General features: G+C 40.6%; 4 protein-coding genes across 11 annotated transcripts; 1 reads left to right on the plus strand and 3 right to left on the minus strand.

The window, feature by feature from the left end:
- Positions 1-7,687: 7,687 nt before the first annotated feature.
- On the plus strand, positions 7,688-17,038 carry LOC310966451 (nuclear receptor subfamily 2 group F member 6-like). 2 transcript variants are annotated; one of them, XM_083940182.1, is made up of 5 exons: positions 7,688-8,370; positions 9,451-9,545; positions 12,583-12,917; positions 13,604-13,850; positions 14,640-17,038. In XM_083940182.1, the coding sequence occupies exons 1-5, from the start codon at positions 8,102-8,104 to the stop codon at positions 14,912-14,914; spliced, it is 1,221 nt and encodes a 406-aa protein (XP_083796308.1). In that variant the 5' UTR covers positions 7,688-8,101; the 3' UTR covers positions 14,915-17,038. The 2 variants fall into 2 exon arrangements, with proteins under 2 accessions (XP_083796308.1, XP_083796309.1); XM_083940183.1 differs by having other exon boundaries at positions 12,586-12,917.
- A 1,059-nt stretch (positions 17,039-18,097) lies between these two features.
- LOC310966731 (occludin) lies at positions 18,098-38,471 on the minus strand. Its single transcript, XM_083940594.1, has 9 exons — positions 38,420-38,471; positions 32,425-33,033; positions 29,852-30,043; positions 28,553-28,720; positions 23,901-24,064; positions 21,482-21,709; positions 20,463-20,634; positions 19,693-19,734; positions 18,098-19,362 (listed from the first exon to the last, which is right to left on the minus strand). Exons 2-9 carry the CDS (start codon positions 33,010-33,012, stop codon positions 19,264-19,266), a joined length of 1,653 nt encoding a protein of 550 aa, XP_083796720.1. The 5' UTR covers positions 33,013-33,033; positions 38,420-38,471; the 3' UTR covers positions 18,098-19,263.
- Positions 38,472-42,223: 3,752 nt separating this feature from the next.
- mfsd12b (major facilitator superfamily domain containing 12b) lies at positions 42,224-53,678 on the minus strand (the record flags this gene model as incomplete). The annotated part of the gene is made up of 9 exons (XM_083911458.1): positions 51,555-53,678; positions 48,850-49,060; positions 46,687-46,819; positions 46,420-46,605; positions 45,752-45,844; positions 45,552-45,644; positions 45,261-45,434; positions 43,330-43,424; positions 42,224-42,359 (listed from the first exon to the last, which is right to left on the minus strand). The coding sequence occupies exons 1-9, from the start codon at positions 51,823-51,825 to the stop codon at positions 42,224-42,226; spliced, it is 1,392 nt and encodes a 463-aa protein (XP_083767584.1). The 5' UTR covers positions 51,826-53,678.
- A 407-nt stretch (positions 53,679-54,085) lies between these two features.
- On the minus strand, positions 54,086-94,391 carry csnk1g2b (casein kinase 1, gamma 2b). 7 transcript variants are annotated; one of them, XM_083940447.1, is made up of 12 exons: positions 94,265-94,391; positions 90,123-90,927; positions 73,606-73,675; positions 63,985-64,133; positions 63,394-63,628; positions 62,181-62,266; positions 59,856-59,940; positions 59,614-59,759; positions 59,399-59,482; positions 57,887-57,988; positions 56,755-56,861; positions 54,086-55,317 (listed from the first exon to the last, which is right to left on the minus strand). In XM_083940447.1, exons 2-12 carry the CDS (start codon positions 90,348-90,350, stop codon positions 55,263-55,265), a joined length of 1,347 nt encoding a protein of 448 aa, XP_083796573.1. In that variant the 5' UTR covers positions 90,351-90,927; positions 94,265-94,391; the 3' UTR covers positions 54,086-55,262. The 7 variants fall into 7 exon arrangements, 6 of the variants coding, with proteins under 6 accessions (XP_083796573.1, XP_083796570.1, XP_083796572.1 ...); XM_083940444.1 differs by having other exon boundaries at positions 59,614-59,762; XM_083940446.1 differs by lacking the exon at positions 94,265-94,391 and adding an exon at positions 94,079-94,138 and having other exon boundaries at positions 59,614-59,762.
- Positions 94,392-113,079: the final 18,688 nt, after the last annotated feature.

Raw genomic sequence — 113,079 nt, forward strand, 5'->3', positions numbered from 1 at the left:
TTGCACTGCAATTGATTAGATATCAGGAGATCATGCTAGAATCCACCTTGTCAGGCGGTGCAGACCAATCAGCATCCTGTGAGGAGCTACTGTCAGCTACGAGCGAGGTTCAGGTGTTAAAAACGCAATGTATTCTCATGAACAGGTTCGTAGGAAATCGTACAAAAAGGTATGCACAGAAATTCGTAATAAAGCCGTACAGAAAAAGACACTGATGGACTAGAAGTGGGCCGCTGAAGGCCGCTGCCTGGAAGTGCTTTGCGACAACAACAAAAGGTGATGGTTAGGGTTAGACATGAAAACCACTTGGTTGGGATTAGAAAAACGCATGACTGGCACTAGGAACCAAACTTCCCCCCCAGGAACCGATCTCCGCTTCCCCAGGTGAAAGTCCTGTGTTTTAGGACCTACCTCCATATGCGGCGACTTGCTGTTTTGTACTAAGTCTCATTCTATAAAAACATTGTAAACACACGCAATAAATATGTAACACACACAAATGACTGCGGCTCGAGGTTGGCATATATGTTGCTCTAAAGTGAATAACCATATTTACCAAAATGTAAATCGTTTCCTAAAGTGAAATATATCTGGAACAAACAGGTAGAGAACTTATACAACGTAATAGGTGGCATTTGCAGAAAGTGCAGATGCTTCATGTAACTTTTAAACTATTGAAATTTAAAACAGGTATGACGTTAACATCCAAGTTCAAGTGGGTGAGCCAGAGCAAGGCCATAGATTACTTTCAGTTTAACATCAGCTACATTCAATACTGTCGCTTGTGTTTGCACACGGAGGAAAAAAGCCCCACTGCCGTTACAGTTAACACTTCTATTGACTCTTCTACAAACAATGGGTTTATACCTTGTTCACAGCGGACACATGATAGCTGATTTGAATAACAACAACACACACCAAATGGGAAGTTGCCCACCATCTCCAGCAGGTCCTGGGCGGTGAAGAGGGCAAATATTGATTTGATGCCGTGTGTTGCTCTGGCCTCACTCCAGCAGATGTTTTTCTGTGGCAGGTTCCACTTCCCTGTGTATTTTAGATTGCTCCGTCATTTGCTTGAGGTCAAAGACCTGAGGATGGATAGTGCTGTGAGAAGGGAGAAAGAACGGAAGGGAGAGAGAGAGGGAGAGAGAGAGAGAGAGAATGAGGAAGAAGATGATTTTTTTTTCTCTGGCCTCTGGGCCAAAGGGCAGCCGGGGCTAATTAGGAAGGAGCAGGGAGTCATGAGCTCTTGCTTGATCACCCAAAGTTACACCTTAGAGTTAAAGTTTAACCCAGGTTTTTTAAATTCCTCTGCACCTTAACTAATGCAGTTAACACACTTCCAGACCAATAATCGGGCCAGCATTTGCAGAAAAACAGCTCAATTGTTTCGAACCAAGGTCAAACTTGGTAAATGTACAAAACATATATTAAATGTAAGTGGCTGTGGGGTTATTTGGTTGTATGTTTCTATAATTTATTAACACATTTTATAAATACATGTTCAGTATTACGTGACGTGTAGTTTGAGTATCATCTTCTGATACACTGACACCAGTTAAAGTGTGAATCTCTGCTTATAAGGTCGTCACAGTTCAGCAGCCTACAGGGCTTCAGCTGGTTAAACCTGTATGTTATTATCATGAAAGTATGACAGTGTGTGTGTGTGTTTGACTTTAACTTTATTGTCCCAAATGGGAAATTTGTCTTGCAGCCAAGTGAAACACGCACGTCCACAGAAGTTCACTTAAACCATAAAAAAATACATAAAAACAGATAATAAAAATGTGTAAAACATAAAGCCGCCCACACACGAGCTCACGAAAAACAATGTCTGTCTATGCTATCAGTGCATCCAGTCAGATGATGAGAGATTAAATAAAATGAATGAATGTAAACACACCTGTTCAGCACTTTAAACACTCTTATTTGAAATATTATAATACCACATAATAATTACTTGCCTTACCAACAATAGGGAAATATTCCAGTGACATCAGTGACTACTGTAGATCATTTTTATGTGTAAGTAAATATGCGTTTGTGTGTGTGTGTGTGTGTGTGTGTGTGTGTGTGTGTGTGTGTGTGTGTGTGTGTGTGTGTGTGCGTGTGTGTGCGTCTGTGTCAGTGCTCAGGTGAGTGTACTGAAGGTTCGTCCCCTTCACTCTGGTGGCTCCTGACTCCTGACTGTGTTGAGAATGCACAGACTCCGCCACAGTCGACTTCACGCTGAGAGCAGCTGCATTCCTGACCTGCAGTTCAAAGAGCAAAGAACACACACACTCACACACACAAACAGATTTATTTATGCACAAGGGCATATGCACGCTCCGCCTCAGACATAAAAAACACCCATTTTAAAGCAGAGTGACACTTCTATAACTGTTACATGTGCACACTTAGACCTTCCGTGTTTTTGCATGCACGCACACACACACGCATGCACACACGCACGCACGCACGCACGCACACGCACACACACACACACACACACACACACACACACACACACACACACACACACACACACACACACACACACACACACACACACACACACACACACACACACACACACACACACACACACACACACACACACACACACACACACACCAATGCTGCAGAGAATCCAGGCGATAAAAGCGTGTGCAGTCTGAAAGGTCAATGATCCAACCTCCTTCATCCACACTGCACTTATCGCTGCAGTCTGTTTTATTAGGACAATCTGATAATTCCATATTATTTTGCTAATAGACATGACCACAATTGTTATTTGCAATCATCTGTCTTGCTTTCTTTTATTGTACTTTTCTATGACTCAAACCTATAATATTTCGTTTATTCCGCACATTTCAGAGCTTGTTTTCATTTTACCCTGTGTGAGATTTTGTTTACAAGAATCAAATGAAGACTCAACTTTGGAGCACAAGAGCAACAACAAGGCAAAATGTTCCCATTTCTGAGGTTTGCATTCCCCCAAAAGCAGCATTAACAAAAAAAAACATACTAACTAACTTGACATTTCAGTGAATATTTCTTGTCCAGTTTAGGTTAGTTTGGAATAGAGAGGCGAAGTCGCTTCCCTGGACCACCATGGGACGTTATTTCAGAAAAATAGTGAACAGTGATAAACAAATCATTTATTATTTTTAAATCCCCTTTGAAGTGTGCCATGAATTACACACAGATAATATTTGTGAATATAAAAAGATAATTTCAAAAAAGTCACAGTTTGTAAAGGTCTATTACGAACTACAAGGCTGCGTAGTAAAGGTAAGATAACATAACATGTGTGTGTGGAACACGGCTAAGTTAACTAGCTAGCTAGCAAGCAATGTGGCGTATATAGTGCAAGACCAGAGATGTAGTTCAATGAGCGGCTTCACACAGAAATAAGTAGTTCAACGACAAACTGCGACGTTTTTGACTTGCAAAATTAATCTTTTAAATTGACAAACATCATATGTGTAATTCATGGCAAAATTCAAACAGGATCGAAAAATCGTTATAGAATATGACTCTTGGCATCGACTCCCGCACATCTTTTTTCAGAAATAAAGTCCAAAGGGAGACACTGGAAGGGGAGGGACTTCGCTTCTCTATATGTTTCACTCACAATTGATTTGGTACTGTTTTCATGTTGTGACTGGTCATATAAAAGACACGCACTTTGACACAAATGTCACTAAGTCACGTTTTATTTTACATTAAAATACATTTGACAATAAAGGAGCAGCACATATATATTTAATTTTAGTAACTCACAGTGACACCGGCATCTAAGAAACTTGCATGTTTATGTGGTTGGATGTCACTGTAAAAGCAACATGGACATTTTATTCTCCTCTAAGGCTCATATTCCTTTCCAGAAAGGTGTTTGTCATTCACTAAAATTTGAGCGCTTTTAAGCAACAACAACAACAACAAAAGATGACAGTTAGACATAAGATATTTTGTTCCACAACCAAATCTTTACGGTTCATTAGTAAATATCAAACACACATGGTCTGACCTCTGCTAATACACATATATAGAGGCTTAAAGGAAAGCACTAATTCAACTTACAGCAGCTTAGCTTGGCCCTGATAACCTCTTAACCAAACAAAAGGCCTATCCATGCACAATGAGTCTCGCTGTGACGGATGTGGGTTAAAGTTACCTTATGCTCACATTTAAAAAGGCTGAATTAACGTCACTGATGCAAAATTGCGTAAGAGAAATCCTTCCCCTTCCTGCCTTGCCCCAACCTTTAACTCTTTGCTCCTTTGCTACTTCTCTGAGAGACAAAACAGTCCTTTGAAGCAAACAAGGACAAAATGTTTTGTTATTCTGGGGGAATTCCTGTAAAACCATGTGATGAGCAAACATTTTTTGATACATAGAGTTTCTTTTAACCAGGCATACTTGGAAGTGAATACCTCCTGTTATTGGAAACCTTGGTCGCAGGGTCTGATTGTTTATTTTGTCCTCCCGTTCGCATGACAATGCTGTTGGTATGAAGATAAAGAATGCCAGAAATTCCACAGGAGCGTTGCCAACTGCCAAGACGATAGATGAGTAACACCGCAAATTATAACTAGATGAGTAAAGAACAGGATTGGTATGTGACTGTTAACAGTACCTTACCCTAATAAAAGATCAGTTTACTCTTCATGAGATACACTGTAAAAAAAAAGAAGTAACCCTGTCTCTTAAAAATACATTTATAAACTACTAATCTGGAACAGCAAACACATTTAGTAGAAAATGTAGTGATGCAAGGATCAAGTGTTATTAATGTAACTTTCAAACGTTCACTAACAATGTATCTGAATGGTTTTCATATAATATCCACCCTAGCAAGATAATGAACCATGGACACCACTGTCAAAGTCCCACACACGTCCATCATCTATCACTAACGCCTCCTTTCAACTTGCGTGCACTTTACGTACGTAGCACCTCCTTTTTCACAGGAAAGGTTTCTATTTCAATGTTTTCAAGGTTTAGATTTCCCATCAAAATGTAAATAGAGAAATAAATCTGTGGTATATGCCCTAACTATGGGCAGGATTATGCTAGAAAATAACTATTTTGTATGTGTTCAGATGTTCTTACTTTGTCGGGACCCCTTGAAGTCACTTTTCTACGCACTGGGTAGCCCAAACTGACGCTCCACAGAGGTCGCAGTTTTAAATACGGGGAACACCAGGCTAACATTGTGAATATAAACAAAACTACCTGACTTTTTTTCATTCTTTACTTCTGGAGCACTTTCTCTGAGGGTCCAGATGGGTTTACAGTTGAAAGCCCGGTGCATTTTATACAGACGCTCAAGGGGGTTTTGTGCATTGATATTGAGGATAAAACCGTATTATCTGAAAGGGGAAACATTTCTTTACTACAATAATAGCCCTTAAAGGCAAACCCAAGGTTTAGCTTCCTTCCATGTAAACAAACACACACACATGCATTTGCTCACCTGCTCCTGGACCTTTCTTTCTTCTTTTAGTTATATAGATGTTTATTGTACTTGACCGTCCTTGTTTCATGTTTATACTCCAATAAAAATGTTAAACGCAAAAAAGGCAAAGGCAAAGGAGGGCAACCGCAGTTAAAACAGCTGGTTAAGATTAGGGAAACATTGTGGTTACAGTTAATAAAAACACAATTGTTAATTGCAGTTCTGTGAAATCTGGTCTCTTGCATGAAGGCTGGGCTTGCCACATGCCCACTCATTTCCTGACCTCCACAACCTTAACTTTCCACCTCACTAAATACATTATAGGGCACACTACTTCCTGAGTTGGCTCTTGGACATTGGACATTAATTATTATTATCCAGTATGGACGTTGGCTCTTGGACATTGGACATTAATTATTATTATCAAGTATGGACGTAGTTCAGTACAGGGGGCACTGGGCTGGTTTTAAAAGTCAGAACATCTTCTTTGATTTTGACATTTCTTGGTTTCATCAGTCTCGCCGGTCCAACAACTTTATGGACATAAAGACACAAGCAAAAACACAAGCAGCACCATCCGGGGTCTCTGGCATCCTTTATACAGACCTGTGAGTGTGTGCAGCAGGTGTGAAAGGGAGCCGCTGGCGTATCATATTACCTTTTGACGTGTTACTCAACAACAACAACAACAACAACAACAGCCCCCCGGTTATTCTCGGGTCGACAAAGTCTGAGGAATTCTTTGGGATTAGAGTGAAGTGGAGAACATGAGTGTGAGTGCCATGCGCTCGCTGTGTGCCGACCTGAGGCTCCACTCTTTGTATAACGGCAGTGTTGGGGTTAACTCCCCCTTTGCTCCCAGGCTGGCCCGGGGTCAGGGGGGAAACAGGCAGCCAGGCATTCTTTCCGTGTGTGTGTGTGTGTGTGTGTGTGTGTGTGTGTGTGGCTGCAGCCCATTCTGTGCTCTTTGACTCCGCTGGCCTTATAAGGCATCCAGTGCCATGGCAACGGCAGGGCTTGAATAGCAGTGTCAAATCCCTCAGCACACAGACACACGCTCACTCTCCCTAAAGGAGGGAGCGAGGCAGACACACAGAGAGGGGATTGAGAGGAGCAGGAGAGGAGGCTATCTCTGGGCTGCTCTCCACTGCAGCGTCTGGCTTTCACTAAAAGGTCCATGACCGTGTTTTTCCTGCGCTTGTTTGCCTAATTTATTCCTGCCGGGGCCAGCAGAAAGAAAGGCAGAAAAGAGGAAAAAAAAGGGGGAAAGGACGGGCAGAATAGCAAAGAGTGCAACAGTACACCATGACTTGCTGACAGGGAATGCAGAGAGCTTCTGGCCTCTGGTTGTTACTGCTGGATGGACAAGCACTGACAAAACAAGAGGCGACACTTTGTAGAGCTTTGAGTGAGGAGATTTCTCCACTCTGCTTTTTGTTTTCTGTGACATTTGAACCCCTGACACCACAGAGTGTGACGAGTTGGAGGAGCCACAAGAAAACATCATTTCACCACAGGCATAGAGGAGGAGGACTTATTTGCTGCAGAGACCGCAAAGACGTTATTCCAGGAGTGACGCGAGGGTGGTCTTTTTCACCACTTTGTGATTTAATATCAAGCGTGGAATCTGTTTTTCAGCTGGATAGCTTTGGCTATTTACTGGGCACAGGGGTGTTTATGAGTATCTGATACTTTAATACTTAAAAGCTGAAGTGGCTCTGTGGTTGTGTCATCTCAGAATACCTAAGAAAGAAACAAAATACAATTTCCAAAACTCCCCACAAGTCTTGTTTTTTTCTTTTGGGATATATGAGTATTTCCAGAGCAAAATAGTATTGTATTTTTCCTCTTCATCACTATCACCTCTGCTTCTATAACAGCCCCGACAAGTCAAGAGTGAGTCTGGACTAGAACTGCCTCAGATCAGCAGATAACACCTCTGCACGGCAGGAACTGGTTGGACTAGTTTATAAGTTGGAGGAGAGGGCAGGGCAGTTTAACCCTGCCTGAAGGAGAGCTGTGTTTTATTTTCCTCCCACTTGCTTGTTCTTTTGGGAGAAAGTCGAGTGCCGAGAGAGGCTGAGAGCGACTCTGTTTTGTCCCCTGTCACTATGTTCAGGGATAGGTGAGGTGTTTTTCTTTTTACTTCTTCCAGGGGGGGGGAGACGAAGAGAGAAAGTGGGAGGGAGGGAGAAAGAGAGAAGGAGTCAAAGTGTAATTTATTGTTTCCAGTGAAAAGAGCAAGGCTGCACCCTTTTCTCCAGCCTGAACTCTGAACCACTCAATGTGTGTCTGAAGTTTTCTCAGACCTCGGGAGCCATTGAACGGAGGTCAGGGCAGCGAACACAAGGGTGAAAGACAAGAACAGAGCGAGCAGAGGAATTAAAGAAGAGGGGGAGAGAAAACAGCACTGGGAAGGACCTCCAGGTCATTGCAACCAGACGGAAAGGGGAGAAAGGTCAACGCGGGAGAGTCCCGGACGACTTTTTATCCGACTTCTCGATCTTTCTGGACAAAAACCTGCCTTTATTACAAATTAGGAGCTACTGTTTTCTTTTCTGGAATCCGTTTTTTGGACTTTGAGGGTAGTGGGAAGCTGGGGGACAGGGCGGGTCTGTGTATGATCCACTCACAGGGCTGCGTGACTCAGAGAACATGGCCATGGTGAGCGGGGGATGGGGCAACCCCAACGGGGACACTAATGGACTGGGGGAGAAGGCTTACCTGAGGAGGGAGGAAGAGGAGAGCTCGCCTCAGGCCGGGAGCAGCGATGTGGACGTCGGGGACGAGGACAAGTCCTGCGTGGTGGACTGTGTGGTGTGCGGGGACAAGTCCAGCGGGAAGCACTACGGCGTGTTCACCTGCGAGGGCTGTAAGAGCTTCTTTAAGAGGAGCATCAGGCGAAACCTCAACTACTCCTGCAGGTAACGGCTGCTGGGAGATTCACACTGACGTCTTATTTTGTTTATAGTTTGAAGAGACGAGTTAAAAGGACACATTTATTAATTTCATCACTCGCTCTTCTATTTAAATTTCCCTTTACATTTAATGAATGGTTAAGGTATAACACACTCAGAGGTAATTGTAAGCTGATATGTATTTGTCAGCAAATTATAACTTCACCCTTGGACACCCATAAGTGGAGGTTGGTCTATCAACAAATAATTAATTTAGCAAACACAGTTGTAATAATATAAGGCATGTCTTTATAGGAGAAGTTATAATTGTTGACAAGTACTGTACATTAATAAACGCATATATTGTATTTTATTTGCATACAACTACAAAACAGTGTATTAAAAACCATTTATTAAATGTTTATATAGTGCTTATGAATGCTAAATGTAGCCGGCGTAGAGAAGAGTGTCGCCGTCTTTCTTAAGCCAAGTACATGCATGAAAGATACAGAAGCTTATTCCATTTCTCACTCCAGAGTGATACGCTCCAACCTTGAATATGTCTCACAAACAGCCTAAGGGGGGAAAAAAGAAAAGAAATGAAAGCCCTGAAGGTCAGTCATGTGAGGATGGATTGCCTCAGAAGGTCAACGTTCCCATTATTCTTCACCGCAGGAACATAATGTTGCAACTCAATTCTCTGCTCTTTGTAAGACTACTCTCAGCCTCTGGATGTAGTGATTTCTTCCACATAATAATGTACTAACTGTGAAGAGAAGGTGTCCTTTCAGTCAGTTTTCCACCTCTTCACCGGGATTAAAAAGGTCTCTCCGTGAAATGTTGGCAGACCTCGTTCTGCTTTAAAAGGCAACACAAGGGCGTGTAAGAGCGATGATTTACAAAGGTCACAGCCTTGATGGCTTTTCAACAACGCCAGCTCAAACAGTTCACTCACTAGTGAGGGGGGTGGGGGGGGGGGGGCAAGATGTAAATGCAAACTTCTTTTCCTTAACCCCTTGAAGTTTTTTTTTAAAAACTATTTTTCATTTACTAATAGGAAATAGATGTGCTATTATTTATGTTATATCATTTTTTTCCTTTGTTCAGATCAAATCGAGAATGCCAAATCGACCAGCATCACCGCAACCAGTGCCAATACTGTCGTCTGAAGAAATGTTTCCGTGTTGGGATGCGCAAAGAAGGTATCAAAGCTCCGCCATCCATGTTCACAACAGGCTAAAGGTGTTTGTCAAGCATTAGTACTCACATTAATTAGTTTTCCACTGTTGTACTTTTAAGTTTCACATTAGTGGAAGGTCCTTAAAGCTGTACTAATTGATTTTTATAATCTTAACAATAGAGTAAATGACTATATGAGACATAATGACAAACCCACAAAAATGTATCACCCACCTCTGTAGTCCCCCTCAGCTCCATGGACCTTTTTAGCATCTTTCAGCATCTTTTTACGGCCCACAACTTTACTGTTTTGGTTCACTATCATTCGTTTCGAATAAAAGGTAGTGAATATATATGAAGATGACTATATATGAGCACAGCAATAATCTACTTTATAATTCATTATACATGAAGACGTGACTCGTTATTGAGATAAGACTCTATACCTAAACTTAACCTGAACCCCCTTCATAGACATCTGTGTTCATAGGTAGCTAGCTATGGCTAGCTGCTTAAGTGTTTGCCAGTTTGGTTTGGTGATTACCATGGTGATGACAACATTCTAGAATCTACCAACACAATTTTTTTCCTAGAATGGCGAAGACATGACCTGAATCCATGTCCCCGTACCCTGTCTCCGATTGGCTTACCCTGATGTCCTGGCCCTAAACCTAACCAATCACACTGCTCATGCCTGAACGGCCTGAACGCGAAGTAGGGTGGGTCATGACTTCGCCATCCTAGGGGGAAAAATTCGCTTCCCGCAAACGTGTCAAGTCAGTCAGTCAGCACAGATGGCAGAGAGTGATTAGAGGATTTCAAAGGTAGGGAGAAACAAGTCAGAAACGGACAGGTTGAATGCCAGAATGTAAATTACTCTGCAGGTCTCCTCCAATCTTTGGTTACGTTAGCTAACTGTTACTTTAAGCTAGCATTAGCAGGCTAGCTGTAGTTCGAGTTAGCTAAACTAACCGACAGGATATCAGAGCAACTCGAATGACACCATGGCAAGGTAACTTAATGCAGACTGGTTGGACCATTCGCTAGCTATAATTAGCTAATGGATGAAAATGAACTTGGTCAGAGGTTAAGTGTTAAAGTGAAAGAAGCAAAGATGTGAAAACGTACAGCCTTCTTTAAATGGTCTGCCAGACATCACCACTTATCTGACTTAGATCGTGAAGGAGCCAGATTGTTCATTTTTTTTGTTTATGTGTTGTGCACATTTATGCCAATAGGTGGCAGTTTGTAACGGCCTCAGGTTAAGGGTTAATCAGCGCACACCAGGGACCCTTACGGGGTTTGACTGGGCCATAGCGCGTAACATGCGAGTGACTGGTGAATGAAGTAAATAAGTGCGTTACCGGTATTAAATAAAGCAACACAAAAGGTAAGGTAAATGTAAACACCTCGTTACCAGCACACGTACAGGCCAGCGGAAGCAGTGTGTGAGGATGGTGACATAGGGACACTATACTATGGATAGACAGTACCATTGTTATCTTCTGTGATATGTTCGCCCGGTAATCCAATCATATTTTCCTCTCTTGATGTAAAAGCACTCATCTGAATGGCAAAGCTCGCTCAAGTGCATTTTTAATCTGTTGTTAGATTGTTCATCATAATCAGGGCAGGTGATGAGAGAGGAGCAGAGTACTGTGTAATCTATAGATCATGGTCACCTCAAAGTCATGGAAAGGTTTGTGATTTCATTGCAGTCTAACTATGAAAAAGACTGTTCAATTTATATTACTTTGTATGATTGTTCTCTACTTTGTGGCGATAACTCTATTCCCATATTTGATACCGATACACAGGAGTTCACTTACACAAAAAATGATTTTCATCAGCTGTTTTGCACACTGCCATCTAGAAAGAGTTTGACTAGTGTTTTAGTGTTAAGAGCAGAGGGTTGTTTCACCTCCTTTTTTGTTATTTACAGTTTGTAAATAACAAATCCCAATTCAACCCTTGAACGTACGCAGTCACTTTTCCAGCACCGAGGTTTAAACCAATCATATCCTTTCCTTTACATACCGACAAACCAGCCTGATTCACGTACAAACATCGTGAAGCACAAATACCCAGTAAAAAACCCACATGAATACATAAATATCAGAATGAAATGGGCTGGTCGCAGAGAAAATGCTTACTTTGACAGAAACAGCCACTGACATTTACCAGCGATCCAAGCAAAATATTTATACTGTCAACCAAAGCATGTTTTCACCCTGGAGCTCAACTCCCTGCAGCTGTTGAGCTTCAGGGACGAGGGGGCAACTGTGTTTGATGTACATAACAGAAAAAACAACAAGTTGACAACACTGTCAGAACCCACTGAGACATCTGTGTCTCTATGTACGTGTGTGTGTATATATATATATATATACATCGTTTTAATTACAGTTATGATTTGCTTAATTCCTGCAAGGTTTATTAGTCGTAATATAAGAGGATTCTCATTCCACCCGGTGTAATTATTTTCATTCCAGCAATTCTAACCTCATTATCACATCATAAACTATTTCAAAAGCATTTGTAATTGTATTTAAGTCGCCTACAACCGTACTTGTATTTCAGTCTGTGTCAGCGGACACCACAAGCTGCCGTCCCATACATAATGTGCACTGAGGTGACAGTGTGCCAGGGGTTATATTGAGCCGGGTTATTAATGCACCAGACAGGCCCGTGACGCAGGTCGCACTGTTTCCACATTACCTGGAAATGTCTGCTTCTCCTTTAACCCAGTCAGCGAAACACACGCTATAGCTGCTTTAAGTACTGGCATTTCCAAAATTGTTGCTCTCCAAAGAAAGCCATATATAGAGAGATATTATATTTGTTTCTGAAATTAGAAGGAGAAAGTTTTTTCATGAGATTTAGAACATTGTTAAGCTATATACATAGTTTAAAATCTTGTTAGAAAGTTAGAAAGACGAGAAGAGAACCACAACACACTCTAGAGACAATTGTCGGTCAGATAGCGCACATACAGTACCTCCATCAGGATCTCCAGTCCCTGGATCTGATTCTCATTCTCTCCTCCCTCTCCATCTGCAGCAGTCCAGAGAGGCCGAATCCCTCCATCTCACTCAGGTATCAGTCCCAACTCCTTGGCAGGCGGGGTTGGAGGTGCAGGGCCAGGTCACATCGGGGCGGACTACTTCAACGGGCAGCCGGTGTCAGAGCTCATCTCCCAGCTCCTCCGGGCTGAGCCATACCCCAGCAGCCGATATGGGACCCCGTACAATCAGGCACAGATGCAGGCATCTGCGAGTGGAGCCTCCGTCATGGGCATCGACAGTATCTGTGAGCTGGCCGCCCGGCTCCTCTTTAGCACCATCGAGTGGGCCAGAAATATCCCCTACTTCCCAGAACTGCCTGTCTCAGAGCAGGTCAGTCAGGACAAGTTTCTTAAAATTTAGGTGCAAATAGTACATCTTAAACAACAGAAGCTGACATTTTAATATACACTTATACCTGTCTTTTCAGTCTAAACCATGAATTATAGTTTCATACTCATAAACAAATCTTGAACCCCCCCCCCCCCCCCCCCCCATAGACTTGTCTATTTGCCCTGAGCCTTCAAATCAAACAGTTGACTCCAAAATTCAATGTTGCCTTGGGAACAGAGGCTTCAAATGAAGTTTTAAATTAAATAACGATGTGCTAATTGACTCTCAAGTCAATCATCTCACTGAAGAGATGAAAGTATCCAAAGTTTCCAATTTTTTTTTTCTTATCCCTTTACTTGTCTTGGTTGGGCCCCTTCGATTTATCTTGGGACTCCTCTGCTGGTCCTGGCCTCCAGATCTTTCCCATCAGACATGTTGGCATGTCACAATAGGAAAAGCACAGGTGTAAATAGCACAATGAACGATGGCTGAATTCTATTTAGCTGCTTCAGTTTCAGGTTTCTGCCACATGCTGACTGTCATGGCTCACTTGAGCCATCATTTATGTCATTATAGTAACGCCTGTGCTTCTACTCCCTACTATGCCGGGTCATAATGTTCTACTTTGGAAAAAGCCCCATCAGGACTCAGGACTCTAAGCAACCCTTTCTTAATCAACCCTACAGGTGGCGCTTCTGAGGCTGAGCTGGAGCGAGCTCTTCATCCTGAATGCAGCTCAGTCTGCTCTGCCTCTACACATGGCTCCTCTGCTGGCAGCTGCCGGGTTTCACTCAGCTCCCATGTCTGCTGAGCGCGTGGTGTCCTTCATGGACCAGGTCCGGGTTTTCCAGGACCAGGTGGACAAGCTGAACAGGCTGCAGGTGGATACGGCCGAGTACAGCTGCCTCAAAGCCATCGCACTCTTTTCCCCTGGTAGGTCTGGTTTTGTAGCAAGGTTATCTGAGGGATGAGAGCTACTGTAACTGGTCGCATTACTGTAAACTGATCCCAAGTGTCTTTATAAAGACCAAAACAAAACTGTCTGGTGTTAGGCCAGTAAGACATTAAGCCCCACCAGCTCCAGGGTTCCTTTGATTTGACTGAATGTGTCCTCTGACCTCACTGAAGAAGGATAAATAAAGAGAATTTGGTGTGCACTTTTTAGAGTCAGAGCTATATGAAAAGGTTGATATCACTTCCATATCCATTGAATATGAAGCTACAGACTAGAAACAGGGAACCAGCTATGATTTCTGGGTCCAAGCCTCGTCTTTCTACAACACAGCAGTGCCGTGTCCCCCGTTGTTTGAAGAGATCTGAGTTTTTAAAAAAGCAACGTAATTGTCATTTTGCCTCTTTCTTATGGATGAATAAAGTGTCTAACTGACGTTAGAGGTGATCGTAATTGTTCACATGTTCGGCCGTTGTGTCCGTTTAGTTTCAACGGAGCGTGGAAATTGTATTTTGAAAGTGTGTTACGTCAGACTTAATAGCCATATAGTTTCATATTTATCATGCAGATATAAAAATAGGATTGATATTCTAATCTAATTCCCAAGTTCAAACTATTCCTTAAAGGGACCAAACATTTATGGAAAGCATGAGTTTCCTATTCAAATTCACATAGGAGTAAAAAAGCCACACGCGTAAAATACAAAATGTGCAAATGCAGACCAATAGAAAACCCAAATTGTGATTATCTTTTGTTTGTCTGCCTCACAGATGCATGCGGTCTAACAGACCCAGCCCATGTGGAGTCCCTGCAGGAGAAAGCCCAGGTCGCCCTAACAGAGTACGAGAGGTTGCAGTACCCCAACCAGCCTCAGCGCTTTGGCCGCTTACTGCTGCGCCTCCCGGCTCTGCGCGCCGTGCCGGCCAACCTCATCTCCCAGCTCTTCTTCATGCGGCTGGTGGGAAAGACACCCATCGAGACGCTGATCCGAGACATGCAGCTATCAGGGAGTTCCATCAGCTGGCCCTACGTACCGGGACAGTGACATCCCACTGACTCCAGAGCGAGACAGACTGAGATCAGATTGTGAGGAATCAGAGCTCACAGAGATTACATTCAAAGTGCAAACTCAATGTTATGAATACAAACTGGGATCTCCGACATTAAAGGTCCTTGTATTTGAATGTAGAGGTCAACTTTTCCCACATTAGCTCTGTAAAGTTTGGTGGAAATCAAACTGCGTTCAGGGAAACAAAAATGTGTAATTTACTTTATAAATATACAAACACACACACATACATATATATGTGTGTTTGCAGCACTTGTCAGTTTGCTCTGACCTCTGTCTGATCTCTATTTGTCTCATTCTTAATTCAAGTGCAGACTCTAACATGAGGCCATGTGCCCATACTACCTCTTCCCATAGCACCCCTAATGTGACCCAGTTTGAAGCCAGGCTCTGCGTGTTTCCCCTCTGCTTTGTTTTTCAGTCAAAATGAAGCCATAGCAGTGCCACTTTTACAGGCAGAGTTTTATATCTGCAACATGCCGTGCAGATCATACCTAAGTTGTCTTGTGTGATAAGTTGGATAAAATATCAGTCTTTATTACCAAATGTGTTTGTGAAGATGTATGAAAGTATCACCTTATACAGCATGAAAAGAAAGAAAAGGCACAAGCATTGTATATTATGCTGTTTTATATTGTGCTATATGAAGTACTGTATATACAAGGCATACCTGAGATGCTACAAGGTATTTTGTATGTTATGTACTTTAAGGAGAAGTTAAGGGAAATATGTGAATGCGTTTTCTTACAGTTAGATGAGAAGATCTATTCTACGTACTAGCCTGCACAGTAAATATGAAGCTGGTTAATTTAGCTTAGAGACTGGTTAACAGCTAACCTGGCTCTGTTCAAAGATAACAAAGGTGCTGCATGTTTTACGGGGATTATGTGCTAGACTTTTTCTTGGCCAGAGACCAGTAACGTTCTGGAGTCTCCACTGGTTGCAACAGCCAGCCAAATATCCCCAAGAGAAATGCAAATTGTCATTTTTACACATTGTTTTTTGTGCAGATTTACCAAAGGAAATGTAATTTATGAGCTGATGAGTTTTGGAAGTGCTGGTAGGGAGATTTTGTTACCTTTGGACAGAGCCAGGCTGGCCAGTCTTTATTTTAAGCTAAGCTAACCAGCTGTGGGTCTAGCTCCATATTGTCTGTACTCCCAAAATGCTCCTGTAATATAGTATATCATACGACAATGTTCTCGCAACAGGAAGTGGAGGTGAATGCACTCAAACACAGCTTGGCTCCTCAGACAGTCACATCCATGTCAAACATTATTACCTCATGTTTTCAGAGACAAAGATTGTACATCCATGTGCTAAAGATAAATATAAAGGGATCAAGGCATCGTTATCATAGAAACCATAAACAATAATATTCCCATGTGAACGTGTCTGTCCAGGCCAAAAAAGTTTTGAAATGTTCAATGTCCATGTGCTCAATGTAAGAGGACACCCAAAGTTTGACTCACAGGTATCATTTACAGAAGTAATCCTAGTGATTAATCTCTGAAAGCTAGAGACGTTCCCTTTACTTTTATAAAGGTGAGGTAGTTCATTTTCATTTTCTTTCATTTGTGGTTCCATTTTAAAAGCAGTGTGTTAAAGCACGGCCTTAAGTTGACAGAGGTAACTTTAACATAATCGTTATGCTTGTGCAAGGTACTCAAAAGGTTGTAAGTGTTGTAAAGGGTATGGTGTTTGTTGGTACTAAGATAAAGGGTACTAAATAGTCACATTCATGAGTGTTATTGCCATTAAGTGCAGCTCAATGTGACAAATGTCACTTGCCAAAAAAATGACTGAAATGAAAGACAATGTGGAGACAAATGTGTTTTTGGTTTGACTTTTTGTGTTGCCTATTTAAAAAAAAAAAGGCAACAATGATCCCTGATGCTGTCAAACAAATTTACCAACAGCTCTTCAAGCTGTCTGTGAATCACCTTGTGTTATTTGTTGGAATATAAACAATAGTGTTTAAACTGTGTAGCTTTACTTTTAAAAGAAGCATGTTTTTACGACCATGCTAACCTAAAAAAATGCAAAAGAAGTTCATATGACTGGTTATTTTTGCATTAAGAGAAATAAAAATTACGCACATTCCTTGTGTGGATGACATTCGACACTGCACACATCTGTGATAGTCAGAAACACTTTGCCAGTAATCTTATTGTTTAAGCTGAAATAATGAAGCACTTGTCTCAAGTTCAAATACTGCCAAATATTTGCTCCAGCTCGGCAATGTGAAGCTTTTCTGTTTCATATAATTCTATATTGATATGATTGATAATATGTTTTACACTGTTGATCGGACAAAACAAGACATTTGAAGATGGCACCTTTGCCTCTCAGAACTATAGATTGTGAAATGCAGTAGTTACAGCACTACAATAGAAACAACACAAATACATACAGGTAAGAGTTACATGAACTAAAATAGAATACATATACATATACAAATATGAGAGTATGTGGACACAGATGACACGGTAAAGTGAGAGGTGCTGATAAAGGGACAGTGTTGTGATAAGTAGCAGCTGAGTCAACAGGTCTATGTAAACTACACCGAATGAGATGCTTTATTGTTAAGTTACAGAACTCAGTGTTTGTCTGTATTAATGTAATCGAATATAGTGCAAGGGTTAATGTTATCTATTAATATATTACTATATAATATGGTAAATTATGTTATATCGAGGGAATGAGGCAGTATAAGACGTGGTAGTGTAGTAATAAAGTATAGAATAACATTATATAACAGTATATAGTATAACTAGAGCTGTACTGTACTTATTTTTGTATACTGACTGCAGAAATAGTATACAATAATTGAAACACATACACGTTTCTGACACAGCCAATAACCGTTGCTGAACAGCTCTAATAAAAGCCTTTTAAAGTCGTTTACCAAAAGAGGGCAGCAGCAGCTTACCTTAAGCTGATTGGATCATGCAGTGTTCCCCGAAGGCCTCCTGCTCTCCCTGCTGGACGCTCACTGCAGATGCACAAAGCTGCACATATCTGCAAATCAGCAGGGTCAGTGAAAAGACAAGAGCCAGGCTTATCTAATTTTAAGAGAATTAGAGATGTTTATTATTACTGAACTCAATACTTTTTAGACATCATACCTTTTGGAAGTATACAGTTACAAAAATGGTCTTATAATAGTATCAGAGAAAATAAATTCATACAAAAATAAATGGCTCGCAAACAGTTTGTAAAATAACAATGTTTTTCATAAAAATACAAATGCATGAGAAATCAAAAGGGTGTCTGAACAATTTCATGAAGTACACTAGATCGCAACACTTCGCGCATGAAGTGGACTAAAGGAATCAACAGGTGATCATTTTTCATTGGCAAAGAATCAAATGAAAAGAAATGACAGTGACAGACTGTGTTTTCCAGTTTGTTTAGGAGCATACATCATATAAAAAATAGTCTAGATGTTTTACTCATTTGCATAGCTTAAGCAGATTTGGATGATTAAAAAACAAGCCACTATGGGTCTTTAGTATGTACAAATAACATATAACTAAGATACCTGCTGAATCTAAAAGACAGATATTGTAAATGTGTTCTAGGTACGTCGTATAAACAGGATTCATTAAAAGTATATACAAAATAACAATGCCACACACATCTCACTAGCCAGTCCCCTTTTTGGTCTCACTGCATCTGATAATCAGTATAAAAATCTTAGTTTAGACAAAAAGCCAGTGGCTGGGGGAAAAAAACACACACACGGTCCCAGCAGAGAGCAGTTACTGAGGTTGAAGTAAGTTACGAACACTGACGCAGAAGACGATTAAAAGTACAACTGAAGTTCATTTGTGACAAAGATAACATGCCACGGGTTAAAAAAAACTGCAAACCCGTCTCACCCCTTACTACGTTCTCTACAATACTGTTCCACCTCTTATCTGTGGAGATAAAACAAAGGAAAGTTGGTAGAGCAAACAGAGCCAGAGGAACTGAGCACAGTGTTATCACAGGTGACTTTCAAATGACTTTTCTCCGACCGCACCCCCGGATCCTCACGGGCGACTGAACGCTGGGAACAATGAGCTGAATCTTCAGAGAAAAGGCGGTGTTTGCTGTGGAAGTGGCTACGGCCAAGTGAGCTGCTTTCATTTTAGTTATTTATACACAACTAATCAATATCATTATTATTACTATATGTGTGTGTGTGAGAGAGTGTGTGTATCCAATGTGTGTCGGTTCTGTACAGGTAACTTTGGTTCTCGGCATGTCAGAGTCTTTGTAGTGCTTTTGGAGTGTATCTGGGCCTGTGTGTCTGTGAGTGTCAGGACTCAGTGGGTTCTTCAGTGGTTCTTGTCGTAGTCCTTCACCAGGCGTTTGATGTGGAACAGTTTGTGTCTCAGCCTGCGACACTCTTTCTTCTTAGACCGGTAGTCTGATGTCTACGGAGCACAGAGAGCGCGAGAGGAGTCATTTAATACTACGGAGCAGCGCATACGTGCGTGAGTTATTTAATAATACTAGACAGCAAAAAATATTCGCTCTGCTGCTCTAAAGAAAATGTAATAAAAGCGTCATGAAAGACTCTAAAGGGAAAAAGTTAAAAGTTGCATGAAAAAAAGAATATTATGAAAACTAAATGAGGTGTCATTTTGTCGCTTGATGTTGAAAAACCAATCTTTAACGCTTCCACAAATAACCTCAATATATTTTTAGTAAAGACTTTATGGAGTTTAGATTATTAAAATACATCATTAGAGACGTGTCCTCACCTGCTTCAGATCCTTCAGCTGATTATACTCCTCTGCTACAGCCTGGGGGAAATGAAGAAAACAACATTTGTTTACAGGTTTACATTTCTATTACTTACCAATTAATATCCTTTTTGTCTTTATCATTAATGCATAGTTCTTGCTTGAGAGCCCCAGAACACTGAAGTGGTGGCTCAGGAAAACATTACAAATGAAGTGTGTCAAGAAGGAGGCAGCATAGAGCCACGTGTGACTCTGGGAGTGGAAAACAACAAACAACTTCATCTTACTACAGATGAAAACCATAGAATGTCATTATGTCAATCTTAATCTCAGCTCGGGAAACATTTGGGCAGAATCTTTTTGCAGATAGATCAGAGTTTTTTAAGATTACTTTTTTTAGATAGGACAGACAGGAGATGGGGTGAGAGAGAGAGAGAGAGAGAGAGAGAGAGAGAGAGAGAGAGAGAGAGAGAGAGAGAGAGAGAGAGAGAGCGAGAGAGAGAGAGAGAGAGAGAGAGAGAGAGAGGGAGACATGCAGCAAAGGGCCAAAGGTCGGCGTCGAACCTGAGGCCGCTGCCTCGAGGACCTTCAGCCTCTTTACATGGGGCGACTGCTCTAACCTTGACTGCTCTTATATTTCAGTGATGTCATTTTGATGCTTAGAGTGTGTAAACTACTTTAAGTCACAGTGGACAGGGATGATCTTCCCTATTGCATTCCTGATTTTGTAATTTAGGGTCATACTTGGTTTTCACATGGGTTTAGGAGGGGAGTACTGTGTATCTGACCTGGTATTTGGCTGAAGTGTCATCCAGTGTGTCCAGCTGCCGACTGAGTTTGTTCATCTGGTCGTTAATGTCGTCCATCTCAGCACACAGGCGCTTGTATTCCCTAAGGTCGGCATCAAACTCTCTCTTATAGTCTTGACGCTGAGCATCAGATGTAATATCTGGGTACGTGCTGGAGGAGAAGAAGGAGGGGAGAGGAGAGGGTTCAGCATCAGAGATAAACCTGCATCAGTCACAAGACTTAACAACACGTTCAGCCCAATATCAGAATCAGAATTAGAAATACGTTAATAATGCCAGGGGGAAATGATTTAAGTTACAAATTATTATTTAAGTAATTATTAAATCATCCTGTCAAACGTCATAGAGGTCATCAGGTTTACTGCTGAACCCCACGAACGCAGTGCACAGGTCAATACTGTAAGTGCGGGTGTGTTATCTGAGTGGATCAAACAACAGCCATAAATAACTGCTTCCTCATAAACTTCATTGACTCCCATGTTTTCTACCTTTGGCCCAATTCTGTCATTATTCCTGACTACAGCGCATGTGAACTGGAATGCCTCAGAGGATTAACTTCTCTCTGGACAGTGAAGCATATACAGACTGAAGCCTTTTCCACGCAATGCTATTTAAGCATCTGTTTATTTACTATTCTGTGCTTCTATCCAAAAGATATTCTAGCTGCATTTGATGGGGGAATTGTTGGGTCTATGTTTATCATAAATAAGTCATAGAGTGTGATCTATACCTAGTTTGTAAAGTGTCCTGAGATAACTTTTGTTATGATTTGGCACTGTAAATAAAATTGAATTGAATTGAATTGAATTTTGCATGTAAATTATGTCACTGTCATGTAGGCTTGATTTTCTGAGCTTACAGTTGTTCAAATCAAAGAATTTAGGTCTGGTCCTGAGGGAGCGACTGCAATCTACATTCTGTGTTCTTCGATAATGACATTTCCATCTTTAATCCAGACAAAGCATGAGCTGCAAAGAGATACAATACTACATTCTCACTTCTCCAACTCTTCTCCGTCAAGTTCATTGCCCGTTTCTCCTCCTGTGGTGTACTCGGTCTCATACTGAGACTCATCCAGTTCTGGGTTACGTCTGCGTCTCTTGCCCCTGTTGGCAGAGGGTTTGCGGCCGCCGCCACCACCGCCGGTCTCCTCTGACGGGCTAGAGCTGGTTCTTCCACCGTGGGAGAGTGCTTCTGACGGTCTGCTGGTGGTCCTCTCTGAGTACCTGCAGGACAGAAACAATAACATGAAAAAAAGTCTGTAACAACTAGGACCGGGATATTTTGTGATATATTTTTCAAAATAAAACCTTAAAGTGGTGACTGAAAGCAGAATGTCTGTTTGTGTCTTCCTCTGCTGAGTAGTGAGTTTATACACAATAATGTCAAGTACAGTCCTGTTCTAACAGACTGGATAAGAATGAATTATCTCAACTGCAAGTGTGAAGGTTTTGTTTCAGAAGTGGAGGAAATAGGCACACATTTATATTTATCCTTATTCATATGAATTGATATAATATCAGTAAATGAAATGATGAAACTGGTTATTGCACTTTTCATATTAATGGTAAATTGCTGCATTATTAATTCACTGACTCTACTTAAAATCACATTTAGGTATCTCAATGTAGACCTGATACTTTGTGATAAATAATGCTGAGAGGAAGAAACCCTGGGCCACTTCTTGCAAAATGTACACAAAGAACACCATGACCCAAATAACACCAAGAACTTAAGTAACGGTCTTATCTAATCTATGGCCCAGACAGATATCATAGGGTGGAAGGTAAACACTTTGACCCACTAATGATTACTGTTGCTCACACCCTACAATCTGACTCTGTGCCATGTGGAGGGCCCTCAGTGACCAGGGAGCAAGTACAGCTGTTCAATAACAGGAAGGAGGAAACATGCTCAATTTTGTTGGTTTGGAGGGATTTGATGAGGAATCCAAATCCAGCGGTGCGGATATTACAAGTTATTACAGAAAAGGCAGCATAACGTCAACAACAGAGCACTCTGACATTCTCCTGCTTATGAAAACACCGGCGATGTTTACTTTGTGAGCGAGGAAATCATCAAAAAAATAATATTCTGTACTTTGAACCAAATCTTAATCCTGTGATGGAAAATGTTATTATTTCTGTCTTAGTATCCGTTAACGTTAACAGTGCAGTCCACTTTAATCAGGTTGTTGACAGCATATTTCTCCCACAAGCTGTACTTCTTTTTTCAAAGGTACTGAGATGTTAAGAAACTGTGTAGAGCAACGTACTGTCCGTCACACACACTGCAGTCTTGAGGACATGAATGCAAAGAAAAACAAGGTGCTTGAGGAATAACTTCTAGCTTTGAAGAAAAGCAAACGTCTTTTCACTTCCTCAGAGGTTTCACTGAACATGAGGGCGAAAAAAACAAGGGAAAGTTAATCTACCAGGAACTCAAAGGTCACACACACAGTGCTCATTTTGTGGGCAGGGCAATATGTTCTTATGGGCTTTAAAACAGAGCGGTGATTAGACATTGGTTGTGTGAGTCACATATTTGGAGGTTCATTGTTTGTGTGGAATATCTTCTTTACAGTGTACAGGATCAAATGTTGCAGCTACTTTCTTTTCTGCTTTGGGCTTCTGACACATCTGTCCGATTGGAAAATGGACATTCACGGCTCAAGTAATTCATAAAGACACAGTAAAATGAGAAATACATTTGACAAGCTCTAAAGCTGCACCTTTGTGTCACTTGGGCAAATATCTCTTTTATACCAAATATATAACACTTCTCCTTTCTCTTCCTGTAAAACGTTTAATATTTTTGATGAACAATTTTGAACTCAAGGGTATTTAAGTACATTTACCAGCAACTGGCTTACTTCACTCATCACATACAACCATTTGTGTAACCATGCTCGTTGGTCCTCGTTGGACTAGTAGCTAGCGGAGTGATGTCATGGTTTTTTTTATTTGTCATTTGTCTCTTCTCCTTTTTCTCCTAATCTAACAACAATGGTCACCAGTCCTCTACAGTTCCGCTGAGACTCTCTATAGCTGTATATTGGGTGTGCTTGCTGAACAACGCCCACTTTTGGGCAATCCAATCAAGAGACCCACATGTTTTGTTTCACTCAAAGATCTGTCACATTACAGAAGATAAAGACACTAATGCTGTGCCCACATTACAAGCTACGGAATCTGAAAATTGCCAAGCGTGGCTAGCTACATCGTTATGTGTCATGCCTGTCATGCAGTCGGGCATCAGTTCATGTCACAAAAATGAGTTGTGGCCTGTTGCTCTATCGCAGGTAGTGTGAACACAGCATGACTTCCGTTTCACTGTGAATGATGTGTTTAGAAACATTTAAATTGGCCGTAGCATGCTTCATTCTGAAAAGGAGGCTGAGAATACAGGTTCACCCACTCGTTGTTGTCGTAGTTGTCCTCATTATAGAAGCTGCTGTCCACTTTGGGAGAGGGGTAGGAGATGACACTGTTCGCAGAAGCGTTGAGCATCCCGGCCCCCTTTTCTGACACCAGCAGGGTAGGGGCGTCTTGAACGCTGCGGCTTTCCTCCACATTGTTCACCTACAGCAGACAGGAAAAAAACGAAGGAAGAGACTCAGCAAACACAAACAAACAACAATAGCCCTCACAAAGACCGCGCCGCGCTACAGGCTCATTCTCTGACGGACATCCTGTTAAAGAAACTATTACTTTTCTCCTATTTTCCTTAGGTCTTAACTTGAGGAGAAAAGGAAAGCTTTCTCGACACCAGTGACATAAGTATGGTAATTAGTGATTAAGGTTTGAAAGAGCAGTCAGGCATGTAATTGGACTGCCCAGTCCCAGTCCCAGTCCTCAGCGAGGAAATGAGGCTTATCTGTTTGGGTCATTGTGCTTGAAAAGGTCAAGAGAACAAAAACAAAGAATGGCTTACGGCTAATTGTAAAATAAACCCAACACTAACCATTAATTAATGCATAGATGGCCCTTCCCACAATTTATATTTTAGGTCTGTATCTGATATAACCTAACCTAAAAAGATAAGTCATATATCAAGACAATAATTCCGGCTTTACTCTCACTTCTTTCCATTGTCTTATGTCTTGGTAAGCACGTGCTACTCGTTTTTTTCTTTTAAACAAAAGAGCCGTCTTTGACACATAAATAAATTCACCTTAATCTGTATTTCCAAGTCCTTCCTGTGAGCTCAGACAGCCTTCATGAGGGAATTCCTCACAACGAAGGCCTCAGGGGCGGCCACTGTCTCTTCCACGGGTTCCAGTAAACACATCAATCCCACTACACAATGCAGTGAAGTCCTAACTTTGAACTTTACATTTCTCTGCTACCTGGAGGGCTAACTGGCTTAAAGTTTGCAGAAACCCTGTGGTTGTTTTGCAAATGTAGCAACACAAAGAGGATGTAAGGCCCCTAAAAACAAAACATAAAGGAGAATAAAACTAAAATAATAATTGTATAATATATAATAATAATTAAATGAAGCAGGCACATGGTATCTGCCTTTGCACATGGAATAGCACTGAAAATGTCTGGGGTGATGTTACTAGTGAAAATGCAGATTTTTGGATAAACATCAAACCTATGTGGAGCAGGAGACATCTCACATCTACTAAGGTATTAACAATGTTTGCATTATTTGTCTATAATGTGCAAAATTTGTCTTTCAGCTCCAGCTCTGCTTAGAGGTGAGAATTCCCCAACTATATAGGTAACCCTAAAAACATCCTCCCTTCTGCTTACTTGGGTGGTAGATTACTGAGCAATTTCCTAAATTCCTCACAGTGCAGGAGCATCAGCCTAACCCCAAAAAACAATAATCATGGTGGGTGGAGGGCCTGGATAGGGGAGAGTTGCCCTTCTGGCAGCTGCAGGAGAATCCCATTTGAAGCACTGCACTTCATGTATGAATCCCAACAATGCCCTGTCAGTGTGCAGCACAGCGGCTGCTGGCCTGTGAGCAGAGTGTGTAAGTTCAGTAAGAATACCTCAGAGTCCAGGACCTGGTGAAGAAAAGCATGAAGTCTCCCTTTGATCCATGAAGATGGAGCAAAGGGAGATAAACAGGCGTGCAAAGTGATGGAGAAGTGCATGTGTGATAAAAGAAGAAGAAGAAACAGCAGTGGCAATGAGAGTCATGGTGGAAAAGTGTAGAAATGTCTACTTGAACACCAAAACAACTGTTAATGAATTCATTACTAGCAATATTATTCCAACTTGTTTGAAACCAGCCCAGGATGCTTTTCATTCTACATCTGTGCTGCACTTCTGTGTTTCCAGCTCACAGACAGCCCTGCAGAAACCGACTCTGATGACCTCATGCAGCAGACACAATGCAGCCTCCACCCGAGCGAGCTGACTGAGGCCAGTGTGTGAGGTCATCAGAGCATGCCAGGCCTCCCCGAGCTCAGCAACAGAGATGGGTCCTATCTCAAGCCAACCACAGCCCTAGACTGTCACTGGCCCTGTGTTTAAAGGGGCCAAACAATGATGACTGATGACTCATTTTGTGGCACAGATACAACATGCAGGTAGCGCAGCAACGAAGGGAAATAATAACTGCAGGATGGAGCATTGGAAATATGGGGAATATGAGGACAGGGGGTCAATTCTGCCATGCTAACAGCCTGTTGGTTGAGGGAAGATAAAATATCTAAATGTACAATAAAGCAGGCTTTGTCTGACTACTTTTGTGGAGAATAAAATCTTCAGGGAGCAAAAGTCAGATATTTTCCATAACCTACATTCATTTGTTAATCTCTGAGACTGACAAGCCTGAAAAATAATGATCTGATTAAAATGACAGTCATCAAATCCAAGAGCTCTCCCTACCTTGATAATCCAAAACCTCATCCCCAAATCTTTTATTTTTTAAAGCATTACTTACATAACATGTACGAACTGTTAAAACTTCTAAACGCAGTAGTAGTGTACACGGTGTTACTGTACCTACAATAAGTCTGATGACATCAGTGAGCAGGGCTCTGTTATCAGACACTAGTGCTAGTCACCAGGTTCACTCTAGTCCCGTCTACTGTGCTCTGCCTGTACACCCCTGTGTACATGATGCCATCTTCTAGGTAATGACAACCACTCGCAAAAACAAATAGTTCTATATAATCCAATGTAACACCATGTCTGTTTAGTGTTTCTTTTAGTATTTTCATGTCAGCTCAAGAGCTACTATGACTCTCAAAGTACTTGCTGCAACATAATACAATAATAATATAGCTGAGCTAGCACTTCTGGGGGGTTTTGTTTAACAATTGTTTTTTGCATACAGGAATTTGGCTTTTTGTTTTTTCAGTCTATTTGTATGGTCATGCATGCACTGTATGACATGTGTCTCCATGTACTTATTTGTGTTCTTGACACTTTCCTGTACAATGTTTAAACAAACACTTGATGTGGACATTGTGTTGGGGTGGATGTTTACTACAGTGGGTAAAATATTCTACAGACAGACCCAGTTTTAAGATGAAAAACAATTGCTTACAAAAAAAGTGTACAGATGTGCTGGTGTTGCAAACCTAGTTTACAGAATGTCAAACTAATATATGGACCTTTTCAAAGATGTAAACATAAACATTCTAATTGTGTCCTTATTTATTTCATGTTGCAGTGTATGTGAATGGCATCAGCAGACAGGAAGTTCACAAGGACCAAGGCTGTTGCCTAGCAATGGAATTCCGCTGAAAAGGTCTATAGGTGCTGTTCATAACCTGAGCTTTTGATGTTAACTCATTGTCATTCACTGTATGGTACAGGCATTATTTGAAAAGTGTCAGTTGGAGTCAATAATCAACCCATACCTCAGGTAACAGTCTCATGTGACTAGCGGGATGTTGACATTTTAAAACCCAAAGGCAGGCTCTCTAGAAACCACCTGCCTGCTTACTATCTTCTCAGGTGGTTAATGATTACTCAGAGTGAAACCAGGTAGTAGACCATGAGCAAACAATCAGTGACTGCTATCAGCCCTGACCCTGAACAAAGTGACTCAGTCAGAGGAAATACTGTTACAGTAGTGTGACCGCTTTTCTGCTGGATCCTATAAACTCATAAAGATCTGTTTATGATGCTCCTTTGGACTTTCAAGTCATAAAGACATACAGTTAAAACATATAAGTGATTTGAACTGGTGACCAACATCTGTATAACAAATAGCATAACAAGTGGCAAACCAACCTTGGGTATGTGCAAGTCTCAGCTGGGCTATTTACTGCATCTGAATCACCACGATCACATAACCGAACTTTAGAACTGATGACTACCTAAGCTGATTGACTCCATTCCTTACCTACCTGCATTGTTCAAATTCAGTGTAAACTAACTTGCCACACAGCAAATTTGGTGACATATGGGGAAAAGCATATGTCATAATGAAGCTTTGCGTTCATGCAGGACACAGAAGTCATACGCCCCAGCCATAATCGGCTGACAGCATGCTGACTGGATTATTTCCATAAGTCACACACCAATCACAGCCCATCCTTACACAAGGCGGTTCATTTAATATGACTCCCTCCGCACTGATCTCTGCACACCAATGCTGTTACACACCGCTGCTGGTTGTGAAGATTTGCCTCCTTCTCCCCAGCCACCACCTTTTCAATTTAGAGTCCTAATTTGTCTCAAAGATTAAAATGGTATTCAGTGTCTTGCTTTGGGCCCACTCTTGTATACACATGGAGGGATTTCTGCATTGCAATCCCTGTCTTGCAACCCCTGTCAGCGTAAATCATAACTGTATTTCCATTTGTTGCAATAAATGGTTAAATCTATGACAAGAGTGTTCCTGACTGAATCGATTTTGGTGGCTGAAACTTCAATGCAGAAAAATCACCGTAGTTGATCATTTCATCATCTAATCAATCTGTGAACATTGTATTCCATCCACTTTCCTTAGGCTGGATTTAAACTCTCTGTGACCCAGTTTATTTGACTGAAAGCTGTGCATGCACAAACTCAGGGTCAGTTAAGGTCGAAAAAATAATTTTGATTTGTAAATCCCATGTAAACCTAGTTTAAACCGTGCCTGTTGTCTCTTACCCATTCCTCTACGTCCCTGCCCTCTGAGGCCTTCCCGCCAACAAGAGGCTCTTCCCAGTAGATGTTTGGTTTCCCGTAGCGCCAGATCTTTCCTCTTGTTTTATGCGCAAAAAAAGCAGCAACTCCAAAGGCGATGACAACCAGGAAGCCACACACCATGGCAACTCCCTAAAAAGCAAGAACATGACAATAAAATCTGTAAAGTTCTCAAGGAGATAAGCTGTAAGATAAGGCTGCTTTATCCTTGTTCAAAAATTACATAATTGCACATATGTGGCGTCATTCTGAGAAATACGTATCTCAATTTGTGACTGTGTAAAAATGCTGCAAGATAACAACTAGCATTACACAACAGTACAGGACTGATATGGGAGGACAAATCTGCTTTGTGAGTCCAGATTCATATCACTTTTCACATTCAAATTTCACATAAACAGATCGTGTATGTTACACATAAAGCCTATGCATTTCAATGACATAGTATTAAGTGCTGATATCATTTGTACATTTTTTGATTAGTCTATGAACAATTCTGATAATGAATATATTTAATTATAAAAATGCCAAACATTCACTGGATACACCTTCAAAAATATGAGGATCTGCTGCTTGTTTTTTTTACATTTTGTGTATTGAAAATATTTGGGTTTTGGCTGTTCAGACAAAACAAACAAAAGACTAAGCAGTTAATAGATTATTTTTTAAACAGATAAAATGATCAGCTCTAATTAACTTCAGGGTTCCTACACCTATTCCAAAGTCAAATTCAAGCACTTTTCACGCAGCATTTTGATGCTTTTACAGCACCTTACAGCTGTGGTAAACAACATATTTGTATACAGTACAATACTCTACTAGTAATCAGTATGCTTATTATTGCACCCGTTCAACACATTAAAACAGATGTTATCGTCCTTTAAACAACCAACATGATGTTTTGAGACAGCTTTCTAACGAAGGAAAACAAATGAAAGGCAAACTAACTCAACTAGATCAACAGAAATATAATCACCATCTATTTTGATAATCTGTTAATTGTTATTTTTCGTGTAAAAATGTCAGAAAATGTTGTTTTTAGTCTCTCATATATGGATATCTTCTTTTCTCTGTGTTTTATCATATATGGGATTGCGATCCCATATAAGGTAATATTACATTTCAAGCAGTTTCAAGCACTTTATTAAAAATCCAAGCACTTTTCAAACTTAAAACTTCACTTAAAATGCCATGCTAAATTTCAAATGTTTTCAGAGGGTCACATCAAACACTGACTCAACCCTTGATATCTACAGTACAAACCTCCTGTGGGTCCACAAAGCAGTAATGGTAGAGATACTGGTTGTACATGGGGAAGCCTCCCACTCCTCCCATTTGTGAGTAGCTGGTCTGGTAGAGGTTCTGGCACATCATCAGCATCGGATTGTACATCATACTGGAGGAGCCCTGGGCCATGGGGTTCACCCCGACGATGTAGACAATACTTATGATGCCCTGGAAAAACATTGACAGACATTAATATCTAAATATATAAAATATGTCAGTCTCACTGAAAAGGACTTATAGCTGTGCTCCTCACTAATCAATTCAAATATGACATCCCTGCGAAGACTGATATTCAGCAGCACTTTTACTGTATCATCCTGGTAGTTTACTGAACATCATGTACAAACAAAGGGTACAGAACACCAGGGAGTTTTATTTAGATCATTTTCTAGTGCTTCTCATATGACTTTAATACCACTTTGTTTGGACTTCATCAGCATTTTTATGAACGTTTGGTATAATGAATTTTCTGCCTGCTGTATCCATGCTGAATTTGATGTGTCGAGGCCAAATAAACTGTTATCTGAAACAGAACTTGAGAGCAGCAGAGAAGAATGCACTAGATGTAAAAAAATAAATACAAAGAGTTACACACTTTAGGGATAAAATCAATTCATTAGATGCCAAGTGTCTTTTCATTTTTGGATCTACAATGTTATATCAGCTGCATACTTTGCAGAATACACATCTTAGCGATACTAGATGAAATATTTGTTTGAACATGTGTTATAATCATCTCAGCAAGTAGAAGACTGGCATCTGAACAGAGTTAAACTGTGCACACAGAGTCCTGTTACAGATTATACTTCTGGTACTCAGGGTTTTCGAAACCATGCACATTTGAAATACTGTTCATAGCAGAGATGGGCGCTTACAACAGTTTTCACTGTTGGAATGCAGGGTTGGGCACTAGGGTTGGGCAATATTGAAATTCCCCTACTGATGATATTTCCTTACGATAAACACGATATACAAAGTTATGGTCCAAACAAAAGCTGATTAGGGAGATGCACATTGATATAAATAAATATCTACGGTCTGGAGACACATATTTTGCAATGCACCACAATGTATAGGCAGGAAGCGTGACGTTACACAAGCACATGCTGAAATCAATAAATCAGACCTAGTAGTGATTAACGGATTGCTTTTATATCCGTGGTCCCGCAGTTAATCCATTGATAGGATGGGCCGGGTCATAAAACTTAACATTCTGATTAATGACAGAGGGGATGCGGGCAGGTGAAATAATACATCATTCATGAGGAAAATATTAATTGCGTTCCCTTAAATGTGAAGCTAGTATAAAGCAGAGCTGCAGACCGCTATCAGCACACCGTTTCATTATTGTCAGGCAAGGGCCTCCATTAAGAGAGACGCTGTTGACGCATTAGGAACCGCAGTGTAACTTAATTGATTTTTTCAAAAGCAAAAAGTTTAGTTCCCTTTCCTCTGTCAAGTGAGGTTTTGGTGGCAGACTTGTGTATTGTGTTGGATGGTGAGTTTTAAGATGGGAGCGGAGATTTGTAGTGTTGTCATCTTTAGCCCCGATTTGTTTATCGCACAGCTTACAAGCCCCTTTGTTCACATTCCCTGGCTCTCCTTTTTTAATTTGGTTTAAAACCAAAGAAGTGCCAACGGGCGCGGGGATCTTTTCTGCTGCAGTGGCGTCAGACGTATGCAAGCATATTCTTCATTTTCTTAATATGCTACAATGCTTTTAAGCACAGAGAAAGCAAGATAACAAGAGAAACTGAATATAGCAGACACTGAATAATTGAATATCTTCCGGTTATCTTGCACATGAACATGAACATTATTGACTTGAACATTATATTGGCCAACCAATATCGTGTTTATTGATAATATCAAACAAGCCTAATGGGACCCTTCAAATATTGGACAGGAAAGTGAGATGCGTCAACAGAAAAATGCTAAATGTATGCAGCTAATGTCATTTACCTATCATTTTAAAACACCTACAAAGTAGAACCACATGTATAAGGCTGCAGAAGCTAAACAGAAGTCCAAAATCTCTGTGTGTGGTATGTGTGATTCAGGTGCATTGATTCAAATATATTGTCCAGTTTCTTTAAGCTGGCTGATAATAAAATATGACCTGATTTAGGTTGGGAGTGGGGTTTATGATATTTGTCATATATCTTATGGGAGGAGATGGATACAGTATGCAATATTTGGTGTGTTGTAAGCCTCTGTGGACTGGGCACTCAAACAAAAGTTACATATTTCCATTGAAAAATATACAAGGGGCTGCAAAGTCTATCTAAGAACTAATGTCCTTACTCTAGATAATAAAAAATAAGTGCTTAGCTCTGGATAGTATTGGATTAGGGAAAATCAGTAAAGCCTTCAGTTAACTGTGTTTTACTTACAGACCCATTGTGATTGCTCTGATATTTTTCTCTCTTGGACCCCCTACAGATAAAACGTACGCCTCTAATAAATGAATCTCCCATCATCAGTGTCATGATTTATGTTTCCTTCACAAAAAATTGATAAACCTAGCATAAAAAGTGAGTGAGTCTTACCTGCAGGACAGCCATGATGATGCTGCCTATCATGAGGGCCAGAAAGAACTTCCTACTGCGGACAGTGTTGGATTTAGAGAAGCTGGTGATGAAGAAGGCCAGTGCCCCTATGAAGTTAATGGCTGCCATGGCGATCATGGTGGTTTTGGCTGAGTAAGGTGAGATGTAGGAGCCATAGCTGTTGCCGTAGCCTCCTCCATAACTTCCGTAACCCCCGTAACCCCCATAACCACCGTATCCTGAGCCGTAACTGCCACCGCCATATCCACTGCCGTAGCCCATTCCCATTCCCATTCCCATTCCATACTGCATGTCCCACATGAGAGTGGAGGCCACGCAGGCAAATATCGCCACACACAACACGATCACCGTAGCCATCATGGCCTTGATGATTCCTGGAGGTGACAGCCATTTGTAGAAGTGCTGCGGTTTGTCCTCAACGTAGTAAGATCCGGGAGGAGGTGGGTATGCGTTGTAATCACTCTGGGGGGCATTGAAGCTGCCTGGAGGGCCAAAGCCATTGTTGGATGGTGCAAGGAAAGGTGGACTGTAGACAGGTGGACTCTCGTAGTGCTGCTTGTCAAACATCACTCAAAGATGTCCCGAACTCTAAACAAAAAGCAACAAAACAAAAAGAGTTTGTGGATAGTTAAGAGAGCAAAGTGTACCACACGAAGCCAGAAAGCGTTGTCCACTGATATGAGTAATGCTACGTGGAGATATGGGAAAGTTAGGCGTGACTGTCTCTGGTAATCAGAGTTAGTGACAGAACAGTGTAAATGTTTTACCATTCCTAAGGGATTGTGGTTTATGAGGGCACAAGTTAGACTTGTTCGTGCATTTTTTTCTTTTTGTCAGGTTGAGTAAATGAGGTTTTTAGTTTATGACTTATCATATCATAAACTAGATCAGACCTGCTTTCCTACAGTAACAGAAAACTGAAATATTAGAGGAATGACCTTAAGCTTTGAGGTTCCTCAGCCAGTAAAGTCTGAATCAGTGTGGAGATGTCGGTACCAGGACGGGGAGTGCAGCCAAACAACAATACTTTCCTTTTTGCCTCTTCCCAGGCTGTAGGAGTCTCTCTCCAGCCCCCACAATGTCCAGCCAGACTTTGAACATTTCACATCCCGCTCTCCAGCTCAATTTTTGTTTTCTTTCTGGTTACAAATCTTACAGGGAGATATCCAAGGCCACACTGTATAGAACAAAACAATGTCCATTCTTCTACAGGGAGAGACGGCTGGATGTTAGAGTGAAAGCAGAGCAAAGTTACTGCACAAGGCAAAAAATGAGAACATTAATGCCTCTTTAACTTTTTTCCAACTCTAATCTCCACCTGATATAATGAACACAACGCTGAGTGCTTGTATCAGACTGTAACATGTCATCTGTATTCTAGACAAAACAATAATTAATTGAAAAAATCTATATATTTTTATCTATAAATCAAATATTTGCAAATGGCTCTGTCTTTCTGAACGCAGTCTTCCAGTGGCACCAAAGCACTAATTTTAACGACAAAAAATAAATCTCTGTTCCTGCTCAGGAACCTTGGTGGGATTGTAAGGGAGGTGACAGCCATTCAGAAACGTAGACGTACAGACAGGCGGGCAGAGAGACAGACCCTGGCACTGCCCACAGTCTCCAGTCCCCGGTAATAACTCTCCTCTCTTTATTGGACTCTGGCACGCACAGCATAGGAGGTCTCGCCTCAGAGCCTCCATCCCAGACACCTTCCCATTATTCCCTCTCTCATTCCTCCATATCCTTCATCCCCCTCACAATTCCCCCTGTCCCCCAACTCTCCTCCCCCTTTCTCTCCCTCCCTCCATAACTTCTTGCCTTTGTTTTGGGAGAAGGAGGGGCATAAGTCAGGCCTGCTCGTCACGGGAACAGTGTTGCCATGGAGTTGGGGTAAAAAAAAGAAAAAAAAGAGAAAATTGGGGCACTGTCCAGGGAGGATCAAACAAGAGCTCCTCTGTGCTGCTCCTGAGTGGATTGGGAAAGACACAGAAGAGGGGAGGACAGGTGGATGTTGTGCACAGCGGTGCCAGGTGTCCGTTATTGTTGATGATTCAGGCTGTTTCTCAAGCCAGTGCGTCTTAGTTTAATTTATACTGCCAGTGTTTGATTACATCCGTAACTGGCAGGGGAAAATCTGAGGCTCTAGCCCTTTCCGAGCAATGACGTTAAATTGAGGACCAAAAACCTGAAAGTCCGAGCTCCAAGATCCCTTTTCTACTTATCTACGTTACACACGGTTTGAGCTACATTTTGAGCCTAAACTGGCTCTTTGTCTGGTACAGAGGCATCAAATGCTTTAAGATCTTTGAATCCAAATCTTAAACTCCTCTAAACCTGCTAAAGAACCAAATGCCTTTCTCTATGTAATAAAGTAGAGCATTTGACAGTAGGGCAAATTTATGGGAGGCAGAAATCAAAAACAGGGTTTTGGAGCTAGAGCTACAGTGATTAATGATTTATCTTGTCAAGCAAAAATGCCAACATTTGATGGTTTTAGCTTCTCAAATGTACAGATGTACTGCTTGTTCTTTGTTTAAATGTTTTGGTAAATAGAAAATATTTTTGTTTTGGACTGTTAGTCGGATAACATAAAACATTAGAGTGACAGGTGGATATGAAATTAAATTAATTAAAGCAAATAAAATGATGATGAGGATAAGGATATTGGCCTTAACTGGTATATAAACTATATATATATATAATAATGGGGTACATTTTTGTTCACTTTTTTATGGCATTCAGAGAAGGAAGAAATCCCTTAATTTGTGACACTGACCTGGACAAGAAAGATGTGATTGTGTCTTGCACACTGATTGTTAAACCTGGGGTAGGCATTATATTTCTGGCAAATAATGGGCTACAAATCCATATAATAAATACATATAACCTTTCATCATATTGTAATTCAAACCTATTCAGAGAAAACTACAATTCTGCACCTCCTCTTGGCTGTTCTCAGAAAAAGTTCAGAAAATCTAGCCGGGAGACTTTGGCCAATCACAGGTCATTTCAGAGAGAGAGACCTTAAATTAAAATTCCATTTATATTCTGCATTAGGATTAGGATTATTAGCCATAACGTCATCACCATCAAATGTAGACTTACCAGGAGCTACAAGATTATGAAATGATGGTTTATGCTCCTGTAGAAGCAACAAGTCCGAATGATATCAACCTTGTTTTGAGAAAAACATGTTTATTCACCATCTAACTACAAGTATACTACCCACAATCCTAAGCATAATAGCAACGTCTCTGATTAGTGGAGCTCGCTGTGGCAATGTTGACCGCCTCCAGAAACCCACGAACGACTGGTGAGCTGCTACTGAACACTGCGCCGAATCAAATGTTTTATTGTCACAATAATCTTGTAGCTGGTTAGTTGGTTCCAGGTTAAAACTCGTTATATTTAGATTTTTCTGAAATGTCAGTGTATGTAAATGAATGAGGAAAATCACTTCTGGAACCTGAGTCGTTGAAAAGTGGGCGGTCACTGTTGGCTCAGGACAGAGAGGGGGACGGGAGAGCTGCAGGAAGAGGTCTCAATATACTCCACATTCTGGCTTTTTGCATTCAGAGGAAGCCTTTTATTTATTTAACAGCAGATTCTCTAAATACAGTGCAGTGTATTACTTTTACTCAAAGCACTCCCTGTAGCAGCATTGTGTCAACAATGATAGGAGTAACTGTTGTAGCAGAAGTAGTAGTTGCTGTTGTAGTTGTTGTTGCTGTAGTAGTAGTTGTAGTTTTGTAGTAGTAGTAGTTGTTGTTGTTGTAGAAGTAGTAGTAGTAGTTGTTCTTGCTGTACTAGTAGTAGTTGTTGTTGTTGTTGTAATAACAGTAGTAGTAGTTATTGTTGTGGTAGTTGTTCTTGCTGTACTAGTAGTAGTTGTAGATGTAGTAGAAGTGGTTATTGTTGTAGTTGTTCTTGTGTATTAGTAGTAGTTGTAGATGTAGTAGGGGTAGTAGTAGTAGTAGTAGTAGTAGTAGTAGCAGCAGCAGTAGTTGTAGATGTAGTAGTAGTAGTAGTAGTTTTTCTTGTTGTACTAGTAGTAGTAGTAGTAGATGTAGTAGTAGTAGCAGCAGTAGTTGTAGATGTTGTAGTAGTAGTAGTAGTATTAGTAGTAGTTGTAGTAGTTATTCTTGTTGTACTAGTAGTAGTAGTAGTAGTAGTAGATGTAGTAGTAGTTGTTGAAGTAGTAGTAGTAGTAGTAGTTGTAGTAGTAGTAGTAGTAGTAGTAGTAGTAGTAGTAGTAGTAGTAGTAGTAGTAGTAGATGTAGTAGTAGTAGTAGTAGTAGTAGTAGAAGTACACTGGCTCACAAATCTCATTCTGGGCAGAAAGCACAGCATTTGGACCACAGTCACAGGTCAGGTCAGAAACACCCACCAGCCGCTGCCTGAGCTCCTCTACAACACAGAGACTCTATCATCTGCTGCTGATAATGGAATTCCAGTCATACAGTCACATGTCTCACATCTGTCAAAAACAATTAGGCCCCTGCCTAGTGTAGGGACCCACTGGCATACACACAGGAGTCTGCCAGGGCTTCCTGCCCAAAAACAGCCCACTGAAAATAATCTCCCATGCCATTAAAAAAGAACTCTGCAAAACGTGGAAAAAACATTCAGTTACAGATGTCTTACACCTGTCTTACATTAATATAAATCAAAAACAGTTTTTTTAGATGTGTTGATTCTACTTTAGGAGAATGGTGTTGTTGAATTGGACTATGTTATACTGAAGCAGGTGTCCAATATTTTGTCCACCTGTTATTCAGTGTTCTCCGACCCTATTCCTGGAGCGCTACAGATGCATGTTTGGATAATGAGCAGATCATTAGAATCAGGTGTGTCAGAGTCGGGATACACCTAAAAAAAAAACATGCAGGACCAATAGCTCTCCAGGAGCATGGTTGGAAAACACAGTGTTACATGTCAAGAAAGGTAGAGTAGATATTGTTGAACCAACATAAACCTGAACAGGAGTTTGCTCGTCAGGGTTTTATTTCATATTTTAAATCAATGTTTATGTTTCACTTGTAAACTGTGTTTTGTACTTGGTGGTATTTGTTAAAGAGCTATTTATTAGATGATGATGATAAAGTTATATGCTATTCTATCCTCCATGAAAGTAGTATTTATTGCAGGGCTGCTTTATTGGAATTCAGGTCAATACAAGTCATTAACTAAGGTAGTACTCTTCAACACAAAACAAACCATAGCAGTAAATAGTAACGTATCTTATCAGATAAATTAGATTTATTACAGTAAATCTTTGAGTTATACTTATGGATGAAACATGAAGCATTTTTGTGTCTCAACGCCTTGTGTTTACAGTCAATTAATGCTATAAATATACCTGTAACATCATCAGACAACATCCAAATTAAACGGATTACAGGTTGTGAACCTGCTGTGATTTTCTGTGGTTTCTTTTTTGTTTGATGTTGATCACTGTTGGGCTAATGTCAGTGGTGCAATGTAACTAAGAACAGAAAGTACAGTGTTGAGGTGATTTACTTGAGTATTTCCACTGTCTGCTACTTAATACTTCTACTGCACTATATTCTGTAAGCCACTATTGTAGTTATTGCTCCACTACATCATGTATGTGACAGGGTTAGTAACTTCAGATATTATCAGTACAAAATATAAATCCACTTGTAAATGATGTATGATTATAGATTAAGCTGCCCAGCAGTATACACGGTAGTTGACGTCGTTGCCATCTGTAACATTAATTATGCATTCACATTTTTCTATCACTAATTATTATAATCCAGTTATATAATGTGCTTTATCTGAAATGGGCCACTCTGCATAATGTTTCCTTTTACTTTAGGTACTTAATGCTGTGTTCACTCACATACATGAACGGCAGCGTCTTTGAACAACTCGAAAACAACACATTAACACAGGTTTAGTCTGAAATCCCGTGTAACCTTTAAACTCCATGTTGTCTTCTTACCTGAGGATCGCTGAAGGGGAATAAAGTCCCTGTTTCCTGACAAAACTCTCCTTCGGAAAGTTTGGAACAAGTTGAGAAAAATAAATATATATATGTCCGTCAGAAAATGTAACCTGTCTTCGAGTTATATTAATATGAAAGTGAACCTCTATATTTGAGGCTAACTTTAAAAGTCGTGACTCCGCGTTAAAGCTGCTGTTGGAGAGACAACGGTTTCCTTCAAACAGCCTCCGAGCCGAGCAAGTGCTTTGTCCCGCCCGTCCGCGGTGATGAGGCCCACCGCACAACACCGCACAGGTTCAACCGCCAGAGGTCGGGCTTTCTGCGGCCTACAGCAACCATACGGGTGCAGATACAGTGGTAGAGACTAACCATGTGATTCAAATCAATCGATAGCAAAATAATATAGAAGAAATTATGATAAAGATGAGTAATAACCATGATCGTTATCATCTTCCGCCAGGCAATGTAGTTCCTGGAATGGTGGATCGTAACTAAGCAACCAAGTACTCCAGAAAAAATCTGAGGAACTTGTACTTTTAGTATTTTCTTTCCTTTTTTTACGGTAAATAAACAAATACACAATATACTTAACAAAACAAATATACAACAAAATCTGAAAAAAGTAAAATAACATTAAATGACAATGAATACACATTGAAATATGATAATAATAATAGTTTGCAGATCATATATCACAGTTCAAAGTTTGATATGTAAAATAATAAGTAAAGTAAATCAGGAGAACATAATGGTACATGTTTAGCCAAATTGAAACCACAATAGAGATATTTAATCCATTTCTCCCATCTTTCTCCAAATAAATGCATTTGGTGTCTAATCCTCATATTCTACTCCACTACAGGTCAAAGACAATATTCTACTTTTTACTACATTTTTTGACAGCTTAGTTACTTTACAGATTGAGTTTGAGCATACAAAATATAACAAGAGCTTATCAAATATGATGTTTTATCACAAATGAAATCACCCAACAGTTTATAGGAGTATAGCTGCAACGGCCAGTTGGTTGACAGAAAATCCATAGGAAACTAATAAATAATAAGTTTGAATTGTGTAAACAATCCTTGTGAAGGTGTAACTATGGCTAGATATGCTGAGCATTTGTCACTCTTTTCAGATGTTTTTATTTTTACAAACCAAACAATCAGTTGAGAAAATAATCAACAGATTAATTCAATAATGAAAATAATTGTTAGTTCCTTACCAATAGTTAAAAACAATACACAACCTCAACCAACCTAAGTCAAATCCTGCTTTCACATTCATTAATGGGCAATAATAATCTTATATATAATTGTATAACAGTCACAAATTTTCCCCTTACATTTTCCCAATTATATTATTTTAGTTAAGTAACTTTTCCAATGCAGGACTTTTATTTGCAATGAAAGTTTTTACAGTGTGATATCAGCATTTCTAAACGCTTACCACCACAGCCCTGATTACAGTGAATATAACACTATAAGTGTTTCATAGTTGAGTCAGAACTGCATCATTTTCACACTGGTGAAGATATTTTGATTCAAAACAATGTTTTCACTCTCGAGGTTGAGATAAAAGTTGACCAACATTTGCTTCTCAGCGCTGATCTTGGTTTTTTTTTTTGTCTTCACTAGTCCCAAGTGCTACTCTTCGTTTCTCACACCCCGCTGTGGCATTTTGTATTCATCTTGTTATCTTGGTTTCACAAATATGTTTCAGTATATAAATCGTTGCACATTCTTCAGCCGTCTTTATGAGATGCTGATTTGCTCACTTGCTGTACTGTTTTCCTGGTCTAACTAAAGAAGAACGAGGCTGCAGTGCACAGGAAAGAGAGACCCAAGAACACAAGATGAGACACAATTGATCAAATTATTATGCAATTTACTGATTAACACAGAGAAGGTGCAAATCAAATCTGAAATACAAATGTAGTGCTCCTTGAGGGACAGGTCACGTAAGGCTCTTACGCTCTTTGTGGACAAAGACTTTAATACAAAAGGTTAATTTACAAAAACAGATATATCCATTTTCATTTTTTTTCCTAAATCCAGGGAATATCTTCCAAACTGGTATTGGTGTTTGGATTTTAAAAATGGCTTGCTTGTGCAAAATGGTTTTTGCAAGTGAACATTTAAAACATACAATGGGAATATACTGTACAAAATAAAATAAAGTGCGTGCATGTGCGTATGTGTGTGTGTGTGTGTGTGTGTGTGTGTGTGTGTGTGTGTGTGTGTGTGTGTGTGTGTGTGTGTGTGTGTGTGTGTGTGTGTGTGTGTGTGTGTGTGTGTGTGTGTGTGTGTGTGTGTGTTTTCATTTTCAGATTCTTTTTGCCAACCAACCACTTTTTAATTATTTTTCTCCTGCAGAACATACTAAATGAACAAAGTAAGTGGTACAAATACAGAAGTATCGTCCAGGAGGGACGTCCATGACGAACAGACGGACAGGTAGACTTACAGACAGACAGACAGACAGACAGACAGATGGACAGACAGACGGACGGACAGACAGACTTACAGACAGACAGACGGACAGAAAGACGGACGGACAGACAGGCAGAAAGACAGACGGACAGACAGACAGACTTACAGAAGGACAGACTTACAGAAGGACAGACAGACAGACAGACAGACAGACTTACAGAAGGACAGACAGACAGACAGACAGACAGACTTACAGAAGGACAGACAGACAGACAGACAGACAGACTTACAGAAGGACAGACAGACAGACAGACAGACAGACTTACAGAAGGACAGACAGACAGACGGACAGACAGACAGACAGACGGACAGAGGGACAGACAGACTTACAGAAGGACAGACAGACAGACGGACAGAGGGACAGACAGACAGACTTACAGAAGGACAGACAGACAGACAGACAGACAGACAGAAGGACAGACAGACGGACAGACAGACAGACAGACAGACAGACGGACAGAGGGACAGACAGACTTACAGACAGACAGACAGACAGACAGACAGACAGACAGACGGACAGAGGGACAGACAGACTTACAGAAGGACAGACAGACAGACGGACAGAGGGACAGAGGGACAGACAGACAGACTTACAGAAGGACAGACAGACAGAAGGACAGACAGACGGACAGACAGACAGACAGAAGGACAGACGGACAGACAGACAGACAGACAGACAGACAGACTAACAGAAGGACAGACAGACAGACAGACGGAAAGACAGACGGACGGAGTCAAGTTCACTTAGTTCAGTTCCTTGGATCAGCGCCACAGTAACTGCCAGGTCAACAGAATTCTGTGGCTCCGTGTGCTTCTTGATTAAATGGTTGTTTGGTCCATAAAATGTCAGAAAATGATGGAAAATCTTGCTTAGTGCTTCTAAAAACCCAAGGTGACGTCCTCAGATGTCTTATATTGTCCACACTCAAAGATATCCAGTTTACTGTCACAGAGGAGGAAAGACACCAGAACATATTCACATTTAAAAAGATGAAATAATCAATGAACGATCATCATCATTATGAATTATCAAAATAGTGAAGAGATTAGTTTAATAGTTGAATACTCATTTATATTAATCGACTAATCTTTGCAGCTCTAATGCACAGGTATGAAACAATGGCTGCGTTATGCATTGAACTTTGACACCGTGAAAGGATTGTGGGTCAGAATAGCCATAAAAACATGCTGCATACTAAAAACATGACAAACTAAACCTTTTTCTGGTATAATAATGATATTAGTACAGTAGTGTGGATATTGGAACGCGGGGAATCACGACCAATGAGTGTAGTGGAGATATTGAACCCTAACTTTTCCGTATCCTGATTGGCCAGATAAGAAGAGTCAACAAGCAAAATGCTGCAGCCACGGCAACACCCCCGGTTACTGTCACCATGACATCACGATAAAACCAAACACAGTCTGGGCAGCAGGCGTCCGTGCTGTTAAAAGAGAAAATAAAATAAATAAGAATAGCTTTAAACTGAGAAAAAAAGCAGCAGAGTTGTTGTCTTTAAGAAGTGAAAGGTCAAAGACAAATTAATCTTTTCACATCTTAACAGAAGAATATGAGTGTCGGGAGATGATTTAACTGGAAGAAAAGGAGAAAAAATGAAAGTCTGCTACACAAAAACATTTTGTCTCTTTTCTGTGTAATACTGCAAAATGTGAAGAATACTCGACCCATAAACAGCCAACTTTACGCTTTATAGTAGGTAGCACGATTGTCAAGTTTCACCCTGCCGGCTGTCCCTAACGGTGCGTTCCCTTTACCTCTGAAGTCAGAAGTTGGAACTCAGAAGTGGGAACAACGTCACACCCGAGTCGACCACGTTCCAGTTACAAGTTGGAAAACTGTTTTTATATTTTAACAGATTAGCCGGTTATCCTTTGTTAGCAACACCATCTGATAATGCATTATGCTGTATCTTGTGCTTACTGTACAAATGCTGTGGCAACATGTCCACAAAGGAAAATTTGGACTGTGTGTACGATCATTTTTTGAGTTACAAAATGGAAAGAAGTGAGAATGAACACGGCTACAGCTTTAATCGGGTGCAGCCAAGTTGGATTTTGAGGTGGGGGTAAGAGATCTCGGGCTGGGAACTGTGACTTCAGGGAGCATGCCAGTTGAAATTTACGACTTCAAACCGAAAGACTTCCGTGTTCAACCTCATACCTTTTATACAGACAGCAGGGTGACATAAACACAAACCTGGGCCCCTTGAACAGGCTGTGTGAAAGGCACTATTGCTTCAGATTAAGGGGTCACAAGCAAAAAAGGTGGGTAACTACTGTTTTAAGGAACTGGGAGAACAATATACATATAAAACAGCAGCTGTCATCAGACAGACAGTGTTTTGTGGGGGATTCTTCTCACGGCTTCCTCCACGCTTCAGGACTCAGACTCACCTGCATGGCCGTGTGCTCTGGATGAGGATGACCCCCACACCGTTGGCCACCTTGTCCGTGAGGCTCATTGCTCCGTAAACAAAGGCTCCACTTTGCTGCCAGAGAAGACAGAGATCAAATACTATTATAGCTGCTGCAGCAAAGCACAAAAGAGCAAAATCTATCTGAAAAGCCTGCACAATTCTTCACAGCAATCTTTTCTGTGAATAAGACACACAATAGGCTCTCTGTGAGCCGACATTTTCATTCATCTCTTTTCACAGCGGGAGTGAAGAAAGAGACATTAGAAGAGATGTGACAGCAGTGAAATGTGCTGTGGCACAAACACACCGCTGCAAACCCTCCAATATAATGTCACAGCTGACGGCTTTGTCTTGAACGTTTACCACAAAGTGCAACTTATCTGCTTTTGAAGCGGCATGTGATTTTTAGGATTTGTTCCCCTGTACTTTAGCTTTTTCAAAGATAATTTTTGGCACACTGTTAATCTGCTGGGTTGTAACTCTCAACACAGTCGACTGTTTCCCAAATTGTACTACTAGAAAGGATAAGGCTGGCATTATTATATACTATCGTCAACAAATCTCAAACACAGCTGCCACAATAAGATGTTGGCATTGTATGTTTCTGCAAACCACAAAAACGTTGAATCTCAGTGTTTCTTTCCCGCTTATATTTATAAAACTATCATGGTTTCAGCAATAACACTACATGATAGGCTAAGGAAAAGATATTGGATTAGGTTGAATTAAAATTGAATGTTGAATTTTACTTTCACACTGGATGGGACGCAGACCCCCATCCAGTCTCCTGGATGAAAGTCTGGTGTGCGTACGACCCAATTATACTTCATCACCTGACTAGGTCGTATCAATCATATCAACCAATCTGTGGTTTGCAGAAAGACATAATACCAAAAACATTTCTGGCAACTAGACTTCAAATTCCATGAAAACACCAACAATGTCTGCCTCTCAGTACCACTTCCATACCCTGCCTGTGTCACAAGTCCATTCATTCATGTTCATACTGAAGAGGTCAATCTTTAAAAACAGGTAACAAATACATAGTTTTGTGGTGCCCGGTGGAACAGTGGTTAGAGCAGTCGCCCCATGTAAGAAGGCTGAAGGTCCTTGAGGCAGTGGCCGTGGGTTCGACTCTGACCTGTGGCCTTTTGCTGCATGTCTCCCCCTCTCTCACCCCATTTCCTGTCTGTCCTATCTCATAAAAGGCTTGGGAACTGCCAAATAAATAAACTTTAAAAAACAAATACGTAGTTTTAATTCTGAAAATAAAAAGCTCAGTAGCATATGTTACTCCAGAAAGGTGCATTTAATATAATATATTAATATATAATATAAAGTAAAGATATATAAAGTAAATAAACAGATTTAATGATTATATTTAACCACGTGGTTAACGTTGTAAAGTAATACTTCTTGGTTAGGGTTAGGAAAAGATCATGGATTGGCTTAAAATGATTCACGGACGTAACTGCGACCAACGACTGAAACAAGTCGGTTGACTTTGGCTTCACACGGGACACAAACATCGGCCCTCTCCACACAGACTCTGGTGCTCTTATATTTGACGTCACCTGACTTCCTCCTTTGCTCCCGTCATAATTCTACTATGGCCACTTGACGTCGCCTCTTAACAACAAACGTAAATATAGGCCTTAATAAGCTGTTTGCACCATCGGCCATATGCAGCCGTCATCTTATAGGATTAGAAAACATCGGAGCTCTATGACACTGAGGAATACATCAGGTTTTGAATTCAGACAAAACTTGATAGGATCAAGTCATTATTGGCTTTTTCACGGGCTTGTTGAGTAAAATATAGAATCTGGCCAGCTTTATCCTTTATATTCCTCCATATGACAACTCTCAAAGCTATAATATGTTGTAGTGTAGTTCCTGTCCACCTACGGTCTGATCCCCGATGAGTGTGGCCGTCATTGACAGAGACATGACCAGGATTGTGGCTGAACCGGCTCCCAGCAGCACGGCTGCTCCATAGATGCTGTCAGCTCCCATGCTCTTGTCTACAAACACCCAAATGGCAAAGCCAAGCACCAACAACAGGCCGGCCAAGTAGATAATCTGAAAGAGAACAAATACATTTAATTTCAATATACCTTATCTTTCAGGTTACTGATGAATTAATCATGCAAAAGCCATGAATTCAAAAACAAATTCATACATCTTGTAGAAACTCACGCTGATTCCTATGAGCTTGCTGATTGGTTTCATGGCCAGAGAGCAAACAAAGCCGCTGACATACATCACCAGAGGTATGATGGCAATGAAGTTCTGAGGACAGAGGAAATTAGTATGAAACTGTGACACAGACGTTTCACAAACAGAGGCTACAGTGAGTTAGACAAGTGAGTGCATGAACACACTGTGTGGCCTTATACCTTTGGTAACATCAGTGAGTTGGTGAGGTAAATGGAGATGTAGGTCTGAGATAAGTTGACTATTAGTCTGGTGCACATGTATAAGAACGCCACCTGGTACAAAATCAAACAAAGAAAATATGATTGAAAAGACTAATTCAGGGTTTTCTGCAAATGATTTGTATTTAAATCAATTAGCACACTCTTGAAACTTGAGTTGGGTAATGTATCACAGTTAGGGGTGTGTATTCTTTCAGTACATATACCAAAATGATAACGTAATGCTTAATACCATGGAATATAAACTTGTTGTATTTTAAACCCCCCGTTTTTCTATATTAATTATAATTAAATTTAAAAAAAAAACAACAGGGTGGTTTGCAAAATGGTATCTATGATTTAAGTACATGTGATTTATTGTATTTCTACCTGATTCATGTCATTTTAATTTATTATTGTCATCTTATTGTTTTATTGACTTTCTATATTATGAATTATATTTGATCCTTTTATATTTGCTGCTGAGCTGACCCGTTCTCTTGTCAAAAACATTTCATTGTACAGCTGATCCTGCGTTAAACTACATACGAAACAACTTTATTTGACGTCAACAACAGTCTATATCCAGAGTTATGATGCCATTCGCTTTGAGAAAAGGGAGGGGAAACTTTCTGGATCAACAGATTCACCTGGTAGAAGGACGGCTCCTTCAGCCAGTGTTTCCACTGAAATACAGGGCGAGGCAAAGCTTCCTGTGAGGGGGAACGAGTGATCAGCTGATTCTCGCTGCTTGAGGCCGACACGTCCTCTTTTGTGCCGACGTGGAATATCAGGGAGAATAAAGCTCCGGTACCCAGCATAACAAGGGCCAGCGTCTACGAACAGAGACAGGCGGATAAGGGTAAAAATAGTTATTTTGCACAAATGCATCATCTCTCTGGCATCTCTCTTCTTACCCTGAACAGAGGGACATCCACTGGGCCCAGGCTGTCTGTGATGGAGGGGTCCACACTGTGCTGAGACTGGAAGTGAAAGAGCAGCCAGGCCACAGCGTACACTGTGATATTGGCCACCACAGTGAAGGCATACCTACACGAGGAAGAGTAAAAGGGAAACAATCAGACAGGTCACAGGGTAGTTTACTTTAGTGCATTGGAAACAACATTCAAGTTTTTACAAATATACTTTTGAATATATTTGACATCAAAATGTGTGTCATTAAATTCAACTTCAGTGTACTACAAATAAAATGATTCATTTTGCACTAAAGTGGTATTTCAGTGGACTCATGAAAGGTGAACTTTAATGTAAGTGCGTTGGAAATTGTACGCAAGTGTACTTTAAAGTGTACTTTAATCTGACTTCATTAAAAGCAGATTGAAATACTTACAAAAAGTTCCCTTTAATGTAAGTTTATTCTAAACTGCATTTCAGTGTATTAAAGAGGGGCCTAAGTGGCATTTCTTAAAGTGATAATTTCAGTTGTGAAAGAAGTACTCAGGACTTTTACTGCAGGAAAAGTAGTAATGCCGTAGAGTAAGTACAAAAGTATAAGCTTCAAAATGTACTTAAAGTACAAAAGGTAAAAGTACTCATTATGCAGAATGGCCGTTTCAGAATATTATATTATTAGATCATAATAATTGAGATATTAATGTAAATATCACTTTAATGTTGCAGCTGATAAAGGTGGGACTAATTTTAATTACTTTATACACTGCTGTGTAGATTAATCTATAATAATATATTCTATTTGTTATTAATATATATTTGTATTAATAATGAGAATCTGTAAAGTAACTAGTAACTAAGGTTACCAAATAAATATAGTGGAGTAGAAGTAAAAAGTAGATTAAAATGGAATAAGTAAGTAAAGTAAATACTAACGACGTTTGGTCTGGAAATATTACGACTTTTAGTTCGGAAATACCAGTGGAGTATAAATATACTAATACCTTAAAGTTGAACTTAAGTACAGTACTGTACAAATGTACTTTGTAACTTTGGGTAATTTAGTGTACTTGTGAAAAGTGTTTTGTATATTTCCACCACGCTGGTGATATAATATAACTGTATGTTTGAATGCTCACAAAGCGTGACTTACACTGGTGTTCTTCAGTACAAGTTTTAACATCTTTTTGGTTGTTTGAATGAATGATAACAGAAGACACGGACGCTTCTTGTTCTTGCGTCAGTATTTTAGATTTGAGCTGCTCTGGACAACATGATGAAATTACAGTTACTTCTGTTTTCTTTTTTTATTTCTGCCTCGTGGTTGCACTTCCTCTGGCATAACAATGTGTGACATGAATCTGATGCTTCCTCAGCTCTGCTTGTATAGTTTGGACCAAAGACTGTGCGGTTTGGACAGAGCATTAGAGGAAGTGGTGACAACCTTTTAAAGATGGGAATGAGGCGAGGGCTAGGAAAGGAAATAGGAAAGACTGGGAAGGAAGCTGGATGGATGAAGAGAAGAAAAACAATGGAAGAACTGACCACAATGTTTATGTTCTCAGATGCAGACAAAGTCAGATATTCCAGTCTGAAAGCTGTGATCGCACGTGACAATTAACCACACCCGGTTATTACTGACTATTTACTCCTGATACTGTCGCTCCTCACGGCCTGATTCATGATGATAGCAAGTGTAACTATGTTCCACTTTAAGGAAACCGATCAGGGCGGAGCTTCAGAGATGTTTTTGGAAAACAGTGCAGTCACACAAGCTTTACTTCCTCAATGGAAATATGTGACTGTATGTCCAACAGCAGTGAAACTCAGCAGCAGAGATTCCTCAGAAAGAGAAGCTATACATTAAAAAAATAAATAAATAAATAAACGGGACATTCAATAGTTAAGTAAATAAATAGGGGGATTCATACAAAGTAAGTAAATAAAGAAGCTAATTAAAACAGAATTATCTATTTATATCACATATAATCAATTAACTAACGGCTATATTAATATTTAAGTACATGTAAAGGCATATTAATTGATTTATTTATTGTGTCATTTATTTTTGATTCTGGCAGCAAAGACGTCATGTCATGTATGAGTTTACCCCTCCTGAGTCGACGGTTTGGGTGCCTAAACCACGGTATGTGATGACGTCTCCTCACCTGTACGCGGTGAGCTCCACCTTGTCGCTCTCACTGGACACGAGCTCTGGGATGAGGGAGAGGTGAGAGATCTGAGTGGCGGCCCAGCCGAGCTGGAAGATGATGATGAAGGGGGAGAAATAAACGATCTGCGCCCACTGAGGAGTGTCGTCGTTACAGGCCAGGCAGGGGTTGAATATGAAGGGGAAAGACACACAAACACAAACAGTTCCTGGGAAGTAGAGAGGGAATTATTTTAATCTTTATATATTATAAACTATATATCATATATACGGTGTTTTGAACATTTTATACTCTGTTTGGAAAAGGACTATGTAAACAAAATAAGTATTATTATGGTGGTGTGGTTTGGACTCAGCATCCCATAACCAAAAAAGTTCATGTCAGGACATTTACAGTCACTTCTGTAATGTTCCCTAAGGCGACAAATTGTGCGTAGTTAGGGAACTAATGAGGAACTAACCGTTAACTAACGAGTCACTCCCAATCAATTTTAATCAGGAAAGACTTAAAGTGAAATTCTGGCGTAAAATCATGCAAGGGTCTTTTTCGACAAATACACTCATCAAATAAGCCATTGAGAAAACTTTTTTCATGTTACAAACATTAACAGAGAAAGGCAGCAAAGTCGCTAACAGCTGAATGCGGTTAGCACTGATTACAGGATGGTGAAGGCATTAAAACGGCCTTTTAAACCAGTAATATTGATCAAAATAACACCAAACCTCTGCAGTAGCACGATAGGAGTCCCTACACAGAAAACAAAGCACCGATGAGCTCCTTCCTTTTGGATTGACTTTGGTAATCGACTTGAATGGACTTTACTATGAGAGGATCTGCGACCTGGGGCCAGTTGGTAAGTCTTTAAGAACACTCTTTAAATAAACTCTGGGTTCACAAACTACGTTGTTGGTGCTTCGTTTTATGTGTAGGGATACGTATCATGCTGCTGCAGAGGTTTGGTGTTATTTTGAGCAGTATTAGTGGTTAAAGAAGACGTTTTAATGCCTTTGTTAGCTGTATTCGGCTGTAAGCGACTGACTGAGATTTCTTGATGAGTGTATTTGCCGAAAAAGACCATGGGATGATTTTACGCCGGAATTTCATTTTAATAATTGATGAATCGTTAATTAGTACTTCCCTAATAAATTAATCATTGATGGGAAGGCAGATCTTATGGCTCTGTTTCTTTTTGAGAGCCGTTCAAAAGAGTCACTCATCATTTCTTTTTTTAAGGTTCTCCAGTACGAGTCTGTTCCCTTCGTTCCTACCAAAGAGCCTTTAATAGAACCGGGTCGTTCACAAACGTCATATCCGTAAAACTCATATGGAGGACTGCAGAGGAGATAATGATGAGTGAGTAGAGAACACACTGGAACAAAACAGTAAGTCACCATTAGATAATGGGGAGTTTGCACAAAACGCTAAGTAATCATTAGATAATGATGATGTGGGCTAATAAGGGACTAAGCTACTGAGTCAACTGACGAAGAAAGTGCATGATCGATTGACAGATATTCATGAAGTAATCATTATTTAATGATTCATTCATAAAGGATCTCCCAGACTCTCTACCAACTCTCATTATCTAAAGTCCTCCATTACAAGTTCTTCCTGATTGGTTCCTCACCCGTCAATTAACCAATCAGGAACAACTTTATTAGGTTGATGAGAGCACCTGGCTTTGGACGAACCTGCCCGTGGAGATTAGGCTGATCCCCCTTTTAGACCACTTATAAAAACTCTTTTTTTACAGACTTGCCTTCCTGTGATGCCGTCTTTTTGTCATTTCATCTCAGTGTTCGTTTTTCTTTGCAAGCACCTTGAATTAATTAACAAGCTAAAAATAATTCCCTTTGTCCTCCGTACACTTTTGTGCAATGATGTGTAATTTATGGTTATGTTCTACCTCATTGGATTTTACTATTATTATTTTTGTTTATACTGTATTTGTGTGTATTTTGATGTTTGCTGTGTCAAAGCACTTTGTAAACTGCTGTTTTAAAGGTGCTATACTGCTTTATCTCGTGCTTATGTCTAAGTGCCCATGTTCCCTTCTGTGTTTCTACTTATTTCTTATACCCAGATATTTTTATTTGTATTACTATTTTATTATTTATTTTATTGTATTGTATTGTATTCAGTTGTACTAGATTGCTGCAACAAAATAATTTCCCTTCAGAGCTGAATAAAGTAATAATCTATCCATCTATACAAATAAAACAAGATAATAATAATAATTATTATTATTAGTTACTCATTAACGAACGGTTCACTGACTGCCCTCGTTGTAAAGTGAAAACCAATTCAGATATAGCCTAATATTGTGGGTTAAGAGACCCAAAGGTAAATCCAAATGAGCTCCCCTTTACCAGCTGCAAAAGTAAAGTGGTGTACACACCGATGCATCAAAAAATATATTTATATAATAATATAATATAATAATATATAATATATATTGGCTACATATAAAGTCTAAATATTGCTGTTTCTGCATGAGAAGGCTACTTTTATTGTTTTTAATGCTTTTGTACTTTTACTGAAGTGAAGTTTTGAAAGCAGGACTTTTACTTGTAATAGAGTATTTTAACACTGCGCTATGAAGTAAAACATCTGCATTCATCTTCCGTATTCTAAGTATTTTGAGTTTGCTGTAAACACTTGTGTGGTCAAGTCAAACTCGTTTCTCAGGTGGCTCTACTTACCCAGCAGGTGCCAGGGCTTCCTCCTGCCGTAGATGCACGGTGTTCTGTCGGACTCGTATCCAACCAGAGGCGTGCACACTCCGTCCGCTATCTGACCAATCAGCAGCATCAAGCCCGCGGAGGTGCTCTGGAAGCCGAGCACGGAGTGGAGGTAGACCAGCAGGTAGGTGAACCACATGGAGGCGCACAGGTCGTTTAGAAAATGCCCCGCTGCGTAACACACCCGCCCGCAGACTGATAAAGAGCGAGCGGCAGGCACAAACGGCTCCATGATTGATTTGACTCCTGTGATAAAACTTCCTTTATTCACAATTAGAGATCTGTCGTTGTCATATTTACAAATACATAATGCAAAGAGTTACACTAACAGACGTTGATCAAAAACACAGTTCAACCTTGGTCTGAGCATCTCCATAAAAATCTCCTCAATTATAAATCATATGCTAAACGCAGTGTAATGGATTATGCCAAGCTGGGTCCCCACACTGGTCAGCTGCACCGGTTTAGCGTTTAGCTCATGCTGAAACAAAGCGGGACTTCACAGTGACCCCTTCACGCGTAAAAGCGCGCTGGTGAGCCCCCACGAGCGTCTGGAGATTTGGTTTTGTCTCTAAAGTTATATCCCAGCTCTACACGCCTCCGGTGTAGTGGAAATCTGATGATTGATCGAGCCGTGCCCGTGGGTGGCTTTGAAACTCGTGAGTTACGATACAGTTACCAAACAGTTCCTCTTTCTGTTCTTCACATGGCGAAGTTATTCAAGCACAGGACCCGCACTGGTCTAAAATCATGCGCACACAGACATTCACCTCTTTCATAACTTCAAATCAATTCGGTTTGCAGACACGATAGAAGATGAGCAGATTAAACGCAAGTTAAATGGTGTTCAGTGTTGTGAGGGGACCATCGTGAGCCCCTCCACTGGCCTCTGATGTTCAGTGTTTGTTTTCAATACATCAGCAAAGATCCTTATGTTTGCAGCGTTGATCCTTTGTAAGCTTCAAGCAGAGAACAACCTAAAGTGTTTAAAAGGACACTCAGCTGATTTTACACATTAAGCTAACCTAAACTTCCCTTTCGCACATCATTACACACGTGGTGGTCACGTTCATCATCATCATCATCATCATCATCATCATCATCATCATCACACAGCCGTGACTTTACACTGGTCACTCAGTGTTGTGTAAGCCAAAGTTAAACTTGAATGAATCATGACAATGAGGCTCAAGTGGAGTTTTTAAAAGGGCACTCAGCTGATTTTACACATTAAGCTGCGGGGAGCTTTCTAAAGTCAGAAAAGGACCCTGTCTGGGTTTGACACTTCTTAACAGAAAGCCTGCATAAAAAACTGAGGAAGGAACTAGGGAAATACACTTTCCAGTTGCATTATGGGAAATGTAGAATCCAGTGTTTTTTGTCATCTGAACCATGCTAGTCAGGATATCTTTTCTCCGTCTGCTTCGATTTAGACCACTTTTTATTTTATTTTTTCAAATCTGCCTCTTGTGAGTCCCCCAACTTCATACAAGTGCAATATTAAAACCGCTGGATACTCCTTTAAATAACTGAAGGCCATGAAAGCTGTAATCTCTGACGAGCTAGAGACAGACAGCCTCTTTCCAGATCTCATTGAGGCCGGACAAACAAAAAAAAACCCACGTTACACAAATGATCCAAGAGACATTTGAAACTAGAGCTGCAACGATTTTTAGTCGGTCAAAAGAAAACGAATCAGCAACTATTCTGTTAATCACTTAAGCCACTATTAAAGCAAAAATGCCAAAATTTGATGGTTCCAGGTTATGAGAGAGAATTCATTACTTTTCTTGGTTTTACATTATAGCAAACTTCATATTTTAATGTTTTGGACTGTTAGGCAGTAGAAGATGTTTTATGATCTGAGGCCTAGGATAATATAATGGTCATTATTCTGATGTTTTATGGTCCAGGTGATTAATCGATTGATTTGTAAAACAGCCACTAGATTAATGGATAATGAAAATAATCATTAGTTGCAGCCCTAAATGAAACTACAGTTGTAAGCAGCAGCACCAAAGCGGGCAATTGTTGTTTCCGTACATTTTGGAGGGTTCCTTTTTTTTTTCTGACCGAGAAACAGAAGCCCACTGACCTCAAAGACGCGCTTTGCCTCATGATCGAGTAAACCTCATTGAGCTGCCGTCTATCTATAACCTCCGGACAACACACACACACACACACACACACACACACACACACACACACACACACACACACACACACACACACACACACACACACACACACACACACACACACACACACACACACACACACACACACACACACACACACACACACACACACACACACACACACACACACACACACACACACACACACACACACACACACACACACACACACACACACACGTCGATTGTCACAGCAGAGGATGAACCGCATGAGAGCAAGTAATGTGAACAGAGTCATTAAACACATTCACTTACAAAAACCCAAAAAACCTCCACATTTGCAAGCACGCACACACGCACACACACACACTAATCCCATGAGCATTTGGGACAGATTAGATAAAATGTCATTGCGGGACACTGACTTGAGCTTTAAACATTTTACTTAGAAAGGCACAAACTATGATTTCCTGGTAAATTATTTTGATGTAAGAAATAAAAATTGAAAGACATATCTTTTTTTCATGTAAATCGACAACATTTTTCGGCCATAACTCAGATATAAGCGTTGTGAAGGACTCTTCCTAGATCAGTCTTTATTTAGTTGTTTTCTTAATTGTTAATTTCAAACCTTAAGTTTCCACTGTAATTGTTTTTTTTCAAAAGTGCAATAATAATAATAATAATAATAATAAGAGAGCTTAATATCTGTTTCTCTCAATCTTCCACAGTACCTGAGGCCAGTGACTGTGCTACAAAGTCCACGTTGACAGACAAGAAAGAAAGCCAGAGTGAGGAAAAGAACTGAACCCCAGAAACACTACAACATAAAAATAAGTTTTCAATGCAGGGATTTGATTTTGAAAACTGAGGATTCAATTACAAAAAAAAGTAAGGAAAACAAAAACAAAAACATAAAATTCCTCCAAATTGTTTTATAGATGAAATGCTTCCTGTGTCCCTCAGTTTTAACATCCGCATAGTTCACCTTTTTCTCTTTACCTTGATCCCAAAACACACACCAAAGGAAGAAAACAAAAAACAAAAAACAATTTCCTAAGGAGCAGATTTCTTTCACTTGAACCACTCGAATGGTTCCCCTGATTAACAGCGGACTGTCGGAACAACAAGCGTTCTTATGGAATCTAGAATACACAACTGTTTCAAACAGTATCTTTTTTCATGTTCTCGCCACCGTATTCGAGTTTCATTGTTACAGCTTCTTTAAACTTTTTCTCAAGCCCCCCGTTTTAATGCAGGTACGTTTATTTTTTCGTCGATAAAGGAATCAAGAGTCTGTTGGGGAGTCAGTAGGACTGCAACATTCCTTCAACTCGCCAGTAGCCGGGGAGCACTGAGAACGAGAAAGAGAGAGCACAAGGAGGGAGGTACAGAGTGAAGGTGGGAATAAGGTGAGAGGGATAAAGAGGTGAGGGGTAACTGGAAAGAGAAAAGGAACAGGGGTCTGTGTAGTTGCTTCCATTTAAAACTTGACAGTGACCACAATGTTTCAAGTTCTCTCCGTTCTCTTTCACTTGTGCCTCTGGAGGGCTTTCCTCTTTCTCCTTTTGAAGAAACAACAGCACCTGCAGAGAAACAAAGGAAGAAATAAATGTTGAGACACGCACAAACAAATGAGATATTGGTTTATCAATGCAGCGCTCAGCACGCTGCTTGTTAGGGTTGATTTTCAATAGCTGGTTCAATTTTGGATCTAGTTTCTGGATTCACTAAACTCTGGTCCAACAGATCTTTATAAACAATGAGTGATGTAGAAAGCATTCAGTGTATTTTCACGCGCTTACATGGACACGGTGAGTTTTCTCCGGTGAGCTGGTTACTCACTCATGTGATATGAACAAGAAACCTCATTTCCCCAGTGAAGTTTCTCCTGGAGACATTCCCAGGTAATAATCAGGTTTCTAATGTGCTTTTTTAAATTTAAGTATGCCTATGCCTGACAAAGACTCCGAATAAAAGATAACAGAGATGCTTTCTCGTATTTTGAACAATTCCATCCAAAGTCTAAAACCAACATAAGTAGCCCCTTGCAGTACAGAATAGGTTGGTTTTCGATGCTGAACCGTTACATAGCAACGTCTTCCATCACTACTAGAGCTAAACTTAGTGTGTATGCATATTGACGGTAACCAATGCATGTAAAGTCCAGTTTAGACCAAAGATTCACGAGTCCAGTTAAAACTTGCAACTACTTGCAACGTGCAGCTCTGCAACTTTCTGAAACCTGCCCGTTCAGACCAAGGAGACTAAGTGAGGCGGTGTATCATCTCCATAGCAACACCTCTCTGTACTTCTCTTCTAACCTCTGACTTGTCTTCATAGCTGGATATAACTTGTAGCATTATAAAATATAAATGAGGACAGAGATAGTGAGATACTTTCTACAGCTGCATTTCTAGTTGTGATAAAACAGCAAAAATGCCGTTTTATTTCACTGATTCACTGCTTTGTTCTGGATTATAGTGCTCTCTCCTTATTCACTGTATTGCTCGCTTGACCCTCTCTCTGTCTCTCTCGCTCCATCTCTTTTTCCTCTCTCCGATTGATTGATTGGCTGTTGAAACAGGTGACGTGTGTTACCTTCTAAAACCAGCTGCTGGCGATTTGACAAGGTGCATCGCTGGCGACAACATCAGCCTGCTAGAATATCCACGAGGAGGGTCAGTTCTCACAGCTGCAACTGTTACCTGCAACGTTCTAAAACACTTGCGTTGCGAACTTTGGTCTGAACTGCACTTAAAGGTGGTCTTAAATTACCTGGTTTCTCTGGGGAACGTGGTTTCTTGAATGTATGTAAATGCATTGATTAAGGTTACAGGTTTAACTTTCACTGGTTGAAACATCTTATTTGTATGTGTTAATAACAGCAGTCCTAAAGAGATTAAGTGAGAAATGCATAGGAATCCAATCTAATTCCAGTTAACAATTGGACTAAAATGCTATTAACCCAACCCTACTGCTAGCAGCACTGTCTTCTAAGCATCTGGACAGAGGTTTCGTACTTGGTTTCGTCAGCCACTTCAACCTCGGTGGGAGCGGTGATGGGAGCGTTAGAGTGTCCGGCTGTGGGATCATCAGTGTTCAGCTCGCCATTCGTTGAGCTCATCACCTGCCGGGTACAAAAGGACACCAGACTGCTCACACATACGTAGAGTGGCTGACTGCAGGTGGAGACGAACATTCACATAAAAATATGTAACCTTGATTCTCTCTATTTTTCTGCCCTCTCCGGTAAGTGGAGCAGTTCAGCATGTAACCTGGAATATCCCGACTAAAGCAGCTTCACAGACATTTAAAGGATAGGTTCACATTTGTTTTTTATGTTCGTCTTAAGAAACATTGAAACAGGTTTGCTCGTTGTCATACTGGCCATTAAGAGTTCCTTGACTTGGGGGAAAAAATCCAGAGTCCTGGATCTTTAAAATGTATGTTCCAAAGTTCAACTAAAGATAAAATCTTTCAAAGTTACAGTATTATTAGAACAAAATTCCCTGTTTGTGTTGCAACCCTTCCACTGCAGCTCAGCATGGGAGACCGATGAAGTGTCACATTAGTTTCAGATTAACCTTGTGCATTAGGACAGGAGCACAAATGTGAAGCTATCCTTTAAAAGTCTGCAATTCTATTACCCAACACTGGGTGGCATATGTGTGCCATATTTGCTACAGAGGACCCTGATATCTAATGATATAATGATGACTTTATTTCTATTATATAAATAGGTCTTTGACATAAGGAATATACGGAAAATAGCAAAAAGAGTTACATTTATAATTGCTCTACCATAGTTTTACTAATGAGTAAAAAAATCTACTGCACTGCTTTTCTATTAGCTTATGTGTTTTTCTATTGATTTAATAATCATTATTTCATGAGGTTTGCATGAAAGTTGCTGTAGAGATATGATCTTTGCATGGCCCTTCCCTGTGAAATGTGGATGAGGCCAATGAAGCAGTGAGAGCAAACAGAACAGGCAAAGCACTGGGACACTGGGACACAAACAGTCTGATGCAGACACACAGAGATAGAGTCCAGGCAGAGCTCCCGACAGGCAGGCAGTGTGGAGTCAGTGTGAGAGGGAGTCAGACACATACAGAACTATGTGGCTTCATGCAGCAGCAGCAGCAGCAGTACCTGAACAGAGCCCCCCAGCCGCTCAGCTGTGAGGTGCGACCCCAGAGTCTCCTTATTGGTCACTGGAGTGGGCTGAGACTCACTTCCTTTGGGCTCAGGCGACTTGACGCAAAAAGCAAAAAGGGTATAGGCAGGTGTTCGTGAAGGGGTGGGGGGGTGGGGTTGTTGGGTGAGCGGTTGGATGTGAGGCAATGTGGTGGGAGGGGGGCGGGGGTGAGGTAAGAGGTGTGGTGGGAGGAGGGACAAGGGGGAGGGGGAGTGAATGAAAACAAAAACAAAAACAAAAATTACAGAAGACATCTCTCAAGCAGAAGCAGGCTTATTAAGACAAACTATGTTAATAGAGGAGTAGAGGGAAGCAAAAATTTATGCGAAGCACAGATCAACACACTAATAAAGTCATGCAGGAGTAAAAGAAGTCAGCCTTGATCACCTCAACTAGCACTGAGTATATTCAATACAACACAGAGAATTATCTGTTATAGGATATTTGGGTAACAGCATTACTTGAAATTAAACTAAAGGCTCAATTTAGAGTACTTTAATTTTTTTACATTGTGCTTTCATTTGCAGCTTCCCACCAACAAATATAACCAGTAACTACAGAGACAGACTGCACATTTTCTTTTGAGCAGCGGACTGTTTTAACCAGGACGTTACAGGTTTTTACAGTCTTGAGCAAAGTGCATGGAACTGGAGGTGGTGCCTTGCAAACTTCAAAAAGGTGGCAAGTTATTGCCAAGCCAATCACGTTAAACGGAGAGCAGTAACAAGAGGTTAGAGTCCACTGTAATAAGTCAATTATAAAGTCTAATGCACTCCCTGTCTGGCTTTACAGGGAACAATGAGTCAGACTCATAAAGTAAGACAACATGATTGGTGCCTGGATTTGAATCTATGAGAAGGATTTCATAATCATCTTCTATTCATACTCTTTTATTAATTATACTACTACACTATAATAATTACCCCTCTACTAAAAAACAAAACAAAAACAAGGCTTGGATAGCATGCCAATAAAAGGAATAAAATAAAAAAGTCCACACTTTGTCACACACTAAGCATATAGCTTGTCATTACTGGTATGAACAATGCAATATGCATTTTCAACTCATGCATGCAATGACCGGAGCTTAGAGTGGCAAGGTGCGAGGAATAAATTGAAGCCGAAAACGGTGGTTTTTGTTTAACAGCTGGAGCAGGAGAGCCTGCCTCATGATCGTGCATGACGCTTCAATAACTGGTAAAGCATCAAATTACAAGTACAAGTCTTATTGTCTGAGGAAAGATGACGTCACTGCCGAGCAGTCAAGACTGTAGACAGGAACCGGAATGAAGGAGAAGTAGAACTGAACGGCAACCATTTTCTCCAGGAAGTTGGACACAACGAGAGCAGCCTGGCAGAGGAACTTGACGGACAGGGTTGTCTGGTTGGCTCGTCGGTCGGTCACTTGGTTGGTAGATTGGTGGGTGGGTGTGGTGTTTGTTGTGTTTTACTGTTGATGACCTCACCTGGTTTTTGGTCTGCTGTTGTGCTTTGTCTCTGCTGCTGGGCTGCAGGGGCGTGTCACTGGGGATGGGGCCTATCGGTGTGGGCTGCAAGAAACACAGGATAAATAGCGTCAAAATAAAGAGAAAAGTACTTTTTTGTGAGTTTTTTAACATAACATCCAATCAAAGGATTACAGATGGAATGGGGAGGGGGGGATTTAGTAAGAGGCACTCACAAGTGATTTGCCGACCCAGTCATATTCATAGTCGAAGACATAGCCGTTCCTGTCGAACAGATCAGTGAAGAGTTTCCTCAAGTAGTCATAATCAGGCTTCTCAAAGAAGTCCAGCCTCCTCACATATCGCAGATAGGTGGCCATCTCTTCTGTAGCAAAAGATAACAGTTAAATTTGAATTCTGGTTGAATGAAGAAGTTAAATAACACGGTAAGCAAAAGAAAACGGTTGGTTCTACTGACCAGGGAAGCTTTCACAAAGCACTTCAATGGGTGTCGCTCGTTTGGTGTCCCCAATTTTCTGATACCTCTCCTTCAAAGTGTCCGCCTGGAACGGAAACAGGAAAAAAAAAATTACACTCAAAATTTGAGCAAATACATAGTTGCGGCCAGTTTACACAAATAAGTGTAATATTCAAATGTGTTTTAGATTGGCCACTTGAGTTGCAGATAGATGCAAATCCTCTAGTTACTCATTCTGAATATTGAGTCATAACACATATGTTCAGCACTGAGGGCTAGTGTTGGTGAAAATCAGCCTCGTCTGGCCTGGCCCTGCACTTTCCCCCCAGTCAGCAGAACAAACCATCACGGCTGCTGGCTTTTGAGCTGTGTGCTGATAACAAGGCGGTCCCTCTCCTCTTTAGCCAGGTGGACGCAGCGTCCATGATTTCCAAAAATCATTTAAAATTTTGAATTCAGACCACAGGACAGTTTTCCACTTGGCCTCAGTCATTCTTAAATGAACCAGAAAAGGCGGTGGAGTTCCTGAATATGGTTTATATACGTATATATTCCTCTTTGTGTGGTAGAGTTTCTGCTGTCATTTGTGGACGCAGCAACAAATTGTGTTATAAAGTCTGTGTTCACAGACAATGATTGTTGAAAGAGTTCCTTTTGCCAGTGCAGAGTGAACCCGTCCCCATCTTTACTTCAGAAACACTCAGCCTCTCTGGATGCTCTTTTTATATCCACTCATGTTACTAATCTGTTGCCAGTTGACTTTATTAATTGTGAGATGTTCCACCAGGTGTTTTCTTAAAGCATTTCACAACTTTTCCTGTCTTTTGTTGCCTCTGTCACAACTTTTTTGAAACGTGTTGCTGCATTAAAATCAAAATGGGCGTATCATTTTCAAAAAACAATGACATTTCTCAGTTTCAACATTTGATAGGTTTTCTTTGTGCTGTTTTCTATTAAATGTGGGGTTTCAATGATTTGCAGATCACCACATTGCGTTTCTGTTTACATTTTAAACGGTGTCTTAACTCTTTTGGAAACAGGGTTGAACCACTTGAGCACATTCAAAATGGTGGCACTTCACCCACTGGCCTGTATATTTTCAACTATGCATGATAGCTACTCACACTCAATCTACCATAGTTAACAACCAACTGGGATTAATCAGACCATAAAAATGCACTCATCAGCAGTCTCATGATGATAATTCTTGACCCTGTAGGATTGTATACCGTTTATTCTGGCCTCTGTATGTACACTTTGCAAGGACACTATCATGGCAGTCGGAGCACTGTGGAGATTGGCCTGGCTATGAAAGGCTACATACCACTATACGCCACCTGGTCATTTAAGTCCTTCATTGTATTTGAAGCTAACTGTCAGGTTGTGTGTTGGTGAGATCTTGTTTTGGCCCGAGCCACCCAACATCCCCCACATTCATACATCCCTCACATTCATCTACCACCAGCTTCCTCCCACACAGCAAATGTTCAGATGAGGTGTCGTGTCTTCTAGTCTTTTCTATGTACACCTTTGATTTTGACGCCTGCAAAAAGCCCAGAAACTCTGCAGCTTTAACCTGCTCTCAAGGCACCTGTCATCGCACATGTGTTTCTTTGCTTTATGCTCTTTCTTAGAAAAGTTTTTAAATGCAAAGCGTGGAGGTAGATTTTAGTTGCATGTGACTGTTTATGTAGCATCACATATGCAAATAAAAAGGAAGAGTCCACAGTCCCAGTCTACAGGGGCAGAGTCTTGAGTTTTCAATGGGCTGTAGAATTGCACCTGTGCTGAAACATGAACACAAGTGATGTGTGGCCCCCATGCACACATACATTGATGACAAATTATTTATTAAAAGGAAGACAATATCAGCTATTGTTTAAGATGTCCGAGCAGATTATAAGGGAACTGTCTCTTTCATGTAGATTTGTAATAAAACACAGTTTTAAAATATTTACAGGAGTTTAACACTCTGGTCTGTGTGTGTGAGGTGACCAGCTCTACTAACAAGTAGTATGAGCTCTAAGATGGGAAAATTATATTTCATGATCTTTCATGAATAAACAAGTGAGATAAAACGTTAAAATTACTCAAAATGCATGGATTTGATAGAAAATTGTTGGCAAGAGGTAGGCAATTAGGATAACACCAACAATCCACCTTAAAAAACAAAATCACTACATAAGCACAATTTTAAGTGACCACACTGTCCCTAAGGTCATGTGGATGACAAGTATGAAAGAGATACTGTACTGACAACAGCAGCAGGAAAAGGTACATCTCTTTTCTAAGCATAAGGAGGAACATTTGGATGATGAACAGTACCTTTAGGCCCTGCCAGGGGAGGCTTCCTCGGAGGAAATACATGAACATGTGACCCAGCGCTTCTAAATCATCCCTTCTGCTTTGCTCTAGAAAAGACAGAATAAGACAAAAATTAGGCTACTTGAGAGAAAGAAGTTAATTTTATAACCAGCTTGCAAGTTTAATGGGCACCTGTACAGCAGGAAATACAGTATATAATAATTATACAGGAGTAACCATGCACAGTATAAAAGGCCATGATTAAGCCAGGGAGGGGGGCAATACTATGTCATGGAGAGCAGGGTTTCTATCACTGATTAGCACTCTGGTCAGAAGAGGGGAAGAACTAAACAGTGAAATCACCCCCTGAGGTGATTAGTTGGACTTGAATCACAGACTCTTGACTTTCCATGGCACATGGTTGGCCAACACTAGAATCACTGCCTTGCTGTTGTATACTTCCGCCAAACAGTCAAGTTGCAGTTTACATCCAAACTGTCCAGACTCATAAGACACTATATGTAGTGAAGACTTTGATGGAATTTAATAAAAGGTATTAAGTGTATTTTTGGGCAGAACATGGATATTCGAAGCACAGAAGATCAATACATCACCACATTTTCAAGATTAGTGTCACTGATTAGGTATCTGACCAAACGTCTCCCCTTCTGTTCCTGAGTTGTGTTTGAATAATGACCAGAAACATTAAGATGTCACAGTGAAATTGACCTTTGACCTTTTGGATATAAAATGTCATCATCCTTTCAGACATATGTGTAAAGGGTTCATAATTAGTTTAGGAATTCTTGAGTTATGAACAAAATCGGTTTGTGAGGTCACAGCAACCTTTGACCTCCCAAATCTAATCAGTTCATCATTGAGTCAGAGTGGACATTTGTATCAAAATTTAGATATGGGGTTCACAAGAATGGGATGGAACGAAGGACAACCCGAAAACAAAATGTCTTTGGCCACAGCTGTGGCAAAGGCATAAAAAGCAAAATGAATAATGGATAGATACTGATGAAATTAAGAAACATCTCTCATTAAACAAATAACTGTAAAATCAGCCTACAAAAAGAATTTGTTCATAATATGTACATGTTGGTGATGTATTTGCATACAATACAGTAAAGACATCTCTATTAAACTCAAAGTAAATGCAAGCAAAGTTTATCTAAGGAAATTTAAAGGGTTTATTAAACCAAAACTCTGCTCCAGAGACTTTTCTTACCCTTTCCCAAGTGTGTGTTAATGCTCATGTAGCGTGCCGTCCCAGTCAGACTCTTGTGCTCCCGGTAGGGGATGTGTTTTTTGGTCTCGGGGTCTATGTACTCTTTGGCCAGACCAAAGTCAATGATGTGGATTGTGTGTTGCCTCTTGCTTCCTGGCCGCCCAACCAGGAAGTTTTCTGGCTTTACGTCTCTGTATATCAGACTCTTGGTGTGGACATACTCCATCCGTGTTATCTAGACGAGCAATAAACAGATCAAGATTAGTCATTAGGAATTGAAAATTACTCATTTATCCAGACAGTTTTCAAACATGAAGAGAAATTATTATGTGAAATCAACTACACTGAAGACAGACACTTTTAGTATACATCAATACTTTCAGCAAAAGTTAAAAATATTTTTGATGACTACGAAATTAAAATATTTATTTCATGCTACGATGCTTTGCATATAGCACCTTAGCATTCCCTCCACTATACTATGTGTACAGTAATGTCATGTAGTCAAAGCTGGACTTTACTTTCTGTAAAGCTTGAAATCACAAAAGCCAGCTCATCTAAATATACGCCTGCAGTGGTCCTCCGCCTTACCAGCTGTATGGCTATCATGAGGACGGTCTTGAGGGAGAAGGTGCGGTCACAGAGGTCAAACAGGTCCTCTAGACTGGGCCCGAGCAGCTCCAGCACCATGGCGTTGTATTTCCCGCAAGGACCAAAATAGTACACCTGAGGGATTCCCTCTGTGGAGACACAAAAACACAATTAAAGTCAGAGGACTTTTGTAAAATACTTGCCTATTAATTGAATTATCACAATGCAATTGTTGCTATGTCTTACAGAATAGCATATTTTTAATGGGCACTTTTATTCTACTTGCCTGACGATGAGTTTTGTTTTTGGTGTGGACAACACGTGGGAAAGTGCTCACCAAAACACTAAACCACGGGGTCGCTGCAGAGGTTTATACAATGCAAATGCACTTACAGGTATATTTGTAATATATTTTCATAAATAAGTTCAGTACTGCAATGTTTCACTAGAGTATTGATGTAGCAACATGAAGAAGCTGCTGAGTTCATCTGAGGGTTATGACATAAAAATGTGGTCAGAGCACTGTTTAGCCTTTTTTTTTTTCACAAGCGCCTGCTTTTCTGTCTCATCTCTGCGTCAAATGAACCAAAACCAACAAAAAAAGAGGATTTAAAACTCCGCTTTTCAGAATTTTGGTACAGAGTACAATTATTGCGTAATACATAGTGAGGAGACATTGTAAGTTGACATGAAAGGTGCTTGTGTACTGAACTGAATAATCACCCTGGTTTGTTGATAAGAAAGTGTGGGAGGAGACTCTTCACAGACACTACAGCAGCAATGACAAACTACACTTCAACTGGCTTCCCTCCACAGGATTGTCAGAAACAGGCATGGCTTACAGTTATTTTTTCTCTAAAGTAGGATTAAGAGGAAAGGTGTCTAAAAGAAACACCAGTGACGGTGAGCTGTCAACAGCTGTAAATAGCCTTTGCTACTAGAAACCACCACACCCATTTCGTGGTAATGTATGACTTCAGAGGAATGTGGAAGGACCAACACAACAGTATCTTTATGAATATCAGTGTTTCGACACTGGAAAAACGGGGGTGTGGCAAAATACTATTATATACTACTAATACTATATGTCCTTCTGATGGAAGGATAAGAATGGAGTAACAGTATTTTGTATCTTTGAAAAATATATTTATATCTGATAAATAAATTAAAATTTCTTGATAATTTGGTGCCACATTTGGTTCTAATACCACCAAAAACAAGCAGTCTCACAGTGGCCTAAAGCTGCAGTTTCTTCATGTCTGCGGTCTACAGACTTTGTCACAACAAAATGAAGTGCTGAGGCCTGTGAGGAACCGGCATCGTATTTCACAAACACTTCAATAACACGCAGCTAACGGGGGGAAAAAAGTAGTGCTAAGTAGACACAAAGAACAGGCTAATTTATCTGGCATATTTAATAAGCTCTCTAGCATTGACATTTTATAACTCCCATGGACATTTTGCCAAAGAATCCATTGACTTCTTATCCACTGTCAGAAAAGTTGTAGGCTAACACTCCCACAATCAAAACCACCATTTTCCAGGTTCACAGTCATCTCTACCAAGTCAGTCCTTGAGTTGGAATGGGAAGTATTCAGTTTGGACTGTGTGTCAGCTGCTAGCAAGTTTACAGTTGGATTTACCTGTTTTAACGCTCCAAAATCAGTCCAACGGGGCTACAATACACACACACACGTAGCACGCACGCACCCACGCACGCACGCACACGCACACGCACACACACCTGTCTGCCCTTTGGTCTCTAGGATTTTCCTGGTAATGAAGCCCATGACAGATGAGGCCGTAACAAGAGATCACTGGGAAGGCTGACTCATCAAAGCTTGGCCCAAATCTAGAGGGCATTCAAAGCACAGTCATTGCAAGAGGAAAAGCACACTGTGTATTATTATCTTCTGCTGGTGGATGTGAGCAAACATTGGTGTTTTACAGCAGCTGTAAGCACCGATCTAGAAAAGACAGGTGGAAAAAGCCTAGAGCACATTTTAAATAAAATAAGATATGAGCAGTGACATTGACACAGATTCAACCCTAACAACAAAACACAATAGCAAAATTACTCTCAAACAAATCCAATATAAAACAAAAACAGCAAGCACTTCAAAGGCAACCGAATGATGACGCATGACTGCTAACAAACCTCTCTATCAGACAATTTTGTTCTCTTTAAGTGCTAAAGACCAAACCAAACATTTCAGCAGTTGGCTTCTCTCAATGATGCACATTAAACAAACAGAATCACTTCTGTAATGGTAAACATGTAATTCTATTATATAAAGTCACATCAAAAAATAACTCTCCGACTGTGTTCAGCAATATGGGATATGTTCTGGCTTTCATTCCATGCCAATGTCAGCAGCACTCTGACCCCTGCTGTCTTGACAATTTGAGACAATCCAACCTATTGTATCTGCAGGCAGGCCTTCATAGGCGACACAGTAAGAGGGGAGGCTGCATCGTAGCAGCTGAAGACAATGTTGCTCTACAACAAAATGTCAGAGTTAAGGGCCAAAGAGGAAAGGGCTGGAGAAGAGTGGATGGGAATGCGTATTGAAGATTCAGTTTATGGAGTCGAGTGCACTGAGAGAAGAGGAGAAAAAGGAGTGACTTCCATTAGGCCCAGTGCTCTGGAGATGTTCTCACAAGGCTGAAATGTGATCAGCACTTGGGCTTCCACAGACTGAGCCTAGAGCTACAAATGCAACACAGCCACCGAGCACAACAATCCCATAAAAATGCCACTGGGCTGAATAACTAGTGGGGAAAAAATAAAACAGCAATACTTGAACAATTCTACCAGATATTTTCAGCTTTGACCTAAGTAGCTCCACAAGATATCAGTCAATCAATGATTTAGACTTTAAATTCAGGCATGTTTCTCTCACTCAACACAGCACTCTCTTCATCCACTGCGAGCAAAACCAGGAAGAAGTGGGCGAAATTAAGTTATTCATCAGATAGACTCGGCGGTTTGTCTTGAAGATTATTCTTGAGCAAGTTGTCACTCTTTATGAAGCAATGCGATGGTTTATATAATGTTCCACAGTTGGCCTAATTTGCTTTCTTACATCGCATCCTTTGCATTATGACAACTGGACATACATACATTGGGATGTAGATGCTAAAATTATTCATCGTTCAGCCTTAACAGTCATTTAGTCAAGCAACCATTATAAAATGTGTTACTTTGGAACAATAATAACACAATAAAATGAATCAATTTCAAAAACAATTATCTTGCCAGTTTGAAATGTGATGATTGACAGTGTGCTGCTTTTATAAATTATGGCAAAAAATGTAATTGATAGAATGACTTTATGTAATTTATTTGATCCTTTTGTTACTATAGTGCTTGATTACTGCTTGATTACATTGTTTTGTATTGGAATGTCGTAAGTGGTCCAAGCAACACAGTGCGATTTTGAGCTAAACGTTTGTCAGATGCCCCATTTCTATTTATTCTGTCATGCGTGTTGAAAGGGCTGCAATGGACGGAGAACAGATGATTCATGAAGTTGAAATGAGGAGTTATCTGTACCTCCTCATTTCACTGCAAAACCTGCATGTGTGTGTGATTACGTGTACATATGTGCATTCGGCCTTGGTTAAGCCTCTGTCAAGTGAAGCTGCTGGCTCCTTGTTAAACCCGTTGGGAGTTCGCTGTTGCACGGGAATGAACCTGTTTTACAGGGGCATATTTTACAGCTTGTTTTACACATTCTGTGAATAACCGTGGATGGAGAGCATCATGGGTTTCATCCCTCATTTGTTTAAAAAAAATCATAGTGACCTGATCTAGCATAATCCTACAACAGCACACACACTGATTTTTTCTTTAAAATTATCCACATGGCATGCATAAGAATCCATGATTTGCATGAAATAATAACATCAACATAAAGCCTGTGTCTCTGACATGGCATAACGTGCCCTCAGAAGCCTTGATCGGGTTCATGAATATTCACAGGCCAGCTCAGGGCCGGAGAGGGGCCACTTTTTAGCCAAGGAGATTCAGGCCCAAGACCGGCCAACTTTTTTCATGGATAAACTGTAGTGTAGTTATTATTCATGTATAGAAGTTAAATATTATTTCACCAAGTTAACAAAAAACAATAGCCAATTTCAAAACGATATGCTAGCAAAAAATGTAAATAAAACATTTAAAATAAAAAGTTTCAAAGTGCAAATAGCACCAACAGTAGCAACGCTCTGGTTTCTGCAACTTTGTCCATCACTGTGTCATTGTCTATAGACATAAGGATTTCATTATCCATGCACATTAGCATGAAGGCCTCCATTGCCCAGTGTCATTGAGCTTCACAGCCTATTTTTTGACAAACTTTAAGGTTGAGAAGCGTCTCTCACAGACAGCGTGAGTGATGGACTCGTGCATAATAATTTGGCTGCAATTGATTAGGACTGGTGCTTTTCCTGGGTGATGCCCACCAAAGTGTAAGTAGAATTTATTTACACACTTCTAAGCATCTTCAAATGAAATTTCATATTTGTACATGAACATTTACACCACGTCTAATCAGTAAAATAAAGTGACCATGATGAGAGAAAGCGGAGAGAACGTTTGGGGCGACGCTCAGCCTGAGCTGCTCAGGTGGTGCTTTACATTAAAAATGGAAATTAAGAAGACTTTTCGTTATATTTATGAGCTGTTAAAGCATGTCATTTCATTGTGAAGGACAGGAAGTACAGTCCTGAATGTGTTGACAGCATTACTGAGCATTTGACGACCAGCAGCTCCAGTTGTTTCTCAAACTGCTTGGTTGGAATGAAAACCTGCAGCCACAACGGCCCTTTACGGGATCAGTTTGAGACACCTTTACAGCTTGGAGACCGGGGTGTCAGACTAGGTAAAAGAGTAACACGCAGCTAATTCACCTGTGTTAGCGTCCTTTTGACGACTCTTGTCAACACAAAGATACATAAGGCCGTTAAAACCATATATATATATATATATATATATATATATATATATATGCGCAACCCATCTATTGCAATACTGGCAGGCTGCAAAGGCAGAGTCCGAGTACCCACACTGGCCCTGCGGCACACTGTGATATAAATGTGTATCACTGATTAATGTTGTGGAAACCTCCTTATATGTGACACTGATTACAGTATCATCCATGTATCCTTTAAACATATACACTGCAACCCTAAATTTAGTTGTCAAATTTTAAATTATAAATCCTAAATTAAAGGAAGAGCACGAGACTTGGGTGTTTCAAATTACAAACCAGCTACTTGAGCTGTCATGTCCTGCCTCCTGCAGGCTTTACCCATGCACCACCTCTCACCTTAACCATACAGAGTATTTCCAGTAAGTGATCTCCTGTTGTGTGCTACACGTGAGAAAGGGAAACTAAGAGCAACTGAAATGGCAGGTCTATTGTCAATTATAACAAAACTATGTGAACTGAGAAGCAGGACTCCCAACTGCTGGGATTTGTTCGGGACAGTAGCGAATTAACAATGTGCAGATAAGCTCCTCCTGGGCGTTAAGCGCTGAGTCGTCCACGCTGTGACATATTTGAGGCTCTTGGCGTGTGCAGACTAACAGGGTCACATGTTCCCATTTAGAAAAGTTGATAACATGAGGAGATTTAATCTATAGACCTTTTCAACAGGATTCCATTGCTAGGCAACAGCCTTGGCCATGGTGAACTTCCTGTCAATTTATGTCATTCACATGAACTGCAACAGGAAATAAACTAGGACACATTTAGAATGTTTATGTTTACAAGTTTGAAATGGTCTATTTCCTTGATTCCTCCCATGCTAGACTGTCAAATGAGCCTTTCGGTCATATCATCATTGGGTAGCCAGTCATCAGCTTGAGACAGGACCTCTGCTCAATTGGGTGGTAATATTGTAGCTCCATTTTTAGATGATAGTTAAACTACTTACTATGTCTCCGGCTGGCTCAGCCATGGACAACTTTGAACCTTAACACATGTACAATTTAAAGTACTTTATTTTGAATATTCTGTTCAAAGTATCGTGTGCGTTCTGAAAGGCTGAAACCTGGTGGGATGGAATGTAACATTCATCATTAAATGCGTACTTGATTTATGCACTGATTGTTTGCTTGTCACGTTTTGGCAAAAGTATACGACATGTCACACCACCCTGTTCAATCTGAATTTTTTTTGATGATGTCAAAAAGCAGCAAGATCTCACCAGCTGTTTCAGCCAAAATAAATGAGCCTTAAAATGGGAAATGCAATATATCTATACATGTCACTTCTGAAAGATAAAAAAAAATACCATATGATAGTTGTCGTAGATCAATGTGAAACCCCTAGTATTGTATACAGATTATTATACAGGGTGTGCAAAACCTTTTCCTCTATGATAGGAGTGTTGTTGGGATGTCTTATTTTATGTAAATGCATCATGCTCCTAATCTAGGCTTATTATTTATATTGTTATTTTACCATAGGCAATGTGCCCTCTGATGTCAGTACTTAATATTGACTTTCAGGTCTACAAAAAAGTGTGCAGCAGCAATCACAACTGAAATCATGAAGTGATAGTTTAATGTCCGACATGTTCCTGTCTCTAGTTGTGTGTAAGGGCCAGGGATATTTTTACATGTAGCACGACCCCAGACAATAAGAGTTAGGCAGAAGGCCAGCAGTGGTCTCACTGGAAGAAGGGATGGTCAGGAAGGATGTGTTTAATGCACCAGAGGAAATATCCAAAGGCAGAGAGACAAGCATGGACCATGGCATGGCTCTGCTAAAATCAGGCAAAATGGCACAGGAGATGACGATTGCAGTCACTGTTGGTTTTATGCATGTGTGGCTGTGCATTGTGTAAGATTTGCTCACAGATCAGAATGAGAGATTAAAAGAAGAACAGTCCGTAATGCAACTTAGAAAGTTTCCCTGCAATCTTATGGCAGTACATAGTCGATCAGGGAGGCGGAGAATACTGTGGCAAGGGAAGCTATCCAAGAAGACACACCATAATGGCCTGTCTGCTTGTAGAGCCACCTATAAATAGTCAAGGACTGCCCTAATGCCCCACCTCCTTATCAACAGTGGAGGGCTTTTGCTCTGGCAAAAGGAGCCAGGAAGCTGGCACGTGTCACTAAAACACACACACACACACGCACGCACGCACGCACGCACGCACGCACGCACGCACGCACGCACGCACGCACGCACGCACGCACGCACGCACGCACGCACGCAAGCACGCTGCAACCAGAGGACCGGGCCACTTGCAATAGTCTTAGAATAAGACTGGGCTAATAATTATGCATACAGGCATACCCACATAGATAAATAACGTATCAGTAGTCAAATCTTTATAGTTATACAGTGATCGCCATGTGGATCGCCACTGTCACTGATGATCCAAACATAAAACTTGTCACATATACAGACCTTAAAGAGGAACTACACACCAAATTATATTTTTTGACAATGTTGAGATAATCCCACAGATTTATGTTGGCATATCTCTCACACCACCTGATCATAAGAGAATAGGAAAGACTATGAGGTCTACTACACGTTGACCACCTCCTTCCAACTGTGTCAGCAGTTGCTGCACCAAGTATAGAGGAACACTGGCTAATCACAGCCCCAGTGCTTGTGGTGTGCTAGAATTAGCAGGTCTGAACTGAAATACAACATTGTAGATGAACAAGATTTATTTGTATGCATAATGCAGGGGTGACATATTTTTGTAGACTGACACCGAAGTTAGCATCACCCTGGGTACCCTGGACAAAAAGCCAGTAGAATTTCTTTTCAGTGAGTTTTTGATTATTGATTATTACAATGAACACCCCCTTCTATGATTTTTGAAGTGTGAATGCAATCTCCAGAAATAAAGGCTGTACATGTACTACACCACCCACAAGCTTCCAACTGATTTTGCTTGCATGGCATGATGGCATTTGTAGTCTCATTTAGCCACTTGTTAGCATTCGCCTTTTTCAAGAAATGTACAAGCTTCAAAATTTATGAGTGGGGTATTGTCTGGTGTATTTTATCTTGTAGAACAAAACAAGTCTGTGTCAACATCAGACCTTATTAAAGGCGTCTAACCAAAATCATTTAAAAACATGCTGGCTTCGAGACAAGGGAACTGGTGGCACAAAAATGCTGACTTGCTTCCTTGATTTAGGACTCATTCCTGCAGTACTCAGTTGAGAGCTTTACAAGATATTTAGTGCCTACAAACATTGACATTAACCATGATGAATTGTAAGGCTAAAGCCATGCACTGACACTCTCATTCGTAGTAGGGCCGCAAGCCGGGCTACAACACAGATATACTTGAGGAAGCTCTAGGGCCATAAATGTGCTTCTATCAAGGCTACATCAGACCCGTCTTTCCAATGGAGAAACCAAGAGTCCGACAGAAGCTTCTCAGGAATGGTCATGAATAGTTAGTTTTGAGATGTTACAGCAGTGGTCATTCTCTCCTGTGTGCCCTGGTCCCATTGTGTCACACACTATATAGCCAAAAGGCCACATCTACCTCACTTCTCCATCGCATATTTTAAATTGAGCTGGGTGGGAGGGCTGTGGTAGTCTATTAAAGGTTTGAAGGGGAACTACACCCTCAAATTCTAAGTACTACTTTAGGCTAAATTATGCAATAAAATGCCAATGGGACTTTGAATGTGGTTTGACTAAGTAGTGGGGACGAATTTGTATATGGTGTCTGGATCAAAGATGGTGTAGGTTTGTATAGATGCTCATGCTCACACAGGTGAGCCTTTCCTAAAAACCGCCAGCAAGGCAGTGCTGTGAAAAAGAAATCAACTTGTTCACTCCCAACCATCTGCCTTCTCGCTTACCCTCTGTAACTAACTGACCAGCCAGACCAGATCAAAGAGCTGCTGCCCTGGAGCCCGGCTATGCACCATAGGCTATAGCACATTAACATGTTCTGCGCAGTAGTGTAGGAGAGGATAGACTCTGGGTATTGCAGAGGTGGCATCAGAAAAGAGGAAGCAGGATCAACTGGCTCCCACAGATGTGGAAAGACACCTGCTGTGGAGTTTAGCCTCAGGTGGAATGGAAGCAGTCGGAGTTGTTTACATGTGTCTGTTACCCTGCTGTTACATGTCCACATTTGAAAGCATTCTTTTCCTCAATACCTGCTGAAAATTTTGAAGGTCTGCATAGGTGCCATGGCATAATAACAGATGTACCAACGAAAAACACTCAGCCAAGTAAAGTCAACATATCAGCATCAACATTTTTAGGGACAAAATCTTTGTATTCCTCTATCTCTATCCAATTTTTCAACTTGTTCACAGAAAAGGCTTCCATTTCCATGCTGCCATTATTCATGATTAAAAATTCAACTGAAACCAGGCGAGACTACCGCAACCAGCCAGATAATTGAACTGAATAAAAAACACATTAAAGTCATTGTGATAATAATTGCACTGCCTTCTTTCATATCTCAACCACAAAAGTGACATGAAAACATGTGAGTGGAAGTCACTTTTGAGTTTTCTCTTTCTGCCAAATGCAGTATGAAAAGGCAGATTCCCATTTAACTCATCATCATGGTGTTTATCAGAGACTAAAAATCTACAGACCATATCTTTCTTACCTGAATTTCCCAACTGTTTGTAAAATCTATACTCCAAATGGAGCTGTGGCGCCCTGGACTTTATAGGTTCCTGAAAGAGAAGAGAAAGAAAGGTGAGTGTTACACTGGAGATAAAAAAAAAAAACAGTGAGCAAAATTAGAATCGAGTACAGTAACGATTGTTTCAGAAGAGAAGATTTATTCAATGTTTTCTTGTTTTCTTAGGGTTATCGAACATCACTAGTTTCTCACACTGCTCTGGGGTTTGATCTTGGTCCATTCTTCTTCAGTCTCTTCCACAGTTCGGTAGCTGTAGTGGTTTTCTTAGCCATTACTTTTTTGCTAAGGATTTTCCAGAGATTCTCTACGAGGTTCAGATCTGGACTCTGACACTTCCTCCTATAAATTTAACTGACTTCTTTAGACACTTTGGGTTCAGTCATTCCCAGTCCCTAATGTTTTCCATCAGACCCAAATAAACTGAACTTTAGCAATTTCATGTCATGGTCTGAGAGATGTTTTCTGCAGCATGAGTTGGGTCTCTTGTACAGCTACATGGCTGGGTGAATGCAAATGTTTTATGTGAATCTCTTTTGGCAACATGCAATACCTTCACTGCAATTGTCTCCCAATCAGCTGCAATGTCACACTGCAAAACGGGTTCCGCAGTTCCTTGAAGCTAAGAATATCAAAGCAATGAAATGGTCATCCCAGAGTCCAGATCAAAACCCCCATAGAGAATCTCTGGAAAATCCTTGGCAACAAAGTAATGTCTTAGAAACCCACTACAGTTACTATGAAAGAAACTGCAAGAAGAATGGACCAACATCAAACCAGAGCAGTGTGAGAAACTAGTGATGTCCTGTGGGCGCAGATGTGCTGAAGTCATTCAAAGCGAGGGCCTCTATACTTCCTGTTCATATATGAATCCTATAGTCCTGAGAAAACATTGTTGTCTTCTCTTCTGACAAAATGGTTACTGGTCTCTAATTTTGCTCACTGTTTATTTTTCCACAGAATTAAAGTTTTTGCTGAAGTGCCTTGGTTATTAAAAAAAAAAAAAGCAGTGGTATAGCCACAGCGGATATTCTATCAAATTATGAACACTAAAAAAAACAATTTCAGAATAAGTCAAGTACTAATAATTTGTTCTCTAATTTCCAGCATATTGCAGAGCTCAAAATCAGTTAACGCACAATGTCAATGTTTTTACCTAAGACTACATGTTTGCTCAATTAACACTGCAGGGGAATATTATTCACAATGGGGAAAACAGAGCATTTTGTATTTGTAAAAAAAAAAAAAACAATGGTCTCACTATCACCACAAAAGCACAAGCACCAAGTAGTTTGTGAGTGACAACCTTGCAAATACAACATGATTACCTCGGCCTGCAATTAACTTAAAGACCTTCAGTACAATGTTGTCCCTATTGTGACGCCTGATATAACTTAAATTAAGTCAGACTTCTGGGATGTGAGAGGATAAAGACCATTTCCAGCTGGTGAACAGCAGGCTTTTGTGATGCTATGGCCGATAATCAACCCACTGGAACATATTGTTAATTATATCGCTAGCTCCAGCTTTACAACCTAAAATGTAATCTGATTAACCCCACTCTTATGATGACAAGGGAATTATAGATAAACTTGAAGAGGATAGAACAAACACACACCCAACTTAATTCCTTTCCTTAATCTTCAATAGCTTTGCCACAGCCTGTGCTAAAGCCCTCCACAATAGCAGTATGCAGTCCAATTTTCACACACTGCAAACCAATACTGGCTTAAAATAGTAAGTCAGTTTGTAATGTTTGTATAAGTAAACATGTGGGACAATTAGGGTAGACTCACACTTGGCATTTGTACCATGCCCAAGCACTATTCACTCGTTTGACCAGTATGTGCAACCGTATCGTGCCTATGCACAGGGCGCTTCCCCGCCGTGGCCCAGTTGAGAGGTCGGCTTTTGCACTGCACCATTGCACATGTACGAGCATGAGCATAGAAGGCAGTCCTGACAACTACTGTTCCCCCTGAGAGACCTTTTTTTAAAAAGCAGACAAAGAGCCTGATGCGAAGATGGAATGTTTACTGCAGATTTGGTCATTTGAAAATATTCAAAAGGTAGTGGGACAAAACGCACAAAAACTCAGGTCTACGGAACCCCTTTTCAAAAATGAAGCGCTGCATTGAGATGACGTCAGTGTGTCATATTACAACATGATGACGTATAAGCAAGAAGCAATCGTGTGGCCCGGATCTTCTGAAGCAGTGTGAGTGCAAGCCGGCTTGCACTAATCTCCACCTGGACTAATCTCCACCTGGATGGAGTTAGATTCTCTGTGGACCTGTCCAATGCAACAGTCTCTTAAACGCAGAATCTCAGTTCAGGTGTATCGTTTCAGTTTAAGGTAAGCTGCTAGCTTTTGTACTGCTAACAGTGGAGGTGCTTCTGCTTCTTCATCCTCTCGTGCTGCGCGACGCTACAGTGACTCATTACAGTATCTTGAGGTGCAAGCAGCCTTACAAGAAGATGGGCAGGGGCTTGCTGGTTAGCATTTAGTACATATCTCTGCAACACAATACATAGCCATCTTTGACATACAATCATAACTGTTGCTTCTTTACAATAATAAAGTTTTAAACTAAAAATCAGGCCATATTTTACACATTGCGCCTTTTAATTCCTGGAAAGTTGTTTCCAATGTGCATCTAATTCCAAAGCACTTCTAGTTTAAGAGCGTGCTCACACTGTCCTTTTGGCCGCGGCCAAAACCGGTTTTTCAGCTAAAGCCTAGTACCTTTAAGCCATGTGAGTGCACCCGCTCCGCGCTCAACTGCGGCCAGCGGACCGTGCACGGCCCGCTTGAAAGAGGTGGGCTTTAGCGGAGCCGTTTGCACATGTACGAGCACGAGCGTGCGCACGTGTACGAGCACGAGCACGAGCACGAGCCCTACGGCAGTAGCGTTATGTCCGCCTGTTCGGACATGTAAATAGAAGGACGGACCATGCGCGGACATTTAACAACAACAACAATGGTGGTGAAAGGTTCACGTTGGTGTGGTGCGGAGGTGGAGTGTTAACTGCAGATTTGGTCGGATGAAAATATTCAAAAACAGTCGACAAGACGCACAAAAACTCAGAGGTCTGTGGAAAGATTTGTAAACAAAGCCACACACACGCGATCAATGCGTGTGACGTGTTACGGCGTGATGGCGTATGGACAGCAAGAAGTATTGGCCGGCCCTGGCAGTGTGAGTACAAACGGGGCTGGGGCGCGGAGGGGAGAGGGAGGGGGGACAAGTACCCTAAAGTCCGGGTCGCGGTCCGGGAGGACAGTGTGAGCACGCTCTAAAGTCAGTCCTATGGGATGTGTTATGCGTGTCATTTCAAGGTTCAATCAAAAGAATATTTATATTCTATATACAGTATATTTATATTTATTTATTTATTAACCAATGCTTTACTTTGTGCCAAAATATCTCCCATATAGATTGATTATTTAATTATTTGTCCTACTTGAGATATTCCTCAATTTTGTCTCTCCCCGCCTTCTACAAAACAACATCTGATCAATTTATTAAAACAGTTGAATCTGCTCTGGATTCTGGCCAGAGATGTTTTGATGATTTGGTGAGGGCAAAGACAGTACAGCATGTTTTGTTTTTTTATTTATCATATTTGTTAAATTTTGCAGAAATGAAGCCCTAAATAAAAACATGTAAACTAAGATTTTACAAAACTTCATCCAAAATGTATCCGTGTAGCCAATGGTAGAGCAGCATATTGAGTTTCTGTGGTCATCCCATCACACTTGTTCTGATATTCTCAGTTTATTTGCTGCGATGTGTTTATCCAATATTTCATCACTTCACAATACATATGTTTTAATGTGAATCTAGACATTTAATAAGAAGGTTTTAACAGTATCAGAAAGGTTCAGTGACATTACCAAAAGGTTGACTAAATAAGGTTCATCCAAAAATAAACTTTACACATTTTAAGGAACTTTTGTTTTTGAAACACATGGATGAAAGTGAAACAATGAATCCTAAAAGACATAAAAGATAAAAACAACGGGGTTTAAAGTTAGATCTTATGCAGGAAAACAAACATCTGGCAAACACTGCAGGATCAATGTAGTTTAACTAGTCTAGTTTTGGTAAAAAGAAGAAAAAGCAGCTATACACAGGTGACAGTTAAATAAGGAGATACAGCCTTATTCTAATGTGACTAAAAACCTCAAACATGCAATAATGATGATTGATACAGGTTTCTTTATGATCAATAGGAGAAAAGATGCATTCTGCTATTCCCATATGATGCCAATATGGAAAGTACGGAGAACTACAAAAGCATCCTTACAAAAACCTATCGATAATCTCACAGAGATTAATTGCATGTTTTTCTATTATCTGTGGGGAAGAAAAGGTTTCAGCATCCTGCTCCAGCATGATCATGATGCCAACAAGAGTACCAGAGAAGTAAGTAGCCATGGTGCATGCCGGGGGCTAGAAATTGAGAGTGGAAGACAGAAGGCAATACAGAGGAGTTGAGGCCTGTGGGAGGAAGACACGTGACTAGTCTAGGAACTGCTGTAGCGCCATCCACCTCCCACATAAACACGGACAACGAGCACATCTTGCACAAGTCAGGTCATAACAGTGAGGAGTGGGAATGAAAATATAAAATATATAAATAATGAGTCAAAACAGATGGCACAAAACCACAGGACCCCTTTAAAACAGCTTACAATAGGAAACAGAGGCTTATGGCAGCTTTACGTACTTAAGTCATCTCTCTTCCTACCAGATGGGCTAAGCTATGGCTGTGTAAATGGCCAGAGCCAAGCTGCAAATGTCTGATGTAACATCTTTGCATATGACGAGGATTTTTCACGGCTCCTGCCCATTTCAAATCATCTTTGATCTGCTCCCTGTGCCGACATGCTTACCGGATATGGCAGGGATGCCCCCCACATAAGCACTTCAATAAAAGTGCAGGCATATACCAAAAGTCCGCTATACCCTGCCAAAAGCAAAATTGTTTTCCGGGTGACCTAACAATTCACCTTCAACTTCATCTTGTTTAACTGGAAGTTTTGGTTACCCTGTGCGGTGTCATGCTGCTTTTTCCAGTGTGCTGGCCTGTGTCCAGGGCAGCTGACCCGCAAGCCAGAAGGGCCCTTCCCTGTCTGACCTGCTGCTACAGTAACCTCTCCACCTCAGCTGTTCCACACTGCAGTCATGTGCATTTCTGTGTATCTGGGTTCAGTGTATCTAAAACTAAATTAGTTCTGCGTGAGACCAGCAACAACAGGTTTTGGATCTAAGAACATTTAAAATTCCAGCTTCGTGAGAACCTATTTTCAAGAGCACAGTGATACGCTCCAACAAAAATCACAGCTGCTGTATTCTGCTGAAATGAAACCATTTCTCTTGCTTTTTTAGTTTAAGGGCTTAAATAAAACTTAATCAGGTAGTGCCATGGAACTTAGGTCTAGAACGGACAATCGATGCAGTAATATATCCTCCTGATATACTCTCTTGTGACTGCCACGGATATTGTGATATATTCTGTTACACTCCTGTAGTCTAGGTGTATTCCTTCATTTAACTGGAACTGTTCTGATTTGTGGCTGTACAGGCCTTTGCCAGTTTATGTCATTTAAATGTCATTTATGTTCTACAAACAGTCCAAACCCAAATATATTCATTTTAGAAAAATTGTATTTATTGTTATTTCTTTTTTATTTATAAATGATAAATTACTTAAACAATTAATTGATAATTGGTATTGTTGCAGATTGATTTTCTGAACCAACTGTTTCATATCTAGACAACATATTTTGGTAGAATGATGAGCATCAAATGACATATATCCAAATTTTGGGCATCTGATAAATGTTCTCTCATGTTTACTGAGTCATGTGATTGTGTAACTGCAGTCATTTTGGTTGCACTGTTTGTCAATTTTGTGTTTTGTCATGAAGTCTAAACACTTTGTATTTCCCAAAAGCAATTTCAGTCAAAATCAACTGGACTTGGTTATTTGTCTAGGAAGATGTTTCATCTCTCACGCAAGAGGCTTCATCAGTTCATATACGCAACTGAACACGCTGGGAATGGACACTGGGACACTTTGTATTAGTTACTTTTCATTACTACCCAAATCAACCGTAAGTTTAGAAAACTTAACTACAGGCTAGCAGTAATAGTTTCTGGCATTTTTAAATCATACTCTCGTTCAAGTGTATGCCTGTAAAGGTATGACCTCACATGCAAAAATGTGGGACTACGTTTCCTGAAACCACAACAGCCAATCAGATACCACCATTTCTACAGCCACCCTCATTGGTTGGCTTTTCAGTCAAATTACAATGATGACAGCAGCAGGGACGATAGTAATAAATAGTAGTTATGGCTTACACTAGCTGCTGTTCACAGTTAGAAAGCTTACAGATTAATCAATATCCGCACTGCCAGCAAATACTGCCCCAGTAGAATCAAATCCTGTAATTACAACAGCCCAGGGACGGGTGCGAGATCAAATGTGACATGCCACTTCAAGGATCCCTCTTAGAGTAAAACATTTGCTTGCACAAATACATGATTATGTCATGACGGATTAGGTGGTGGTTTCTGTTTTAACCTGTGGTAGATGGAGCAAGCCATCAGCGCCACACAAAGTCCTCTTCCTGGGATTAACCAACTCTGCATATGATGTCATCTGAGCTAAATCTGATCTCTGCTCCAACACAGCTGAGAAAGATCAGAATTGACCTCAGTGACTGGGCACAGTAATGACCACCAAATGAAGAGGGGGGGGAAAGAAAACTATCAATGATAGACGCAATCATAATGCAATGATGAAGAAGAAATGATGAAAATAACAGTACACTACAGCATAAACATATTCAACTACAGTCAAAAAGATAAAAAAACATTTAGTCCATCACCAGAAAATACATAAATCACTTTTGATAATAGATTCATTTAATTTTCAATGGTTAAAAAAAACACTGGTCCTAGCTTCACAAATGAGAATATTTTCCTTTCTTCTTCTTTAGTAAACTGAATACCTTTGTGTTTAGGAAGCAAATTAAATGTCTACTTAGACATTTTTCACTATGTTTTATATTTTATAGACCAATCGATTGAGAAAAAAAAAACGATAACAAAAATTATTGTAAGTAGCAGCCCTACACTCAAAAGTAGGGCTTTGACTCCGAATTTCCATATTTGAATAGAATTCGAATATTAAAAAAATAATAATGATATTCAAAAGAATATTAGGCAGCCCTTAATATTCAAATCTGTTATGGACATAATTTTTCGTAAATGTGTTTGCCTGTAAACACTGTTTTCAATTCAGAGTGTGAGGGTGTTTCACTCAGCATTGAAAAACTGATGCTAATTATCTGGGCAACATTCTCAACAACAGTCAAGTTGTGAATTTGTTGTAATGTCACATTAATAATCAGGAGATGACTCACTCTGTGCTCAAAGTGATGCTCGGAGCTCCTAGATCACGTGAATAATACCAGGCTAACTATGCTGTTTTTCCTCCGATACAATAGTGCGATTTTCTGATTGGCTGTTGTGTAACCCCGTTCTTTTTTTTATTGGCTGGCCACTGGTCAGTGGCAGCTCTTGATTCCTGCCGGTTCCACAGTGAGAGAAAAGAGAGCGCCGCTGCTGTGCTGCCTGTAGCATGTTATACATTTTTTTTCCGTGTGAGAAATACAATGTGTGGTGGGAGTGGGTGACTGAAGACCGAAAAGAGTGAAAAGAGGCCTGGCCTTTTAATTAAAAAAAGTTGTGTCTTAAGGTCTTACTAAAGATATTTAATGGTCAAAATATTATTAATAAATATTTGAATGTTATTAAAATTAACTTCGAATATGATTTTTGGGCCAAAGTCATGGCCCTAGTCAAAAGCCTAATAATTTTTTATTTTTAATATCACTATGGGTAATTCACCAATATACCAATATTCAGTTGTGGGGTCTCACTAGACACATGATGCCATGTTGGGGTGAAATGGAAAAAGAGAGTCCCCCATGACCCCACAGACAATATCCTGCATTATAAACAGCATGGTGCAGACAGCTGCAGTGATGTAATATCACACATAAACAAACATCTCTGTTGTTTATCATCTGTAAAGTCAGTGTGACATTCAACGTGTGCATATGTATGCCTATGTGTGCCATGTTCTGAGGAACAGACCCGGTATTATGCATAAGGCCCAGAATAGTACCTGACCTTTGCCTGACACCCAGTAAACCATTTCACGATATGCAACTGGCAATGTGACTCCCCTCATCTTAGACAGATGACAGAGCAACTCAAATGTCAACATAGTGCATCTCTTCTCCGCAGCATTCACAAAGGTAATAATGATGCTAACTGCCAACTGTATGGCTCAAACAAATGGAGAGGGTTGAAGTTTGTGTGATGTGTGTGTTTCTCTATTGATGTGGTCTTTATGATCAGAGGTGTCTATGGTTGGGAGGTGGTGTTAAGGAGCGAGTGGTGTCAGAGAGCAACAACTGGCCGGTGTCCAGTACTTCTCTCAGATTTAACACGCCCAGATGGTCATGTGTGTGTCAGCTGCCTCCCAAAACCCAGAGTGATAATCGGGCAATGCTTGAAATTAGAATAAGACATCAATTGTATTCTGGAGAGTCTGGCTGAAGTGGGATAACTGTGGCCTGTGATTTAGGTTCTCTTCATAGGTCGGTTCAGAAATATCACCATGATTTAGACAAGATGATTAATATGAATTGTGTTGTTGAAATGGTTTTACTTCAAAAAAGGGGCTGTCGGAGAGTGTGGTGTGGTACAGCTAAATAAATGGCTACATCGGGAAAATTAATGGTGTATAATATTATCTTATTGCCAACACTAAAGATGGCTTCCCCAGCAGTTCAAATACAATGTCTGGTATCATTATCATGCCTTGAGGAGTCACAAATGATTGTAAATAAAATCTGCATTTGTAAATTGAATGTCATAATTGAAATATGTATCGACTGGAGATGCATTGAATTTTCTTGGACAATTCTGATTTCCGATTATTGTTATTTTTTAAACTGACCTGCCGATTCCAATTTTGTCCGATTTTCTTTCTTTCTATGAACTAGAATTGACAGCATACACAAATATTTGTCTAACTTTTCTTTTAATGAAAAATTGAATTGTATGTTCAAAATAAAATACTGACAATTAAATAACTTTTACGTTTATTCCAAAACTGCACTAGGTTACAGATCTCACACAGTGGTTCATGTGCGCGACATGAACCTCTGTGTGGGTATGAATGTGACAAGCACAGTATCTGATTGACCGGTCACCCACATGCACGATTACAGTCAAGATCAATCCGCCCATTGACTCAATAACTTTGGTTTAGTCTCTGTCAATTGTTTCCACGACAACATCACAAACTAGATTTACAACCTTGCAGTTGTTTGCCTCCACCAACCAGTCAAGTGGTAGTTTACATCCAAACTGTCCAGACTTACATATAATGTAGTGAAGACTTGAAGAAGGAATTTAATAAAAAGGTATGACTTTTTTTGCCAAAACGTGGGAATCAGCACAGTATCAAGTAGTGTTATCAATTCAGTATTCGACCAAATGTTTCCCCTTCTGTTCCTTAGTTATGGCGTTGGATAATGACCAGAAACATTGTGATGTCATACCGAAATTGACCTTTCACCTTTTGGATATCATTTCACCAGACATCTGTGTCAAATGTTGTCATAATTCTGGAGTTATGGTCAGAATCGTGTTTCGTGTGGTCACAGTGACCTTTGACCTCCAAAATTGACATTTGCCACAGTTGAAGAAAATCTCCCCAGGGGTTCCTGAGATACTGCGATGGACCACCCGAAAACATAATGAAAAAAAAATGTATAGCAGCCACTTTAATGAGACACTGAAATTTAGCAGAGAATTCTTTTGGCACTGGGGTGGCTCTTTAGTAGCACGTTTCATAGTCAGAGGAGGGCAAACACAGCACACAATGTTGTTAGTGATCTGCAGTCAGGGGAACTTCCACTCACGGGAATGAGAGGCAAGACTCCTTTGTCATGTAATAGAGGAGCGAGGAGTGGCGTAAGTACAATGCATTGTATTGTGTACATCCTTGTTCGCTTAACTTTGAGCCTGAATCCAATAGAAATGTTTTCTATTGGTTTGTAGCTTCCAGATTGTAACAAATAAGCACTAGAACCCAATAGAAACGTTTTCTAGGAGTAATAACACAGTAAAGCCACTAAATAGTAGGACGAAGAGTTATTTTACTTATTTGGGATCTCAAATGTACAGTAAACATTGTTTATTGGGTTTAAAAATTAAACAAGGATTGAGATTTAAGTGCTAACCCTGAAACAAGCAAGAATTTAAGTACTGGCCTGAGAGATCATCATCAGAGAAGATATAGAGTGCCTGTGGATATCTCCTGATCATCGGAGTCATTAACTGCATTTTCAACCAAATCTAATTTAAATAGCCGACAGCATGTTGCTCCTAAAATCAGGGTGCCATGGCTACAATACCTACTTTTCACTTTATATGGATGCAACCCCCTCAAATGAAAGCTGGATTTCAGTATAGTAATGGGAACTTTTCACAGCAGAAATTCTGATATGTCATAACAGGAGCACAAAATGTGTAATTACTACCATTAACGCTTTCTTTGTTCCTTTTGTGTCAGTGAACCATGTCAGAGGGATATCATGCAAAACAATAGGGCCCTGGAACAGATACATGGAGAGCAACCCTGATTAATATTATTAATTACACCTATGGTTTTCCTCATATGGCATGTCAAAATGTAGGCAGTGAAAGCGGCCTGTTTGATTTCAGATCTAGTATGCTAAACTACAGACTCAACACAACAAAATACAGTGTCCCTGTCTTATTCCTCATAGTCTGCACCACATATCCTGTCAAAACTTTAATTTCTTACATGGTACAAAACTACTTAAATTCTAACCTCAAACTTTGTCTTTTTGTCTTGCAAAGCAAACTCAAAAATAGACTGAGGTCAATTTGGCTTCAGCTCTTTCTTCAAATTACCATCTTCTGATTCTGGTTTGGTTATTTTGGCTTTAGTTTACCACTTTAATTATGATGTTTTAAAAAAAGCCCAGGGACAGACCAGTGCAGTGTAAATTCACAGCAGTCTCCATAATCTCAATAATGAAAGTGTGAGAAACTGGTTAAGAATTAATATAGCCTCAAACATAACATATCATTTTGAAAACAAGAATACAGTGTCGGCGTAATGCCTTCAAAACTATTAAATGGAAAATGTGATGTGCTTTGCCATGAACCAAGATGTACCCTTGTGAGGTACAGTAAGACAGCACCCACTGCTCCACAGGCCCACACCCTACAGCATATTAGAACCTAAGAAGCTCTACATAAAACACTGTTCTTGTTTCTACTCTGAAGTCAGCAATGTTTGGACTCTACTGTGCAGGTTTTATGACTGATTCTTAATCATCCTTGAGGCAACAATGTGTCTATGTGAATGAACTGTGTTGCTGCTGGCTACTGACTCATTAGAGGATTAGCTAGTTGACTGAAGGCAGACTTTTACATGCTGTTGACATCCCAAGAATTTATTCATTTTGCCTGCCCAGCATGCTCTCTGGAGAGCCCAAGCGGGGTAGGGAAGAACTTAAATCGTCAAAATGTCACTTTAATTCCAGCCAAACATGCTGATAGAGCTTTTGTGCCTTCACAGTTCTTTGACAACTGCCTCATGGCGAGCTGGTGTGAGCTGCTGAGCTAGACTGAAACAAGAGTTTGCTTATCATGCTTCAGTGGGAGGCAGACAGGAGAGTTCAGTACAACACCTTAGATTTCCTTCAAAGTATCACGACTGACCAGCACCGTGAGTGGCTTCACTGACATAAACCACCTTATTCTTATGCCTCTGCATCAGTGACTCAGCCAGAGAAAACAAAAAGTCTGCCAGAGGCTTTCCACTCCTAACCATGCATACAGTACAACTACATACCATACAGTATATACAGTATGTGTTCTATGAAAGTATTACACAAGATTTTAAGAAATACATAAAGCATCATTAATCTTTTTTCTGCCACTTTGGAGCAAAACTCCACGACAAGTTTGACATCATTGCCTCAAAATGTTGATATGGCTAACATGTTGGCAAACCCCCAGACACCCTGCTATATATTTTTCTGATTTCCATCTGTGCTATGAACAGGCACTGCCATATGTAGGGTAAATCACTGCTCTGTATGTACATGGCTGGGACACAATGCACAGTGGGTCTCAGTGTTTACTGTTTCTCTCCCTATATGGTCAGCCCCGTCTCCCTTAGCTACACTGTGCTCCACAATACAACACTATAACATTCACTTATTACACTGCTACCATGCTGCAGATTAAAGATTACATCAACTTGTCATTGTCAAGTGTTTTTTACCTCAAAGAGGCCTCCAATTGGTTTATTACTTATTACTGATAATACCAGCTTTGCAAGCAGCATGTCTCAGGCATCTTCTGTCAATGGATGACATGAAAAGGAGCTATAATGAAATACAAACTAAAAAGTTTGCAACTCAAATCGTTTGCAGAGTGGACTGTTGGAAATGTAAGTGAAAACTGATTTAATTGGATTTCTAAGCCAAAATAATAGATTAGATGGGTGTGTGCACATGTCCTGCAATCAGGGCTAACACAATGATGTTACAAGGGAGCTGATGACCTGATAAAAAAGAACCCTGAAGATAACGGCAGAGAGAGAGAAAGCACTACACTAAGACAGCAAAGCATTCAAATAGAAATAGTATAACAGTGATGTTTCAGTGAAAAAGTGGATTATATGGTCATTTTCTCAGTGGACAGTTATGTCACCATGTCAGGGGAGTGTATTGACGGTGATGGTGGTGTCCCTTTACCCTTTAAATGAGCCTGATGGTTGCCAGTTTCTACAGTAGACCTCAATAAAAAGCAGACATTAAATGTGCTGCCTCCATCACACTAGCGTTTTTCAGTTTGAGAAAGCATCCAGCTGAACCAAAGACTGAAGCACTGTGTGTCGACAAGGCCTGCTAACAAAGACGACCTTTCAGCACTCAGCAGTTCCCCCCTTCTCTCTTGCTTTTTGCAGCAGCATTCACAGCAGTTTCAGATCCACTGACAGAGGATCTTGTGCACTGGCCTACCATACATCTCTATCTCTGCTATCACGTGGCGGAGCAGGGTGACACTGGCATTCACCTTTGTCCCAGGTGCAGGCAGGCACCACCCACATGCCCGACTCTGCAAGTCGGTACACAGGACACTCAGCACATAAAGGCACCAGCTCAACACTGATTAATCACCATGTACTGTCCTGCAGAGGCTGGCATCTACAATTCATTACGTTACAAAGGAGAGAGATTAGACTAGTTTTAACCAGCCAGATGACAAATCACAATTCGCTATCTAAACAAAGTTTCCTTATTGGTTTCTTGGTAGATCAGCAACAGGTCATTCAACTACTCACAAAATAATAATTGACATTTTTTCACTGAGACCAACAATTGATCAGTTAAGAATCTACTTGATTTTTAATGACTGGAATATAAGTGTGTAGTTAAAGTCAGTATTAGAGCTGAAATGGTGAGGCGTTTAATCAATTAGTCTTTCAACATAAAATTAATTACCGAATTTTATGATTCGGTTACCGATTTTATGAGGACTCTATTATGATGACTCTATTAATCATTTAAGTTATGTTTCAGACAAAAAGGTCAAACTTTTTTTGGTCCCAGCCTCTCAAATGTAAGCATTTGCTGCTTTTCTCTAGTCTTTTTGCCTTTCATCAGATAGCAGATGACCAGGAAAGTAGAGCTGGGCGATAAATCCAATATGATAACTTATCGTCTTTATATGGAATCGTATTGGGATGAAATCATATATCGAGATAATGGGACATAAAATTTTGAGTTTATATTTTGCACAAAAATTCTTAATAGAATGAGAAAAATAATAGAAAATAGAAAAATTAATACCATTTTCCATTTAAAATAGGCTTTAGTTCATACAGACCATTTATTTATTGAATTACCGTAGTGTATATCTTATCTACTTTTTAATTTATTTATTTATTATTTATTTTTATTTGTTGTTCTCCATGAAGTGAATATAAAGCCAGTGCCCAGTGTATTTATTGTGGAGTTGGCACTTCATCCAGTGCACTCCCCAGGTGAGTGAAAGTGTAGCATTAAAGCATGGCAGAATTAGCAGGCAATCTAACAAGCCAGTTAGTTAATTTGCTTTTTTACCATGCTTTAATGCAACATCGTTTAAGTGGTAGGGTAGAGTAGTAGTAGTAGTAGTAGTAGTAGTAGTAGCAGTAGCAGTAGCAGTAGCAGTAGTAATTGCTGGCTGTGGTCCGATAAACACGAATTCACCAACTCACCAAACTTGTAGGTTATAGAAAAAATGTAGGCCTGTGTTATCCTCATTCATTCCATGTTAATAAATTATTCTTGATTAATCTGATTTATTGACCTCAACATGCCCTTGTGTAAAATAGTACCTACTGCCTATACATTATTATTCAATTAAAAATAGATCACATGGAACTGAACAACATACTTTATAAACATCAACAAATGTCATTTTTCTAGTTGTTTACTTTTGCCAACAATTGTTTTAGATTATATCTATAAGTGAGCAGTTACCATTGAAGTGACTGACAGACAACGGAGGAGAAACTACTCATGTCAAGCATGTGTTAGCAGGTGCTCATAGATAACAGGGCTGTTATTTGTGTTTGTCCTTAAAGAAGAGCTCAGTAACAGCCTCTGACAAAACAAGCCCTACCGGGCGGGCAGTGAGATTCACTAGGTTACTCCAGGGAACTGTGAGATCAGGGACAGACAGAAACATGTGGACAGACAATTGTGAGAGAGTCTGGGTTTTCCCCGAGAATCGACAAAGGAGAAGCCCTCTCGATGTCAGGCGTAACAACACCAGTCCATGAGCCGAAGCTCTGTTAGCAAAAGGAATCCAATTTGTCTAGCTAATGTCTGAAATAAACCTAAAAGCGATAGCTATTGTGAACATCACAGGAAGTAATTAGACATTACTGTACCGCCAAAAATACAATTAACAACAACTAAAGCATCACCATCTGAAATTAGTCCTCAAAATGAAATCCAAAACAAACAAATCCTCACAATCAGGCACTACTATTAGCTGGGCCTTGTCAAGCTTTTTGACACCATTAGCACACTGCCTGCTCTGACTATTATAAATTCAGATAAACGCTGGGTCCAGTGGGCCACAAGATCCATGGAGCAGTGTTATGGCCTTAATGCCAGATCCAGATATAGCTCCACACCATGAGGATAAAAATACTCAAACAGATGGGAGGGTTCACAGGCAAGGGGGGTGAAATCTCTACTAGAGATTTCAGAGGAGAGGAGAACTGCAATTACAGCTGTTTGCTAACCTCTGCCTTCTATGTGGTTAGGGATAATGACCTCGCTGGGAGATATGATGTGGTGGAGATGACGCCAAGCCCATCAGCTCCAATATAACTACTTAACTGGAGTTTGAGTTAGGCATTGTTTACATTAAGGCATTGACAGAGAGACAAATATATCTGCCAGTGCTACTTGGACTAAAAACATTTATAGTGTGAAGATGAAAGTCGATGCATGGAGGAAATGGTTGTGCAGTCAACAGCTGGCCTAGAATCTAACAACCAGAAATCAAACCTGCCTCGCTATTTCATGTGGTTTCTCAGTCTTTCTAAATGCTACTAGTGGCTCTGAAAAAAAGGGGTTGATGCTAACACAAAACAAAAAGACACAGTAAATTATTGATTGCTCTAGGACATGGTGTGAGCCTATTAAAGGGAGAGCTTCCATAAGAATTGACATTAACTTTACTGAGTGAGAACAATGTATGGCAGTAGTTTGAAAGTTTGCTTTCACAAAGAATATTGTTTACATTTTTCAAATACCTTCAAGTAATGAATTTCAGTCCAGAGAACAGCAAGTAAGCATCATCCCAATTGCTAAGAACCACTTTGAGGAACTAAGAAATGGTAGAGCTGAAAAATAAGTTTACTTTAAGTTTGTCCTCTCTTCGAAATGCTGTAAAAGGTAATTAAATTCCTGTCCTGTGATAATTAAGAGATAATAAAAACACCAAACAAGATATGGTTTAAGATACTATTCTGTGTCGTCTCCTTCACCTCTTTGATAAACACAAGCAGAGAATGGTTGACTCATTATCAGTACATGGGGCCAAGCTCTGGGAGGAGGGGGTGGGGGACAGTTCCTATTTACTTCCAGTGTCTGACTCTGTTAGGTCAAAGAGTCAACTGCACATCAAAATTAACTTTTAAGATCATTTTAATTGCTAAAAAAAAGAATAAACTACAGGAATTGAAGGATTGATATTGGAGATGCACCAGAACAGTTGTCTAAGTAGAATTGTGAGTTCATATTTTTGTTACTTAACCGCCCCTGAGGATGCACTTACCAATTTGATGGCCACATATTCGTTAGTATAGAGATTTTTTCCCAACCGCAGCTCTCCAAAGTTCCCGCAGCCGATTTTTTTACCCACACGAAAGTTTGGGCCAACCATAAGAACTCCAGAATTGGTCCCTGAACTCCGGCCCCCATGTCCAGTCCTGCTGCCTGCTGTTTTAGACATCTTTTTCCCTTCCTCTGTCTCTCCCTTGCCCCCTCTCTTATCAAAATCCATAAGCTTGTGATACCCTGGCCTCTCCACGGTTATTCTCCAGCCATGCAAACCGTAGAAACTCCAATAACAACGACAGAGGAAAGCTTTAGGGAGGGGGGCGGGACAAAATCTCGTAGGACAGAGGAAAGGTGTTGCTGTTAAAATGTGCAATGGTTCTCAAGACACTAAAATAAGCTGAAAAGTGTGTGTCTCCAGACAGATCTTCTGCTGAATGCTTCCTTTTTTTTTTTCTTCTTCGTGTTCCTTGTTTACCAGAGGGGCTCCTTTCTTGTATGTTTCTCCAGCTCCAGTCTCAGAGTAGCATGCTCCTGCCTGAAGAATAGGCAGGTTGTGCTAGGATGTGCCCACCAACGCACATGCAATACTAGTCATAAAAAAGCACTCCGAAACCCAGTTACTGCATCCACAAGGCCACTTGGGAACATCTCCTGGAGTGCCTCATTCCTTCTGGTCAGCCTTCAGTGACACAGTGATCACTCTCCATGTTGCAGGGCCACAGCAAACGTGGCAACCCTGAGTCAGAGAAGGCAGCGCTGAGAAAGACAGGTAACTGATGGGTTTGATGTTAGCTGGATATCTGAAAAAGAAAAAAACATACAGAAATTAGTCAATATTCTTTGAAGCATGTAACAACAACACGGATCATCGGTCACAAATAAACTCAGTCATTACTTGATCTGACAATATCTGTGTTACTGTTTAAAAAAAACAATATATGCCACATATATTATTAATATTGCAAAGCTTAATCAATCATTATCTATTCTCATAACATTGTTCCGGCATAAAGAGATTAACATTTTCAGAATAAAACTTTAATCTTTTACTTGAGGATCAAATTATGTCTACTGTGGCTGTTCCTTACTACAGCTGAAATGAGATCTTCTCCAGACTGGCGCAAGACAAATTCAATAAAGCAATCAATATCAGTGGAAATATTCCACAATGGACCTCAGGCAAAGGGGAAAAAACTCTCCCTTTTACAATTAAAACTATTTTTAAAGACCAAAACAGTGTTTTACAGAGATTTTTTCTTTCAGATTTAAATGTTGAAACACTGTTACGCTAAGTTTCAGGCTCAATCCTCAACAGCTTCTGCAAATGTGTAGATCCTCAGACAAATCCAAAAACAGAAAAGTGAAAAAGATCTGCACACTTCTGGTAATGTGTATGAACACACATCCAAGAGGTCAGGATTTTTTTTTAAAAAAAGTAAAAGTAAAGAGTGATAAGATATGATACAAAGCCATACACTGTAACAGAAGCAATGCCAGGCCCACATGACGTCAATCAAAACCATAATTTTTTGTAACTTGACCATCTCTGTGCAGCTTTTCACCAACAATCTTTTGCAGACGTCTCAGTCCAGAGCGGCTCCCTATGTCCATGATCTAAGATGTTGGTGGTGCTGAAGAGAGCAGGTAATGCAGGCACAAGCAATGGGCAGCTACTCATTCCCATGGAAATGCACTTACACGGATCAATGACTGCTGCAATGCCTCATCTCATCATAACATTTGCATCATTGCGTAACATTATTGGAAGGATACGTCTAATCTTCAGCTAGCTCAGCTGTATCTGATAGAATAGTAAGAACCAATCCAGCTATCACAGGAGTCAGATACATTATTATTAGATATAATTAGTATGCTGTAGGGCTGCTGGATTATGGCAAAAATCATAATCACGATTATTTTGGTCAATGCTGTGATTACAATTATTTCACAACATAATCAAATATGCTTTAACATTAGTGCACTTCCACAACCTACTTAAAACTATAAAACATACAGTATATTCAATATATAAAAATAATATCTAAACATATATTAGACCAGAATGAATTTGATCAAAAATGTGCCACTGCCACAACCTACCAAATAATTCTAAACATAAGCTATATTTAACATTTTGGTAAACTAAATTCAGCATATACCAGTCAGTAGGTCTGAGGGGCCAAAGTGCACCACTGTTAACTAAACTAAAGTACTTTTTATTTATGACATAAAACAAAACGAGAGAATCTGTGTGAAATGGAATGTGGCACAATAACCGTTGGATGCCAAAATCATACGTACTTAAAAATGAAATTCAATCAATCACCCAGTCCTAGTATGATGATGAGTAAGCTTGTTTTAAGTAAACCATTTATTAAACTAATTCACACATGTTACCTCTGTGATTTTAATATGTTCTACAGGTAGTTTATTCCACTAACAGAGAAATGGCAAGCTTAGGTTATTACACTAGCTAGGTCTGAAACGTTTTGAGGTGCATGTGTGTTAATAAACAGTGACACAACCCATTAAAATCTTCTAAAAAAATCTTTGAATTTGTCTGTACTCATTCCCAAGAGCAGTCAGCAGCAGGAGAAAAGGGACACATTTATAACCCAGATATGCAGTCAATCATTACACTGTTGTTTCTTCCTGGTAACATGGCCATACTTACTGTAGGAAATGAGAGACTAACCTGCCTGATCACAAGATTTGGAAGTATTATAATCAAGGTGGATAAAAAAGTCAAATGATCAGAACGTGTGTTGTGTTTGAAGTTCATTACTCCATGCTTTACAAACACAAGTGTAATCATGTTTGAATGGAAATGATAGGGATGTCACTGGAAAACAACAAAGATATCAACGTTTTGGCCATCTTGGCCCACGTGTCTAGGCTGTCTCATTTCAGGAGTTGTGTGTTTTTTTTTCATGTCAGCTGTTGGAAATGGTTACCGATATGTTAAAAACACACTGACTTGAGTAGTTCAATTTATTCTAGGTTTTGAGGTGGCACATAAAAACCAGAATGATCCCTCGCCTAAACGAAACCCTAACGTCAGCTGCTAGTAATAACAAGACACAAGACCATTTCAAACGTTATAAATATGAATCAAACTAACGTTACTAACGGAGAAATCGTCAATAAGCACGAGTACCCGGACCAGACAGACAACCTATCTGCCTTTTTAGCTCATATCAATGCTAGCTAATAGCTAATATCTGGCGAGTGGCTACAGAATAACGTCAGGGGTTGTCAGCTGTCATTTTGCGGTTAGTTTCAGAGAACCCGCTTTCTCTCTTTGACAGCACGCAGTGTATTTTCCGTTATGAGAGTAGAAAGGTAAATCTTACAAGTAAACCCCGTTGATAAGTGTTTTAACAACACAGTAGCTGGGTAGGCGGACAAGGCCACACTCAGGCTATCCTTGCGGTAGTTAGCAGGCTCGAGTTAGCTTCATAACGTTCAATCGCGGCCAGTTTGTTCCTGTTGAACCGATTCTTATGCTATGTGAACATACACACACGCACACACATATACATATTTAAAATCAACATAAACGATTAGATAAACTAGAGTAAACAGAAATGTCATATAGCAGTAATAAAGCTAACCTAGCTACCAAAAACACGGTTCCTCTTGGCCCATCGCCTGTTAAAAAGCAACAACGTTAACGTCAGTTAATATGTTAACAACACTGACCCTGAAGACCAAAAGCGAGATAGCCGTTGATGCAAACTGGACAAGTCTTAGCAGGACAGATCATCAAATATGCATTGACTGTCATCTCCTGTGCTATATTAACCTGGTTAGTTAGTATTAATAACTGAGAAATAACAACGTCCCAGTGTAAGTTAATGTCACCGACTGGAGTAGTGTTGTGATAAAGGGGCAGTTGTTTCACCTGAGAGCATCTTATTGAGTTCATATTGCAGCTCCAGCCGTTATTACCCTGACAACTGCCGGGCAACTCCTTAATCCTGAACACCAACGGCCGCCTGGATCTCTCACCGCGTAGCTCGCGAGCTAACAGTTAGCACACGAAACATTAGCACGGACGTTTACGGCGGGACGGTGTCTTTTTTTAAAAAACAACTTACAAATACTCTTCTGTCACCAAATGGGGAAGCGTGTTACCTTTCAGTTTCCGCTACCGAAACGCAATCGAAGTCATGGTTCTTCGTTTGCGGGTATCTTTCTCATTTCGTTTCTCTTGCCCTCAAGTTGATTTCGCTGTTGTCTCTTTAAGCCTCCCTCAGCTGCCAGGCGCAGCGTCACGCCGGCTCACAGCGCACCGTGATGTGAGACGCAGAGAAACTGACGCAACTGGTTTGGAGAATAAAGCAAAAACATCAGGCGTGCGCAACTCATTCGGTATCAGCTCCAAACCGGTCGATTTAGTTGGCATATGTACACTTTTAATACAACTGAATAAAAGATGCTGTGAAGAAATGCAAACATCACAACCCGATACACACAATCACAGCCCCCCATTTGCTAATTTAACACAAATTACGGGATTATTGCCCAATTGGACTTTTCAAAACAATGGTTATAATAATGTAGGGTTAAAATTCATGTGCACATCACTTTAATGCTGAAGCTGAGGTCAGGGCAGGCTTCCACCCCTGGAGAGGGAGCCCCAGACCTGGTTAGACAGTCTTGGGGGCACTGGAAGAAGGCTGGGGGTCCTGGAGGCCACCCTCCACACCTGGAGCCTGACTCAGGGGGCTCCAGGTGTGGTCAGAGGGCTGGGGCCATGGGGAGAGTTCTTCCTTCTCTATTGTATAATGCATCAGATTTCATTAATTGAAATGTACATGGTCCATGTCAAATAAACTTTAAATAATTAACTAAAGGGCAGCGCCTCCAACTTAATAAAGAGCACGATAGTGACGTGATTTCACATTTTCTCTCACATTTCCGTGTTGTTTTTCTTTGTTATGGGGGACGCAGCAGAGGTTTGACCTGATTTTTGGCTTGTATTTGGAAAAAAGTTACCTCTATTCTTAAAATCAGATAAATGTGTAAAGTATAATTCACAGTAGGCTTTGCAGTAGTTACATCAGGTGGATGCCAGATATAAACAGTGGTGGGAGAAGTATTATTTACTGAAGTACAGTAGCAATACTTTCAAAATACTCTATCACAAGTTCTGCCTTCAGAATCTCACCTAGTAGAGTATTATCAACTCAATAATGGAACAACATGCCTAATGTGTAGCATTGTAATGTTAGTAGTGTCAGGTAATTAGATCCTTTTTTTAAAAAGAATATTTTTGTATAGGAAATCTTTACTAAAATGTCCATCTATTGTACATGGTTCATGTCAAATAAACTTAAAATAATGAACTGAGGGACAGGGCACCCTGAAATGGGTATACCCAGAGAGAGGGGCCCATGGAAAGCTCAAGAGATCACATTGGCTTATAATGCAGAATGGCCCCTTGTGCTTGTTTTAGCTGTATGTTTATTTCTGTGTGTACATTGAGAGTAATGAAAAACCAGAGTCAAATTCCTAATAGCTGTTCACTTGGCCTATAAAGGTGATTCTGATACAATTCCACTGTTGATGAATGATAAAACTGTATCAGCATCCAACCTTATACCAAATAGTTTGCATCTTTTTCTTGAAACACACCACTGAACAACTACAAATAATATGTACTCTTCTCGCAGTCTTGTTAATGTGCGGAAAATACATTTTTAAGTGAGTGAAACCTCTCCTACTGGCAGTACTCGGCTACTAAACTTCACAAAAAACAAAAGAAATAAAAACAGAGAATTTACATGTAGGGACATATCATTTTATTTCACATTTCTATGTTGCAGTGCCTAGTTACATCAGGAACGTCACTCAAATGATTTTACCATCATGCTGAAGGAGACAGCGTTATCTTAGATGTGGTGTTTACGCTGCGTGTGATGGATTAAAAAAACAGTGTCCTTCAAGAAAACTCACACCACTGGCTGACCAAGACCAACCTGTTGATGTGGATTAAAGCAGGCCCAAGTTAGACTTGGAAGTATATGACTGTGCAGCTACATCCCCTCAAACATAGTCAATAAAGCTCTCTAAATAAAAATTCATATTCTGTCTGTTGTGAGGGTTACAGGAACAAGGCAGTAAGTGCTTCTCCACCTTGTCTTTCCCACACAGGGTTGCTTCAGGTGTACCCAAGTCCGCAAGGAGCAGAGATCTGGCGCTGCAGGTGTACAGGTCTTCAGTTACAGCCCTAGGTGAGGGTGAGGCACAGCTTTACCGGAGCAAGCAGTCTGAAGGGAGAGGCTACAGTTTTTAGTAACTGACGGTAGGTGAACCCCCGGGGCCGAGCTGTGCTGCTGTATGATGGGCCAGAACACCGGGGGAAGGGCGAACTCGGTGGACAGCACTCCTAGAACCGGTTGGTGAGGCAGGTGGCTGTAGCGCTCCCCTGTCACGAAGGGGAAAAGCGGTGGAGAGTGAAGGCGGAGGGGGTAGCGTGAAACATCAGAGTCTGAAGGAGCGAGAGGTGGGCAAACATCCCTCATTTTATCAACAGGAGGAGGAGGAGGAGGAGGACAGCGATGAAGAGGAGGAATGTTGCTGTCAGTGTGTGATGTGGTGACGTCCCGTTTGTTTTCGGTCCCAACTTCCTCCTGTCCCGCCACGCTGCGATCCTCCAGACTGTGGTCTCTGGAGAGCGGGGAGCACCTTTGACCTTTCCGAAACTTGGCCCTCCTGTTCTTGAACCACACCTGGATGAAAGAGAGTAAACAGCAACGGTACATTTATTTATATAGTTACAATTCATACAGTCATACAGGCAGTTTCAAAGATCTTTACAGACATTTTAACTTTAAAAAGAATGTAACTTTAAAAGACTGAGTTAAAAATGAGAACATATATGTTAATTTAGAGTAAATCCTGGCATGAAAATGACAGTAAAGACAGAAAAATTAAATAAAAGCAATAAACAAGACGTTAAAAGTCAGCAGAAAAATAAGGCTGCTTTTGAGCAAAACTTCACTGTTATCATTAGTTAATAAATTCTTTCACATGTTAGAGATTGACAAAGATGACTCAGAATAATGTATATTATTGGATTATTGGTTGATTAATGAATCATTTGGAGCTGGTAAAGATGGAGCTCATTTTAAGTAATTTATATACTGCTGGGTAATTTAATCTACAATAATACATCCTAATTTATGAGTTGATTGTATATGTTTTAATAACTTGAGTCTGCAAATAAAGCTTAATACATTTAGTGGAGTTAAAATGTAGAGAAATGTACTACTAAGTATGTACATATATAGATTTGCTATTATGTATCATTCCATAAAATAAGAAATATTAGTTTACTTAGTTCTTTAATCAATTTATATTATCCATTTTCTTTCCCAATTAAAGTTACATGTCTGAGACTTTATATTAATATCAAAAGGTAAATGCAGCAGGGTTTTTATTCATGCTTTCCAGCTAAATATTTACCATAAACTGACAACAAAGAGTATTGGTTCTGGCAGGTTTCCAGAATGCTGGGTGTTGAGTGTGCTCTCACCTGAATGCGAGCCTCGGGCAGGTTGATGCAGACAGCCAGCCTCTCTCTCATGCCAACGTCTGGGTACTGAGTCTGCTGAAAGGCTTTCTCCAGGGCCTGCAGCTGTGACACGGTGAACGCCGTTCGGCTGCGGCGCTGCTTCTGCTGGTTGCCGTACCGAGCCTCCAGAATAAGCTCTGGGCAGAGCAGAGAGAAAAACCAAATGTCATCTCCATCATTTACTCTGAGTCAGTCTCTCCAACTTAATAAAGAGCACTATAGTGACGTGATTTCACATTTTCTCTCACATTTCCATGTTTTTTTTCTTTGTTATAAGGGACGCAGCAGAGGTTTGACCTGATTTTTGGCTTGTATTTGATGAAAAAGTTACCTCTATTCTTAAACTCAGATAAATGTGTAAAGTATAATTCACAGTAGGCTTTGCAGTAGTTGCATCAGGTGGATGCCAGATATAAACAGTGGTGGGAGAAGTATTATTTACTGAAGTACAGTAGCAATACTTTAAAAATACTCTTTTACAAGTTCTGCCTTCATAATCTCACTTAGTAGAGTATTATCAACTAAATAATGGAACAACATGCCTAATGTGTAGCATTGTAATGTTAGTAGTGTCAGGTCATTAGATTCTTTTTTTAAAAAGAATATTTTTGAAATCTTCGTTATTGAAAGTAACCAGTGGAGAAGTAGTCAGATCTTTTGTCAAATTAGCAATACTACAGTAATTAAGTAACACTTAAATAAAAGTAATGCATTTAAAAAAAAGATATATATAAATATTTCTTATTTGTATATTTAATCAAAAGCACAAAAGTATCAGCATCAAATTAAACCTTTTTGTAATTGCTGGGTACCATAGTGTATTGACCTCTGAGGATCAATAACATGTTAACCTAACCTCTTCATTTATTTATTGATTATATTTTATAGTATTAATCTGAATCTGCCCAGTAACTAGTGACTACAGTTCTCAAATACACATAATTAAGTTAAAAGTACAATATTTACCAATGAAATAGTAGCAGACAATAGAAATACTGAAGTAAAGTATCTCAAAATTGTACTTAAGTACTTGAGTATATGTAAACCTTCCACCACAGTACCCCGAAAACAAATCAGTGTTCTTTAAAGCTTTTTAAAAGTGTACATTGTTTATAATCCATTGTTTCGCCCTATTATGAGCATGAACCGGACACCATTGACCCTCTTTGTATGTATAACATTACTGTGTATGAATTTAGTACATACTTTTTCATAAATGCACATAAGCAACACATCCATGAAGAAAATGATCTAAACCTGCAGACTAGATTCCAGTGTGTCAGTGACATGATGACCCACCTGCCAGTCTCTCAGCCACAGAGAGGGTGTGCACCGCGGGGCTGGCTGCAGCGTAAACGTGGAGCTGCTCCGCCACCTGGTGGCGCAGGTCGAACAGCACGGAGTTAACACCGTGGAGAGGATACACACCACCGCCGCTGGACGCCCCGCAGAAATTCAAGGAGTTCATATTGAATCTAAGGAAACAGAAATGAACTTAGTTTACTGACAGAGGTATTCGCATTTTTAAACATCAAACAACATTAAAGTATCCTGAAGTACCCTCTCAAAACAGGCAGTGTCTCCCAAGCTTCCTGGGTTCAGTTGATAGCTGTTAAATGTATGAGGTCAAGGGAGCGATTACTACAGACTAAATAAATAAAGATGTTATAATCTGTTAATTGATATATTGTTGGAAAGAGAACGCAACACACAAACCTGCAAAGGATCATTATTATCATGAGGCACTAACATTATTCCTCAGTGCTCCCTAAACTATTATTTTTGTCTCTTTTTCTTCTTTCTTGGCTATTTCTTTAGTCGCTGTTCTCTATGTCATATGTCAATTAAACTAACATGTGAACTGGTAAAAGTTCGGTTGGGAGATTCAAAAGAAGTAAAACAGAAGTAGGCTATTATTGTTATGCTGATTAGGAAGTTAGCCCACATATCTTAGCACTTTGAAGAGATCTTTGCTCTTAAACTACCCTTTGACATCTATTTTGCGTCTTAATTCCATAAAAGCAGCGTTTTGAACTCAAATATTACAAAAACTCAGATTTCGCTGATGTATCCGTCATACATTTAAGACCCGTGAATTCTTTCCACGGTGAAAACGTCGTTAAAACCTTCAGGGGTTTTCGTGTCCTCGCGCTGTTTACCTTGAGATCCGGAGCGTGGGATCCAGGTGCGCTTTTACGCACAGAAATCTTAACCAAGTGAGAGGTAGTCCAGTGTTTCCTAGTCCAGTTTGGGCCTTAAATCCTCGCACACCAGCGCTCTTTGTCGTGGCATGAATCTGATTCTCCTAAACCATTCTCACCCACGACTATTTAAGAAGCATTTACCCAGGCTCCCTTCAGCCATTAGCCAATAGAAAGAAAGGTATTAGCCGGGATTAGGTGGGATGAGGGGAGAGAGGGGGGCTGCAAGGAGCTCAAGTTTTTTGAAACTATTGAACTTGAGAGATTTATGCCAAGGATCCCCCTATAAGCGAGCGTTTCATTCCCTCCCATTAAAACAATTAAAACAATGTGGTGGGCTAATCTCCGAGGCAGGACAGATTAAAATAACAGCCTTTGATTGTGCTCTCCTTCTCGGCCCTCTTTCTCACACCGCTGCTTTGACAGCCTCCCCTCGGAGGGGGTTTTTCTCCAAGGGTTTGTTTTGCTAACAGGCACCATATTTGCCCATAAACTGTCACCATGTGAAGTTAATCTGAACTCTTCAATGAGAGCTATTTCTTTATAAACCCAGTCGAGCTAAATCAGAAATCTTCCCAGGAACAGACAAAAAAACAGGAAAAACATCAAATAATCAACAACATATAAAGTCCTCAATCAGCATCACTCCTACATTTGATGTCATATATGTGGCTTAATTACAGCTTTTAGGTTGAGTATTTCCATTTCATGCCACACTCCATACCTCTGATGACTTTTTATTACAAATGTTTCACGTTTCGTCCCCGGTGTTACACACAACATTCATAGTGTAGTCCTATGAGGCTATCGAACATTTCATATTTGTTAACAATTGCAGCTTCTTCTATATTTAATAATATGCCAACTGCACTTTACTATATTCTCATCCATTATGTTGACCTTGTTTATACATCAGTAAATCATTTATTTCTGCTTACAACTACATAATAATGTGTTGTAAAAGTATTACTTCTTACTGAAATACTTATTTGCAGGTTGTTTTTACATTATAATGCCACTTTGTACTTCTACTCCACTACATTTTAGTGAATAAATTACTTTTTACTACCTTTATGACAGCTATAGTTATTGATTGCTTTGCAGTTTCAGACATTACCCACAAAACATAAAAGTGTTTAAAATATGATGTGTTGTTATAGATTACAGAGTTGTCTATAAAGCAGTTAAAGGTTGCTAATGAAAACATATACATGTTTGATTTTGATAGTTTCTTTTTGACCATTTCAACACTGTAGTTGTTCTGGAGTTTTTGATGGAGGACATCTCTTCTATTTTACAAACTGAGATGAGCCGACTTGGACGAAATGTTAACATCTGCGACGCCATGACAACTGGTCAAACTTCGCCTGCTGAGAAAGATCCTGTGATATAACTGAAAGCTCCAGAACAGGTACTAACTGGATCTAAGTTTGCTTTGTTATGCTAGTTTAAAAAAAATACAGTTTATACATGAATGTATTAGTAATAATCTGATGTTTTTACTCAAGTACTGTACACACATGTTGAGGTACATTATATTTCCATTATATGATTCTTTATACTCCTTATTAAGTGACTTAAGTTACGAGTTACTTTGCTGCTTTAGATTGATAAAACAAAACAAAATGAACAGATATAACCACATTATATTATAAAACTGTATTAATGACCTAGGAAAATTCACAAGTTTCAGCTTTCTTGTTGTTGAAAGGAGCCACACCTTCACCAGCTGCGACATCACTGATGGACACTGGTGTCTGGACACTTGTGGTCTGTCGCTGGTGATGTACTTTTTCTTAAGTAAAAGTTTGAAAGCATGACATTTAATTTGTATTTCATTGCTATGGTATTGGTACTTAAAGTAAAAGATCTGTATACTTGTTCCACCAATGATTTACCATCAAATCAAGTCAATTTTACTATATTTGCACAGCTCAAAATCACACAACAAACATCCCCTTACATCCTCGATACGTTAGAGAACAAACTCCTCGACACTTTCAAATCTGACAATGTATCATATGTCAAACAATCTGTGAAAAAGATATATAATTATTAGTTTCAACGTGTTTATTTTTGTTACGTTTACTTAAAATGTGATTGTATTTACTTGACTTTCTAAGTTTACATCAAAATATAAAAATGCAAAACAAAAACGCATTCTGATTGTAATTTTCTCCAAAATAACGCCTTGCTGAGTACAACTTGTTGCATATCGTTAAGTATTGTAGAGACGTTTCCCTTTGTTCAATTTCACTTCACATTGTCATGGAACATAAATGAGGATATATAAGATGCTACAGGTACATTCCTCCACCTCATTCAACTGCACACAAAGAAAAAGCTAATTTTTGATTTAAGAATCTCAGATAAACATGTGAGATATCTTGACAGTTGTGTGCACAAATATCCGCGGTTCACTGCGTCCTCTCACACTTGCACACAATCAACTGCTCAGACTTCCAAAATATGTGAAAATGTTTTTGCTCTTTTTTTTTTCACTGGCTTTTTTTTCCTCCTCCTTTTGCCGTTCTTGGCTGTCAAGCTATATTAGTGTCCGATAGAAATAAGTCATTTAGAAGAGGCTCTGTCGGCCAGCCCCTCAGCCCCACTAAAAGCTCCAGGATTAGGTCCCAGAGGCCTTTGTCTCCGCAGCCCGCAGGATTAGGGGAGATTTACTGAGAGGAGAGAAAAAAAGTAGTTATTTCATGGCACTTTCATGATGAAACCTGGCCAAAGCTGTGTTGGCTGGGGGGATTAGAGGCACACAAAGAGTGTGGTTGTGTGTGACCCTCCCCATCCCAGAGCTGCCACCACTGACTCACTCACCACCACCCCCTCCTCCTCCTCCTTGGATCATTTCCCCTTCATCAGGGACAGGCAGGGCTTCACCTTCTACCCATCAAGGCGTCCAGGGTTCTGTCTAAATGAGTAATGGCCTTTTCAATTAGCTCCGTCACTCGAAAACGTGCTGAACGGCCGCAGCAACCAGTGAGCTCTAAACATCGTCATGTTCCAGTTTTGTGATTTCAAAGTAAGAAACAGGCCGTATTGGTGCAGCAGGTCTAATCACAAGGATGTGTGTGTTTTGCATTAAAGCCTTAGGTGCAGAGGTAAATGAGAAGTTACCGGATTTGAGTCCCTCCTGTAGTTTTTAAAACCGCTTAAAGGGAGTTATCCTGCTCTTAGAGGATCCACTTACACATGCATGGATTAAAGCACATAAAAGACAAAAGGCTGAGTCCCTTCACTGACAACAGTCTCACTACTGAGCAGGTGGAAACTCGCGCAGGTTTAATAACTGTTGTCACATCACAAGAGGGAATTACAGTACAGAAAATGACAAGGTGAATAGTGACCGTCAAAACATCCAGTCTTTATCCCGCGTGATGTCAAAGAACATGAAGTTATTAAAGTTCAGCATATTTTTCCTGCAACGCTGCAAACGAGCTGAATTAACTGCAAAACATTTGACACCAGGTGACACTCTCATTCATAATGCTAATAAATCATTAGGTAATCCGGTTAGAAGCCATTAACAACAACAACTTTTAGGTTGCCAGGTTGTGAAATAGGGCTGCCAATGATATATTAACACTCACAACTGAAGACTTGATGATTAAACCTCTTTGTTAATGACTTATTAACATTAAGTAAATGCGGCCACAACAACTTACGAGCATTCATAATCAGCAGGATCAGGATCAACAAAATAGAACTAAATGGAAAGGATAAACAGCCGCCAACAGGATTTTCACAACTTGGCAACCCCAAAGTTATTCCTATTAATGGATTTAAACTGATCTATTAAGCATTAATTATTTACAGCAAATGAAGAAAGTCACTTAAAAAACATATTCTAAACACTTTAAAAAGAGTGAAATGATCCAATAACGTGATACTGAAAAAGGGAAAGAAAGACATTGACGCAGTTATTTTTATTATTAATTGTTCTGGTTCATCACAAATGTATTAAGCTTTTGCACAATCAACGAAATATATTTTTATCATTAAGCAGTTTATAATCAGAGGAGACTCAGCTAATTGCTTTTTAATCAACTAACCGTTTCAGCTCTGAAATGGCTTTTCCCAACATTTTCACTTGAGTGTGGGTGATATCTTCAGCTGAGAGAAAGATGAACAAACCATCTTTCATAGTTGTCGAACAAATCTAATCTAAATGAAATAAACATCAGGATTTCAGCTGCAAGTCGTCTGGAAACATATTTGAACCAGCGGAAAATAATTGAACCGGTCAAAATGTGACAAGCATGTGCCGTCCTTTTTTGGTTTGGTGTGAAGATATGAGTGAAAATATTGAGAAAACTCTCCACGTTCCAAACATATTGAGTTTATGGTCACATGAAACAAAGAAAATCCTCACAATTGAGAACCAGAAGTAGGAAGTTTTTGATTATTTGTGTTGATTTTCTGCCCATAGACTTTTATTTTAATGCACCTGTTGTGTTAGAGGAAGTTAATTAATGAAATGTGTATCGCTGGAAAGTGGGAGGCAGTTTAAGTAAATGAGGGAGGAGGAGCAGTCAGTTTTATTTTCTTCTTCTTTTTTTTTGTCACTAAGAGGTTTTTGTAAACGTCTCCTGTTTAACAGATGTTACAGAAAGCAGTCCTCCCCTTATGTTCAAGCTTTCTTTAATTACTTATCAATAGTGGAAATTTGTATTGACAAGGGCCTGTCAGGAGGGGACCTTTGTAGTTGTCAGTTATCTCAAAGGAAGCCACCCCCCCTCCTCCTCCTAAGACACCAACTGGATCGATCGGCATGCAAAACACTATTGAGAGGCCTTTGGGGGCCGCGGTGATAGTCCAGGAGCATGTGGGCCGAAGAGGGGAGAGCTAAAGAGTTCTTCATCGGGTGGGGTGGAGGTGGGGGTGGGGGAGATCGATCGGGCCGGCTGGCCTTTGACCTGAGGGAGACAGGGAGAGCGGCGGCGGGTCAGTCTCTCTTCTTAAGCCCCAGGATCACGCTGTGAGGCCTGACACTGGCTATGACACACTCAGGGCTTAGAGTGACATTGACCCAGCTGCAAAGACACCGAGTACACACACAAAAATCTCAAACATACACATAGACATACACACACACACACACACACACACACACACACACACACACACACACACACACACACACACACACACACACACACACACACACACACACACACACACACACACACACACACACACACACACACACACACACACACACACACACACACACACGTTGCTTAGGTTCGGAGAGCTTAATTGAGACGAACATTTTAAGCGAACAAACCAAACCGTTTGTCGTATTTTAATGATCTAAAATGATTCTGAGAAATGAATTAGACTCATAATTCCTCCTTTATAAGACCTCGAGATTATTACCTTCCAATTATCTTCTTATGATCTCCTGTGCGGCCCTTGGGAGTGCGGCAATAAGCAGCTACACCAGCAGATCAATATTGGGACTGAGTAAAGATCAGTCTCTTAATTAGGCGAGAGTGCTATAGATTAAAGACAGAGTGAGAGGGGGACACGCAGCTGTGGGTGTCCCAAGGGTCAAGGTTACCCGCAGTGGGCCAGACTGGGGTGCAAGGGGTGAACTCAGTACGACAGAGAGAAAACAAACACTGACCCGTTTAAACCATCGTCTTTCCAGCACCATCTTTTAAGAACCAGTGATAATACCAAGTGTGTAAACAGAGATTTAGGTTTGAGTTTCATCCAAACTGAAGAGGACTGAAGTTACACAAGAGAGGAGCAGGGAAAGGGAGAACATTTAATATGATGAATATGTGCACAAATGTGCCTGTATTTATGCAATTAAATGTTCTCACTTTTCTGGATTTAACGGCTCCCATGCTTCCCCTTCTGTGTATTTGTCCACTGTTTCTCGTGCATTTGAGGAATGAAGTTACACACGATGCATCGTCATCTTTCTTAAGTATGTTGATTCTTTAAAAGCACTTTAACCATCTTCAGCAGTTTATTCTGACTGTTGTGTGTAAAATATGTCAGAATGTCACTTTTGATCTTTCCAGTGCTGCAGATGAGTAATTTAAGGTCGCAACAGATCGACAACCTTTTCCTAAATGCCTTAACAGCTTTACAGGACTGACTTTTGATAATTCAGTTTTTAAATCTTTAGGTTCCAGCTTCTTTCATTTAAGGATTTGCTGCTTTTGTTTGTCTTACATGACAGGAATATAAATATATTTGAGTTTGGAGCTGATGGTTGAACAAAATAAGACTTCTCAAGAAGTCACTTTATGAATTTTTTTCCTTTTCTTCAATTTTAGACAAAACAATTAATCCAGACAGTAGCTAGCAGATGAATCAACATAAAAACAATAATTAGCTGCAGCCCTAAATACCATACACATTATTTTCAGGCATCTTTTTCTCCATGGTCAGAAAAATATCAGAAAATAGGGAAGAACCAAAGATTTGGGTCCAAGGTGACATCTTTAAATGTCTTATTTTGTCTGATTAAGATTCCAAAACAAGAAGATACTGCGTTATAACGCTATTAGATTTAGAACTTGGAACTAGAACAAAAGCTGTAGGCAGTTGACTCTTTTTCTCGATTAAATGATTTTAACAATTCCTCAATTTCAAGAATAGCCATCAACTCATTTTCTACATACCGACTAATCAATTAATCGACTAATTGTTTCAGTCGGCAGGCAGTAAAGTGGTTATTTGCTCTGGCTCTCGCAGAGATAATGCAGCTCTTCATCTCCCAGCATGGGGTCAGTTTCGGAGCCCCGGCCTGCGCCTTCCCCCTCGTGACCCCCGCTAGTCAAAGGTGATCACTGGGGAGAGAAAGAGGCACTGATCGAATTTGATAATGAAGACGACCCCTCTAAGCTGCTTTGCTCCACATGTTCAAAATCTCTGCAACACTCAATAAACACTAGGAAGCCCCCCTCCCTGTCACTGGAACATTGTGTAGGTATTGATCCCGGCTAACTGGCTCTTTTAATACCTGGGGTCTGTGGCTCGGCCTGGGGAAATGCATACTGACATGTGACGGGAGGAGCTTAACAGGCAAACACACCGAAGAAAAGATGGGCCTCTCAGTTTAGCATTTCTCTCCTATTTTTTCACAATTTACACATCTGCTGAAGAAAGGAGAATTACGGCCGCTGCACCTGCTGTTAAAAACAGACATATAGACTGCAAGAGGCCCGGCACTGTACTGAGTAAAAGCTGTCACACTGTCAAAAACTATTTGTGCAGCAGAGGTGGAGCAAGTATTCAGATAATTTACTGGAGCAAAGGGTAGCAATGAAACGGTGTAAAGTATCATCAGCAAAATGTACTGTAAGCATCCAAAGTAAAACTGAGTTGATTTTAGACCACTTCATTACTTATAAACATGAGTTGTTGTGAGTCAGATCAGCATGTCAGCGGCTTCCCAGCATGCATTGTTTGAGAGTTCAACCTCTCCAGTCTTTTTCTTAGTTTGATTAAAACATACATGAGAAGCATCTTTGTTAAGATAAGTTATGGCAGTTTCTTTTCATAATAATAAAAACAATGCTAACCTCAGTTAAAGTTTGTATGGAATTCAGTCCTAACAACAAATCACATACAGTGCCTATAGAAAGTCATGATACTCTTTTAAGAGTTACTTTTTTTTGTTTTACAGCCTGAAATGATGATACATAAAAAATGTTTTTTCCAGCGTGATTTACACATTTTGCCTTACAACATTCAAGTGAAATATTTCCCCATTCTTCCTGCAGGACTGTTCGAGTCAGATTCTGTGGTGAGCGGCGATGGATTGCACTGTTCAAGTCTATCCACAGATGTTCTGTAGGATTCAGGTCAGGGCTCTGACTAGACCACTCTAGGACATTCACCGTCCTGTCCTTTAGCCACTGTGTTGTTTTTATGGAGGTGTGTTTTGGGTCGTTCTCATGCTGGAAGGTGAACCACCTGCCCATTTTCAAGTGTCTAACAAAGGGCTGCAGGTTTTCCTCAAGAATTTGGGTTTACTTGGCAGCATCCATTTCCCCTTCAGTCCTGACCAGCTGCCCAGTCCCCGCTGAAGAGACACAAGCCCACAACATAATGCTGCCACCACCATGCTTCAGTGTAGGGATGTGTGTTTTGGGTGGTGTGTTGTGTTTGGTTTCTGCCAAACATAACGCTTGGAGTTCAGCCCAAAAAGTTCAGTTTTGGTCTCATCTGACCATATAACCTTTTACCACATGGATTCAGAATCTTTAATACATTTTTTGTCAGACTGTAAATGAGACTCAGTGTGACATTTTTTTTAGAAGAGGCATCTTTCTCTCCACCCTGCCAAACATGTACAACCTGTGAAATTGTTGTCACATGCACAGATCTACCAACCCCTGATATTTAGACTTATAACTCCTTCAAGGTCACCATGGGCCTCTTGGTAGCTTCCCTGATCAATCTTTTCCTGGCTCGGTCATCCAGTTTGGAGGGTGGCCCGATCTAGGAGAGGTCTGGGTGGTGCCGTAACCTTCCACTTCTGGACAATACTCTGAACTGTACTCAGAGGGAAAGCTAACACCTTTGAAATCTTTTTACATCCTTCTCCTAACTTGTGCCGATCCACAACGTTATCCCTGAGCTCTTTTGAAAGCATCTTTCCAACCATGGTGAGTTGAGTTGAGTTATGTTACCATGCACTACTAGGATTGGAATCGACAAACAGCTTATTTTTTTCTGAAGTAAAATCAAAAACACCACAGTTGATGTCAGGTGGTGAACAATTAACTTGGTGTGTGATCTGGAAGGTGATTGGTTAAACCTGAGAATGTTTATAATTGTTATTCTAAATGGACTCGTCACTTTTTTCAACACTGCTACTCTAGTCTTTCAGTTTTTATTAATTTTCTGAAATTTTGAAAAAAAACATTGCCCTTGAATGTTGTAAGGCAAAATGTGTAAAAAATAATTTCAAAATGTTGTGATGACTTTCTAGGCACTGTATGTGTGAACTGTTTTTGTAACTAAGCCGAAAGTAAATCAAATGTTTTGTCACTGTGACTGAACAGTTGCTGATTCAACGTAACATCTTCCTGAACTTTTTTTTTATAATATGTAACTTTTACACATTAAAATGTCTAAAAACAACTTAAATATTTTGTTGAGTTTTGTACTCGTGTCAGTGGTTGTCTACATGGGGCTGTCATGAATTTACTTTTTATCTAGTTTTAAGACACATTTTTATGATGAACCTTTCAGCTCGCAGTATCTCCGCCGACGAGCACACATCATAGCACTGCGTAGAAGAAACACTGATTTTTTTTTTTTACGTGAAACTTCTTTATTCAGTGTTTTATTTTGGAGAGGAGAAGACGTCTGTGGATAGTTTGTCTCACAGTAAAAACTTAAGGTTATGGATATAACCCCGGTTCTCTGATTAGCATGAGTGAGTGTCTCACTATGGGAACGCCTCCTGCGTGATCTCATCAGAAGCACAATAACACTACGCCAGCCCCCTATTGGCTGGCATTGATGACGCCTATGTCAGGGGGAGCAGGGACCCTCCCCCTATATAATAGGCTGACATAGCGAGAGTCGTCATTCAAAACAAGCTCACCTCTTCCTCGCTTCCCTAGCAAGGAGGGTGGTCTAGTGAGACACTCACTCATGCTAATCAGGGAACCATGGTTATATCCATAACCTTAAGTTCTCTTTCATTGCATTTGTTTCGTGTCTCACTATGGGAAAAATACTGAGTCCCGAATTACCAGACATGCCTGTAAAGAAGACAACTGTCCCCAGTGGGACATCACTTGGTAGGATCTATGCTCTAAGAAGAGCCTGCGCTCAGGACCATATGCGCTAGGGTTGGTGCTGTGACATCCAACTGACTGACGTTCCTGCCTGTAATAGGGAAGGTTTTCGTTGCCACCGTACTCTACGGGGAATTGTTGGGTCTTTGTTTATCATAGAGTGTGGTCTTTACCTAGTCTGTAAAGTGTCCTGAGATAACTTCTGTTATGATTTGGCACTATAAATAAAATTGAATTGAATTGAATTGAACTTATAGAACCTTACAAATGTGTGGGGCGAGGCCCAGCACGCTGCTGCACACACCTCTTGAATGGGAACTCCCCTAAAAAGAGCCCAAGAGGTCGCTAGACCCCTGGTGGAATGTGCACGTAAGCCAACAGGGGACTGGAGACCCTTGCTAGTGTAGGCAAGGGCAATAGCCCCTACAATCCAGTGAGAAAGACGCTGTTTGGATACAGGCTTCCCAACATGTAGCTTCACCCAGGACACAAATAACTGGTTTCCCTGTCTAAAACTCTGGGTCCTGTCAATGTAGGTGCGCAGTGCACAAACTGGACACAGGTTATGCAAACGCAGATGCTCCTCAGAGGAGAAAGGCGGGGGATAGAAAGCAGCTAATTCTATTCGGGAGCACGGGCCCAAAACCTTTGGGATAAAGGCTGGGTTAGGCTGCATGCTGACCTCAGTATTCCCAGGTGAAAAATGCATACATGCCTCATGCACAGAGAGGGCTTTAATTTCGCCTATACGCTTGGCCGAGGCCAAAGCAAGCAATAATGCTGTCTTCAGGGACAACATTTCCAATTCCACCTGCTCCATCCATAGGTTCAAAAGGGGGACAGGAGAGAGCGCCAAGCCCTGTGGGAAGATCCTACGATGGAGCCAGTGGCCTAAACGTAGGCAGTTTACGGCGCGCTCCCTTCATGAATTGACACACTAAAGGGTGTTGACCCACTGTCTTTCTGTCAAAACCGATATGGCAGGCTGAAATGGCTGCCAGGTACACCTTGACAGTAGAGAAAGCCTTACCCTTCTCAATAAGGTCCTGTAAGAATGACAGAATCACTGCCACAGGACACTGAAAAGGAATAGCTTGTGATTTCAGACACCAGCTCTCAAACATACGCCACATACAATGTCCTAGTTGATGAGGCTCTGGCACACTGAATAGTGTCAATAACATTAGAAGGAAGCCCTGCTGTATTCAGGTTGAACCACTCACGGGCCAGGCCCATAGAGCTAGCCGCTCTGGGTGGGGATGAAATATCTCCCCCCGTGCCTGAGATAACAGGTCCCTACGAAGTGGCAGCAGCCATGGTGGACCGGACAGGAGCTGAAAGATCTCTGCCAGCCAGTGCTTCCCTGGCCAACGTGGGGCTACCAGGATCATGGACAGACAGCTCCAGACAGTTTATGTGGGTAGAGCGCATGTGAGGCTCCCACCTCCCATTCACTGTTCTGCCCTCGTGGGTGGCACCCCAGCCTGTCAGAGAAGCATCAGTGGTGATCACTTTTCTGGCTAGGATGGGTCCTATAGTGACTCCCTGAGTCAGAAAACCCAGACTCCTCCACTGGGGCAGCGCTATTGAGCAGTCTGGGGAAACCCTTACCAGACGGCGGCCATCGCGGTGTTGGTCCAGACCTAGAGGGGCTACCCAGCGCTGAAGACCCCTCATATATAGGCACCCCAGTGGTATGGCCACCACAGAGGAGGCCCAGCAGCCTCTGGCATTGTTTGAGGGTAAACAGTGACAGAGTTGTCTGCATAATATCCACTCTCTCCCGGGATATAACCGCCTTGGCCTGGACAGAGTCCAGGCTGAGCCCTATGAAGGTGATGCGTTGCCTGGGCGTCATCATGCCCTTTTCTGCATTTATCCGAAAACCCAGGCCTACCAGGTGCCGTATGACAGCCTCTGTATGGCACGCCACCTTCCAGCGGGAGGGAGCTGCTACTAGCCAATTGTCTATGTAAGTCGCCACTTGGATGCCCCCCTTCCTGAGCCGGGCTAGTGCTGCCTCGGTGCATTTTACAAACACCCTTGGGCTCAGTGACAGACCGAATAGCAGAACCATAAACTCGTAGGCTATCCCCTGAAAAGCAAAACGCAGATATTTCCTGTTGGGGGGGTATATGGGAATGTGGAAATAGGCATCCCTCAGGTCGATTGACGTAAACCAGTCGCCTGCACGCACGAAACGCAGCAGAGAAGCGCGTGTCAACATCCTGAATTATATGAAATATTATATGAAATACCTTGAGTAAAAGCCGCTTTGAGCTTCGTTGGGGGGGGACCACTCTGATAGCTCTTTTCTGTCAGATTGGAAATTTCTTCCATGAGAATTTTTGAGTGCCTCGAGCATGAGAGTAGTTTATCTCCCTGAATTGTAGTGGAGCGATATTGAACTGAAGCCTGTAGCCCTTCTCTATCGTTCTCAACACCCATCTCGACTGAGTGCAGGCAGCCCAGCTCTCCCTGTGTAAAGAGAGGGGGCTGACCGGCCACTCTGTGAAACCTGGTGTGTTGTCGCCCTCGTGCGGCTACGGTGCACAGCACACACTGTCCATGCGCTCTGACGCCTCCAAACTGAGGCATGGAGGCGCATGGACCAGCTGCGTTGTCACGGCCGTGGGGATGTCGGGCCCCACGAGCTGTGTTATGGCAGACTTGTTTGTTAAAATATACTTTTTTGTATATTTGTTCACATTTGACAGTGCCCTCGGCAATCTGGCATCCAGCGTGTGGGGAAATTTTTATTACAGAGTGCATGAAAGTGCTTGTGTGACAACGCTGAAAACACTGTTTTCGTATCACTTGCGCGGGCACCGGCACTCTGTCTGGAACACATCCCGTCGAACTTGCCCTGGAACGTGGCCGGGCGGAGGTGGAGCGGCCCGTGAAGGGGGGGAACTGGGCTCGCTCTCCTCCGGAGGAGAGGCCATCAGGCCGGCCGCTTCTTCTTCCTGCCAGCCGTGGTAGCTGGAGGAGGTGGCGGTGCCGTGTGAGGTCTGGCCTGAGGAGACTGCTTCCTGGACCACGGGTTCTTGGGACCTCTGGGGGCCTGGGAGGCTGCCTGCGCTTTAGGTACTTTGGGGATCCTGAAAGCGGGGGCCGGGTGAGAGGCAGCCTGCGCGTACGTCTGGCGTGGCAACGGAGGGACAGTGGGCTGAGCAGGCAAAGTTTCAGCGCCTCATCCTCCCTCTTTTTGTCCACACATCTCTTCTGCATGGAGATGACGGCTGCACCGAAGAGACCTTGAGGGTCAATCGGAGTGTCAAGGAGTTCCTCCTTCTCCTTGGTCGTCAGGTTCGTGAGCCCGAGCCAGCGTGCCCTCTCCTGGAGGACCATTAAGCCCATGGCTCTTCCCATTGCTTGTAT

Source organism: Echiichthys vipera (assembly GCF_963691815.1).
Source record: "Echiichthys vipera genome assembly, chromosome: 3".
Taxonomy (NCBI): domain Eukaryota; kingdom Metazoa; phylum Chordata; class Actinopteri; order Perciformes; family Trachinidae; genus Echiichthys; species Echiichthys vipera.

Coding starts and splice junctions, on each gene's coding strand:
- LOC310966451 (XM_083940182.1), top strand. CDS start 8,102: ATGGCCATGGTGAGCGGGGGATGGGGCAACCCCAACGGGGACACTAAT. Junction 8,371..9,450: donor AACCTCAACTACTCCTGCAG/GTAACGGCTGCT, acceptor TCCTTTGTTCAG/ATCAAATCGAGAATGCCAAA. Junction 9,546..12,582: donor TGTTGGGATGCGCAAAGAAG/GTATCAAAGCTC, acceptor CTCCATCTGCAG/CAGTCCAGAGAGGCCGAATC.
- LOC310966731 (XM_083940594.1), bottom strand. CDS start 33,012: ATGTTTGACAAGCAGCACTACGAGAGTCCACCTGTCTACAGTCCACCT. Junction 21,710..23,900: donor GACAACTACGACAACAACGA/GTGGGTGAACCT, acceptor TCTGTCCTGCAG/GTACTCAGAGAGGACCACCA. Junction 19,363..19,692: donor AGCTGAAGGATCTGAAGCAG/GTGAGGACACGT, acceptor TGTGCTCCGTAG/ACATCAGACTACCGGTCTAA.
- csnk1g2b (XM_083940444.1), bottom strand. CDS start 90,350: ATGGATTTTGATAAGAGAGGGGGCAAGGGAGAGACAGAGGAAGGGAAA. Junction 73,676..90,122: donor AATATGTGGCCATCAAATTG/GTAAGTGCATCC, acceptor CTTCTCTTTCAG/GAACCTATAAAGTCCAGGGC. Junction 57,989..59,398: donor AACAGCAGACCAAAAACCAG/GTGAGGTCATCA, acceptor TTTTGCGTCAAG/TCGCCTGAGCCCAAAGGAAG.